A 142,821-nucleotide genomic window follows, 5' to 3' on the forward strand; every position below is an offset into this window, starting at 1 on the left:
CCTTGAGAACCACTATGGAAACCAAGCCACCATCGCCGTTGAAATCATTGAGGAGCTTCAAGCTATCCCCCCTGTCCGTAGCAACCAGCCTAGAAGAATTATAGAGCTTATCCACGCAGTTGAAAAGGCCCTCTATGATTTGAATGAGCTGGATAAAGCAAATGCCATAAAGAACCTATTAGTAATAAAGTCTATTGAAAGCAAGCTGCCTGAGTCCCTAAAGAAAGACTGGCTTACCCACGCTGCTGATCCAAAGAATGCTGTGACTCATCAGAACCGGTTCGACAAGCTGCTCGCATACCTCCAATCTCAAGAGCCCATCTACGAGCAGTTAGACCAGCTGAGAGACATCGACCCTGCCAAGGAGAGAACAAAGTTCCCAACAAAGTACGCCCGTACCAAGTCAGTCAAATCCAGTACTGATCCAGCAGGCTGCATCATCTGTGGGGACCCGAAACACAAGAGAAAGCTCTACATCTGCAGACGGTTTAGAACCAACACAAAGTTACAGGAGAAAAAGGATGCAGTGCAGCAACTTGGAGCCTGCAAGAGGTGTCTCGAGATCCACGACGGACCCTGCAGAAAGACGACTTACCTGTGTGGAAATCCAGAGTGCAAAGACAAGCATCATTACCTTCTTTGTCCCTTGCCACGACCCTTATCACAAACGCCCAAGTCTGGTCCGGTGAGAGCTGAGGGGAGGAGGTACACAGAGGTTCAAGAAGAGTTCATCTCTAAACTATCGCCAGAGCTAGCACAGCAGTGTCGGAAAGCTTTCTGCAACGTCTCATCACGAGTCTTCAACTCCATGGCAGCAGAGAGAGGTCTACTGGAGGAGACTGGTCTAAAAGAGTACCCTGTGATTCTGATGCTCCTTGACGTCATCGCCAATGATGGGCAGAGAATTGGGACACTAATTGATCTAGCATCTGACACAAACTACATAACCCATAAAGCTGCAAGTAAGCTCAACCTTCGCAGTGAAGACGTCATGCTTGTCATCCAGGGTGTCGGAGGTATGAAGGTGTCTGTGGCAACCAAGCGCTACCTTCTCAAGATCCGTGTCAACACCTCAAGAGGAACTTTAAAGCCTCACCAGTTAGTCTGCTATGGTCTTGACAAGATTGCTGAAGTAAAAAGACATGTTCGACCTCAGAAGCTACAGAAGATCTTCCCTGACGTCCCTCTCCAAGACCTCATCAGACCCAGAGAGATCCAGCTTCTAATCAGCCATAAAGAAGGCCAGCTGGTGCCCCAAAAGATCCGCTCCATCGGTGACCTGGTGCTCTGGGACGGTCCACTTGGCAAGACAATCGGGGGCACGCATCCAGACCTCTTTGAGGAAGTCACTTTGATGGCCCACACCTCCAAGACTCACTTTGCAAGATCAATGAGAGCTGCTGCATTCAAGTACCAAGAGTTCACTAAAGACCTAGCTTCCTGTCAACATCCTGATCACCCTGAGACTCTATCCACCACAGCTACCAGCAGCAGAGACTTTCTGAAGTGGAGGTGGGAAAGCATCGGAGCTGCTTGCCAGCCGAGATGTGGAGGGTGTCGTTGTGGGAACTGCCAGCCAGGAGGTAAAGAAATGACGCTCGCTGAAGAGAGGGAGATGGAGATCGTGAGAAATGGCCTGACTTATTCAACTGAAGATGACCACAGCAGTGAACCGCATTGGCATGCCAAGTACCCATGGGTAGAAGATCCAGCAACTTTGCCAAATAACAGGAAAGCAGTAGAAGCAACATTCATCAGAACCGAGATGAAGCTATCTAAAGAACCTGAGTGGAAGACGGCCTATGCTGCACAAGTTCATGAGATGGTAAACCGCAGAGCTGCAGTGAAGCTGTCCAAAGAAGTCCTGCAGAGTTGGACTGGGCCAGTATGGTATATAAGCCACCTCATCGCGCCAAATCCACACTCAGTCTCTACCCCAGTGAGGTTGGTGTGGAACAGCAGCCAAAAGTACAGAGGCCTCAGCCTGAATGACATCCTCATCAAAGGTCCTGATGTCCTGAACCCGATAAGAGCTGTCCTGCTGAGGTTCCGAGCTGGTGTCTACGCCGCCCTTGGTGACATCCGCAACATGTACAACTCCGTCTGGCTGGAAGATCGAGAAGTCCACTTGCACAGATTCTTGTGGCGTGACACAGAAGATGCAGGCATAGAAGACTATGCCATAACAAGAGTCAACATTGGAGACAAACCTGCTGGTTGCATAGCCCAAGTCGCCATGAGAGAAACTGCAAACCTACCCTCATTCAGTCACTTCAAAGAAGAGAAACGTGTGCTGGAAGAAGACGCCTATGTCGATGACATCCTGACATCACACAATGACCTCGACCATCTGAGACACCTAACAGCCAACATCGAGCACATCCTGAGAGCTGGAGGATTCTACATGAAGCCTTGGGTCTACTCCAGTCAAAGTGGGAGGGAGGAGTCAAAGGAAGAGTTGCCTCGATCAGAGCCAAAGACTATGATCCTGCCAAACCAGCTGACGGAAGATGACAGCAAAGCCCTTGGCCTTGGCTACACCATCAATGATGACAAACTTCATGTCATGGTTGCAGTTAACTTTTCAAAGAAAAGGAGGAAAATGCGCCTTGGTCAAGACCTGCTCAGAGAAGAAGTCAGAGAGCAAACACCTGATCCACTAACCAGGCGAGAACTGCTAAGCCAAGTCTCCGGCCTATATGACCCACTCGGTCTTGTGACTCCTGTCAAACAGAAGGGTGCCATCCTGGTAAGGAGAGCTTTCCAAGAAGCAAAAGTAAAGTACCGCCTCGAAGACATATGGGACGTAGCCTTGTCTGAAGGTCTCCGAGAAGACGCTATCAAGCTTCTGGAAGAGTATGCTGACCTGAAGAAACTGCATTTCACTAGAGCCCTGACTCCACCAAATCCCTGTGCAGAGCCCAGTGCCATCACGTTCTCTGATGGCAGTGAACACGCATATGGCGCAGTGATGTACCTTCGCTGGAGTTGCAGCCATAGTGTCATCGTGAGACTAGTAGAGTCTAAAGCCAAACTGACGCCTCTCAACCATAAAGGCGATCCTGTTAAAGCAGAGATGTGTGGCGCCGTCTTTGCTGCCCATCTGAAGACCTACTTCCAGAGGCACTGCAGAATCCAGGTCAAAAAATGGTACCACCTTGTCGACAGCCAGACCGTCTTGGGTGCAATCCAGCGTGAGAGCTACGGTTTCCAGACCTTCTTTGCAAACCGTGTTGGTGAAATCCAGAGTAGCACTGATGTCCAAGATTGGTGGTGGATTCCCGGGTCAGCAAACATTGCAGACATTCTCACCAGAGTGGCCAGTCCAAATGCCCTAACCGAGGACTCCGAGTGGCAGTCGGGTCCAAAGTTTCTCCAACTTCCTGAAGATGAGTGGCTGAAGAAATCTGCCGGAGAAGTCGCTGCCCAAGCTCGAGAAAAGGTCACAAAGCTGCAGAAAAAGGCTTTTGTTGCGGCCCTTACCAGAATCCACACCAATGCAGCTCAGGACTCAGTACACGTAGAGTCGAGAAGACCACTGGCAGGAGTAGCAACCCAACAGCTAATCGACGAAAGGCGATTCAGCAACCTGAGAAGGCTGATTGGGACCGTGGCGTGGGTCTGGAGGGTCGCCAAAAAGTTCATGAGATCAAAGACCAGAGACCAAGAAAAGTGGGAGGTAGTACCATCTTCGGGTGTCCTCACAGTCAACGAGAGACGAGATGCTTTTCGAGACCTTTGCCTAGCAGCACAAGAGGGCGTCAACTTCCCAAGCACCACAACAGACAGACTAGTCGTTTACAGAGACCAAACAAGTGGACATCTAGTTTGTGGTGGCAGAATCCAGACCTTCAAAGAAGACCGCAAAGCCGTTCCCCTTCTACCATTCCAAGCCTGCTTATCCACCCTCCTTGCCAGAGAAGCACACAGCGAGGGACATGACGGAGTGGCAGGAACCTCACTGCGGATGAGAAAGAAGGCTTGGGTTGTCAGAGGAAGAATTATTGCCCAAAAGGTCGCGGACCAGTGCATCATCTGCAAGAAGGCAAAGGCAAGAACCTGTAAGCAAGTAATGGGAGACTTACCTGAAGAGAGGTCAAATCCTGCTGCACCATTCGAATTCACATCCGTCGACTTGTTTGGACCCTATCATGTGAGGGATGAAAGAAGTACAAACCATGGTTAACAACTTCTGGAGGTCCTGGAGCCAACTCGCTGGACCAAACCTGTTCATCCGCGAGGGATCGTTCGAGATGTGCATGTGAGGGTCTCTCCAAGTTCCAGCATTGCAGTCAAGAGTCCAAAATCCGCTACCAGAAGTCCTGAGCTGAGCACCATTTTACATCGGGACGTCCGGCGTCTTGTGGTCCTTTTACCGGTGGAAGATCAAGCCAGGGACCAGCCCACCTGAGTGCGATCTTTCTAGACAGTGCTGAGAAAAGATCGAGTGGGAGGTGTCGCGCTGACCTAGTAGGTGTGGCTGTTACTCTTCTCTTCCTCCTCCTGCCCACTACCTGCTCTGTGCTGCTGCTGATTGGACCTTGTGTGCAATCTACAACTAAGCACGGCCTGGTGTGCACCGCTCTGCCAGGTGAGCTGAATTAGAGCAATCAAGGGCGGGCGTGCCTAGTAAGCCTTAAAATGCATGCAGCAGTCATTCGACCCGTGTGCGGCATACTGAGAGGACAGCAAACAAGGCACAATTCACTTTGCACTGTGAGGAAGACTTTGAAGTAGACGGGCTATCGGTAAGCTCTTGGACTCATATTTGCTGCTTATATGTTTGGGACCTATGGAAGCTCAATTGTGTGTATTTATGCATTTGGGAAATAGTTACTGCATTTAAGTTTAGGAAATTATATTGATATTAAGGAATGTTTAAGTTTGAACAAATTGTTTATGTAGATAGTGTTTCCCACATATTTATGTTAATTAATACTAAAAATAGCTATCCCAAATCCTTGGTTAAATCTTAAAACTAGTGTAAATATGTTTGGTTTAATTTAAGGAAAATAATTCTTTGTAAAAGAAAATCCTTAGTTAAAAGTTTCTATTAAAAATATTTGCAAACTCTAAAATGTATACTTTAAAAATGTAATTGTTTATGTAAAGTGTAAAGTGTACATTGCAAGGTAGACACACTTTGTATATTTGAAAACCACAGTTTATTTCATCTTCGTTGTTTGAAATTACTCAGTTCTGTGATTAAAAAACCAATGTTAAATGGCTTTACTGAAGTGTATATATTTATGTTATTTTATTTGTATTCTGTGTAATGCATTTAATTTAACTGAATGATTAATGAAATATTCTTTATCTTTGTGTGTTTAAAGGTTTTTCACCTATTTAACTATCTACCTAGCTATCTAACTACCTTATTGACTGCATGATCCTGAAACTGGTCAGAAATAAATTTGAGTGAAATTCAAAGTCTGGTCTTTTTCAAGTGTGGGCACCTCACAGACAGAAAACACTTGACAGTGAAAAACCGGCCTTGACCAGTGAAGACTCCACGAAAGCTCACCACAAAGACGGAGAAGACTCCACCTGGGGGCCTGGAGGAAATCGCAACTTGCCGTTTGCTTGTCCAACCAATAATCAAGAAAGCAGCATGGCTGAGTCCAAGTCAATCGAAGAGCTGAAAATAGAGCGAACCACTGCAAAAAGACTGTTTTCCAGACTCACCAACCATATAAGAAGGACCCACATGGATATGTCTGTAGAGGAGCTGCAGGATTCCTTCAAGAGACTCACAGCAGAGGGCTCCAAGGTGATTGACGTGAATGAGGACCTTGAGGCCGCCTACATCACGCAGTGTGAAGCAGAGGGCACACCGGAGCTGATGGGCCAACAGAGAGCAGACGTCGAGAAAACGGAGAAAGAATGTGAGCAGAAGTTGAAGGAGGCGAAGCACCTGATCAGAGAGACACTGTGGACATCATATGGTGAAAGAGAACTGACCCTTGCTCTAAAATCAGCAGAAATGGAGTGTGAGAACGTCTCATCTACTCAGCCTGATACACCCCTGGAGGCATATGATTTTATGCTCCACCATCTAGAAGAACTGGTGAAGAAAGCTAAGCAGGCACACCAGACATGGAACCGCTGGGCTCCACCTGCTGAGAGGCGAGATTGTGATCGTCGACTAATGGAGCTCGAAACCTGCCTTCCAAAGCTGGTGTCAGGGAAGGCAGCCCTGATCAAAGCAGAAAGAATTAAAAAAGATGCCGACCAAGCAGTTGTCACAGTCCGCAACGCAGCCCCGGTCGCAGCCATAAAACTGAAAGCCACAGCTTTACCAAAGTTCACCGGTAGCCAGCGTGAGTTCTACAGATGGCGGAAGGAATGGGAGGCTCTGCAAAAGCAAGGTGAACCAACCGGGTCCATGGAAGTAAAGAAATTCCAACTCCTCGATAGCCTCGATGATAAAGTGGCCAAAGATCTGCGCCTGTCCACATACACCTCGGCAGATGAGATCTTCAGAGTCCTTGAGAACCACTATGGAAACCAAGCCACCATCGCCGTTGAAATCATTGAGGAGCTTCAAGCTATCCCCCCTGTCCGTAGCAACCAGCCTAGAAGAATTATAGAGCTTATCCACGCAGTTGAAAAGGCCCTCTATGATTTGAATGAGCTGGATAAAGCAAATGCCATAAAGAACCTATTAGTAATAAAGTCTATTGAAAGCAAGCTGCCTGAGTCCCTAAAGAAAGACTGGCTTACCCACGCTGCTGATCCAAAGAATGCTGTGACTCATCAGAACCGGTTCGACAAGCTGCTCGCATACCTCCAATCTCAAGAGCCCATCTACGAGCAGTTAGACCAGCTGAGAGACATCGACCCTGCCAAGGAGAGAACAAAGTTCCCAACAAAGTACGCCCGTACCAAGTCAGTCAAATCCAGTACTGATCCAGCAGGCTGCATCATCTGTGGGGACCCGAAACACAAGAGAAAGCTCTACATCTGCAGACGGTTTAGAACCAACACAAAGTTACAGGAGAAAAAGGATGCAGTGCAGCAACTTGGAGCCTGCAAGAGGTGTCTCGAGATCCACGACGGACCCTGCAGAAAGACGACTTACCTGTGTGGAAATCCAGAGTGCAAAGACAAGCATCATTACCTTCTTTGTCCCTTGCCACGACCCTTATCACAAACGCCCAAGTCTGGTCCGGTGAGAGCTGAGGGGAGGAGGTACACAGAGGTTCAAGAAGAGTTCATCTCTAAACTATCGCCAGAGCTAGCACAGCAGTGTCGGAAAGCTTTCTGCAACGTCTCATCACGAGTCTTCAACTCCATGGCAGCAGAGAGAGGTCTACTGGAGGAGACTGGTCTAAAAGAGTACCCTGTGATTCTGATGCTCCTTGACGTCATCGCCAATGATGGGCAGAGAATTGGGACACTAATTGATCTAGCATCTGACACAAACTACATAACCCATAAAGCTGCAAGTAAGCTCAACCTTCGCAGTGAAGACGTCATGCTTGTCATCCAGGGTGTCGGAGGTATGAAGGTGTCTGTGGCAACCAAGCGCTACCTTCTCAAGATCCATGTCAACACCTCAAGAGGAACTTTAAAGCCTCACCAGTTAGTCTGCTATGGTCTTGACAAGATTGCTGAAGTAAAAAGACATGTTCGACCTCAGAAGCTACAGAAGATCTTCCCTGACGTCCCTCTCCAAGACCTCATCAGACCCAGAGAGATCCAGCTTCTAATCAGCCATAAAGAAGGCCAGCTGGTGCCCCAAAAGATCCGCTCCATCGGTGACCTGGTGCTCTGGGACGGTCCACTTGGCAAGACAATCGGGGGCACGCATCCAGACCTCTTTGAGGAAGTCACTTTGATGGCCCACACCTCCAAGACTCACTTTGCAAGATCAATGAGAGCTGCTGCATTCAAGTACCAAGAGTTCACTAAAGACCTAGCTTCCTGTCAACATCCTGATCACCCTGAGACTCTATCCACCACAGCTACCAGCAGCAGAGACTTTCTGAAGTGGAGGTGGGAAAGCATCGGAGCTGCTTGCCAGCCGAGATGTGGAGGGTGTCGTTGTGGGAACTGCCAGCCAGGAGGTAAAGAAATGACGCTCGCTGAAGAGAGGGAGATGGAGATCGTGAGAAATGGCCTGACTTATTCAACTGAAGATGACCACAGCAGTGAACCGCATTGGCATGCCAAGTACCCATGGGTAGAAGATCCAGCAACTTTGCCAAATAACAGGAAAGCAGTAGAAGCAACATTCATCAGAACCGAGATGAAGCTATCTAAAGAACCTGAGTGGAAGACGGCCTATGCTGCACAAGTTCATGAGATGGTAAACCGCAGAGCTGCAGTGAAGCTGTCCAAAGAAGTCCTGCAGAGTTGGACTGGGCCAGTATGGTATATAAGCCACCTCATCGCGCCAAATCCACACTCAGTCTCTACCCCAGTGAGGTTGGTGTGGAACAGCAGCCAAAAGTACAGAGGCCTCAGCCTGAATGACATCCTCATCAAAGGTCCTGATGTCCTGAACCCGATAAGAGCTGTCCTGCTGAGGTTCCGAGCTGGTGTCTACGCCGCCCTTGGTGACATCCGCAACATGTACAACTCCGTCTGGCTGGAAGATCGAGAAGTCCACTTGCACAGATTCTTGTGGCGTGACACAGAAGATGCAGGCATAGAAGACTATGCCATAACAAGAGTCAACATTGGAGACAAACCTGCTGGTTGCATAGCCCAAGTCGCCATGAGAGAAACTGCAAACCTACCCTCATTCAGTCACTTCAAAGAAGAGAAACGTGTGCTGGAAGAAGACGCCTATGTCGATGACATCCTGACATCACACAATGACCTCGACCATCTGAGACACCTAACAGCCAACATCGAGCACATCCTGAGAGCTGGAGGATTCTACATGAAGCCTTGGGTCTACTCCAGTCAAAGTGGGAGGGAGGAGTCAAAGGAAGAGTTGCCTCGATCAGAGCCAAAGACTATGATCCTGCCAAACCAGCTGACGGAAGATGACAGCAAAGCCCTTGGCCTTGGCTACACCATCAATGATGACAAACTTCATGTCATGGTTGCAGTTAACTTTTCAAAGAAAAGGAGGAAAATGCGCCTTGGTCAAGACCTGCTCAGAGAAGAAGTCAGAGAGCAAACACCTGATCCACTAACCAGGCGAGAACTGCTAAGCCAAGTCTCCGGCCTATATGACCCACTCGGTCTTGTGACTCCTGTCAAACAGAAGGGTGCCATCCTGGTAAGGAGAGCTTTCCAAGAAGCAAAAGTAAAGTACCGCCTCGAAGACATATGGGACGTAGCCTTGTCTGAAGGTCTCCGAGAAGACGCTATCAAGCTTCTGGAAGAGTATGCTGACCTGAAGAAACTGCATTTCACTAGAGCCCTGACTCCACCAAATCCCTGTGCAGAGCCCAGTGCCATCACGTTCTCTGATGGCAGTGAACACGCATATGGCGCAGTGATGTACCTTCGCTGGAGTTGCAGCCATAGTGTCATCGTGAGACTAGTAGAGTCTAAAGCCAAACTGACGCCTCTCAACCATAAAGGCGATCCTGTTAAAGCAGAGATGTGTGGCGCCGTCTTTGCTGCCCATCTGAAGACCTACTTCCAGAGGCACTGCAGAATCCAGGTCAAAAAATGGTACCACCTTGTCGACAGCCAGACCGTCTTGGGTGCAATCCAGCGTGAGAGCTACGGTTTCCAGACCTTCTTTGCAAACCGTGTTGGTGAAATCCAGAGTAGCACTGATGTCCAAGATTGGTGGTGGATTCCCGGGTCAGCAAACATTGCAGACATTCTCACCAGAGTGGCCAGTCCAAATGCCCTAACCGAGGACTCCGAGTGGCAGTCGGGTCCAAAGTTTCTCCAACTTCCTGAAGATGAGTGGCTGAAGAAATCTGCCGGAGAAGTCGCTGCCCAAGCTCGAGAAAAGGTCACAAAGCTGCAGAAAAAGGCTTTTGTTGCGGCCCTTACCAGAATCCACACCAATGCAGCTCAGGACTCAGTACACGTAGAGTCGAGAAGACCACTGGCAGGAGTAGCAACCCAACAGCTAATCGACGAAAGGCGATTCAGCAACCTGAGAAGGCTGATTGGGACCGTGGCGTGGGTCTGGAGGGTCGCCAAAAAGTTCATGAGATCAAAGACCAGAGACCAAGAAAAGTGGGAGGTAGTACCATCTTCGGGTGTCCTCACAGTCAACGAGAGACGAGATGCTTTTCGAGACCTTTGCCTAGCAGCACAAGAGGGCGTCAACTTCCCAAGCACCACAACAGACAGACTAGTCGTTTACAGAGACCAAACAAGTGGACATCTAGTTTGTGGTGGCAGAATCCAGACCTTCAAAGAAGACCGCAAAGCCGTTCCCCTTCTACCATTCCAAGCCTGCTTATCCACCCTCCTTGCCAGAGAAGCACACAGCGAGGGACATGACGGAGTGGCAGGAACCTCACTGCGGATGAGAAAGAAGGCTTGGGTTGTCAGAGGAAGAATTATTGCCCAAAAGGTCGCGGACCAGTGCATCATCTGCAAGAAGGCAAAGGCAAGAACCTGTAAGCAAGTAATGGGAGACTTACCTGAAGAGAGGTCAAATCCTGCTGCACCATTCGAATTCACATCCGTCGACTTGTTTGGACCCTATCATGTGAGGGATGAAAGAAGTACAAACCATGGTTAACAACTTCTGGAGGTCCTGGAGCCAACTCGCTGGACCAAACCTGTTCATCCGCGAGGGATCGTTCGAGATGTGCATGTGAGGGTCTCTCCAAGTTCCAGCATTGCAGTCAAGAGTCCAAAATCCGCTACCAGAAGTCCTGAGCTGAGCACCATTTTACATCGGGACGTCCGGCGTCTTGTGGTCCTTTTACCGGTGGAAGATCAAGCCAGGGACCAGCCCACCTGAGTGCGATCTTTCTAGACAGTGCTGAGAAAAGATCGAGTGGGAGGTGTCGCGCTGACCTAGTAGGTGTGGCTGTTACTCTTCTCTTCCTCCTCCTGCCCACTACCTGCTCTGTGCTGCTGCTGATTGGACCTTGTGTGCAATCTACAACTAAGCACGGCCTGGTGTGCACCGCTCTGCCAGGTGAGCTGAATTAGAGCAATCAAGGGCGGGCGTGCCTAGTAAGCCTTAAAATGCATGCAGCAGTCATTCGACCCGTGTGCGGCATACTGAGAGGACAGCAAACAAGGCACAATTCACTTTGCACTGTGAGGAAGACTTTGAACTAGACGGGCTATCGGTAAGCTCTTGGACTCATATTTGCTGCTTATATGTTTGGGACCTATGGAAGCTCAATTGTGTGTATTTATGCATTTGGGAAATAGTTACTGCATTTAAGTTTAGGAAATTATATTGATATTAAGGAATGTTTAAGTTTGAACAAATTGTTTATGTAGATAGTGTTTCCCACATATTTATGTTAATTAATACTAAAAATAGCTATCCCAAATCCTTGGTTAAATCTTAAAACTAGTGTAAATATGTTTGGTTTAATTTAAGGAAAATAATTCTTTGTAAAAGAAAATCCTTAGTTAAAAGTTTCTATTAAAAATATTTGCAAACTCTAAAATGTATACTTTAAAAATGTAATTGTTTATGTAAAGTGTAAAGTGTACATTGCAAGGTAGACACACTTTGTATATTTGAAAACCACAGTTTATTTCATCTTCGTTGTTTGAAATTACTCAGTTCTGTGATTAAAAAACCAATGTTAAATGGCTTTACTGAAGTGTATATATTTATGTTATTTTATTTGTATTCTGTGTAATGCATTTAATTTAACTGAATGATTAATGAAATATTCTTTATCTTTGTGTGTTTAAAGGTTTTTCACCTATTTAACTATCTACCTAGCTATCTAACTACCTTATTGACTGCATGATCCTGAAACTGGTCAGAAATAAATTTGAGTGAAATTCAAAGTCTGGTCTTTTTCAAGTGTGGGCACCTCACAGACAGAAAACACTTGACAGTCCTCGTACACTATTGTTTGAGTGTATCTGTAGTCACCTATACCTTTCAAAAGCTGTTCTAAATATATACACTCTTGCATTGTGGAAGCCAGAGCCATATACTCTGCTTCACAGGTAGAGAGCGCCACAGTGGGCTGTTTCTTGGTCTTCCATGAAACTAAAGAACTGTTGTTACATAGATGTACACAGTAACCAGTAGTGCTGCGTCTGTCGGCAGTGTCACCTGCCCAGTCAGCATCACTGTAGGCCACTAGACCCAAATTTTCATCTGTGTTTCTCCTAAAACACAACTTCTTATCTTTGGACCCTTTGAGATATCTCAACACGTTTCACAGTTCCCCACTGTTCTTCTGTAGGCTCATGGAAATGTTGTGATAACTTGCTTACCACAAAACTCAGGTCAGGACGGGTACCTGATGCGAGGTATATAAGACTGCCTACAGCCTCTCTATACATCCTCACATCTCTTATCTTAGTAGCACCTTCTGTGTAACACAACTTCTGATCACAGGGAGTTTCTCTGGGTTTACAGTTCTGCATGTTAAACCTCATCAGTATCTTGTTGACATATGTTTCTTGTGACATTGTTACACATCCATCAGACTGAGTGAAATCAATACCCAGAAAATGCTTAAGTCTGCCCAAGTCTTTCATCTTAAATTTGACTGAAAGCATTTCTTTCACATCCTTCATTACCTTTTCATTGCCAGCAGCAATTATCAGGTCGTCCACCCAGATGATCATAATCACCTTGCCATGTTTTGTCTCTTTGGTATAAACACAGTGGTCTGTTGGGTTTTGCCTGAAACTGTTCGCTGTTAGGTATTCATGCAAGGTCCTATTCCAGTTACGACCAGATTGTTTTAACCCAGGGGTCAGCAACGTTTAACACCCAAAGAGCCATTTGGACCCAGTTTCCACGCAAACGAAAACACTGGGAGCCGCAAATACTTTTTGACATCTAAAATGAAGATAACACTGTATATATTGTTTTTTACCTTTATGCTTTTTGTGAACAACTAAGGTGTGTTACTTATGAAATCCATGAAGTGCTACAGAGAAAATTACATTTTATTTATGTAATTAACACATTTTGAACTCTTAAAGAAATATAAGAAAAGGAAAGACACCCAGCTGAACTAAAATGATCCATGTAGCAAACAAAAACTGTTGTGAGCCGCCACCCTTATATCTCCTTTGGGCTTTTGGAGCCTTGACCTGGCTTTTAAAAAATAATTAGAAAAAAAGCACTATGCTGCTAAAAAAAGAAAGATAGATATTTGCAAAATTCTGCCTAAATATGTATTTTACCTGACCAGACCTGGCGTGGTCTGCAGCGCCGCTGCAGGGGAGGCGGACGCACCTGAGCGGCACCCGCAATCACGCCTCGCCGCCTTAACGTCTGTGCTATCTGTGCTGTTGTGTTGGTATGTGTCGGGCTGTGAGCTGAAAAGCTACAGCCGGCTGTATGCGTACAGCAACCGTGTGTGAAAAGTGGTCAATAAAGAGATGCTGAAAAGCGTGTTCATGGAAACATCGTCGGGTCTGCCGTGGTATGTTTACAATGGGACTTCTGCTCCTGAACCTCTGCGCACAGCGTCTGCAAATCGGGGCTGTACGAAGTCACTTTCATCTTTAGGCAGGACTGTAAGCTGTCATCTGTGAGGCGTGAGCGGTGTTTGTTTTTAACATAGTTCACGGTGGAGAATAGCTGCTGACATAATGTGGATCCGAAGATCCATAATTGGCCTACCTGGGGCTGAAAGTCTCGATAAATGCACGGCGTTTCGGCGGGTATACCGGCTTCCGCGAGTGTGACGCTTATTTTGAGTGATGAAAAAAATATTAGAATATAATTTTATTTTTATATTTCAATATCACAATGATCTTCCAATTTAGAACTACAAGTTAAAAAAGAACTAACATAAATAAAATACACTTCAGCTAAATACTTCCAATTTATTTTCCCAAACCACGCGGAGCCGCACTATAAGGACTAAAGAGCCGCAGGTTGCCGACCCCTGTTTTAACCCATACAAGGATTTTTGTAATCTACAGACTAACCCTTCTCCCTCTTCATAACCTTCTGGCTGATCAATGTAGATTTCATAATCAATGGGAGCGTGTAAATACGCTGTCTTCACATCCATTTGATGGAGTAACAGGTTCTCCTGCGCTGCTTTCTGTAACAAAACTCTTATGCTGGTTAAGTTGGCTGTTGGTGAGAATGTCTCTCCATAATCTATCCCCAACTGTTGGCTGTAACCCTTGGCTACGAACCTTGCCTTGTATCTGTCGTTTCCCTCAATGTCACTCTTAACGGAATAAACCCACTTCCCCCCCACTGTTTTCTTTCCCTTTGGCAAAGTGGTTAGGGTGAAAGTGTCATTTTCCCGTAACGAGTGAATTTCTTCATCCATGGCTTTGATCCAGTTCTTTGAGTTAGCTGATTCTATGGCTTCCTTAAATGTGTTCAGGACACCACACACTGTCCTGTAGCAGTAGTCTATGGTAGTGTGGATCTCATCGCTGCCACTGTTGGCAGCTACAAAGTCATTTAAATGTCCCGGTTTTCTTCTCTCCCTAATAGGATACCTTTTGTTGACAGATCCATCACTTGCCACACTTGAGCCTTTTCATTCACGCTCATCAGGCATACCACTTTGTGGACTCTTGTCCCTCACAATAGGTTCTGGAACCTCCTCATTGTCCTTGTCACCTTTCTCTGAAGGTCTGTTAGCCATAGGCTGTCTAACTCTGCTACAGTCATCAGTCTCCTTCATCTGTCTGTGTTTGTCTTTCTACATTTACTTTGCTCACAAACTTAACAAGTCTATGTTTCTGAACTTTCTCAGTTTCGGGGTGGTAAACTAAGTAGGCGGGACTGTTCTTATCATAACCTACAAAGAAACCTTGGTCACATTTTGAATCAAGTTTCCCCTTGTCCTGTTTGTATGCATAGCACACAGACCCAAATTTCTGAATCTTTGACAAGTCTGGCTTTTTACCTGTCAGCATTTGGTAGGGTGTTTTCCCTGTTCGCTTATTAAAGCATCTGTTCCGTGTTACAGCAGCAGTTTGAATGGCATAGTTCCATAGGCATTTCGGTAGCTGACTCTCAATTAGCATGCACTTGCCCATCTCGAAAAGAGTACGCCACCCCCTCTCGGCTGTACCGTTCTGATGGGTTGAGTACGGGGCTGATGTCTCATGCTTAATGCCATTTTTCCTTAACAGAGTTTGGAAATCTCTGCATGTGAACTCTGTCCCATTGTCTGATCTAATGCATTTTACATTGCCATATGGTGCAACATCAGCTAGAAATTTCTCTGTTGCCTGCACTGTATCAGTTTTTGTCTTCAGGAAATTGTGCAAACTTTCCCTGGATACACACTTCACATTCCTGGTCAGGTCTATCAGTTCTCCCCTTAATCTGCATACCGTTAACCACACCTTGCAATCTTACTACATCTTCATAGTTGCAATGACCTAATATCTCATGCCATGCCTGTATGTCATGACAGGTGTTACACTTATCATTACCCTCAACTTCAGTCTGCAAATAGTACAACTTGCTAAACACATGAATGTTAAAGTTAGTACCATCTTTGTGGGTCAACATGTCCTGCCCTTGTTTAAAGGTGACTGTTGCTCCTAATGCAGTGGCTGATTTTACGGAGAATATGTTCTGGGGGTATGATGGAATAAACAGCGCATCTTTCAGCTTGCTTTGCGTCGCTGGCCTGTATTGTCAATCAGGAACACCTCTGCGTCCCCCCTCTGTTGGGCGATGCCTCTGCACTGGGTACCGTCTGCCAGTTCCACGCTGTGTGACTCTGGTCTGAACGCGTCGTCGAAGCTCTTGAACTTGGCGATGTCGTTAATGATGTGTGAGGTAGCCCCAGTGTCGACCAACAGGCCTTTCTCCTCAATGCTGTATGCTGACTGCTGGACTTTGATGTCTGCGCCCTTAATCCTGAAGGCATAATCCGGCGTTTCTGCTTTGGATCCGTTGCCGCTCTCATCTGAGACCTTCCGCACGCCATCTTGTTTGTCTTTATGTCTACGTGTGGTATCACTGTGTGTGTTGCCTTTGCAATGACTGCACCACGTCCTCCGTCTGCTTTTAGTCCACACTTGAAACACACAATGTCCACATCGCTCTTGTATCTGCATTGTGCGCTGGATCTCGTGTGCTCACGCCCGGTTCTTACTCCTGTTTTCATTACGTTGTCGCTACACTCCGATGCGCTTGTCTTTTCAGTGTCTTCGAAACTTTGTAGCTTTGTTTTGAACTCAGCAAATGTCATATCGTCTTTATCGTGGGTAACGTGTATTGCAAATGGTTTAAAACTTTCAGGTAGTCCTTTTAAAACCATAGCAATCAATAATCCATCACCTAAAGTCTCACCCGCATTGCTCAGTGCTGTAATGGCGGCCTCTGCTCTGATGACATAGTCTGTGACAGTCTCTTCCCTCTTTTTCTGAAGCGACGTCAGCGTGGTGTACAGGTTGACGATTCGGGGCTTCCCCTTTCCAGCGTAGTAGTCCCTCAATATTTCTAATGCTTTTCTCCCATTATCAGGGGCATCTCTCATAATCAGTGAGAGGCTTTTATCGTCCAAAAATTGGATTAACTCGGCGTAAGCGTCAGCGTTCCTCTTACCGTCTGCCGCTACTTCAGCCTCACTGTTCGGTTCCTTCAGAACAGTGTCTTTTAATCCCAACAAGTGCAAATATGCTAGTACCTTAGTTTCCCAAAGTTCATATTTGGCCTCATCTCCGTCAAACATGAGTCGAGACAGCCTGCTTGGTCCTCGTTGATCCATGTTGCTATTTAGCCGTTAGCCCGCTATCCGTTGCGGCTCCGGATCTTCATAAGAAAAAACTCCTCTTCGAGTCAGCTCTGGGCCCATAACCTGTTGAGTATTGCAGCATCGACAGCGATCAACTCGAAGGAAAATGACGACTGAGGCAAAAATGTCCTTAATATTTTGGGAACTTTATTCCACATCAACACGCGGCAAAACTTTTCCTCATGGGTGCCATTTTTGTGGTGGTATACTTTTTCTTCTTTTCTTAGAGGCGTGATGACGCAGCATACGTGCCCTTACAATGAAACAGTGCCTCCTTGCAGTGACAACTAAAACACTGTCTCTCTGTTAAACCACAGTAACCATAATACTGTTAAACACACTGTACAACATGAGTACACACAATGAATATCTTAACAACGGTAACTGTAACAGAATACAGTTACTCTTATTTTGTAGTTTAAATACGTAATACCAGTACATGTATTCCATTACTCCCCAACACTGCACGACAAGGACAAAATAGCCACAATGTTAACAACTAAGCTAACTAAGGTTTTCCATCTTGTTACTTAGAAAGCAATTTGTTTGTTTTAGCATTTAAGCTACTATAAATGCCAGAATGAACACAGCTTTATTCAGCAAAACCCAACAGGATTTTGATCCTCAGGAGAAAACTGTATTTGAAAGCAGGAGGGCTTTTAATTTGTTTAATTTTTTAAGATTAGCTAATGATAACGTAATTAGCTCATACCACTGTGGCGGGGGTGTGGTCCCTGGCGCAGCTGCAGGGGAGGAGTGGTGCAGTGAGCTCAAGGGGTACCAGGAGGCAGGTGAGCCACAGGTGGTGGCGATTGTTGATGACAGTGTTTTTCCTTTCTGTTTGTCTATATGGTGACGGCAGAGTCGAGCGGGAGGCGCGCTGGACCGGAACGGACTGTTTCCTGTATGCTGAGCAGTCAAATAAAAACATTACTTGTGAACACAAACACCGTGTGTATTGCATACGTTACAAGTGGTGCCGAAACCCAGGATGGGGGGCATGGCAGACCCACAACCGGGCCGGCAAGGCGAGGAGCTGGCCCGAATGGTGGCCGAACTGGCGGTCATCACTGGCACCGCTGGATGCGTGGGCGGCCACCATAACAGACACCTCCCTGTCGCTTGGCCAGGGCCCAGGGATGCCGACGGTCCGGGTTGATCCCCTCTCCCGCTCGCGGTGGGGGGAGTAGGTTCGGCCGGATGGCTCCCCGGCCTCAGTCAGGCGATGGGGGTATGTGGCGGGGCGTGGCCTGCGGTGCCATGCAGGGAAGGCAGACGCACCTGAACGGCATCCGCAATCACGCCCCACTGACTTAAATATTGTACTGGGTCCGGTGGTTGGGGTTGTTGTTGTGGTAATGGTGAGTTGGCAGCGGGAGAGCTGCAGCTCTATGTGTATTGTTAACACCAACCGTGTGTGTGCTAATAAAGAATGCTACAAAGCACGTTAATGTTAGCGGGTCTGCCGTGGTCATTTACAACAACATACTAGCTGTGTCCCAAAACCTAGGCCGCATCCTTCAGAAGACCGAGAAGGCCAGAAGTGCGAGGCTGTGAAATTGGACAGTCTAGCCTTCAGATTTGCATCACCACTGTCTCGGTGGAGTTTAATAAACTCAGCCGTCTGCTCCTTGCTATCTAAAATATGACAGGACACTGCCCTAAATTCTCAACCATCTCACACTTCTGTTTAATCAGTTTTCTGTTTGACGTTTATTCAGCTGTGTAAAAACCCTGGAGGAATCACCTGAGGGATTAATAAAGTTTTATTTAATCTAATCTAATCTAATAACTTTAATCTCAGCCAAACCAATTTACTCCCCAACAAATAAAACACTGTTTAACCTGAGTAGCGAAAGACCGCGCGGGTCTGAAAATGATGAAGCCGGGAGTCTGCTGTTCTCACCGGCTCGAGTGAACAGCGGACTACCCCCTAGCTAGCTATCGAGCGGGTGGGTAACAGACGTCTCCGAAAACGTCGCAGCACTTTTGCAAATATGCGATGTCTTGATAAACCAAGCAGATATTTGAAGTTTACACAGCTACTTTCTCGCTTGAAAATATGTTAAAAGTTTATTTTGTGACCCAGAAAGATTAATAAGAGTAATATTAAAACTTAGTAGCGGCCGCCATTGTTGGAAAATGGAATTGGCTGGGCTGCGCTATGAATTCTGGGATATAGTGGGCCACGAAGAATACATCCAACCCATCCCTCAAATCTGGGGAAAGGCCGGATTCGGAGGAGTCTACAAATTGGGACAGCCTTCGTCGCGTCGCTGTGACGCAATCACTCTACAAATGCGGCCTCAGGAGGCGGCAGCCTACGTTTTGGGACACAGCTAGTGTCTTGAGAATTTTAGGATAAGGTCAGCTAATTCCTCCAGACCCATAGGGATAATGTGAAACCTTAGCTGAACATTTTCAAATGACTATCAGCTAACAGTGTAGCTAACAGTATCTTTAGTCTTTGAAAAATCTCAGTGGAAATACTAGTTGTCTAGCTTTCTCAGCTAGCATGATCCATGACACTAACCTGTATATACTTGTGTAAAACAGTATAGATTTCATCTATCATGTAATAATACAAAGCAAAGGCACAGAATTAATATCAACCCTCTCGAGGCGTTGCCGATTTGCAACAGTTAAAAACTAACAACCTGATTACCCCACATACATATTTTATGAGTTTTTTTTTACTCAGAAGTACCACTGCAGGACTTGGTTGTGCATTAGCAACAAAAACCTAATTTGAGCCTGAGAGGGTTAAGCTTGCATAAATAGTTTTTATAATGTGTTTCAGTTAATCGCTGGTTATAAAGTAAAAATGTGTGAATGTAAAAAAATGTATGAGTATGTGCGTGTTTTGGACACTCGAAGACTGTCTGCAGTATTTATATATGCCAACTGATGTCTTGGAAACCTGGTCCAACTCCCACCCACGAGTGGTTTTGGTGAAGACAGGACATTATGAAAGCACATTTCCTCTTTGAAGTGAGTGGAGCAGTCATGTAGTGTGAACCAAGCCACTGTCACTGTGCTCTCATAATCTCAGACTTACATAACCTGGCTGCTGCCTTCCAATAAGCTACAGTTAATTACAACAAATGACCCATTTCCCTGATTCCCTCTTCGAAGAGTCGTTTCTGCTGTCTGGGCTTACAGAGCAGGAAATACATGTTCAACTTCATTACTGAATTAAAAAATAAAAGCTTGATTATTCATGCATTAAAAGTTCTTTTTCATCCTTTGCTTGGTTAGATGGGCCTCAGGGAAAATGTCTCGCTGGCTTTATAAGTGTATTAATAATAATTCCTTGTGAACAGATACCTACAACCTTTCTCGCTGGTTAAATTTCACTAGACCTTGAGGATCTTTACATGAACAAACTATATCACTGACATTTGACTGAAAATGAACCGCAGCTGTATGTTTAAGACTGTTTAAGAGGCTCACACTGAGCCTGACATTTGGAAGTGAGTGGAAAACACTGGAACTCTTGGAAAAGGGGAAGCATGAAACTGGTTTGATACTCTCTTAGTTTTTCCTCAGTGATAAAGGGCATCATGCTGCCCATCGGTCTATCCAGCAACAGCTGCCAGTTACCCTTTACTACAATGGAAAACTCTTAAAGCTTAAAATGTAGACGTTTATCTAATCTTAGGGAAAAAAAATCTTTAGTCTTTGCCTCTGTGAGCAGGTATGGAAAGAAGAAATTTAAAACAAATGTGAAAGCTGGTCCAGATGTTGGGTCTGCATAGGACTCAGATCAAAAAAGGTGACCATAACTATATAGTAATTATTATACTGGAGTCACCACAGCAGACGGATTTGCATGTTTGCTTTGGCAGATTTTTTCCGGATGTTCTTCCTGATCCAAATCGTTTATTCTGGCTTGCTAGCCATACACCATCCTTTGATGGCATCCTTCACATGGAAGGCAAATATGTTAAGCACTAAACTTAAACCAGGTTTTTCATATGACGTCATGCACACGTTGCTCAAAAGCTGTCAAACTGGATGTAATGCACCCATGATGAGGAATTGGTGGTTTATATTCTCTGACTGGTTGGTGGGATTGCTGTTTGCTGAAATCAGTCACAAAGAGATTGCTGCACTAAAAACCTACTTGAGATTGCTTTGCTAGCAGGATGTCGCAGTTGCATTTGCTGACTTGTCTACAAACGCTTGCTAACTACTTGCCAACTGGCAGTAAATTCTTGAAAAAGTGTGAAGAAAACCAGAAATGGAGACTGTTAACCTTCAAAGTAAAAGTTCTGCTTTCCCACCAAAGCCAACACATTTCAAAAGGGTTAACTTTTACTCTGAAGGCAAATGATTTGGAACTTCTGGTTTGCACCACAATTTTCACAGTATCCTTAGCTTGTGAATGTTTGCAGACAAGTCAGCGTCTTTCATTAAAACTATGAACGACTGCGGCAATAAGTTAGTGACTAAAGTAATCACGATAAGGATGGTCATGGACCAGTATGTAGGTCTGTGAAAAAAGCTTGTATTCACTTAACCCTGCACGGCATGGCAGACCACATGGTTAGTGGTTACATGACAGCAACACAACTAACTCAGGCTTGTAAACTTGCCCTTTTGGTGTGACTCAATTTTTACTTTTTCTATCACTCTCAGATGCCAAATAGGGGGAAGAATCAAAGTTGAAGTTTTAAAAATGAATAAAACAGATAGGATATTTTATTGCTCCTGCAAGCGAAATTACTTTGTTACAGCAGCATAAAGAATAAAGATAACAAAAAAGTTTTATTATTAAGATGAAGAAGAATAAAAAGCTTTTAGTTCTACCATGGGGCTTTTTTCAGGTTTCAGCACCAGCTCTAGTCCATGAATATTGGAGGATGCAGAATTCACTTTACCTGTCTGTAAGAGGATATTAATGAGACTCAGCAGTGAATTCAGCCTGATGCTGGTTAAACAAAACATTAACAGGAGCTGAGGCCATGTTTGCTGCTTCCAGCTGTTTGAGTTTATTAAATACCTGCAGCTTCATACGATCCATATGTGCATCTTCAAAGGAAACACATAACTTAATTTATATCTCAGTTATTCCTGAAACAGAGACAAACTCTTAAGAATTATTTTGTTACCCTTTTGTTGCAAAATGTTGTGACTTGTTTTCTGGCTCATACCTAAAATGTTTCAGCTCAGATGTGCTCATACTTGCTTTTGTTCTGCATTTGAGACTATATTACAGAAGACCTATTTCCTCGCAGACATAAACTCTTTTTATGATGTCAAATAAAATGATGGCAATAACATTTTGATGTTCAAAGTTGGTTAGAGAACCAAAAAACAGATTTGGTCTTTAGATCGGGAGTCTTGCAGTGGGTGTAAAATTGATTGGTTGCAGTTTTGAACAGAGCTAAAATGGGTTTTTCAGCCCTGAAAATTTCATGTGGATATCTCCGGTACTTACAAAGTTATGAGGGCTCAAATATACTTAAAAGACCTAATTCTGGACTTACCTCATGTAATTTGACTGCCTGTAACTCAAAAAAAAATTCCTAGTATAAAGGTAAAATTTTGCATGCCTTCATTAAATACACTAAGATGACCGTACATTAAAAATCCACAGACTTTGATCGGTTTGGGGGGAGCGTTGCCTTTCTCCTTCCTGTGTATCTGTAACCTTGGATTTTCTTAGAGATGAAGGAAGAGTCCAGGGGTCTCTGAAATCTGCCTCTGATCTGTTAAAAGCAGCAGATGGAAAAGAGAATCTGTCCAGCAGCACCAATAAAATATCACAGTGCGTTTTTCATGTGTGAGGCAGCTGAGAACAGTGGTACAGTAAACAGAGCCTCTCCATCAGCTCCGTGCAGTATATTAGGTCATTTGGCCTGCTGGAGGAATCCCATTTAGCAGCTGATAAAAGCATTTGGGATGAATTCTGAAGCCCCAGGGCAGCTTGGAGGAGTCCCTCACCTCATCTGGGTTCAGTCATTGAACGCTCTCCACGGAGCTGTTTGAGGCCGCCGGTTGGCCGGCTGCAGGGAAAGTGTGGGCAGACTGGGACACGCGCAGATGAGCAGGATCAAAGCACTGTTGGCCGCCGTTTAACGCTGGAAAAACCATCGTAGGCTACACGGACCAGAGAAGAAGAACAGAGAGAGGCGATGGGAGTGGAGGTGGAGGTTAAGAGGAGGGTGGGGGTCGTATTAATGCTCCACTTTATTGCTTTGTACTGTTAAAATTAAGAGCTTGGATTTCATGACAGCACTTCAGCCGTGCACGCTTGACTTCTCCTTCCAGTCCGGGTTCAGTTTCAGACGCCAGCGACCCGAGAAGAGAGCTGACCCAAGCGCCACTGAGTGACAGCTGAGTACCTGTGATCATTCAGTCTGTAAAATATCAGCTTTGCAGTGCCAAACGTGAAGAAATACTCCAAATATTTAGTTTACAGAATTTTAACCCAATGTCAATAAAATGTGCAACTTTTCCACCTCTTTAATTTCTCCCCACAAATGGTCGAGCCTGCTAATTTCCAACTCCACATTTTCCTCCAGAACTCCAGTCAAGCAGAATTTCATTTTTGCTGTTGAGAGCCAATTTAAGCACAAATAAACTTTTAACAAACCTAACTTCCTCAAATTTCCAAATTTTTCATCTTTTTTTTAAAGATTGGGTCCAATCCATCCATTTTTAGACATCACAGGTTTTGATTGTAATTTCTAGGTAAATGTTCCAAAATTAGGCTTCTTCTTGTGATAATTTTCTGTTTAAGACATTTAAATATTTTGAGTGTTTCACAATAAAATCCCTGAAACCACCCACATCTATAAACCAGTTTATTCAAAGGATGAGACAAACCTTGACTATGACGACTTCACTCTAACTTTTTGATTAATGTATCACAGTCACCAGTTGATTGACACATGTGTAAACAAAACAATACAAACATCCTCTAATACAGAATTCACTTTTTATAAGAAGCACCAAGAAAAAGTCTTCTAAATAAATCTGATTTTGTGTTTTTTAACTCAGTTTTGCATTAAAATGATTAAATGTTACAATTAATTGCATCTGACTATTTTCAGTCATAGATAGAGGAAACAGTATAGGTATGAAAGTCCAAGGAGAGCCATTAAAAATAATCATAAATGAACATAAATAATAAATATATTTGCACTCAGTCAGTTAAGGGTTTTAGAAAATTTATTTTTCTTTTCTTTAATTCACTGATTTTAAGAATAAATCCTACTTGCTGATTAAGATTATTCATGCAAACAAGAAGTCTTCTTCACACACAAAAGTCAGCCATGGAGTTCCACAGGGTTCTGTACTAGGACTAGTATTTCTTAATGCTTCTTCTTCTTCCTCTTCTTCTTCTTAGAAAACACTGCTATCCTGATGATACCCATTTATATTTATGTGTAACACGTGATCTTAATTGCCCCTTGGGGATAAATAAAGTCTTTCTGATTCTGATATTAAAAGCATTTAGTTAAATCACTGGCATATTCTAAAGATATAAAAACATGGGTGATGTAGTGGGGTGATCAAACTTGGTCATTTTTGTAACTCAAGCAATAAAAATAACAATATTTACACATTATTTTATTTAAATAACTTTTTTTGTAAAACAATGAGCTACCATTTGTAATTCACAATAGATTTCTAACAGATCTTTAAACATCCGTGGTTGGTGGATATCTGTATCCCTTTTTTCTCGCTGATTCATATATAGACTTTAAATACACATGTTTTGATATGAAGAAACTATACATGTGAATAAAACTTTCTCAGTCATTCTCTTTTGCAGCATCTTGGATTAAAATTCAGGGTAATGAGAGATTTAAAATACAGTGAACAGCTAACAAACAGAAATGATGATTAAAGTGTGAACAGAGACATGAAACATCTTGTCTCATTTTTGTGAAGGTAAACTTTTAACCCCAACGCCTGTCAGTCATTTGGATGAACTGTTATCCTGCCTGAAGCTAAACGAAACTCTCCACATATCCCAAAATATGCTTCTGTCTTCAGACTGTCTGCTCCTGGCCAGAGTGCAATCAAGGAAACACAGTAGGGCTGGGCGATATGACCTAAAATCATAATTGACATTAATTAAACATTTTCCCTTTATGAATATCATTACCAATTTTTAAAATGAATATTTTTTATAATGACGTGAATTTTTCACCAAATGTCAGTAACAACCCAAACAATCAGAACATGAAAGAAATCAAACCACAGATGGCCTTAAATTATGTGCAATAATGAGATATGACACAGGGAAAAAGTATTGAACACACTCAAATGTATTTAATACTTCATGCAAAAGTCTTTGTTGGTGATGACATCTTCAAGATGCCTCCTGTAAGGACAAACTAGTCGCATGCACTGCTCAGGTGTGATTTTGGCCCATTCTTCCACACAGTCGGGGGGATCCATGGATCCTTCTATAAACTAAACTGACAAACAATATAAACAAAATGGGAAAGATTATGTACCAAAAATGAAGTGATTTGAGGTCCCGAATTGAGATTTTGATTCATTTCTGATTAGTTGCCCAGCCTTAAAACACAGCTCAACTCTGTGCGTCTCTTTCCTTGTTACCTGCTTTCTCCTACATCATTTTCGGTGTTCCAGTCTTTCATCTGTTGGATTCAGCTCCAAGCGCTTCACTGGAAAATTCCCTCTGACATTTTTTGCCTTTTGGGTGAAAACTTTTCCTTGACTTTTATGATTGTACATGTATAAACAACTTTCCAAATAAGTTGCCTGACTGTAGATTACAATTACTATTAGGACTGTAAAGGTTCCTGCTGGTGAGGAGAGTTGGCCTTTTTAGAAATGTTCCGGATGTTAGAAAATGAGATCATAGCTTTGATTTTAAAAACTTAAGCTTAAAGATGTGCTTCACACCAGTAACAAGCTGAAAAGGATGAGAATCCAGATGAATAGATTTTGGGGGGATTATGTCTGTCAATATATAAATAAATAAATAAATATGTATCCCTTGCTAAAATAATTCATTTATTTTAATGACTGAAAAATTCATCTGAGTTCAGTGTGTTTAAATGTTCAAAGATGCTTATTAATGGTTAAAATACAAAAAGAAACCATTTAAAATGTAGTTGCAACATTTTAAGATGTATTATTTACACTTTAACAGGAAGAGTTTGGAATTCATAAAAATGTGTGATGTGTGCTGCTTAGACTCTTACGTACATTTTGAAGTATCCTTAATTATTTTTTCTTTAATTTAATTGGCATGTACTAAAGTTCTGGTGACTCCAATCAATCTGGTGAGAGTTTCAGGTAGAGGGGCGGGATCTGGCGGGGAGCTGTTTGCGTGAGAGGGAGGAGAGATGAGCTACTGCTGTCGTGGAAGTTTGAGTCCGTAGGTGAGCAACATGCAGTTATCTGACATGTGGAGCTGTTATAAGCAACCAAGAGGTGATTAGGAGTCTGAGAGGTTTTTCCAAAACTGTGACTGTTACCATGTAAAAAGTGCTGATATAAATATAAATAACCGCATTTAGTGTAGCATTTTTCTGCTTAGCTCACTCTGTATTCAGCTAATGCTAGCTATTGCTGAGACGGCAATGAGTCGGTATACAGCTGATTTATTTAATTCAGGAGGAGGTAACTGACATTTTACCAGCGTGATAGTGGATTTTCTGTGACCCGGTGGACCGTGTGTGCCGCGCCCTGCTGGCGGCCTTGACCCCTTCCCTCCAACCTGTCCTTTGAACTATCAGGAGCCGTGAGTACTGATATTTGCACGTACCTGTTATTTTAGTGCTTGTTTACAAGTGAAGCCCCAACAAACCCCAGCCACAACCCAGGGCTGCAGCGAGGGTTATTTTGAGAACTTTTAAGAGTGTTGCAATAGTACGGAGCCCCGCAAGGAACATGGGAGAAAAAAAATTAAGATGAACTTTTGCGAGATCTTGCAAAACAAACTCAGGATCTCGCAAAAGTTTTGCGAGATCTCGCAAAAGTATTAGCCGCATTTGGAGGCCGCCAGCTCGAAGCCGACCGGGAGGTCAAGGCACGATGTGCCAGGAGAGCGGTGTTCCCCCCCCGGCTATAGTAGGTCTCGACCTCCCATTAGCTTCGAGATGGTGGGTGTCCGACGTCTCCGAAAAGGTCGGAGCACTTTTGCAAATATGTGATGTCTTGTAAATCAAGCAGATATTTGACGTTTACACAGCTACATTCACACCTCAAAATATCTTAAAAGTTTATTTTGTGACCCAGAAAGAGTAATATTACAACTAAGTAGCTGCCGCCATTGTTGGAATTCAACTTTTGCGAGATCCCGTTCATCTTAAGTTCATCTTAATTTTTTTTTCTCCCATGTCCCTTGCGGGGCTCCATACAATAGAGGTGTGGGTAGGTGAGAGTGTGGTGAGCCCACCATAATGTTTAATTATTGTGTTTCAGTTGGTATTACATTGAACAGTACTGAACACCACTTTATCAGTGCTACATGTTATTTACTTTCTAACCCAAGTGATTTTACTTATTTTCTCTTTTTTCTCTTTTTTCCTGAAAATCACTAAAGTGAAACTGTTGCATTTCAAATGATATGCTTGTTTTGTGGTTTATTTACATTATTCATATTATGGGTTATAAACATCAACAAAGGAATATCAAAAGTAAACTGCACTGTAGAGACCCAGGCCCTGCTCATATATACATGAGACAGGTGTTACAAATAAATAAATTTCAGCACATTAATCAGACAAGAACCTCATCCAGGATCGGAGACCAGAAACACTGTGAGTCAGTCAGCAGACAGATGAGGACAGCACCGTCCTGACTGCCCACCTCCTTTAAACAAGTGCCTGTTTCAGCCAGCAACTCTATTAAAAGCTACTTTTACCACAGCAGGTAGGTCCTTATGTTTGATTTGGCAGAGATTTTTTTGCCGAAGGCCCTTCCTGAATTATTATTTAACATTACTCATGCAATGTTTGTGATGTTTTATACAAACTATAAAACATTTCAGGTGAAGCAGATGGAAAAATTCGTTGTAGAAAACATTTTTGTGTTAAAAAATATCACAAATATACAACTACTCACAGATTTACAGGTTAAACAGACTGCATGTACTGTAAATGGACACTCTGGGTGTGCAATAATTGGATCGTGACAGGACAATCAGCCTGTGAATGAAACTCAGACAAGTCCAGGGTTTGGAGACAGCGTGGGACCAGCTGTCCTCTGGGCCTCAATGAAGAGGCTGATGTGAAGAGCAGAGGTGGGCTTAGATGACAGAAGTAAAGAGGTGCGACAGTCCATCAGCAGAGTCTGGGACACATCACCTCACAGTCACTTATTGGCTTCGCTGCTGCCTTCTGATCCCACTACCTGTCCAAGTGTTCACATATTAGCCTGGAGGAGAACGGCGGCTCCTGGCTGTCTGCACGCCGGAGACAAACGACGAGGAAATGCAGAGGACACCTGGAGGATGATCCTCCAAGAGCTGCAAGATGAAAAGTAGAGAAACAACATCCGGAAGCATAGCCAGGATTCACTGTGGTCTGAATTTCACCCATCTGTACAAGACTTCACAAGACTTAAACAAGACAAATAATTCACAAAGAGAATGAAAAAAGCAACAAAAAATGTAATAGAAAAGAAGCAGAATGCCTTTTTAGTTTAAGAACACATTAAAAGATAAGTGAATGTTGGAAAATCTTAAATTATAAAATTAAATACGAGAAATAAAAGACCAACAACAGGCCAAAAAATAAATTCAAGGTACTACTGTTATTTAACTTAAAAGATCCAAACAGGTCAAAATGTGATTCCTGTTTTTATTAAAAGCTGCAGTTTTTCAAGTTTTTCAAGCTCTCCAGTTTTTCCTCTTTGTGTTCACATCCAAAACATGAAAACCACTCTGGATGGAGGTCGAGTGTTTTCCTTCAGGTTTTTCCTCAAAGTGGAGGGTGAAACGGAGGACTGACCTCAACTCTGCTGCTTTACAGACAACTATTTTTCCTGTGTGCCACGGCTCATCACCAAACCCACCTGGAGGAGTATATTTAAAGGACGAAATACCCCGAGAAGAGCTCATTAATCAACTAGGAGTTAAATTTAGCTAGACATCTTCACACTGTCCCGGGCACTGTATTTTTTAGGTTTCACTGTCCCAGCCATCGTGGAAAACTACTATTTAAGGTAAAAGTTTATGATAAAAATGTTCATTTTACAGGAACTTTTACCAGAACAGCGTTAATACTGACACCTGCCACCATTAAATAAACTGCAGCCATCATTCTAACTTGGTTTGCAAGCTAAGAGCAACCAAAAGAGTGCTTAGTCATACTCAAACTGTCCTGCTTTGTCATGTCGATCTGTTGTATGTCTGTTATATGTTCTATATGTTGTTCAACAGCTGAGAGTTGTGTGTGTGCGTGTATGTCGCCCTTGCTAAAATAATTCATTTGTTTTGATGACTGAATGTAAGTCATTAAAAAACAGTTTATTGAGTGTTTAAAATGCCTTTATATAAGTTAGGTTATGTTATTTACGGTGTAAATAAAAGACTAAAATCCATGTAATTTATGTGATGTGTGTTATTTACACTCACAGCTTTCTTATTTGCGTTTTATAAGTGTCCTTCATTATTTGTTTTTAATTTAATTGGCATGTACTAAAGCGCTGGTGACTGGCGTTTAACCTAGCATTTTTCTGCATAGCTCATACTCGGCTCTGTAAGGATGCATTCAGCTAATGCTAGCTGTTGCTGTGTTGGTATTCAGCTGGTTTATTTAATTCAGATGGAGGAGACGAATGTTTTGCTGGCATGATAAAGCTCCCTTCTGTTGGTGTAAGCTGTGGGTATTGTCTGACCTGGCGTGTACTGCCGCCACACCCTACTGGTGGCCTTGACCCCTTTCACCCGTCCTCTTGAATATCAGGAGCCGTGAGAACTAATGTTTGCACAGGCCTTCGATTTTATTGCTTGTTTACAAGTGAAGCGTCTGTTTGGTTTTTGACCCGTTGATATTGGAACCAGCATGCTCTGGGTTTTAGAGCCCAGAGCATGCTGGTTCCAATAACTGTTCCCTGCTGGGTCGACCAAAGCATGTGCAAGTGCCTTCTTTTAGCGTGCTCCCAAGAGAAATGCAAAATGAGAGAGAGCAGTTGCAAATACTACAAGTGAAAACCAATGACAAACTTTGAACCAGTCAGTCGACCTCGCAGTCAGCACAACACATGCTGCTTCCTGTTTGAAAATGAGATTACTTTGAAAGCATAGATGATTTTCGTTAACTTTAGCTTTCTTAGTTGCTAAAGTTAGCCAAATAGCTGTGATATAGTCTGCATACATTTTGTTGGTTGGTAGTTTGTTGCAATGTTAGCTGATAAAGTAATTTGAAAGTTAAGTTTGGCTATATTGGCCAATATTGTCTCTTCAAGATGAGATTTTTCTTTATGAGACAGGATTCTATGGATAATTTTAACCCTCCAAAACCAACCCACGAACCACTCTGGCCTGTCTCAATATGCGTACTTGCGTTCTCGTGTACTCGTGATACGTCATCAGTCGGAGACCAAGTACTGTTCCAATTCAAAGTACACATCAAGCCGAGAACGCAAAAACTTCACGGATGTGTTCTCGCTCTGCCTGTTTTATCGAGCATGCATCGGTGGTGACTTGTGTGGACTTGGTACAGCTAAATATCCCAGAATGCATTTCGTCCAAAACTCAAACGCGGCAATGTCGGACGAGCACGGCTAAAAACTTTTAAATATTACTCTTTCTGGGTCACAAAAATAAACTTTTAAGTTATTTTCAAGCGAGAATGTAGCTGTGTAAACTTCAAATATCTGCTCAGTTTATCAAGATATCATATATTTCCAAACGTGCCCCGACGTTTTCGGAGAGCTCTGTTACCCACTAGTCTCCATGGTAGACCGCGAGGTCGAGAATCACTAGAGCCGGCGAGAACAGCGGACTCCCGGCACATCGTTTTCAACCCCCACCCCCCCCCCCGCGGTCTTTTCGCTACTCAGGTTAAACAAACCCCAGCAGCTGTCTATTGTATTGAGTGTCCACTAAAATAAAAATAAAAGCATTCTAACATCTCACTTGCTTGTTTTTATTAAGGCATACATGTGCACTATTTTTATTAATAGAGATTTCGCTACTGAGGTTAAACATGATATATAAGTCACTTAGATCACTTCTAAATGTTAATGTTTGGGTTATTTCAGTGTTTTATTTGTTCCTGAGTAAATCGGTTTGGCTATGATTAAAGTTAAGCTTCATAACATATTACTCACAGTGAAATTAAGAGGGGACAGCAGTAAAAACTCTGGACCTGTGACGTCATCAAGTACGCTGGTGTTCCAATTGTACAAATCGTGAGTCCGTGCTCCCGTGCGTTCTCGGCAAGTCCGCACTCGAGTACGGACTCCGTACTTGAGAATTGCGAAAGGGCCTCTGTGTATGTTATGTAGCATAGCTATTGTTAGCCAAAATAATGACCGGTCAGGGTCAAATCTGATCCTGAAAACAAAATGATCCCTGGTTTTTTTTAGAGGGAAAACCAGCACACCGCAGACCACGGCCTCTCTGTGTGAGGATCTAAACGTATTCTACGCTAGATTCGACACAGCGAACACCACGAGACCGGACAGTGTGCGCACCGCGGATGACGTCAGTGCGCACACTGTGTCTGAGGAGGATGTGCGGAAGTGCTTCAGGAGGGTGAACGCACGCAAAGCTACTGGTCCGGACGGGATTCCCGGCCACGTCCTCAAGTCATGCGCGGCTCAGCTGGCTGGAGTGTTTACACACATCTTCAACCTTTCCCTCTCTCTGTCTGTAGTCCCAGCCTGCTTCAAAATGGCCACCATCGTCCCTGTACCCAAATCCTCCACCATCTCCTCATTGAACGACTGGCGACCCGTAGCCCTGACCCCCATCGTGAGCAAATGCTTCGAGAAGCTGGTCAGGGACTTCATCTGCTCTGCACTACCCGACTCACTGGACCCTCTACAGTTCGCATACCACCACAACAGGTCCACTGATGATGCCATAGCCCTGACACTCCATGCTGCCCTGTCACACCTGGAGAAGAGAGACACGTATGTGAGAATGCTGTTTGTAGATTACAGCTCAGCATTCAACACCATCGTTCCCTCGAAGCTGGACAGGAAACTGCAGGATCTAGGACTGAGCAGCTCCCTCGGCAGCTGGATCCTTAACTTCCTGTCTGACAGACGCCAAGTGGTCAGACTGGGCAGCACCACCTCATCCCCCATCACACTGAACACTGGTGCTCCACAGGGGTGTGTACTGAGCCCTCTCCTGTACTCACTCTACACCTACGACTGCACGGCCACTAGAAACTCCAACATCATTGTGAAGTTTGCGGACGACACTACAGTGGTGGGTCTTATTACCAACGGTGATGAGACGGCCTACAGGGAGGAGGTCAGCGCCCTGACCCACTGGTGTCAAGACAACCATCTCACCCTCAACGTCGCAAAGACAAAGGAGTTGATAGTGGACTTCCGGAGGTGCAGAGGAGTACACACCCCCATCACCATCAACGGCGCCGCTGTGGAGAGAGTGAGCAGCTTCCGCTTCGTTGGTGTACATCTGGCTGAGGATCTTACGTGGTCAGTACACATAAACAAAACAGTGAAGAAGGCGCAGCAGCGCCTCTTCTTTCTCAGGAGACTGAAAAGATTCGGCATGAGCCCCCGCATCCTCAGGACCTTCTATCGCTGTGCCATTGAGAGCATCCTCACTGGATGCATCACCACCTGGTACGGCAACAGCACCGCTCACAACCGCAAAGCTCTCCAGAGAGTAGTGCGGTGTGCTGAACGGATAATTGGAGGTGAGCTTCCCTCCCTCCAAGACATCTACAGGAAGCGGTGCCTGAGGAAAGCGGGGAGGATCATCAAGGACTCCAGTCACCCCAGCCATAAACTGTTCAGACTACTTCCATCAGGAAGGAGGTTCTGCAGCATCCGGTCCCGTACCAGCAGACTGAGAGACAGCTTTTTCCATCAGGCCATCAGACTGCTGAACACTTCATAGACACCTCACCCTCACTACTGGAACTTCAACATTATGCACTCCATACTGTATATAAATACCACTGTTTTGCACATACCAACCTCTGTATATTTTATATATCTTATTTTATTGTTTACTTTATTTCATTTGTAAAACATGTATATACATACTATATACACACTCAAACACACACACGTAGAAAAACATATTTAGTATACACATTCAGTAATGTATATACCTTTACATATTGTACATATATTTATTACTTTTTAGATTAGCCATTTTTATATTTTGCTTGTTTTACATTATTGTATTTTGCACAACTCTGTTGCTTGTGAAGCTCGCACACAAGAATTTCACTCACATGTACTGTACCAGTGTACCTGCACATGTGATGTGACAATAAAAGTGATTTGATTTGATTTGATTTGAATCTTAAGTCCTGCTGAGGTTAATCACAGATTTTATTTACTGATTTAAGGAAGTATTTTTAATTTATTTCATTTGTCAATTTTTACTCTTTATGGGTGTTTTTAAAAAACTTACCTGGGTACTGCATTACTTTAAAGTTTAACTTTGTCCAGATCACTCATGAACAAGAGTTGGGTTTTTTAATCTCAATGGAGCTCCTGCCGGGGTAAATCATGGATATAAATAAAAAGGTTTAAATTATAAAGGCAGCATATTCTCTGCATGGATTATGTTTATTTATAGGCCAAACCTGCTCAATAACACTCATTAGCCATAGTGTCTGTATTTTTGTAATAAAACTATAAATCACTGTGTTAACCACTTGCTGTTATTTTGACTGCACCAGTGAACTGATTGGCTGCCTGTGTTCCCCCCCGCCCCTGGTCAGCGGACAGGAAGTGGACCCTCCTGTTGATTATGGTTCTTTGTGCTTCGTCTTACCTGCATGTGGTTCTGATTTGGACTGGATGGCGAGTGTTTTGATTGGCTTGCAGCCTGTTACAGACGTTCTTTTGTGCCTCGTCCTCTCCACGTTTTTTTTATTTTTTCCTTTGACACAGCGGCAAGAGGCCGCTCAGCGTTTCTTTATGTAGCTAATTGGGAGCCACTTTACCCTCCTCTGCCTCTTCCTCCTCCCTGCTCCTCGTTATGACAGGGTTAATGGCTTTAGTGAGAGGGTACTTTTTTACTGGTTCTGCTGGTTTCTGCAGGGCCTCACAGCCAATTACAGTAATCAAAGCCAATATGTGGATCCAGGGAGAGGAGCCAAATGTGCTAGTTCAGGTGTAAACCAATCTGTGAAGGCTTTCTGCAGCAGAATAACTCTTTGTTTTTACCCTCCAGAGTTCAGCCTCCCCAACAGAGCTCCCCACGATGCTCAGATCTTAATACAGCACATCTGCTGGCCAAAAAAGTCTTAAAAACACTTCATTAGCCTTTTTAAAATATAGATTTGAGGTTGTTTTCCTGTTTCTAACTTCAGCCCTATGGTCCTCTGTCCCTGTTTTCTATTCCATATGTGGTCCCGATTACTTTAATTGATTAATCATGAAGAACCGATACCCATTGGTTGGTTGTTACCTGCCTGTAACATCAGTTTCTTTTCCTTGCTATTTCTGAGCCGTACACCAATCCAGTGAGTTCCCGCTAAAGACTTTAACAGTACCGTTTGCAGCACACATGTTTGCTTAGTGTGTTCAGGTTTAATTTTAGGCTGCAGCAGGGGTGAAAGGTCAGATCACGAAGCTTAAAAGCCATTTGCCTGGTTTTTCGAGCTGCTCTCCCAATCAGAGACAAGGAGAAACCTTCAAAGAAAACCTCTGTCCTGCAGGGAGATAAAAGGTAGACATGGAGTAAACCTGCAAACATCAAAATTATAGAACTCTTTACATTTTGGATTTCCTGATTTTCACCTGAGTATGATTCACACCTGCACAAACAAACAGCACAAAGGAGGGAAAACGAGCCAGAGCTTGATTTAAACGGAATAAACAAAGGTGGTGTAAAAACACTTGAAACAACGGGTCACTCTGGTAACCAAGAAAGAGAGCTTTAAAAATAACATGTACCATTATTAGTATGGTAAAGTTTACCTGACCAAGCACTTTGGTCATTTGTGGTGACCGTGAAAAAAAACAAAGCTAACATTCTTGTTCTGGAGACCAGAAACCAGTTTGTTCTCTATCTTTTATGTACAGTCTGTGTTCTTCAGGGGCAGAAAGAATGGTCCGGTCTCAAAATGCACCCCCACTCAACCCACAGGACCTGTGTGGCACACCACAGGATGCCTCAGTTAGCAGCTCTGAATAAGGGGGAGCTTTCAGCGCTGAGAGTCAATCAAAAGGTGATTTCAGAGTTTTTGAAATAGTCACTTGAATATAAGAGAAGGTGAACACTTAAAATCCAGGAGCTAACATGTCCTGCTGTAAGCTGAGTGTGATGGAGTAAATGTGTTTCTGGTATGATGTGTGTCGCTGCAGGTTAAAGTGCGAGGTGTTTCCATGCTGATGTTTGCAGAGGAAACTTTGTGCTCTGGGAAAGCCCCCGAGACTAACCCCATCCCCGTAATTACTCCAATTACTTTTTCATAACACTTGTGTTTGTGGTTGCAAGAACAGTTTTCCACATGAAACACTCGTTCATTCATGAGGTTCATGGTGCCGTGGTGAGCGGGGATCCTCGGCTCGGCCGTCTCTGCTCTGACCGCCGAGGTCAGCTGAACAGCGTACTTTCAGGCCATTGCTCTTTTTTTTTCTGCTCTACAATGAGTGAGCGGCTGCAGCAGGACGCTTCTTGTTTGGTCTGCAGATGTTCTGATAAAACCTCATCCGGGCCGATGGTGATTAACAAGAGGCACAACGTCCTCAGCTTCTCAGCCTTGTTAGTAAAACCTGCTTCAGATACCATCCAGAGGTGTGCGTCTGCAGGGGCACTCAGCTCAGACTCAGTCACGCCTTTCAAGTCCAGATGTTTACTTGTGTTTCTGGGTCCCAGCAGGTACCTCCATAAAGTCTGAACTGACCGCCACATTTGGTACATATCTACAGCTTCTGTTGCCTGCCTCAAACAGACATAAACGTGCACAGGTTTGTCTTTGTGACTACCTGAAGTCAGAGGTTTGGTAAAGTGTAGATGCTGTTTTTACAGGAAAGTTCTTAAACTTTAAGGGTTGGTTTTGATTCTGGTCTTGATCACTGAGTGAATGGGTTAAATGCAGAGAGGAATTTCCCACGGGGATCAATAAAGTATACATTATTATTAAGAACGCAGTGAAGCACATGAGTAAGTAACCATCATATAAACTGAAACAGGACCCAGAGTAGACTTACGGGCTTCATGAAAATGAGAAAAAAGGCTCTTACACACTGAGCATGTTTTAAAATATATATATGAATTTTATAGATGTGAATTTGTCGTGTAACATGTACAGGAGAATGTAGCACCAGCGAGAATTTCCCTGTTTGGACCAGTAGTGGAGGTTGCATCACGGCTGCTTTCGTACATATTTTAGGATGTCAGTAGGGCAGTTTGAGCTCTTGTTAGCAGAGTCGGGACTACATCTGAGGCAGAGGGATCATTTCAGGGAGACGACTGAGCCGACGCAGCGTGCAGCTGTGTGTCTGTGGTTACTGCTCCCATGTTGTTGTGAATTCAGTTCTGGTGTCCTGCAAAATTAGTTGGTCAGTTTGAATGCCAGCATTAAGAATAGGTGTAAAGGCATTAAATATCACAAGTCTCCTCAAACTCAAAGATTTTTCTGTCTGTAAATGTGTAAGTTTAACCTTTGGTGGTGTTTTTAAAATAATCTGTGTCAGTCTGTATGGACTCCATAAAATAAACATGCAGCTGTTTTGTTGCCTTTATGATGTGTTTGACTTCGTAATGATCCTCCGTTATTTTCCTGCTTCCTGTTTGCCTCACGCTGACACTAAAACCTTCCTGCCGTCGCTCGGCTTCAAACCGAGAAACATGAATCTTTAAATGCGTGTTTCAGTTTATTTTTAAAGCGTCACAACTTAGAAACAGGTTGTGAGCGTGACAGGAAGCACACTCACAAACTGTTTCCACCTGTTTGCCTCTACCTGCAGATGCCGCAGAGGGAGATAAAGCCCACATCATGAGCCTGGCCAGCATTATGTAAGCATGTCATCGAGTAGGCGAGTGCAGATATGAATCCTCTGCTAGATATGAGCTCTCCATCGCACGATCTTTAAATAAGTTTATTAATACCCCTCTGTGAGGATGACATCATGCTAAAGACTCTGATTTGATTGGTTGATGAGATGATAAGGAGTTCTTTTATTGTTCATCACAGTTTGTGAGGCGCCCGATGACAGCTAAGGTCACACGCCCAGCTGAGACCACAACGAAAGGCACGTAGAGCCAGAGGTCAAAGGTCGCAGCTGATTGTTTCACAAAAGAAATCCCAGAAATACTTTACCTCTGACCTCAGAAACTGGAAACAGGCCGCTCTGAAACTTTTGTTTCATTAGCTGCTCTGAATGTATTCCTAAATACAAAATAATAAGAAAACAGTCAATTTTTTAAAAATAAATGATAAAAATAAAAAAGCCATCATGAAAAAAATGAGCAAATATATATTTAATTTACGTGTGATATGATTGATTTCAAATAGATCTGTTTAAAAAAATGGTCCTATAATAATAAAGTCACATGAGAATAAATTTTAAAAGAGAAAATTAAAAAATGTGAAAAAGTAAACTAATGAGATCAACACTTGGTTAAAATAATCAAAACCAAAAATAAACTTTGTAAAAACTAGTGAAGATTAATCCCAGAAAAAGGCTTAAATATTGAATGTAATATTATAGAAAAGTATGGGAAAAGATATAAAAAATGAACTGAGGTTCATTAGCTACTCTGAATATCTAAATATATATATATGAGAGAGAGATAAACGTGAAAGAATGGAAAAAGGTAAACAAAAAAGTAAATACAAATTTGCAGACAGAACTGATCTACCATTTGTGTGAGGGTTTACTGTAAACTGTTTTTATTTATCTTTTCTACAGGACAGACTGTACGTGACGCCTCAGTCGCTCATCGTGGTGAAATCAGACAACATGTTTAGCCTTTAAATCTTCTGATCGTCCGATAATCTTCTGTTCTGATATTTTACAAGAAGAGACAAACTGACTTCCTGCTGACAGTCGGAGGGTGGAGGGGGCGTCCATTAGTGAAGAGCGCTGAGAGAGTCTTCCTCCTCAAATCTTGGAGCCTCTAAATTTATCATCCTAACGAGCTCCTTGCCCACTTTATGCTTCATCTTTCTAATTTTAGCAGAGAAATGAGGCGACTGCCAGACTGCTGCCTCCTCCCTCAGTGAACGTTAATCAGATATTTGAACGTTTGTTTAGCGTACCGTCTCCCCGCACCCCCCATTCATGTTCTTGATTTTAGATTAGAACATTTTCAGGTTTTCTTTGTCCTGGATTTTGCACCACTTTTATTCCATCTTTCTTTAGCTTTTGTCCTGTTTCTTTGCACTCTTGTCTTTATTTACACAATTTTTTGTTCCATTTTTTGTGCACTATCTCCCAGCTTCCTGCTATATTTGACATGTTTTCTCCTGGTTTGTTATTTTGCACATGTTTCCAATTTTCTCTAAACTGAAAGTCTTTGAGTATTTTTAGGTTCTTTTGTCTGGTGTTTGTCTTTTGTACAGTTGTTTAGTTTTTGGGTCTTTTTTTCATTCCCAATTTTCGCAAGTCTTTCATTCATTTTCCATCTCTTTCTACTTTCCCCCATTGTTTTCACCATTTTTCTCAACTCTCATGCTCTTGCTCTGTCTAGCCGTTGAGTTTCATAGTTCATGTTTTGCATCATTTTGCCCTAAAGTCAAAGCTCAAAGTGTAAATTTGAGCACATGAGGAAAGAAAAAACAACAACATCATGAGTCAATGAAGAGAAGCTCCACTGTAGGTAAAACTGAGGAATAATTTCACAATTCAAAGAAAAATAAAACAGAATTGGTTCAGCATGGAGTTCATGCTGCTACAGACGACACGTAACTGCAGCCTAATCTGCAGCATCAGGACGGCGTATCTGAGCTCTGATCTGAGCTCCGTGCTGGCATCAGGGCGACGTGTGCGATCCAGCCTGGCTCGGGTTGCTTTCTCTGGGCGTGGCGCTGAAAGCTGCTCTTCCTTGTTTTGATTGTGAGCAGGGAGAGGCTCAGGCACTCCGACTCGGGCCCGGGGACTTGCTGACCCCCGACAGCGAAATCATTAGGACAAGGCTGAAGACCGAAACTGTCAGGCACCCACTTGCCTTATCCTGAAATCTAATCAGAGTCCAACTCAACAGGACAAAGTCTGACAGCCCAACAGCAAGGCCATACTGGAGGAACTTTTGTCTTCAAGGTGGCATTAACTGACTGAAATGGAGACACACACACACACTGAGCTCAACTGCTGGCCTCGCAGGTCGGTGTTTCTGATCTCCAGTCCACAGATTTAAATCTCCTCGTTTCCTTTTATGTTTTCATTTTTTTCCTGTTCTGCATCATTTTAATTGTTTGGAAATGTTTTCATTTTTTTGTGTAGCTTCCTCATCCTAGTTTCTTCTGTCCAGCAGGTAAAAATGTTCAGGATTCATAAACATGATGAATTAAAAACCATCACTGTGCTGCTTTCCTTCGTCCAGAGATGCAGATTTACAGTCAGATTAAATTTGCTCTAAGAGCCGAGTCCTTCGAGCAGGTCACTGCATTTTCCAGCTTGAATCATGTTGGGTCTGCAGCCGTGAGAAAACTCAGACTCCTGTATCATTATTTCCACTTCTCCCTGAACCGAAACCCACCTCTAATTATTTTCTTCATGCTCTCGGCCTCACAAAGCTCCTACAGTTCAAACAGCCACAGGATGAATAGCCCGTTTCCGTCGAGGATTTCGCTGCTTCATCATTCAGCCGCTAAATCTCTGAGCTGCTCCAGGAACACAGAAGTGATCAATGAGCATCCTGGAAGCAGCTGGGATCAATCAGTACTTTGTTCTGGTGACCGTGACCGTGGAAGGAACACCAATGGGAGGCAGCGATTACGTCCAGGACCTTGAGTTAACGTGTCCAAAAGAAAACTGCAACTAAGATCTCTTCTCCTTCTCTGTCTCCTTCTAATGTTGAGCTTTATTTATGAGGAATGAAGTAAAAATGCAGCAATCTGACATTCAGTGGCAATCTACACTTTTACTCTAAACACTTTTGATGTGACCATGTTGTGCTTTACACACTTGGTCCAGTTTTTGTGCTGTTTCTGGCATATTTCTGCCTTTCCATGTCTATTGCACCATTCTGTCCCAGTTTCGCATGGTTTACAATTATTACAATTATTTTTTTCTGTTTTCCATCATTTTAAGCATCTTATGGACCCTTTAGCTCCACTGTCTTACACACTTTTTTGTTTTGGTCTCTCTTCTCTTTTGCCCATTGTTTCTTTTCTGCCTTTTACTGCTTTGCACCATTTTTTTTTTTTCACTTTTTGGCTTGGATTTTGTCTTTGTTGTCCTTTGTCTAGCGCCATCACCACCATCTTTTATTCTTTTGTCAAAGTGCCAGATTTTATATCTGTGTGGTGTAAAATGTGTCAGAAAAGTACCGTCTTCATTTATCGAGGACAAAGTCAACTCAGTTTGCTTTATTTGTTAAGACAAAAATATTGGAGAGGAGAGCTTAACTATCAGAGACTTCCCCATGAACAGCAGTTCACTGAGAGAAGGAAGACTGAGAGAAGGAAGAAATCCTTAACAGAATCCATAACAGAAAGAGATTGAACCAGGAACCTGGTCACTATGAAAGTGGTCAAAACTGGTCTGTGTCCTCAGGCATCTTCTCACTCCAGGAAAGATCTCCATACCTGCACAGGTGTGTCATCTGGACCAGCGGCCTCTCCACTCTAAATATAATCAACATGCAGCCACAAATCAAATCTACCCAAACATTCAACAGTTTCTTGCGCAGGTTTTCACATTCCAGTTTTGGGATTATGATTAACTTTTTCTCTCTCGCAGTGATTATCACCTTCAGGTTGCCTCATTGTTGCACATTCATTACTTTTTCATGTAAAATAAGTGATTTTTCATCTCTCACTTTGTGCCCAGATAAATATCTGCAGCTTGGCTCTCTGAGAAAACAAAGAGCATTTCTGCTCACTTTCTAAAATCACATTTTTATGCCTTTACTGTTGTCACATAGTGGGCAATGTGGACACGCAACTTTATGAACACGATAACTCAAGGAGTGGCGATTACTAAAACCTAAAGACCAATTCAACTATTAGCAACCTTGACCTGAATGTTAAGGTCAGAGGTCAAGTTTTCTGAAAAATTTTGTGAAGGTAAGTTAGGCGTTTGACAATAGGGTACAGGTGGGCAGATCATTCCACACTGCAATAGCATCACTACCAACTCTGGTATTGTTATTAGATCGATATTAGCAGAACAGGATCTTAGTGGAAAGAAAAGTGTAACTTAAAAATGCAATATAAAAAAATGTCTGAGCCTTTTTGTATTGACTGTCATGTTTATTTTACTTATAGACTATAACACATTAAAAGAACAGAAGGTGACCCAAAGTGCTTTACAGACAGGCATACATTTACACTCAGGTCCACAAAAAACACAGTTTAAAAATAAAAAGCAGAAAGGTGTGTTTTGTTGAACTCGTTGTGGAAAGTAAAAGTCACAGTGATTTAGTGATCATTAAAATGTGTTCAGCCTTTGCAGATTGATGATTCATTTCATAAATCATGACGCACTGCTCTCCCCAGCATACACTCTCTTCACAGGTTAAAAGTATTGGTACTGGTATCTGTAATACTGACCCTGTATGTATGTGGTATTGGACCCGTACCAACATTTCCAGTATCACAGGCTGTGAGGTACAATCACTATTTGATCATGTGTACTCTGAGACAATGCCGCTAAGAATACGTAATGATTACACTACAGTTTAATAAATTATGTTCACTTCTGGTGACACAGGTGTTTCTGGGTGACCCAGCAGGCAAATGTTTTGCCACCTAATGATTCTCCTCCCAGGAGGTCACCCAGATAAAAATGGACACATTTGACTTTTCTGTCTCGTAGAAACAAAACAACCTCAAAGAGCTTCAGATGATGAATAACATTGACAAAGTTCATCCTGACTTCCTGATACTGGGCACAGAAGTACAAAACTTCAATTTTCCATGCAGCTTAGAGTTCTGAGAAACTTATCTGTTCCAGCACTGAGAGGATGATGAAGTGGAGGGTGGACAGCCTGTAACCTTCATCCTTTATTGTCAGGCACACACAGGAGTCCATTGAGTGGAGACAGGAAGCAGAGGTCTTCAACTGTCTCCAGATACTTTACCTCAGTGTGGACTCGATGAAACGGCGTCAGGCTCCTTCTCTGAGTCCAGTCTGGACTTCCAGACATGTCACAGGAGCTTTATTTCATCCTGGAGTCGCTTTGATGTATGTCTCAGTTAGAGGAAACCTTCACATTAAATCATTCAGCTGAAAGCTCTGGATTAAAGACATTAAAGAGAAGGGGAACGTGGGTTTGAAATAAGTTTAAAAATGGCATTAAAACCTTTTCTTTCAGCAGCTTCTGTTCAAAGTGTTAGAGGCTGGAGGTTGTTCTACTGGGCTGTCAGCGTTACATAAGGAAACAGTGAGGGTGTGGTGGGCAGATGTGCTCCCAGCTGTCAGCTCTCTGCTAAAAATGAGCTTTTTGTTGCTCAGCCGGTTTCTGTCTGCTGCTCAGAGTTTGGTGCCGTCTCCAGTTTGTAGAAAGGAGGAGAGAGAGGAGCTGTAAATCCACCACAGCACGCTGCTGAGAGCCGTCATGTTCACTTTGAAACTTAAAGGTCACAGTGTGCCTGAAAACAACTTAAAGAGAGACAGACCTGCAGCTTAAACATGAATTAAAAAACCTGCAGTTCCTCTGATGTCCAAAAGAGGCTACAGCAGTGAATCAGTCCCCAGAGACTGTTACAGCTTTACAGGAGAAATAAACATGTTTACAGTCTCAAGCAAAAAGTCTTTGGTCTCCATAGATAATTTCCCCCTTCAGTACATCTGTATACATCTATGTATAACTGACCAGCATTAAAGGGGGCGTGGCCTCTTTGATCAGTCTGTTATATACTATATACAGTGGTCCTTCGCTACAATGCGGTTCACCTTTCGCGGCCTCGCTGTTTCGCTGAATTGTTTTGTGCAATTTTGCATGCTTTTTTTTTTTTACAGCACATTGTGTTCTGCAACCTGATTGGCTGTAGACCAGTGTCAATCAATCTCATGTCGTCTCTCCTGTACAGTACAGGATGCGTTCAGCTTGTCAAATTTAAATCTTTGATTGCTAGCAGTGTGACTCTAAAGTGCTGTACTGTATGTCTGTAAGTTTTCTCCCCAACAAACACAGCAATGTCGACGAAACGTTTTGCACCGTCAAAGGCAACCGAGGGTTTTTGGTTTCATTCCATAATACTGGACTTATTTTTTTACGAAGGTTTGAACTTTGAGGGTGTTTAAACAAGAGAGAAATGTGTGAAAATGTTCGTGCCTGTCTGAGAAAAGTGTATAGAGTGTGTAGTGAGGGGTTTTACAGCCTTAAAACATCTATAATAATTGTAAAATATAAAGTTGGCTACTTCGCAGATTTCACCTATCACGGGTTATTTTTGGAACGTAACTCCCGCGATAAACGAGGGACCACTGTAATAATCATGAATGGTTTTTTTTTTAATGTTTAATGGGCTTTTTTTTATGTAGATGGACACAAATTCAGGATTACTGCTCAGCAGGATAAAACTGGAAAAACTTGGGATCCAAATAAAACTTCAAGACGGGACTGCAGAAACTGGTGGCTATGTCCATCTTTTATATACAGTGCACATTTTTTGGACGATACAGCATTGTTTCTGAGGGTTTGTTAAATACCTTCAGAAGGTTAAATAAAATTTAGAAAATACAAATAAAAAGTGAATACCTTCAGCGTGAGGTTAATAGCTGTGTGTTTTTTGTTCAGATATTAGTTTTTAAGTTAAATTGAGAGCAGGCTGGGCTGGAGGACTTTGTGAGTTTGTGTTTCTGGGTTTCTCCGTTGAAAGTGTTAAACAGCTGACTGTTTAATGCCGGACTCCAGTGATGGTGGTCTGTTTCATCCCTTCACTGATTAAATCAAAATGTGTTTGCGAACTTGCAGGCATGAACTATATTTAGCTGCAGCTCCTTTTACTCTCTCTGAACTCTGTCTTTCTTCTCTTTATGGAAAATGTCCTCCACACATTAGCTGTCCAAACATCACCTCCAAAATGCACAAATTAAATAATTCAGCCCAGTTAGCTGAACAAACACACACCTTCACGAACGTTAATGGAATTAACGAGCTGCACTTAAGTGTCTGTTGACATTTGTGTCTTTAAACCAACATCCTGTCCTGTAACGAGGCCACGCTGATTAACTCCTCGCTGCACAGACATGAAGCCGGCGTCCAGCTGAAGACTCTCCAACAACAACTGGCCACTGTTTGAAGTGTGAGCACGCGTCCTGCAGACCTGAACAACAACACCAACGTATCCAGGCCACCAAAGAAGAAGAGGAAGAAGCAACCAGCTCCTTAATGAACTGCACTCCATTACAGAAAGTGGAGCTCTTTGTTTATAACTGTTATTACAGGGGAATAACCGCACTCTCCAGCCTGTATGCCAAAATAATAAAAAATTAAAACAGCCCAGGATACTGAGGAACCATTTCCTCCACCAGGAGGAAATTTAATCAAGAGTTATGAATTTAAAAAAAATGTTTAAAATGGTCAAAATAAAAAAATGTGACCAAATGAAAATAAAATAAAGAGTAGAACATTAAAGTTATCAGATAAGATTTAAAAGTATGAGACTAAAATCTAAAAGTACGGATATGTCAAAGTATAAATACAGCATCTTTAAAACACATTTTATTCAAACCATGCTATATAAAGAATGGCATGGTAAAAAAATCATTCACTCATTCACGTTTTACAGCCACTGTGGGGCTGTATCCCAGTGAGTTAAAAAATTTTAAAATGATTAAGAAAAACAGAAATTCAGTTGAAAAAATTAAATTATGATATATGCAACTTTATAGATACTTTGTTTTAAAAGTAAAAAATAAACATTTTGATTTTAAAATATTTAAAATATTTGGATTAAGAGACAAAAAGATTTACAAAAAAAAAGAAAAGAAATATCTTCTAAAATGAATCATTATTAATGTAATGAATCATTAAGAACATGTGTTGACTGTAAGACTTAGTCAAAAGTGTTGACTTATTGTGTCCAGAGTGCAAGATAAAATGTATTCTGTTCAGTAAAAAAGTCAACATCACACACATATAGATAGATCGAATGATTTTATTTCAAACTTGTAAATATAATTGATATAACAAGAGAAAAGAAAAACTTAAAAACATCAAGTTTTCTTCAAAATCTCTATGTCTACACAATGTTTATGCTCAAAAAGGAGTAGGATGAAGTTTACACTTTTTTCAGTTTACACGTTACCTCATCCTCTAACACACACACTCACCTGACTCCATTCCACCAATCACTGCTTCAGTGTGTAAAACCCTCTTCACTACTTCACCTTTCAGACTGTTTTCGTACAAAGGCAGGAATCTGTTTGGTTTCCCTTGTTGTGTTTTCAGGTGCATGACTGTAGATATGCCCCGCCCCCTCCAGCTTCCTGTGAGCGTCCTCTTGGGGAATAAAGCCTCCTCTATGTCCTCTGGTTTGACAGCGCTGACAGTTTCTCGCATCAGAAAATGATCTGACGAGGACGAAGCGAACAAGCAGTTCCACGTCTGACAGTGTGAAGGCTCGAGAACTTCAAACGCTGACTCTGCATATTGCTGCGATGGCATCAGAGGAATGTTTTTGGAGCAGTATCATCACCCTCATCACCCTGACCTTAGGTGGAAGTTCAGATTATTTGATATGCATGAAAACCCTTGTTGTGGCTCGTGAAAAGTAAAGGTGAAGCCTCAAACCTGAATTCTCTATAATGTCCAGCAGGGGGGGGGAACTCCTCTGCTCAGCTTGTATAGAGCTCGCCTTCTAAGAGAAAATGAGCGTCCTTCTCAGGTGATGAGTTTCTGGTCGCAGATTGAATGAAACATGATGATCATTTTGGAGGTTATGATCACGATAGAGTTACAGAGGAGCAGGAAGTAAGGAACAACAAGCTGCCCAATGAACATGAATGTTCCTCAGTTTTCTAATGTCTGTTTTCTAAAAGACAAAACAAAAGGGTTATGATGAAAACAACTTCTAGCTTGAAGAACTTCACGCTAATGACATATGGCAAACATAAGAGTTCATACAGAGTTCAAACAGATGATTTAGCAGCTGGCTCGAGTCTGCACGCAGATACAGACATAAAAACAAAATCAAATAACCTGAAAGGGGTGGGGGATCCATACAGCACAGTAGCACCATATTCATTTATTGATATTATCTCGATACAGGGACACCAAATATCAGTGTTCTGTTAAATAAACAAAAATACTCGGGAAATATTATGAACAGAGGGTCTCACCACCATCCTGAGACAACGTTAGCTGAGCAACTAGCATAGCTCAGACTGAAGTCACTCAGAGAGATTACTGTCTGGTTTGTAAATACAGACAGATTGCAGACTCATGAGTGTGAGTGAGTGATTGCTGTATTATCAGAAAAAGATTGCATGTAATTGCTTCGTTGACCTTTATTCAATCACACACTGGTTGCAGACTGACTGTCTTACAGCAGGTTTTAGTGACAGTTTGTTTATCTGATGTCTCATTTTGCAGAAAAAAACGTAATCTTATTTGATAAAACAGACAGATAGTTTAACTGTGAGAACAAAATCTGCAGCAGAAAAATGTGATTATTATTGCAAAACTCAGCGTAATCTCTAGAATATTGTATGGTCGGGTGTCTGCAGAACGACCTCTGACCCATGACGTTCTCCTCAGGTTTAACAGGTGTTAGTCAATGTGAAATGGACTGCTGTTATTGGTCATAAATCTTTTTTAGAAAAGAAAACATGCTCAGTGTTTAGGCAAGTTCAAATAAACATTTAAATAACTTCAAAATAAAAGCTCAACACATTTTTTTCACTGGTTGTACAGATGGGCTGCTAACAGATGGCTCCACAGAATTAACACGCTAACACTGATGCTTCAAAACGAACAGATTCACCTGTGAGCGAGTTGACACCTGGGATAACAGTGATGTCATCAGGTTACGATAAATCTGTGGAACAGTCTGCACCGCCCCCTGTGGGAGTAACGTGCAACTACTGGAAAAGGTGCAAGGGTCCAGTGATCCTCAAATCTCACAGGGGTTACAGGAGGTGGTCTGGGGCAACTTTAGGGGTGGGTGGGGCTTTTTCAGCTTTTATTTTATCGAGGACATAAAGGTCCTCAAACGTGTGCACGAGCCTCACAGCATGTGGGGTCACCTACTGAGCTTATGACTCCCAGGCATTCGTTTCCACGTTTGCCATCCTAAATCCTTAAAAGGTTTCATGTGAACATCCGACACTTAAAAACACGTTTGTTCTGTGAGGCAACTGCAGGGTTTGGCCACCAGGTGTTGCTGTTTACACTGAAAGAATGAGTTTAAGCTGGCACAAAGTCTGCAGAGAACTGTGTGTGTGTGTGTGTGTGTGTGTGTGTGTGTGTGTGTGTGTGTGTGTGTGTGTGTGTGTGTGTGTGTGTGTGTGTGTGTGTGTACGGGTTCGTACTATCCTGGTGGGGACCAAAATCTGACTTTTACTATCCTGGTGGGGACTTTCTGCACCGTGGGGACCAAAATCCAGGTCCCCTCGGGGTTGAAAGCAATTTTCACACTCAAAATGCGGTTTTACTGTCAGGGTTACAATTAGGTTATGGTTAGGTTTAGGGTAAGGGTTAGGGTTAGGCATTCATTTTTAATGGTTAGGGTTAGGGTAAGGGGCTAGGGAAAGCATTATGTCAATGGGATGTCCCCACGAGGATAGCAAACCAGACATGTCTGTGTGTGTGTGTGTGTGTGTGTGTGTGTGTGTGTGTGTGTGTGTGTGTGTGTGTGTGTTCTGTAGAAGCTGTTAAGCTTTGTTGATCTTTGTGATTACATGTCGTTTTGGCTCCGACGGCTCCGAACATTCGTGGGAGGTTTGGAGAAGCATTAAGTGGAGGATGGAAAGTGTTTGGCTGCTGAGCACGGAGCTTTTAGCACATTCCTGTGCAGCGGCGGCAGAACGTGGTCTGGGTTCAGTCCTGGTCAGCGCACTCCTTTCTCCTGCTGGAGAAAACTTAAAGCCCGTCAATCAAACGGTGAGCCTGAGTCAGCGGGTTGCGGTCCTGTTGCCGATAGCTGAGCCGGCAGCGAAGAAAGGTGCTTCTTTGTTTGGAGCGTGCGCTGTCTTTTCTCTGCAGGCGAACCGCGGGGGGAAATCCCCGACCTCCCCTCAGAGTGTAGGGGAGATTATTTAAGAGCCAGCTCTGCCTCAGTGAGGGGTAATTACTCTGAGTACTCTCAGGCTGCTGCTCGCTGATGATTTTATGCGGCCATGTTGGATTTATGTAAGGCGACCTGCAGGCCTGCAGTGTGACGGCCTTGAACTGAGTGTCAGAGAATAACTCAGGTGGGCAAGGAGCTGCCAGAAAGTCCTACTCAGACTTTCAGTTTGTGTGAAGTTAACAATGGTGTGATGTTTGAGCTCAGCAGAGGGCCGAAACACTTCGTGCTGCTCTGAAGTCTATGCTCCATCTGAGGCTGAGCTTCAAATCGTTTTCATTCAGCCTTAAATATTTTTGTCTCCAGGAAAGGTTCCCATTAGTTCCAGGTTCTGAAGAATACTACAGCACATTGGTGCTTCCAGGGAGACGCTGTGAATCCAGTCTCATCGCTCGTCCTGCACAGGAAGTTCTCGTTCTGCTGCTACACTGCAATCACGCCTCCAATAGTTGCTCGCCTTTCTCCATCCCACCGTCTCTTTGTTCCACAGCTCAGTTTAATCTGTAAGTCCATCAGCTGATCCCCAAACAGTTCAGAATGTCTTCACGTACCAAACACCACTGTAATCCACCAGTGTGGAGTGACCTCAGGAGCCAACTCAGTGTGGAGTGGGTGAGGACCTGCGTGCATCTAAAGGTTGACCTTTGACCTCCTGTGACCATGTGTCCTCATATGGGGGATTGCATTTGAGCTTTTTTTATTGACGACGATGCTTAGTCATTATATTCATCCTCAGTTCATTTCAGCGGGGATCAAACATCTAGCTCAGGCTACATCCCCTCCAGAGCGATGACATCCTACGAGCTGGAGTCAGCAGCTGGGGATCAAACCACCAGGACCTTCATCCTAAACCCACCCAGATGTGATGAGTGTCGCTGTTAGTGTCAGATTGTTTTGAAACCATCACTGAAACAAACAAACTCAACTAAACAAATCTGCACGAGGAACAGACTGACTGTAAAAATGAGACAGAAGGAGTAGGACAGGTAATCGTTACCAACACAGGTGAGAACAATCAGTGCGTCAGGTAAAAGAACACTGACACTTCTCACATGAATGTCGAGGTTTTTAAGATCATTGCAGGCTCGCTGGGAACCTCATGAGCTCCTGGAGGACTCATAGCACTGGATGAATCCCTCTGATCAGCTGTTCAGTCCCAAACACAAGGACAGCACAGAGGTCAGGACTCAGCACTGCCACCACAGCATAATTACCCTCTCCACCTCACTCCTGCATCTCCACCTGCAGCCCTGACACTAAGCCTTTATGCCCTGTGGATTTTGTGGTTTGAGGCTTTGCCACTTTGTGCCTGTGGAGAGTTTTTGGCTGGCTGGGGATCCACAAAGCCTCCCGGCCACCTCGAGCTGTCGGCCCAGGCCGCAGAACAGTAAACCTGGCTGAGGCCGAGACCAGACTGTGGTCAGGTCAGAGCCTCAGGATTCCCCTCAGTGTGCAGGAAGCAAACAGCTAACACGAAACTCTGCAACAGCAGCACACATCAGTGATTTATTGCTGAGACGAGCTGCAGGTTCTTTTCTTAATGAATCATTTGGGCTGGAAAACACCAGAAAACAGGAAGAAAGCCCAGAGTGACACGTCTGCTGCCAGTAAAGGATAAATAACCTGACTTCATGTCAGGTCACGCTCCGCAGCTTTACTGCTAAGCAGACTGATGATGGTGCAGATGGCTAATGGATAATACTGTAACAGACTAATACAACAGTATAACACAGTAACAGACTGTCTTGACTTCAATTCTTGTGCTCTGTTCATTGTGTGTGTGGTGGGGGCGGGGCTTAAAACAACCTGAAACAGTGAGCAGAGGAGAGAAATCAGAGAGCTTCCTTTCTTCTCAGCTTGCCACTCAAAGCACTTTCTACACTACTCTTTTACCAAATCACACACACATTCCTACATCACTTCCTCTGTGTCCGAGAACGTTGTCCAACATTTATACATGATGGAAGCATCAGGGACAACCTGGGGTCTGCTCAGGGACTCAGGGACCAACCCACTGATGTTTCAGTTGGCAGGTGACCAGCTGGATACCTGGACCACAGCCACTCTCAGACTGCTAAAACACGTGAACTTAATGACACTGTGATTTCACAGTGTTTTCACTACCCCTTAATAATGTTTTGAGTTTTAATTGCACTATACATTACAAACAATACATTTTAAAACATTAAAAAAATGATCATTTTAAATTAAAACTCTTATGAAGATTCATTAACCACTCCATTTTCAGAAAAATAAAATTTTCTGGCAATTATTTAATTGTTCAGACAGGCCGACTGTATTTTCACTGTGATTATTGGCTGTTGCCATGTTGTCGTTTACTCTCCCATATTTAATAAAAAGTGCATTCTGGATAAACTTTCAAGGCTCACATCGCCATTAAAAAATTTTAGATTCATGAAAGGTTTGTTTTTCACCTAAATTTGAAAGCAGGATCACTTTTCCAGCCCTGATTTCTTCAGGTTCAGAATCATTTTGTAAAGGTACGAGCCCCTGACTGTTTTTCCTGCGATGAAGCTGAAAAATGTCTCTGCTGTCATGCTTTCCATGATAAGCCAGTCAGAAAATGTAATTTAATTTTAATTAAATACCACAAGCCTTTGAGTTTACACAGAATGCATGCTTGTGCGTTTTATGAATTATGACAGAGGGGTCAAACATCCACCCAGGCATGTTTCTGCTGCTCTGCGTCACACATGTTTAAACTGGAGCTAATGGTTTCAGTGGAGAGCTAGCTGATGCTAATGCTCGGTGAGTTAAACGTTTGGAAACAAGATCGTTAACGGAGGAAAGTTCTGACGTTTGTACTATTTGGCACCTCTGGGCCACCGTAGCTCGGTCCTGCAGCAGGCTGGTATCTGACGTCCCCTCTCTGCCTTTAAACAGTTATTTTCTGTGTGAGAGCCATCAGCAGTATTTCAAACATGCAGAGAACAGCCAGCAGCATTTAAGGGCCTCTGAGCTCTTGGCAGCTTGGCGTTCCCAATGAGCTCCTCTGGGAAGCTTTAACTGTGTGCAGTCGGAGCTCGAAGCCCTGAGAATTTAAACCAAACGGCCTTTTAAGCCCAACAATAAAATCCGTGCCATACAGACTAAGCTGCTTTGTGTGGTATTCATTTCTGGAGTTATAACCAGCTTCCTGTCACCAGTGCTGTGCATGGCGCTGCTCACAAATAACGGAAAACACGCCGCCGTCCTCCTGCTGTCCGCCTCCCTCTGTATCGCTAACAATTTTACGTGTTCATGAAGATGAAGTTTTCCAGCGCTATCTGAGGTCCTCTCTGCACATGCCCAGTTCACTCCTTTTCTGGAAGTTAGTCCACATTGAGGACAATTACAGCCGAGTCCGAACAACCGAAGTGGACCCACATTCACACTGAGCCACTCTACCAAACACACATTCTCACCCTTCACATTTCTGCAGGTCCCTCAGATTCTCACCAAAGACTGTGAAGAATTTCAATTGAGTAAGTTTCATAGAAATACAGAACCTTTGAAAACAGCTCGATGGCACAATGTGTTTAGGAAGTCTCTCCTTTTCATTCCTGTCAGGTTTCAGGGCCTCTCAGCTACGATCCACACTCGATGAGCTCGAGTGCGGCCTGATGTCATCAAACTGGAAATTAGATCCAGCACGAAGATCGGAACAGGCGGAGCTCTGAATGTTTAGAGGTTGAGGTCGACTGAGGAGGCGCGGCCTTCATCAGCACAAAGGTTAAGCTAATCAATAATCAGTTGAGGTGGCAGCTTTGAAATCGCTGCTCAGCTACACTTCATGTCCTGGACAACACTGCCACCGTGTGGACAGACAGCATAAGAGCAGCAAGTTCACAATTACTCCTGGGGTCAAAGGTCAGAGATCAGGGATTTGTTGGGTCTCATTACCTGAAGCTGCCCATCAGCCTCAGCAGTTTCATCACTCTTTAAGGCTCGACCAATAGAAACTGTCAGCTGATCGGTGTTTGATCACATTCATCAAAAACTAAAATGTGACCGTCACAAACATCACAGTGATGTCATGTCTGGTGGATTTAGAGAGAAGGTGGATAAAAGTGCTTCAGTTCATCATCTGAGAGAATATCAAACAGGAAGAAGTCCCATTTTCTACATTTGTAAGACACCTTTAAAAGTTTAAAATCAAAATTGGATTCACGGTCCTCTGACACCCAGTCAGACCATCCTTTATTTACAGTAACTTCAGTTTATCTGATAAAAGCTTTAGCTCCAGAATATTAATTTATGTTAAGTTTGAAGCCATGTAAAAAAATAAAAATAAAAAAATAAAAACATGAGAGAGTGGGTCAAAGTTCAGCTCTTTAGATCAGGGGCGTCATAAGGCCCGGGCTCCAGAACCAGCCCGCCAGACAGCTTTGGAAAATATGAAGCAAATTCATTCCCCCATTCATACCACACTGAATCAATTTATAAAAATAAAAACTTAATTACCCTATAAATATGGGACAGTCCGGTCTGTGCACTAACAGGACTTTATTGGTAATTTTGCTGTTCAAACTGCGCTTCATTTTTTATTCTTTAACCCTGTAATCCAATCCAACCCATCAAAAAATAGCCAGAAAATTCAGATGTTTAATAACCTTTATAACAATTGTTTTGCTATATCATGTTAAGATATATTTTATTAGATATTTTTTGTATCACATTTGATACAGTGGGTGTTTTGGGCAAATTTTTGTTAACAAGAATGTGAAATTTAGATCCCCAAAAAAGTTTTGTCCATAACATTTTGAAATTATGGCAAGTATTGATCATGTTGATGAGATCTCAGAAACTCATGCAGCAAATATGATACAAATGGCAAAATACGGTTAATGTGATGTGAGGACTGAGCACCAGCAGCTCAGTGTTTGATGTTTGTGTGACAGTAAGATGGAGACAGAGACGAGGCGTCGGCTGTTCGGTCGATTAGTTTATTATTTCCCGCACAAAAACAAAAACAGCTGTTTTTAGTAAAAGGTGTTTGGTCTCTTGGTGGTGAAGCGGGGTTTGTGCTGGCGGCGCAGGACCCGGTGGGGCAGGGGGAACCTGATCTTGGAGTCCTGCAGGGAAACACAAAAGTCACACGATAAGACGTTAAAGCGCAAAACAAAGCCGCTAACGGTCGTCTGTCGCCAGCTTCATGACCGCCAGGTTTAAAGATTGAGGCTTGAAACCTGGAAGAGGAATCTGGCCATTGGTGTGGCGGGTTTTCAAGCTGGAGCTGACGATGGTGGCAGCAGCCCAGAGAGAGTCCCGCCTCCTGGTGAGGGAGGGCAGCGAGAGGAAGACTTACGTGGAACTGCTTGATGGCGGGTCTGCGACACTTGTTGGCGGCGATCACCTGCACCTTCATGATCTGGATTGAGTGGGCACGGGCACGATGGCGAGCTCCCATGTCACGATCTGAAAGAGAGGTTAGGAGGCAGAGCTTAACAAACAGGAAGCAGCTGATCTGTGCAGACATCTGTTGATAAAACCTTTCACGCCCTGCATCGCAATAAAAATTAAACCCTAAAACGCTCAGACGTCACCTGCTGCTCTTTGTTTCTACTAAGGTTGGATTTTTAGATTCAGATGTGAGCGAAATGCTCGCCTTCCTGCTCATTAGAGATCATTGATCAGGCTCTGGCAGAAACAGCATCAGTGATGGAACAATAATAGTTCAGTAATTTTAGATGTTTAAATTAAATTCCTGTTAAATAATCCAGATGATGATATTAATTCATCATTAAGCCTAAAACCTCCTTAGAGGCAGGAGTTACGTCCACGCTCAGGTGTTTGACCACCAGCTGTCAGCTCAGACCAAACACACCACAGCGCTGACACACACAGCTGGGTTTAGCAGCTCAAACAAAATCCAGTGAACAGGCGCTTCAGAGCGCTCGTGCAATGACACGTGAGCTCAGCTGGACGTTGGAGCCAGGAGGTCCTTAAAACCGCGGAGAAACTGCAGGAGCACGCTCAGATGCCATGAAACTACAAAACGGAAATGATTCTGCAGATTTACTGTCCGAGGTTTCCATCGGGGCGTCCTTAGCAGAGAAATCCTCACGATGAAGAACAAGTCAGAAAAATTGAATCTGGCTGTACGCTGACCGCCGTTAATTTTACTGGCGAAAACATTTCAAAGTTTTCATCAGCAAACTTTTTTCCTGACAAAAACACAACGATCAATATATCTGCCAGGAAAGCACAAAGCCAGCTCCCCATTTCTCATGAAAACACGACAAAAGGTCAAAATCTGAAATCATCTTTAATATTTTGCTGCTGTGAATAACATAATTCCCACTTTTGGGATTAACCGTAAACCAAGCAGATCCAAACCTGATTCTCACCGTGATCCAGGTAAATTCGTCTGATTTCTAAAAACAGTTTCTAACAACAGAGGCGCCATTGAAGCGGCGCATCGTTGGCCCGCTGTAGTACTCACAGCACTGAGTGACAGCTCCAGATGTGGTGAGGTCCCTGTACTCTCTGTACATGTTGTGGGTGCCGCTGCGGGAGTCGTAGCGCAGCCAGATGCCGAAGTTCTTCACCTTCAGAGGCGTCTTCTCGTTGACCTGACCGGAAAACACGACGAGACATTAGACGATGTCAGAGTCGCTAACAAGGAAAAAAGAAACGAGGGTTAAACAGAGACTCACCAGGCCGCAGTAGACGATCTCTCCGGATGCCTTCTTCATCTTCCTAAGCTGAGAGACAAAGTACCAGAAGCGAGACTTGGCCACGATGTGGTTCGGGGCGAAGATCCTCATCCGGTAGAGAGGGGGGGCGGGGTTCTTAGCCGAGGGCAGTAGACGCCCAATGACCTTATACTCCCTAAGCTGTGGGAAGAAAACGAAGCTGCGTCACATGTAGGTAAAATGATCAAACCAACAACAGCGAGACAACAATAGGACATGTTGATCCCTGAATTCACTTTCAGAGGCACGACAGCAGCAGAGAAAGGCGACAAGGACCAAGTTCCTGTTCGCACGCCAGACAAAATCACGCCACGAACACGGCATGACCTTTGGGTTTGGGTGCGTACGGAGACAAATGACACACAAGCTACAAATAACATTGCTCACTTAAACATCACCAAAAACAAACTAATAATAAAATAACACAGTTTTATTTTCTTACCGCAAAAACTCAAACATGATTAAATTATCATTAAACTGACAGATAAGTCTCATCTGAGGTCTGTAGTGACATTTTGGCTAAAAAAACAAAACAAAAACAAAACTTTAAAATGACTTCAGTTTTATTGATATCTTAAAGCTTTTTTTGAACAATTATATTTTAAACTACAAATAACACAATCCTCTAAAAATTCGTGTTTTTCTATTAAAAACAAAAATCCATAACTGTTTCCTTTTATCTTATACTTCCTCGGTGTTAGGTTGGGTTTTTTTTTTTGCTGTCATCATTAGCCGAAAGCTTTCTTAGCATTTCCTATTTCTATCACCAGCACAGGTGTGCACACACCTGCCACTGAATTACTGAGTATCTGGAGAAAACCTTAAATTGCGCTTTTTTTCTTTTTTTTTTTAAAGAGAGGTTCTGCAGCCGCTCCATTCAGTGCTTTCTATACGGATTAAAGGCAGTTCATTGAGTCCGTGTTTCAGTTTGTGCTGCCAAGCCTTTGTGTCTGTTTCTGAATACTTTATATCAACTCCAGTTCTGGCCTACAGTGGAGAATAACTGCTGTGAGCTGGAGGAGTTTTTACAGTACTCAGTCACTGACCGCACTCGCTTTGAAAAAGCAGCGATTCTACAAAAACACTGTTTAAGCCTTTAAAAAAAAAAAAAGCTCCATAAAGTCCCGATATTTATAAAACAATGATAAAAACTACAGTTCCTACTAAAAAACCGGCTCACTATGCCTGGTTAAAAAGCACGCCGATAGCTCGGGTTAGAGATGAACTCACATTAGCTGCTAACGTTAGCTTCTACTAGCGCAAATCAAGCTGCGCTGAAATTAAATCAGATTAAATATGATCAGTGCTCCTGCTGGACCGCTGTCCACACCTCAAGCCGAGCTCATTTTCTCAGTGAAGCCGTGAGAGCTCGCACTCTCTCCGGCTGCAGCCCTCAGTTTGAGCCCAGTCCACATGGTGCTGACGCCATGTTGTAGACGCGAACGCACCGGGGTGAAAAGACTCAAATTGCCACTTTAAGTCGCACTTTCTGGAAATAACTCTGCACGAGCCCCTCAAACTAGACGTTATTTTATTAAATGTGCTGTTAGAAGCCGCGTGTGAAGAGTGAAAAAGTGTAAATTTAGGGTTTACGTACTGTGCCGGACGCCTTCATGGTGCCTCTCGCTCACTGCCACAGTAAAAGAGGAAGCAGCAGGGCGGAGCATGCGCACATCAAATGGAGGGCGGAAGTTCCTCAGAGGTGCCGTCCGAGTGGAGTTCCCCCCAGAAACCGAAGAAGATGAGTTATTGACCCACAATCTGTCAAACAATCTGTGTCAGCGATGGTATGACTTCATTCTGAGGCTAAAATCTGTTTTTAATGAATATCTGACCGAGAGATTCAAATACAACTCCACAGCCCTGAGAGGAGGGTTAAATGGCAGGAAGCTCTGGACTGATTATAATACAAGTGATTTCTTTATTTTAAATATATCCTCTTTATAATCCTGCAGCGTTTTACCAGAATAATCATGAACGCTGGACATCAAACACACAGATGTATGTTTACATATATCTGTCTATATCTTAAATAGAAAGCTATAGTGCTTATCCCTATATCCTTATAAGAAAGATCAGGCTTCCTGCTGTTTAATGAACAGCAGGACGAGTCTTCAGTCAGCACATCAAAGCACGGAGGAGAAAACAGGCTCGTGGTTCAATCCCCGTTTAGAAATACTGTTTTAAGACCACAAAAATTTTACAAAATAAAGAGTTTGACCAAGCTGGTTTTTCCACTGCAAGCAGGTGGAGCTGAAGAAAGAGGGCTTTACACTGATATGATCAATATGAGAGTCGATCACTCTTGATTATTGATTTATGATGTCACGCTCTGATTGGATGCCTGAATGTGGGAGAATCAGCTGTCAGCTGTGTCCTGTCATGTGCTGTCTGAGGGAGCACATCTGTTCCACATGCTCCTTCAGATGTTTACCTGCTGTAAAGGTGTGATCTGAACTCTTAAATTCAAATTAAAGTGTGCACTCTTTCTTCCTGTGGCATGATTATTGTCATCACACGGTTACAGGTGTTCACATACTCATGGAATCTTTAACCTTGTATAATTAGAAGAAGAAGAAGAAAAACAAGAAGAAGAATGTATTATCTTGGCAAATGTATTCTTTAGTGTCTTTTGACTTCATAAGAAACAGATCTAGTAATCATGGTCTATGTGCTTGCCTATAAAAGTTCATCTTTCCCATACTGAACTCCATCTTGTGACTTTCATTAAAGAAAACAAACTAGATGTTAAATCTGTGACCTCAGGAACAACACAAAGGGCCTACTGTGTTTTCTGTCCTGTTATTGTCACCTTTTAGCCTTTTGTATGCCTGATTTAAAATAAACAAAGCAGTCTTGATTCAACATCTCCATGTCAATGGATCTACTGATCTAATGAAGCAAAGGCTGCGTAAGACAGAGAAAACGACAGTTCCAGCTGAACTTTAACTTTTAACCTCAGAATTAAATCCAGTCAAAATTCAGTCTGAAGCTTCTCTGCAGTATGACAGCTTCACTGAAACATTTTTATTCACAAATGCAGACATTTCAAAGCTAAACCATGTATAAACAGATGGCTGAATGATCTTAAACTCTTGAGTAAGTCGCTAAAACATGTAAATGACAAGAAAACCTGTAAACTTGTTGTACTATTCAGTAAGTTCAGTTTATGTTAAAAGGAGGCCTCTCTATTTGAGATGTGGATCATGATTTCCCTTTTTATTCTCACGGTCTATGCCTATACTCTCAGATTTTACATTGCCCTTTTCTTTCTTTCTTTCTTACTTTCTTTCTTTTGTTATTTCTTTTGCTTTGCTTTTTCTGTTCTTTTTTTTATCTTGTAGTAATGCTCAACCGTAACAACAACCGTTTGTTGTTGATAAATAAAGTTCATTAAAAAAATAAATAATTAAAAAATGTGCACGTTTTGCTGACGCAGTGACGGCGGACCCTCTTCCGGGTCACGCGCGGTGAGCCGGAAGTGATCGTGCGCGGACACGCTGCGTGCAGTGGTACTCCCGGCGGCTCTGTGAGGCGCTGACGGAGAAGAACCACCGGAGGAGGACGGTTTCATTAAGGTAGGATCTCATTCTTCTTCTCCCCTCTGAGCTCTGGCTGTGAACTGCAAACGGGGCTGAGGCTTGCTGAGTTTTTTTTGCGTGAGGCTTAAGTTGCTGTGGAGCTCGCGGAGCCGCGGGCAGGTAGCCTCACCGGGCCGTCATAAACCGGGGAAGAACTTCCCTCGGCTCCATCCGCTCCCCCGCACCGTCACAGCCGATCTAATTAAACACCTTCGGGTGAATTCGGCGGGGTTTGGTGGAGTTTCAACCATGCGAGGAGCGCCCTCCGCCCGCCCGCGAGCTCAGCGGCTAGCAGGCTAGCTGGCGTTAGCAGCTAGTTTGTTCCGATGTGAAGGTGTTAGCTCGGAGCTAACTGACGAAGGTGGGCTTCATCCAGGAGCTGTGACATGGAGATATCCGCCTGGGGCTCAGGTGTTCGGTAGAGATGAGACCGTGTGCTGTGGGTGGTGTTTCGGTGTAAACATGGAGGCTGGAGTATTGGCCCCGTGTTGCATCACCCTCGGTCTCCGTCGTCCACAAACGCCACCCGAGCTGTCACTGCGGGCAAGAGCACTGCCAGCTCACCTGGACTGACTATCAGCTGGACACCTATTTACCTGTCATAGTACATAGCCCCTACATAGCCAACGTAATTCAGTCTGTAATTTTGATTAAATCTGTTTTTATAGGAACGCTGGACAAATTCTCTAAATTGGGCCAAAAATGAATGGAGTTTGGTGGAGAAATGCCCGTTTTCTACAGCAGATTACCCATGTGTTATTACTGTACAGCAGTGTACACCTACTCGACCACGTACTTGGTTAATTAAAAAAAAACAAAACACGAAGCTAATAAGGTTAAGAAGAGTATCCAAACCTTTCTTTACTGAAATTTAATAAAAAGTGAATGGAGTTTGGTAGAGAGGCGCCCTGTTTATACAGCTGTGTTTATTCTTAATCAACCCACCCTTGGTCACATGCTTTCACTGAAACTACAACCTAGATCTGATGTGTTTATCATCACTACAGTGCAGAATCAAATTTCCACTAAATCTGATAAAAAGGGAATGGCCTTTGGAAAGAGCCATATCTCTGGAGCCTTTCTTTTGAATTATTACTTTTATCTGACAACATCAGTCACATACTTTGAGCCTTTTATTCATTAAATTTGTATTTACAAACAGCAACAAGAATTCTAAAGTACACGAAGGAAAGAACAACGGACAAGATTAAGAAAAGGGATAGAAATAAGCAAGAAGAGGCAGAAAAGGGAGAGGAAGAGTTTTTAAAAATGGAGGAATCAAGGGGAGAAGGAAGGAAGTAGGATATGAATGAGGGAATATAACTAAAGTAGGATGAAGGAAAGGAGGGACAAATTAAAAGAAATAAAACTTTAATGGCACTAGGATGGGAGCAAGAGATGAAAGAAGCAAAGTTTTTAACTAAATGTGATGTGGGGGTTTTTTTTAATGGAGTTTGGTGAACACTGTTTTTGGCTACATGCCCTTTTCAAAAATGGATTTCATCTGATTGTTTTAAGGAGACCACCACAGAAATAAACCTACACTAAATGTGATCAAAAGTGAATGGAGTTTGGTTGAACAGTGGTTGTGTATGGAGCTTTTTCTCCATGAATTATTGCTCTTATGTGACAGCACTGTTAACACCACACCCTACATGTTTATAACCTATAATTAGAACCAATTTAATTGTTTTTTTTTTAAGAATATAAAGAGAGCTTCACTAAAATCTAAAGTCTGCCTTCAGTAAAGACAGAGTCTTTATGTTTTCCTGGGATTTCTGATTATTCACTAAAAATAAGTCTCTTGTGCTTCTTTAACTGTAACCTTAATAACTCTAAAGCTGATCATGTTTCTTTGACTTCTGCTGAAAGAGTTTACCTGAACAAATGACACCTGAATCCTGTAACTGCCCTTAAATCATCTAATTAATCTGCTTCAATCTCACCAACCTGTGCTGTGTTGTGACAATTGTCTCTTTCCTTGCTGCAGATGAGAGAGTTCTGGCCGGCAGCAGCAGAGAGGAGTGAACCGGCCTTGGAGGAAAGCTAACCCACGAATGGCCTGCCAGTCTGTCGCTGTAGTCATGGACGAGCAGGCCCTGCTGGGGCTCAACCCGAACGCCGATGCCCGCTACAGGCAGAGGGTGAGGCACCACCACACATCGCCACTGATACCCACACACCCAAAACAGTCACAAAAATCAAGCAGGATGGGTTTACAGATGTATGAGCTGAAAATGGTTCAAAGACGACATGTCAGGAGCTGAAAGTAGTAAATCTTACTCAATGTCACGGGTACTTTAACAGAAGTAAGGCAGCAAAAATTAGGTTAATCAGTGGAGTGAATGAAGAGTCTGGGTACTGAAGCTTCAGGGTGTTCAGAGGATCTGGAGGAATAATTACTAGATCAGGTTTAAATCTCTGCTAGAGAACGAGGATGCTCTGCACCATGAATGCATCCGGCCAGCCTGACAGATTATCTGCCACTTTCACTTCATCCTGCAGGTGTTTACAGGTCTTTTCTCACTGTGTTTGTGTTTGAGCTGGTACAAAACTGCATTCAGTCATACTTAAACACGCTGAAGACACTTCTGTTGCTCAGTTTCAAAGATGAGACACAAACCACACGGTGCAGAGCTTCCAGAAACACGACTTCTTAGTTAAAGACAGCATTCAGGTGCTGAACTGGCCTGCTAAAAACATCTGGAGCTCCATCAGCATTTCTCCTGCTCAGTGAGTCTTTGAAAGGTGGTGATTGGTCAGCGTGTGTGGCCTCACTAAACAGAAGACAACAGGCAAACAAACAGAAATGTTTTAGCATCTGTTCTGATGTTTGCTTACCTGTGAGGTTTATCAGCATCCAATAGAAACAAGATAAGCAGAGCACACTCAGATCAAAACCTGACATCAGCACCAGTAAACCCTCTGCGGATGTAAAGGTGCAGGAGAAGAGGAGGTGTGAGAGCTGCTTGAGTAGAGCAAGAGCTGGTGATGTCATTGATGTCGCCCCTCTGTGTATTTCCAGGCTATGGCTTACTTCGAGCAGCTGAAGGAGTCTCAGGACGCTTGGGAGGTTTGTGCTGAGGCTCTCGCCAAAGGGATTTACAGGTGAGTGCCCCGCCCACACACCACAGGTGTGTTAGAGTCGTACCTGCAGCTGTTAAATGCATTTCTGTGTTTCAGTGATGACCACGTCAAATTCTTCTGCTTCCAAGTCTTGGAGCATCAGACCAAGTTCAGGTGAGAAAGAAGCTTCTTCACACGTGATCACATGATGAGTATTACCTGCTGGAGCTGCTCTCACGTGTGTGTGTGTGTGTGTGTGTGTGTGTATTACAGACATTGCAGTTTGAGTGCTGTTCAGCAGCAGCTCATCAGAGAGACTCTGATGAAGTGGCTCCAGTTTCAGGTATGTCACACCTGGTTCCACATTTAAAATAAAAAGAACAAAACTTTGTGCCAGTTTAAACATCACAGTAATTTTCACTGTTTTAGTGGTGCAGATTTGAGCCTCGCTCACATCTTCTCACAGACTCGCTGTTACGTCTTCCGTCTCTTCCTCTTCCCCGTAGCTGATGAACACTCAGCCCGAGAAGGCCTTCATCAGGAACAAGGCAGCACAGGTGTTCGCCCTCACCTTCGTCATGGAGTACCTGACTCTGTGGCCCAAGTTCTTCTTCGACATCCTGTCCCTGGTGGGTCTGAACCCCCACGGAGTCGACATCTACCTGAGGACACTGATGGCCATTGATGCCGAGGTGGTGGACAGAGACATCCTGCACACGCCGGAGGTCAGAAAGCGGCTCATGATGGGAAAACTTTTGGTGGTGTTTTATATTTGTTGCTGAGTTAGAGAAGGAGAGCAGGCTGATGTGGGAGGAAGAAGCCTCTGCAGGAAAGGAACCCACAGAGCTCTGGCCCACACGTTACTCACAAAAAAAGACTGGTTTCTAAGGAAGGGCGGTCACATGACCCAACAGGAAATGTGTCATAGGAAGCGTTTGTAGCTTTGGTGATAATTTCGCTGCATGTATTCCTGCAGGAGACTCGCAGGAACACGCTGATCAAAGACAGCATGAGGGAGCAGTGCATCCCCAGCCTGGTGGAGTCCTGGTTCCAGATCCTGCAGACGTACCAGCAGTCCCACCCCGAGCTCACCTGTCAGTGCTTGGAGGTGGTCGGAGCCTACGTGTCCTGGATCGACCTCAACCTCATCGCCAATGACAGGTCAGAACGAGCACGGGGAGAGGCGTCGTATACATGATTTCTGACACACGGCCATCACGTCTCACCTGTTTTTGTGTTTTCAGGTTCGTGAACCTGCTGCTGAGCCAGATGTCCATGGAGGAGCTGAGGGAGGAGGCCTGCGACTGCCTGTTTGAAATTGTCAACAAGGGAATGGATCCAGTGGACAAAACCAAGCTGGTGGAGTCTCTGTGCCAAGTGCTACAGTCAGCAGGCTTCTTCAACGTGGAGCAGGTTAGAGTTACCATGGATACAAGGAACACGCCCATCACAGCCTCAGAGGCTCACGAGGGTCCTGAAAATGTCTGACAGTGACTTAAAGCACCGTTCTGCTGTTATTATAAATAAATATTTCCAGCTGTGACTTAAACGTAAACATGAAACATTTCCATCGTCCATCCATCATCGTTGTTCACGGCCTGTCCAGAGCTAATCAAAAGACACCAAGTGAAGAATAGCTGCTGTAGATCATCATTTAACACACGAATATTATACTTAAAGGAAAAAAGCAGCAACACTGAGGCCTCAGTTCTACAAAAACTCACAGTGTTTATGAAAGGAGGATTTGGTGTTTGTGATGTCACAGATGGTCTCACAGCTGGTTCGTTAAACATGTATCAGTTTAAAAATTGATTTTGTTTTCTTAAGTTTGCAGCGCTGAACTGTTCCTGCAGAATGTGTTTCCTTTACAGCTTCATGTTTATGTTTCCTCTTCCTGTCCCCTTTAGGAGGAGGATGTGGACTTCCTGGCCAAGTTCTCAAGGCTGGTGAACGGCATGGGTCAGAGTCTGGTGCTGAGCTGGACCAAGCTGGCGAAAACCGGCAACGTGAAGGACGCATCGGAGACGCTGCAGGCCGTGGAGGCCAAAGTGCCTCTGCTGCTGCAGCTGCTGGTGCACGAGGATGACGACATCTCGGCCAACATCGTCGGCTTCTGCTACGAGTACCTGCACGTCCTCAAACAGGTGAGGCTTCTGAGGCGCGGGCAGCTTTTCTAACTTTTAGGAACAAGTTTAAAAGTGAGAACATGTTAAAAATTAGGGACCTTTGGGTCTCACAGCAGTGGTTTCAAATGTTCTGAGGTTGTTTTCTGTTCGTAGCTTCCTCAGCTGACAGACCAGCAGAAAGCGAACATCGAGGTGAGTCTCTGAGCGCGCTCAGTGCATTCTCACGTCTTTATCTGAGGGTAAATCATTAAAAAGTTTTCTCGCTGTCACCATAGGCCATCATGCTCGCTGTAATGAAAAAACTCACGTACGATGACGAGTACAACTTTGAGAACGAGGTGAGTTTCTGTTTCTTCCTCTGTGAGGGCGGGGCAGAGCGGCAGGCATTACACCTGCTGTTGTTGTTTCTCAGGGCGAGGACGAGGCAATGTTTGTGGAGTACAGGAAGCAGCTGAAGATGCTTTTGGATCGACTCGCTCAGGTTTCACCGGAGCTGCTGCTGGAAGCCGTCCGCCGCGTCTTCACCAACACGATGCAGTAAGAAATGTTTTGATTTGTTTAGAGAGGTGGGAAAAACGCAGCTGCCATGTTTCAGCTTTAATGTCTCCTCTTAGGAACTGGCAGACAGCACCCTTCATGGAGGTGGAGGTCGCCATTAGGCTGCTCTACATGCTGGGTGAGGCCTTACCAGCGGCGCATGGTGCCCACTTCTCTGGAGACACGGCCAAGACGAGCGCCCTGCAGGACATGATGAGGACGGTGAGTCACATGACCGCTCGGCTGTGGTTCGGCGTCTGTGCAGCAAAATTTTAAACGCGTTTTCTTTTTGAACCCTTAGCTGGTTTCCTGCGGTGTCAGCAGCTACCAGCACACCTCCGTCGCTCTGGAGTTCTTTGAAACGGTTGTGCGATACGACAAGTTCTTCATCGTGGAGCCACAGCACATTCCTGGCGTGCTGATGGCGTTCCTGGACCAGCGAGGCTTGAGACACAACAGCCCGAAGGTCCGCAGCAGGGTGGCCTACCTGTTCTCCAGATTCATCAAAACCCTACAGTGAGTCCAGCTTCACTTACTGTACAACATCACACGTTTCAGTTTCCAATGGCAAGCCGTTGCCATTGGAAGCCATGTGATGCCGTTGATGCGGCAACAGGCTTCACAAGTGTGCGCTACACCAAGAATAACTCCACCACAACAAAATGTGATGTTTACACAGAAAACGGCAAAACTACAACCTTAGAAAATATTGTTTCATAAACTCTTTGAGCTGTACCGGCTCCTTTTTAACGTAATAAAACAGAAACTACAGCTGTCATTTCGTTCACAGTAGCCATGGAAACACAAACTGTTAGATCAGATTTGTGAGTTTCTTGTGGTTGCCAGCAGGTAGATTAACAGCAGTGGTGAGTCCACACATGCTCACAAACATTGTCGTATGGACATATGCCCAGCGTCCGGAGGGGGACGCACTGAACATGTGCAAACTTTTGTATGTAAAACTACATGTCTAGCCATGTTTTTTTAAAAATAATTTATAATATTTAGTCTTTTGAAATCAGATGATTCTTTTTCTTTCTATATTACCACAAAGACAAAAAAGACATGAAACGTGTGAGCAAGTTGCCCTCTGACGCTGAACCTGTTCATAACTCAGGCTGGAGTCAGGTTCAGTGGTTTATGATGATGATTTCAATCTGTCGGCTTTATCAGGTTTTGACCTCCAGCTTTCACTGGTGTGGCTCTCAGCTGTTTACCCATTTATTAAGATTTCTAACCTCCGCTGTGGTCATGAGTAGAAAGAATGATGCTAAGGAACTTAGCCTCAATCTGAAAGGCAGAGTGAGGTGGATCTGACCAGGAGGCCACCTCGGTGAGGCGTTAAGGCCCCGAGGCGTCTGCTCAGGCTGCTCCATGACATATAGAATGAGACTCATTACAGTCGGATGTGAATCTAATGTAGTTAATGAATCCAGGAACGAAGAGTCTGATTTAAGAAAGAACATCCGAATGATTGAAAATACGCTCAGTTGACTTTAAAACCGCTCTCTGTTGGCAGTAAACACATGAATGCCTTCGTCGAGGACATCCTGACAAGGATTCAGGACCTGCTGGAGCTCACTCCACCTGTGAGTATCACAACACCGCCTCTGGTTGCTGTTTCCTCCTCCTGTACTAACTCATGCAATTCTCTGTCCAGGAAAACGGTTTCCCGGCGCTCCTGACCAGCGACGACCAGCTCTTTATGTTTGAGGCAGCCGGCATCCTCATCGTCAACAGCGAGAGCCCTGTGGAGAGGAAGCAGGCACTGATGAGGAGCCTGCTGACACCGCTGATGGACGCCTTCCGCCTGCTACTCGCCAAACTCCCCCAGGAGACTGAGGAGGAGCGTCAGACCGCCCTCGCCGACTGCCTGAGTCACGCCGTCGGCTTCGCCAGGTGAGAATCCATCAACGATCTATTTATTTATTATTCTGTCCACCGCCACGGCGTGCTACTCACCTCGCCACCGTCTGTGGCATTTCAGCCGGACCAGCAAAGCGTTCAGCAACAAGCAGACAGTGAAGCAGTGTGGCTGCACCGAGGTGTACCGGGACTGCCTGCAGGCCTTCCTGCCCGCACTCAGCTGCCCTGTGCAACGGAGCGTGCTGCGCAGCTCCGTGCGTTCGTTCCTGCACCGCATGATCATCTGCATGGAGGAGGAGGTGCTGCCCTTCGTCCCCGCCGCCTCAGAGCACATGCTGAAGGACTGCGAGGCCAAAGATCTACAGGAGTTCATCCCACTCATCAGCCAGATCACCGCCAAGTTTAAGGTAAGCCGCCGCTGAACCAGCACCAAACCTTCCTGCACACTCTGACTCGCCATCCTTAACAAACTTCTCCTGTTGCCACGGCAGCGGCAGGTGTCTCCCTTCCTGCAGCAGATCTTCATGCCCCTCGTCCTTGCCATCTTTGAGGTTCTGGCACGCCCGGCAGAAGAGAACGACCAGACAGCGGCACTGGAGAAGCAGATGCTGAGGAGGAGTTACTTCAGCTTCATCCAGACCATCGCAGGAAGTGGGATGAACGAGGTGATGGCCAATCAGGGTGAGCGCCACTCAGCATGCCAAGAAACACGTAGACACAGAAGTAGGGTCTGAACCTCACAGGGGAGGGCTAATTCAGGGAAAGGAAGCATAGAAGGAATGATGGGAAAAGGAAGGAGAGAAAATGGATTAGGAACAAGGAAGTACAAACGAAGAAGGGAAGGAATGAAGGGAAAAAAGAGATGGTAGGAAGAAGGAAACAAATGAGGAAAGGAAACAAGAGGAGAAAACGGTCCAGAATATTTTTTTTCTTATTATACTTAAAATGAAAGAACAGGCCAAAGTTAAATGTTTTGTTTCCAGGGGCGGAGAACATGGAGCGCATCGTGTTCACCATCATTCAGGGCGCTGTCGACTTCCCCGACCCCATCGCGCAGAAGACCTGCTTCATCATCCTCACCAAACTGGTGGAGCTGTGGGGTGAGTCTGAAACATGACCTCGACAGGAAGTCGTTTCCTGTGAGCAGGAAGCTCGTTTTCTGTCACTCCCTGCTGGTCAATACAGGGTGTGAGCTTCACTCTGAGCTCTTCTTCTTCTGCAGGAGGTAAAGACGGCATGGTGGGCTTCCCTGACTTTATCTACAAACACATCGTCCCAGCCTGTTTCCTGGCTCCCCTCAAACCGACCTTTGACCTCTCAGATGCACAGACGGTCCTGGTGAGTTTCTTCAATTCTGCCTTTAATAAAAAAAATTTTGTTTTGGTGACAAGCCTCAACTGTTTTCCTTTTTTCAGGTGCTGTCGGAGTGCGCTCTCACACTGAAGATGATTCATCTCAAACGGGTAAAAATGCGTTTTTGTGGTTGACCAAGCTTTGTTATGTGTCACCGCGCTTCTGCTTGAACACGTGCTGTTTTTGTTTCAGGGACTCGAATTCATCCAGTTCTTGCAGCAGGAGTACCTGCCATCGCTCCAAGTGGCCCCGGAAATTTCACAGGTCAGAAAAGCTTAAACCCTGACGTTCAAAAATACCTCGAGATGTGTTCCTTTATTTATGTTCAGTTTTATTCATTTCAAAGTGTTTCCTTATTTAAATATATTTAAAAAAAAATTTCTTGCATTTTTTTTCCTCCCTTGATAGTTTCTTGTTGGTATTGTAATATATAGTTTGACCCTGCTGACTCTCCGTACTTTGGACGAACTGTGGTTGAATGTTTCCTAGTGTTGGACGTTGGACAGGTGGGTGTGTCAGAAAGCCTGCTAACAGTTCTTTGTCTTTTCTTTTATCCATCAGGAGCTCTGCCAGGTTCTCCAGCAGCCTGACGTCAAAGTCCTGAAAAACTACATTAAGGTATGAGTTGTTTTTCTTTCTTGGTTTACGGCCGAGTTCACCTGTTTCATTTCTACTGATGACCTTTTTTTATGTCGACAGGCGTTCTTCCAGCGAGGAAAACTGTAGGGAAAAAAACTGGAAGTTCACGGGGACTGAAGGACTCTTCACAGGAAGTGGTCATACTGCCACTCAACAATTGAAAAATACAGGACCTTAGCATAGGCGCTGCTCTTGCACTTAGAATTAAATGCATAACAAAGCCCAGCTTGTCTAAGTCGGGGACGCGGAACGAAGCCCGGTGAAACCCCTCCCTCTGAGATCAGCTGCTCATGTGCAGGAGCGCCACGTCTGCTCAGAAACGTGGAGAACTTTGTGGATGCCATGAGGAAAGGGCTTTTTTCTTTTTTTTTTCCCTTCTTTTTCTTTTTCAGGAGAGGACGCCTCTTGTCGGGAAAAGATTGGGTAATTATCCTCAGTGACCTTCTAGGTTAGAAGAATCGATAGCTTTACACTCACATTAGAAACCACATTTCAGAACAGGCTAGACTGAGTTTTATAAGAAGGAAGAATAAAAAGGGCTGACGCATTATTCTTATTTAAAATGTGGCTTTTTGTTTTGTTTTTGTTTTTTTTAAACATGCTGAGGAGTGAACGGTTGGTTTTAGGTTTGAAGTGAAACGTTACAGCCCGACTCGATCTGCAGATCAAGTATTATCTTGTTACCTGATCAGACAGAGATCCTCGGCATGGATTTTAAAACCGAAGACGTGACGGAAATAGACACCACATTTTTGTTTGCTGGATGTGGCTCTTTTTTTTTTTTAATTTCAGATGGAAATGAAAATGTAATGGAGGAACAAAGTGTAAATAAGAGAATAAGATGTTAAAAATGTAAATAAAATTCCTAGGTTTAGTTTCTTTTTGTTTTTTAAATATTCATTCCCATCTGGAATCCGTGTGCGGAGGCCCATTTATGCCAGGGAAAAAAATGTAATATAAAAGTTAAAATTTCTGATTTGTGGCATCAAAAGTTTATACAAAAAATTAAATATGCGTTCTTAAATTTTTTTTTTGTTTATAAATCGATTGAGTATTCATTTAAATTCACTTTCAGAATGAACATTTTTTCCAGGTATTTTCTTATAAATGCAACTTGATGAGTATTAACACAATTTTGTATTTGTTTTTTGAATTTTTTTTTGTTCAACCTTATGGTGACTCAATGCGTAAAAATTTGGTTTCCTTAATTTCATAAAAAGTGAATATTTAAACTTACTATAAAGCGTGACTTTAAAGTAAAACTATAAATTTCACAGATGTAACTTTTACACAAAACATTTGACCCACACTATTAGTTTTACTACTTCAATACAAAAATCATGTAAATTGAATTAATCAGTACATGGTTATATTTATTATTGCACTGACTCACATCTTTAAAAAAAAACCATTTCGTTTGATAAATTTAAAAATTACAATTTGCAAAAGTTGCAAGTTATTCTGTTGTGACTTAAAAGCTTGCTGTGGCTTTTTGTTTGGTTTATTTCCTCGACCTTAAAGTCACAGTTTTAGGTTGTTTGAAATTAAAAATTTAACAGGTGTGATCTGAAAGCAAACATAAATATGTTTATTATTCCGAAAGTTTATCAGGTTATTAACTGCTTTGATGTATTTAGTCAAACATGAGTGACTTTTTTGATTGAGTAATTAACATTTTTGATGCAGTTTCTCAATATTTTGAGGTTTGCTGTATTCAGTTAAGTTGTGAGTTTCTATGACTTTCACAGATTTTATATTATTCATATCATCAATTTATTAATTAAATATTTTGTTCTAGTCTCTTATAGTTTAACGTTTGGCAATTGAAAAATGTTTTTTCGGGGGAGGGGCGGGCGGGGGCTCTGACTTATTCTGAGTATTTGTACTTTTGATGACTCAAATCTCAAAATCTAAAACTTGAAAAAAAATCTGAATAATAATAAATGTAATCTAGCATTCAAATTGTTGCGATTTATTCAGTAAAACTGATTAACCAAACTTAAAATTTGAATCTGTTCATCTCTAATTTGGACAACTTTCATTCCTTTTTCTTGGCATATGAGGACTTCCGTAGAAATCTGAACTAAATCATGCGTATCTCCTGTAAAAACAGACCGTTGCTGTGTGCAGAAGCAGCTTGATTAATTTTATATTGCAGTGCAATTCAGGACGATTCATTATGCAACACTTTTACTGTGAAGGAGCTGCTAAACAGTTATAACTGTCCTGAAACAGCAACAATCTGTACAGATGCTCTTCACACCTCCAGATTTTGTGACGCCCTGGAAATATTTCCAATGTTTGAATAAGTCAGTGTGTTCATCGTAATTTGCTGTAATTTTCCTGAAACTTTGCCTTTGGACAACCTGCTGAGAAAGTGCCTGAAATTGTTGGTTCCAGTTAAAAGGGGACATCTTACACTCTCAAGAAATCCAGTGAAAACAAAAATCTAATCAACGATAGTAATTTTTTTTCTTTAAAGAAAAGGCTCCGTAATTTACCCAAAAAGTGAATGTTTATTTGCGGAGTAACACTTGTCAGCTGCGTATTAACACGGATTGAATTGGATGTACAGTTTGCCAATTAATGCTGCAGAACGGATTTGATGACAACAAAAATCTAATGAAATGTCATTAAATCATTGTTTACCTTTTCAGTTAACTGTAATACAGTTTTTTTTCTCCTCTGTGGTGAATTTAAAGATGCTATCTCTTCAAACAATATCTGATATTAATGCATATGAAATAAAAAGAAAAACATTTGCTTTATTAGACAAATATGAATATCACATTCATAGTGAGCCTGAAGTAAAATGTGAATATTTTCAGCTTTTTTAAAAAAAAATCATAAATAGTTTATTTTTGGCAGATGTGGGCTTCCATAATCTAGCAAAGTGCTAGTGGTGTAAATACATGGTTTAATACAGGGCAGTTGGTTTCTGGCTCTGATATAATCCACCTCAGTTTTCTGGTGATATGAAAGAACTCACTCAATGATGTTAGGTTAATAAAAACTGCCAAGCTTGGCACGCGAAAACAGTTAGCCTGCTTAGCTACTCTGTGGTTAGAAATTATTTTATTAGCATTTTGAACATTATGTCCCATTTATAAATTGACCAGAGTGTTGTTACCGCAACTTTAACCCAGCTTAGTATAAATAGTTAAAGAGGCCTGTTACCTAATTAAAGGTAGATTTTAGTTTTATCTGGTTTAGCTAACAAGCTAATGCTAATTGCTGCTAAAACAAAGATCTGTCATTTCTATATTTTTATCAATAAAAAAAATCCATTATGTTATTGAAATTATTTACAGTAGTTATTAAATGTGTGGGTTTTTTGTTTTTGGTTTGTTCTTTGTTTTTGTCAGTGTATGCTAGGCTTGCGGTTTCTCCCATTTCAATTTTCGCGTTATGTTAAGCTAGGCTAAAAGGATCTATAGGGTACAGGGTTTTTGTTTTGTTTTTATTGGGGGGGGGTACCTGTTTTTAAAAGGCTTCAAATGTTTTATTCCTAATCAATAACAATGAAAATTAAACATAACCATGATGATGTTAGTATATCACAAAGATGGTCAAAGCTAAAACGATTTAAAAAAATAAAACAACAACATTACAGTGGCTGCTTATAGCCTTTGTAATGTTAGCTATGTTGACTGGTAGCTGTTTTGATGACACGCTGATTAGCAGTTTCTCTGATTTCGGTTCCCTTAATTTCAGTCTTTGTGCTAAACTAAACTAATTGCAGTTTGGATTTGGATTTTCTGAATTCTATTTGCAGACTAAATTTCTTAGCAACATATGAAAGCCACATTCCGCCACTAAAAATTTAAAAAAGGTCCCAGCGCTGATATAAAAATGCACTCAAGTTGTCTTCTATAGAAATACAAAAACATTTAAATGTCAGGGGGGGTTTTTTTGTTGTTGTTTTTGTTTTTGTTTTTGTTTTTTGTTTTTTTAGGTGACCTTTCTTTTAAAAGAATGTCTGTAGAGAAATTAAAACTTTCCTTCAGGGAGATGCTCAGCTGGATTTTACTCCAAGTCTGAGAGTTTACTGTTTAGCTTAGCATAGCTTAAAGACTGTAAATGACTAGCTTAGCTCTGTCCAAAGTAAAACTACACCTGATGAACACCTGTTTCTAATGACTGTAAATGAAAGACTGGAATTATTGCTTGTTTAATATCTGCCTTTCTGCAAATGCCGAACGCTCAAAAAACACTCAGCTGTTACACTAACACCAGGATCTACACCTTGTAGTCTCTATAGAAAAATGTGCACCTCCACATGTTGTTCATGCCCCATCAGCTTGAAGTGACTTTTTTTTTTACCGTAGAAGTATTCAAGCCGACACTAAAGGTCAGCTCTGCATCCAAATGTTTCCTTTTCCTCCGTCAACCCACAAAAAAAACAGAATCAGGTTTTATTTTTTAAAAAAATTTTAAAGGATTTAATGGATGTTTGAATTTTCAGGTTATATTTTCCTGTAAGTGGTCCTGAGCAGACAGAGGAGAACTGAAAAATTGCCAAATAAATAAATTTTATTGATGGTGAAATGTGTTGACTTTTATTTTTGAACCTTCTGTTTGAATGTCCGTTAAAAAAAACTAAACTGTTCACTAATCAGCCACCTCATCCTTTTTTTATTTATATATCTGGATAAAGATGCAGTAAAAGTGCAGAAATTGGCTTAATTTTATATGTATGGAGGTATATTCATGCCACAATAGCTACAACTAAGATGTACATTAACAATATTATTGACAAAGTGAAGTATTTGTAAATTAATAAATTCACTCCAACATCCATGTGAATTATTTGGGGTCTTTAATTTGAAAAGATTTGCATTTCTTTTCATCATCTGCACAAAGGAAATATTGTGACATCCAGGCTGTGTTGTTACTAATATTAACAGCTCACATAAAAGAAGTTTATTTCTGTAGTTAGCTAAGCAGCTCAGTCCTTGATGATCATAAAGACTTAAATATGTTAGACAAGTTTGTAAACTTCAATTTATGTAAATGTTTGAAGGAAACTGCAAATATCATTCAGTAAAGTCAGTCTCAGGTTGTTCTGTAATAACGTTTTTATTTTAACCCTGTTGAACCACGCAAATATGATTTCCTTTAATTCTTTGTTTGCTGTCGTAATGTGAGATCAGCGTGGGATTGGGAACAGTGACTTTGACTTTACCTCCTCTACGGAGGTCATGTGACTGCTTTGATTTGGTTGACGTGTCCGGAAACGTTCCCAGAGGTGGATCCTGACATTTTCTTTCTCACTGTGAGATGTGATTAAAATTAATATATGAGAAATTCATGAATTCTTTCAATTTTGCTTCTTGAGAAGAAGCTAAACTCACAGCTCTGACATTTGTCCTAAAACAGGAGAACATCATTCATCCACAGCACATCTGCACATCTGTTTTCATTTTATAAAATCCTTTTTTCTCACCGTGGACCAAACACTTCACAGGTGTTTGTATTCTCAGCGGCAGTGGGAAACAAAGACTGAACCCGTTCACTGCACACTTGGTTCTTTATTGAAGTCGATCTTTTTTGGAAACTAAACAGAAATTAAACATGTTTACGTTTTCTCAGACAGTCTTCGTTATTACACACATTTAAGGCATGAATTCGATTTTTATTGCAGTAGTGTGAGCACACTGAAATGATAGCAGATTTCTGCATTTATCTCAAAGGATTCAGATCCAGCTTTTCTTCTGGGACTCGCTTCATGCTGAGCGGAGAAAAATTTCAGCCGCAGTGGCTCGTTTTTTGATCTGCAAGAAGTGCAGCCGCTCATTTCCGAGGACGTGTCTCAGAGAGCTCATGAAGCAGAATCTGGAAACTACAGCGGCCACTTCAGTCCTGAGAGGTGACCTCTGACCTCCACTGCAGTGCGATCTGGTTTTCTTGGCAACCAAACAAAAAACTTTTTTTTATTTTTTTTTTTATAAATCCTTCTTTAACGTAAATTCTCTCCAAACAGGAAAGTCGTGTTTATCGTCTTTCGCCCATGAGTCATTTCTGCGGTTCAGCTTCATCCTTTGATGACAGCGATCGGCCTCAGTTTGATCGCCTTCTTGCTGATGCCAGCCTCGTGACACGTGTTCACCACGTCTGTCACGTTTTTGTATGATTCAGGAGCCTTAAAAAAAAAAAAAAAAAAAAGTAGTCAGACGCAAACAGAAAACAGCTTAAAGTGCATAAAAACCCACCCTGACTCCTCCCCCTCACCTCCTCCATCACCAGTTTGGGCGACGCCACCCGGATGGCGATGCCCATGTCAGCCAGTTTGTCCAGGACGTCCTGGAAGTCCAGGTTCCTGCGTGACTTTGCTCGAGAGAGCGCTCGGCCCTGAAACAGACAGGAAGTTGCTTAAAGACATGAAACGAACCAAGGTTGACCATGTGACAGTGCGAAGGGTGCTCAGACTCGTACCGCTCCATGACAGGTGGTCCCAAACGTCTCCGTCATGCCCTGCTCGGTCCCAGTCAGGACGTAGCTGCAGGTCCCCATCGTCCCACCGATGAGCACCGGCTGACCTGTGAGCTGGAAATGGCAGCGAGTTCAGGCAAGACTCACATCATGATGGCGAGTAAACAGACGAACATGACGCGCTCTTACCTGGTAGTCGACGGGGATGAGGGGGTGGTGAGGGGGGAAGGCTCGCGTGGATCCTTTGCGGTGAACGAGCAGCGTCCTCTGCTTTCCGTCCACAATGTGCTCCTCCACTTTGGCGATGTTGTGAGAGACGTCGTAGATGACATGCATGTCAAGGTCATCCGGCGTCGTACCGAACACTTTGGAGAAGGCCTGAAAGACACGAAAACCGCTTTTACAGACTCCGCTCACCCAAACCCCCTCCCCATAATGATCATAGCAGAATCGGGACATTGTTAGGTTCCACAGCAATCCGATGCCGGAAGTTCAAATTACAGAATATCCTATAAATAAAATGAAAACAAAAGAAATACACAAAAATTATGAATTAAATAAAAGTTAAAAGATTAAAAAAAATTTAATAAAAAATTTAACGAAAATAAAAAACAAATGAACAGAAGCAGAAATTGAATTTTCTATCACATTAATGATTTTTACAGTTGTATTTTTATATTATTTGTGGTGCGTTTAAGTGCATTCGTTGAATCTCCGACTCGGAGTGGAACAGACTGGGTTCATCCTAATCATGGAACTCACTTCTTCATGAGAAGAGCTGCGCTTTAAACACCATGTGAGGTCAGTTCTCTTGTTAGGGCGGGTGCAGCGGTGCGTTTATGACCCGAGAGCGGCTCAGGTGAGCGTACCTGTCTGGTGAGGAAGGTCATGGAGGAGCGGTTGACCCAGGCGTAGTTTCCTGCGGCTGCCATGCCTTTCAGGTAATCCTGCCCCTCAGGAGAGCTGATTCGAGCGCAGGCCAGCTGTCGATCGTTCACCGTGATTTTGTCACGCTTCATCGCCTTCTCCATGGCAACCAGAGCATCTGTAAATATCACCAGGTGTTTTCGTTGATAATTTAAAAGGCAGAAGTGAAGGTTTGCGATATTCGGCGGCACTCGTACCTGTGGCGACCTGATGCCCGAGGCCTCGGCTGCCGCTGTGGATCATCACACACACCTGGCCTTTGTGGTCAATGCCCATCTTCTTGGCAGCATAATCGTTGTAGATCTCATCCACCACCTGGATCTCAGCATAGTGGTTTCCTGCTCCCAGAGTGCCGAGCTGCAACACACACACAGCTTTAGACACCAGCAGAGGGTTGCAGGTGTGAACACAGGTGTGAGGTGCAGGGCTACCTGCGGCAGGCCTCTCTTCTTGGCCTTGGAGGACACCTTGTTGGGATCGGCCTGCAGCATGCGCCCGTACTCTTCGCAGTGCTCCTTATCCTCGGCCCAGGCGTAGCCCTCCCTTAGAGACCAGTCCATGCCCATTTCCAGCGCCTCCTCCAGGTCCCTGGTGACACATGCGTTAGTCAGGTGACACACAGGTGAGGAGAGGCAGGTCTGTTCCGTTCTACTTACTTGGCTCCCATCGGGATGACGCCTTTGGAGCCGACTCCCACAGGGATGTGGTCGAACAGTGACTGAGCGAGCTGCTCCTTCACCGGCTGGACATCGCCCTCGTCCAGGTTTGTCCTCAGCAGGCGGACACCGCAGTTTATGTCGAAGCCCACGCCACCTGGAGGGCACATGGGAAGTACTGTTTTAACAGGGTGGGTCACAGAGTAAGTTTCATGACGGGTGACCACAGCAGGGAAATCCACAGGTTGGAAGATTTTTACTTCCTGCACACAGCTTCCCACCAAACTCCATTCATTTTTCATCAGGTTTTAGAGGACCCTGCTTATGTTTTATCATAGTACTTCCTACCTGGAGACACCACGGAATTGGGGTTGTCCATGTCGAAGGCCGCCATGTTCCCAATAGCAAATCCGTACCCAGAGTGGACATCTGGCAGGCCGATGGATTTCTGCCGACCAATCAGAGACACCCTAAGTACGAAGCAAAACATTTATTGTGGACACATACAGAACGGCAACACTCACGTTCACAATCCCCGGCAGCGCCGCCACATTCCCAATCTGCTTCATGGCTGGAAGGAACCCGCCCACACCTGAGGAGGAAGAACAGAGAGAAATGAGGAGGGTGGAGGTCAGGTAGAGGGGGCTCTCAGAGGGGTTCAAAGGTCACCGACCTCCTCCTCGGCAGGCATTACGAAGCTCCTCGAACATCAGCTTCTCCAGAGATTCGTTCACGTAGAAAACTCCTTCCACCTGAGGAGGAAAAGGAGGAGTCAAGAGGTGACAGCAGGGGAAATAAAAGCTTTTAAGGTGCGTCACTGCTTCACTTTAATGATTATTCTGAATCTTTCTTCTGTCAGACAATGAAACCAACTGAAAATAAACTAAAATGGAGCAGAGAGTCACCTCCTCCCAGCGTCCACCCGCGGGTGGAGCAGAACAGATACACTTAAAACTTTCGTAAATCATTTTAAGCGTTTTTAAGTCTGTGCTGCTGTTCAGAATCATTTTAGCCTCGTGTTTATTCGGCATTTCTCGGGGGTTCCGTCAGCTCCTGCGTTCTACTGTCTCTGATGTTCTCTCATACCGTGGACACCTGTGTTTAATCAAGTCACCTGCAACTGTCAGCCCGGCAGCCACGTTAGCAGCTAGCTGTGAGCTGTTAGCCGTTAGCTCGTACCTGCATGTTGGGGACGAAGCCCTTTTTGATTCTCCAGGAGGTGGAGTTGATTTTATCCAGAAACTGCAGCTCATCATTGTAACTGCGACTCATGACTCCACAAACGACCAAAAACGGCAAATGTCACTGTTTAACGCCGCGTTTCACTGGCTGTCTAATGTAAAAGATTCTTCTTCGGCTTCTTCTTCTTCTACGCTCGACAGGCTGCACGCGCATTACTGCCACCTACTGTTCAGTGTTCCACAGTTATTCTCTATGCGGTATTATCCTCAGTAGAACAGCAGTGTGTGGACGTGCTCCAGGATCTCTCCTGCTCTGCGGGTTCAATTTCTGTGATGGAAACACTTCCTGCCCTCTGTGAGGAGTTCCTGCCCGTGACAGTGCTCCCACACTCACATGTGTCCTTGCTGTATTGTGAATCATAAACTAAACCCTTCCCTTTCAGTCATTTCCGACAACCTTTGCTGTCGTTCATCGATGATGTATTTATGATTTCTGGGTATTCTGGTGGCCCACCCTGCAAATAAGACACGGCCCTGTCCTCCTGAACTGTGTGTTCAGTCTGCTCTTTCCATCAGTCACTAATTTTTCTTTTTTTCTTTTCTGATTTCTTTTTCTTGTCATGACAATACTGTTGTGAAATAAAAGTGCTGCACATAGAGCCTTTGGCTGAATTACATCCAGCTTCTTGGCTTTTTAATCACTGAATTTGTGTTTTTAATAGCTGTAGTTATTACAACTCCACACGCTTGAATGTGTAAAAGAAAACAATCATCTTTATTTCTGCTGTGGATCATGAAGATTGATATAGACAGTCATTCACTGAAACATGGAGATCCAAAGCGTCATTAAATAAATATTATATAATAAATACTGAGATGGTTACTATGGAGATAAATGACAGAGACAGACACTGCTGAGTGAGATCCACTGACTTATATCAGCAAAGAGAGAGAGAGCAGCACTGATCTGTGAATTCATTAAATGATCTCAATAGATATAATAGACAGAAATAAGAGGCGGAAATTTTCAACTTAAACCATCATCTAGTTTTCCTTCTACTTTCAGTAGAAAATGTGTTTAATGCATTCAGAGATTTCATCCTCACTGTTACCCTCATAGTGCATAGACACAGCCCGAAGGAGGACCAACAAACAGTGATCCACTGATCTTTGTCATTGTCACACAGTTAGTTTGGAAATTAATACAGTAATGAATAAACTAATAATACAACTGTTAATAAAAACATAAGACCCCCAACACAAAATTTGTGTCAGGAGTATCGGAACAGTTGAGACGCATTTTTGCTAAACAACGCGTCTCTGTAGCTTTTAAACCCCAAAACACACTGTGGCAAAAATTGGTCCACCCCAAGGATCGGGTCCCCTGACAGAAACAGAGTAATATAGTGTACACTATTAAGGAGGATTGCCATGATTTATATATCCGGGAAACCAAACAACCTCTGGCGAAGCGGATGGCACAACACAGGAAAAGCTAACTAGTCAGGCTAGGACTAGGTAGTGTCTTCACACCTACAGGCCAGTGGACACTCTTTCAATGATGAGGATGTATGCATCCTGGATAGGGAGAAACGCTGGTTTGAGTGGGGAGTCAAGCAGGCCATTTATGTGAAAAGGGAAAGACCATCTCTGAATCGAGGAGGGGGTCTAAGGGTACATCTTTCCCTATCTTACAGTGCTGTGATTGCAGACATTTCCCAACTCTCTGTGAATGGTACTCATGGTCAATGATCAATAGGCTTTGATCAACGGGCTTCGATCAGTGGTTGTTGATCAATGATAATGAGAATTTGCATATTAATGATCAAGGAACTGACCTCACAGCCCATCGTTCATTCAGTGGGCTGGTTTCAGTCATTGTGCAAATGTACTGTTTATAATGTTGGGGAAACCTGCAGTCAGCTGAGACTGAAGAAGTCACTTGGATGAGTAATGAAACGTTTCTCCCACTGAAAACGCTACGTCCAGATGAACAGAATCAGCCTTTTGGGGAACATAAAATGCCGTTATTTAAACAGTATATAAAGATGATTAATTTAATCTCCCCTGCAGATTTATTCATACCAATCGACATGTTCTGGAGAATACTCAGGATTTTATGCAGCCCGGTTGCCGTATTTGTAGTTTTAAGAAAGTTTATTTTGGATACTGATTCAGGAAGTTTAGTGACAAGCCTTCAAAACAAAAGCAGAATCGACACAAAGCAACATAATGCATGCGTACATATATTAAATAAAAAATATAAATACATGCATCTAATTTAATAAAAGTTGTTATTTTGAAAAGTTGGGCCTTTTTACGGCATAATACATTTATTCCAGCATAATTATTAAGATTTTTTTTAAAAAAACAACAACTTTGGTTTATAAACTTTTGATTTGAGCGCCCTCGACGTGTTTTATTGTGAAAATCCATCCCGGAAGCGGTGTGTGCGTGTTTTGGGGCGCTGCAGGTTTGTGTTTACAGAGAAACACATGAAGAGTCGTGGATGTCTTCCCGGTAGTTCACGGCGTGAGTGTTCTTCTGTTTGACTTCCAGCTTTCAGGACTACAAACGCTCCTTAACGCGGTTAGTTAGTTAGTCCGGTTAGTTAACACTAACCCGCGCTAAGCAGCAGCAGCGTCAGTGAAACGTTAGCTAACGATTAGACTGCAGAAACGAAAACGAAACGTTTGTTTTCACGCAGCTCTTTACATATTTTTCTACCTCACAGAGAACCAACGACGCTCTGAAATCAGCGCAAAATGAACGAAAATCCTCTAAATGTGACGTTTTAGCGGTAAAGCGGAGCTAAAGCTGCTAAGAAACTTCAAAACGTCATTAGTGACTCATCAAAAGTTAAATTTGGCAGATTTCTAATGAGGTTTCGTACTTAATGAGCTAAAGTTTACTGTGAGGTTTGGATTTGAATCAGAGTCACTTTGTGCACAGTAAAAATCACGTGATACTTTTTAATATGTGCACAGATTAAATTAATGTTAGTTAAAGTTCATTAGATATTACGTCACTGTTCACTGATGATCCGATTTAGCAGCTGGAATCTTTCCGCCAGACTCCATTCACTTTTTATCTGTTTTTAGTGAAATTTGACAACATATTTTTTATGAGAAACACAAATAAAATAAGAAACGAAAAATAAGAACCTGATAACAAAAAATGAAATAGATTAATAAATACTAAAGAAATGAATGCAGTTATAATTACATACAAAAATAATAATTATTTTAAAGTAAAAATTAGAAATGAAACAATTAAACATTAATAGAAAGATGATTAAAATAAAGAAAAAATATAATAATAATAATAATAATAATAATAATAATAATAATAAAGGAATAAAACAAAGTTGCATATAAATAAAATATTAAATACAACATGGAAATAAAATTATATGAAAAATCAGACTGAGTGATACAAAATCCAAACATGTGAATACAGTTCTGTTAAGAGCATCATGGCCCTCTGCAGTCTGTGCATTACTTAGTGTGAGTCCTCTTCCTGTGTCTGTGTGTGTGAGCAGAATCATGAAGCTGCGGGTTCGGATCAACAGGCAGACCAGCCGGGTGGAGTTACTTGGAGAAGATCCCAGTTTGAAAGAGCTCAGAGATCACATCCAGGAGATGCTGTTGTCCTCACATGGACTCAGGTCGGTGCTGCACACGTCTAACTCTGTAATCTGAGTTGTGGTTAATAAAGTTTCAGTTATTTGACTCCCTGCTTGTGCTTCAGTTCAGACACAGAGTTTGGTTTGTCTCTGAACGGCTCCGAGCTGCTCACGGACACTGCTCAGACTTTGGCGTCCTGCGGCATTGTGTCCGGAGATTTGATCTGCGTCCATCTGCCTCAGTCTGAAGCCACAGCTGCCACCGCTTCAACCAGCTCAGCCTCGTCTACAAGCTCCACCTACACAGCAGTCAAGAGCTCTGCAAACCAGAGGCAAAGCCAGCAGACCCCCATCATGGCCTCCACTCAGGTATGATGTTCACCTCCAGCAGGTTGTTCAGGTGGGCTGGATAGGTGTGTGAGACATATCGAGCCTGTTTCCAGTCCATGTGTGGGAGGTCAGTCTACACAGACTGTAGACTGCCTCGGCCAGAGATCAGAAACAGGCCCAGGAAGCATCCACATACTTCTGGCTTCAGTGCACAGTTTCTGTTTTACTTTCTCGTGTTTTTATGAGCTGAATTATGACATAAAATAATTCGCGAATACAGACACACCACAGAGCACACAGCAAGGGCTAAAGCTGGTTTAAAGGGCCACACCCCCCTCACAGCTTCTCTTCTGTGGATGCACATGGTAACACACTTAATTTCACATCATCCAGCAGTGATGACACTCTGACTCATCTCAGTTTGCATCAGCAGCATCAGACTGAAAGTGTTCAGGTGAACCAGCTGTGCCTCTGAAACCTGAGATGTTTTGTTTGGAGCTGGACGAACTCACGGGTTCAAAAGCTTTCCCACCTGATACTCACAAGCTTTCAGGGAACTTTGGATTAAAGAACAGTTAAAAGTCATGGGCGTGCCAGCCTTCATCGCAGTAGAAATCTTCACATCTGGAAAGCTGCAGGAGTCTAACGGAGCATTTTCAGACACATCCTCAGCTTCACATCACCAGACACATTTTTAAATAGCGAAGTCTCAGTCAGCCTGAGAAGCGTTTAGATATTTGGTGCTTGGGGCGCTCTTAAATCCTTACAGATGTGCGTCTCATGAACAGCTGGAGAGAAAAACAAAGTTCTGCAAAGGTTTACCCATTGCAGGAGATGGTCTCCAGTGTTACTGGTGGCAAAAAATAAAAACAAACTCACTGGAAGAGCATAGTGGGCATTAAATCTGTGTAATGGTTTGATGGTATTTTAAAATTCCCTATCATTCTCAAAATGAAGACAAACACTGATTTATAATTGTACGGTGTTCCACAAGGTTCCCATCCAGGCCCCTTGCTGTTTGTCTTTTACAGTTGTGACCACAAGTATTTGAAAACTGACAGAGCCTTTGTAGTTTAGCCTCGTGGGTCATAACAGAATATTTCATATCAAACAATAAGACTTTGAGCTTTAACTCGAGAAGTCAACAAAGTGTTGCATTAACTGTTCAGGAATTTCAGCCAATTACAGTCCTGCATTTTCAAAGGCTGGACAGCAGAGGCATCATTGTTCACATACTTATGGATCTGACTGTGTTTTGATGTTTGTGGTCAGCTGTAACATTAAAGGAAATCAGCCTTGACCTGTTTATGGCAGGTTGTTGTTTTTGATGTTGTTCATGTCTGTTTTATATTTTAAGTTATTATAACAAAGAAACAACAGCAGATTATTTTAGCCTGTGCCGCGTCGCTCATCAGACCTGACGATGGGGCCTAGACGTGCCCAAGCTCACAGTTTTGTTGTTGGTAAACAGCCGAGCAGCAGCAGCAGTGTCAGTGGGGCCGCCGGTCCTCCAGTCCTTTCAGAGTCCCAGCTGTCCTGTGAGATGCTGGACTCTGAATCTTCAGCCACCATCTGGGAGCCAATGCTGTGCGGTGAGGCCGAGGAGGGTCAGGCACCACTCTCTCTGGAGCTCCTGTACCACACGGCCCAGCCCACAAGTCCCAATGATGCCATCATGGTGGCCGGACATCTCCTGATGCTCGAGACTGGGTTCGTTGCTCAGGTGAGGCGAGGGGGACAGGTTAACATCCTGCTGAGTAAACAGGTGAAGGCAGACGCTTTGAGTAAGTGTGTGCGCCTCCACAGGGCACCGAGCTGAAGCCCGGTGAGATGCCTGCTGGATGGAGGTGTGCAGGTGGAGTCTACAAGCTGCAGTACACTCATCCTTTGTGTGAGAGCAGCCTGGCCTCGGTGGTGGCTGTGTGCATGGGCCCAATGCTCGTCATCAACAGTGAGTCCTCTTTAAATGGGCTGAATTTATTTTTATTTGAGCTTTGACCTTTTAGTGTCCAACTCCCACTGTGTTTCTGACCTGTTTCTTCTTCATGCAGCGACTCTGAAGGTTACAGAAACGGTCGACACTGTCCGCAAACTGTGTCTGAATGCATCCAGCTACGTGACCAACGAGTGGCCAGGTAAAGCTGTGATTGATCGGCATAACGCCACCAGCACGGGAGCGTCTTTGATTAATCTTCTGTGTCTGATGTTGTTCAGGAGGAAGTGCAGCAGCAGCATTTAAAGACCTCAGCAAACTGTCCCGACTCTTCAAAGACCAGCTGGCGTACCCACTGATCGCCACCGCCAGAGAAGGTAACGGCCCCTCTCAGATGAGTCACAACATGTTGGTGCTGACATCATCCAGTTCATCAGCTTTAATCAGAGAAAACCTCAGAGAAGTTAAATTGCTGTGAACATTAGCCATGTTACAGCTTTTAGTGAGTTTAAGAAAGATTTTATTTAAATCGATGTTCAATTTCATTAAAATGAAAATGTAAAACTCAAAATCCCACTCATAAAAAACATACAGGGCAAAGAGAATTATATTAACCAATCAAAATCTTAATGAAAGTTATTTAAATTGATATGATCAAAACATATTTTGATCGAAATCGTTTTATCAACTACATCATCTTATTTAAATACCAAAGAACAAATAACTTTTATTTGTAGTTAAAAAAGTGTTGGATAAAGAATTTATATGAGTGTCCATGAAAGGTTTCATCCCAACCTATGAAGCCATGAGTTTTGTTTTTTTTTGTTTGTTTTTTTAAAAAAAAAAAGGATTACAGATTATTTTGCCATCTTAAATTAGTTCTTTTACTTTCAGACTTGAGTTCATACAGAGTTTCCTTTTCTAGTTTTTCTTTTCACACAAACTCATTTGTTTTGTAATAAACTATTTCATGTTAATATCCCGAAGAATTCTAGTAAAATCTGTCCCGAAACATTTGGGAAGCTGCTTTAGAGGAACAGCTTGTTTGACTCATATGAGCTTCAGTCGAGTTTTCATTGATGATGTTTCTCTGTAAGCAGATGCTAACGTGCTAACATGCTAATGTCTGATACTGACAGTCTGTGATGTGTTTCAGCGATGGCTCTCCCCGTGGCGTTCGGTCTGCCTGCTCTTCCTCCGGAGCTGCTCCTCCGAGTCCTCCGCCTGCTCGACGTTCGCTCTGTGGTCAGACTGTCGGCGGTAAGCCGGCACTTCAACGTCGCCACAGCAGACTCGTCTCTGTGGAGACACCTGTACCGCCGCGACTTCGCAGGTAGAAAAAGAGTCCCTAAAAGTATTTCATTTATTTTTAAAATTATTTCTGCAAATTTCTCTAACTATGGGTCAAATGTTCCACTGACACTGTTTAAATGTTCTTTTTCATGTGCTTTTTAGATGTTTTGGGGTGTTTAAGGTGACATTTTAGGTTTAAGGTGGAAAGCTTTTTATTTATGTCATAAAAAGCCTTGATTTTTTTTCTATTTTCATTTACGTATAAAAATGACAGGCTTTTCACCCTTAGAACACCCTTAACTTATTAAAACCTATTATAATGTCTTAATTTACTTATTAATTAAATAATTTTCAGTGAAGTTTTAAACAGCTTACTGTAAATTAAATATTAGAATCTGAATAAGAGAATTTAAATGACAGCATTAAAAAAGCAAATAACATTTAAAAAATGTAAAAACAAATCAGTCATTATTTTCTCCACAAATAAGCAGAAATTGTGGGGGAAACACCTGAATGTCCACCATTTTTAAGATATTTTTAGAAATAAATAAACTAAAAAGTATCAAAATATTTTCTAAATTTACACAGATTTGAAGTTGTGAAATGAGTCAATTAAATAAAGGTTTATTGATTGATTTATTGTGATTGCATTTTTTTCCTCACGTCCAGTTTTTCAACAAAATCATTATAATTAAAGTGACTGATTGTGTTTGACGTTTTTCAGATTCAGGCTCAGGCAGATCCAGAGACACAGACTGGAAAGAGGTGAGAAACACACTTTATCAAAGTAAACAACTAAAGAACTGTAAATTCTTAAAACCTCCTAATGTGTCGTTTTTAATATGAATATTTTATGGTAATAATAAATTAGTCTAATGTGGGGCAGATTGATGATAGCTTGCAGAATTTAAGCTTTAATGTGATTTGTTGTTGATTTTTTTGGCATTTTTGTGTAAATAATTTGATTTGTTTTTATTTGTTTTCCAGCTCTACAAAAAGTCATACAAGTTTCGCTCTGAACTTCGAAACGCTGCCTCGACCCACCCCCGCCCCCTCCTGCCTTTCCATCCAGGAGACATCTTCCACCCCATCCCCTACCCTAACTTCCCCCCGGTGCCGGGCATCATCGGTGGGGAATACGATCAGCGACCAAACCTGCCCCATGGCCTACTCCCCCGCCCCCGCTACGACCCCATAGGCCCGCTCGCAGACCCGCACAGACGACCTCGCCACGACTTCCACAGAATCCGACCAACAGGAGGGCGACCTTCAGACATCCGACGAGGATTCATCTGATCACTCCGTCACTGATCAGATATCAATGACACAACTTCCTGTTTGACTCCGGGTTGACAAAAATTCATTTTCACAATAAAATCAGAATTTAAAACATTCTGTCTGGGAATCATTTATAACCTCAGAACTGAACAAAATGTTTAAAATCCTTTTGTTCCACAAAGACAAAAAAGTAAACATTTTAATTTAAAGTTTAAATTTTATGTGACAGCCATTTATTTATGGGTTAAAAATCAAACAGAAGAAGTTTGAAAAATGTCAATTAAAAAATTCAATATAGATTCAAAGTGTTTATTGTCATGTGTACAGAAGAAATAGCATTTCTCTGTGCAATGAAATTCTTCCTTTGCTGTCTATACACAAATGCCAAGTTAGGTTGAAGGAACAAGATAAATAAAGATAAAAATAAAGATAAAAATAATGAAAGATAAATAAGTAAAAAAATAAGTAAGTGAAGACAAGTGGGGTATGCAGATGTCGATGTAGATGGATGTACAAAGGAGCTTAATGTGCAAAATGAACTTAGTGTGCAAAGTTTCCTGATGTGCAAATTGCAGTTGAAGTAGGTCAGCTGTTCAGGAGTCTGATAGCAGTGGGGAAGAGCTTCTCCGCAGTTGTTATCACTCTCTGCAGGCGTTTGCGGTCCATAGCAGTAGTGCTGCCGTACCATGCAGTGATGCAGCTGGTCAATGTGCTCTCCACAGTGCAGCTGTAGAAGCTGCTGAGGATCTTGGCTGACATACCAAATTTCCTCAGCCTCCTCAAGAAATACAGCCGCTGCTGAGCCTTCTTGACCAGCTGTGTGGTGTTCAGTGTTCAGGTGAGGTCCTCACTGATGTGGACACCTAGGTACCTAAAGCTGCTCACCCTCTCCACTTCACTCTCCCGGATAAACAGCAGCTGGTGAGGCCTCCTCTTCTTCCTCGTGTCCACTATCATCTCCTTTGTTTTATCAGTTTTGAGGGTAAGGTTGTTGTCCTCACACCAGACCGGCCACCTCTCTCCTATAAGCTGCTTCGTCCCCTCCAGTGTCGTTCGCGAACTTCAGTATGGTGTTATCCCTATTGCAGGCAACAGAGTCGTGGGTGTACAGGGTGTAGAGGATGGGGCTGAGGACGCAACCCTGTGAGACGCCAGTGTTTGTGGTAATGCTGGCTGAAGTCATGTTGACGATCCTGACAGACTGAGGCCTGCCAGTCACAAAGTCCTGTAGCCAGTCACAGAGGGTGGTGCAGGCCGAGTGTAGACAGTTTGTGGATGAGTTTGTGAGGGATTACTTTGTTAAGGATAGCATTGAAATATTAATTTTACATTATTATATATTCTTATAGTAGTATGTAAAATTATTGCTATAGGTTGTAGTATTATTATATCCTGATAGTTACTTTATATCCCTATATTTAAATAATGTTTTCATATCTGTAACACAAAATTATCAGTAGAAAACATGAGATTTTACTTTACAATGTCCTTTAAATCTTTATTTTTGTTTAAAAAGTTTATTTATAAACTTTATTATTAATTAAATGATTCATGTCAAAAATATGTAATGATATTAAACGAGTAAGTACAAAAATGAAATATTAATTTCATTAGTTTCCAATATTTTTAACACGCTTATCCCTCTACTGCATAGCGTTGCCCTGAGGCAACAAACCACATTTTCATGCCTCACACTGGGCCTTCAAAAAAACACTTTTTTTTTTTGTCAAATAATGCTACCAGGCACATCTCTTTCCAATAAAATGATGAGTTGAAGGTGGTGTGACTTTCATTTGGGGGGGAGGGGCTGCACTACATGAGAGACATCTCCATTAGGAGGTAAGATAAAGATCACTATTTTACATCATTATAGTGAAATAAATGTATATAAAAAACACTTGTATGTGCATGAATATGTTAAGAAGTATATTTGATTGTTTGTTCTACTTTTTAAAATTTATTTATACAGTAAAACTGTTAATTTTCATTCGTTGCCTCAAGGCAGCACTGTGCAGTTAGCCTAATTTTTTTCAGGCAAAATAATGCGTTAGCATATGTGTGTAGAGATGTGTTTGTGTGCATTTATAGGATCATAGTCAATGTTTTTTACTTTACAATCTACTGAAAATTACAGGACATGGACGTAAAAACCTTTTATGCAAGGAAACCAAGGGAATGTGCAGTTAGGGACATTCCCTCAGAAAGTGAGGACAGTGAGCTTTCAGGGAGTGACAGGGAAGTGGAGGAGTGGATCCCTGAATCAGGTTTGAGGGACACTTAGGAGCTCAGGGGTCAGTTGGTAAAGTAATTGTGTGTGTGTGTGTGTGTGTGTGTGTGTGTGTGTGTGTGTGTGTGTGTGTGTGTGTGTGTGTGTGTGGACATGTATTACTTATTGTTGTGGGGACACAAATCTGTTTACACACTCACATGTGAGGTCTCGCCTACTTTATGGGGACAAATGGCAAGGTAAATCATTAAATTTTAGGGTGAAGGCTTGAGTCAGGTTTAGGGTAAGGTTAGGGTTAGGTTCAGGCAGGTAGTTGTGATGGGTCAGGATAAGTCTCCAGGAAATGAATGGAAGTTAATGGAAAGTGATGGAAACACAACATGTGTGTGTGTGCACGCGTGCATGGGGTTAGGGTCAAATGTCGGATGTATTTTGGTGGTTTATTGTTCTGTGAAATGTTTACATTGTTTATTTGTTGTTTGATTATTTGTTCATCCTTGTTGTACTAATAAAACTTATTATAGAATAACTTGGTTTTGACTACCCTTGTCGCACAATGTTGCCTTGAAGCAACAAACCAATATCTGTTTGGGGGGAGGGTGTCAAATTTTATGATTGATATATTATTAGGGACCCTAAAGCTCCCCCAAAATACGGTGAAATATTTTTTTTCCCAAAAAATTAAAAAGTCATGCAATAGAGGGTTTTAATAAATCCGTTTAAAAAGTATTTATTATTTATCTACGGTACAAGAAAAAAAGTCATACTTTTATTTTCGTTATATATTTTATTTTATTCAATTATTTATTTACGTTCCGCGACTTTATCTCGTAAAACAATGACGTAATCCTTTGTCTTGAACAAAGGGTGTATTTGTTTACATGCACTGCTTTGTCCGGCGCTGAGGTCTGGTCTCTGTGTGCGGGGTTTGCTGCGGGACGACGCTGATGTCTTGCAGAATTCCGTGACTGTCACAAACTGGGACCTGATCGCGCTTTCAGTGAAATTCAAAGGTTCATTTCTCAGGCTTGAATCCGAGTTTAAACGCTTCAGAGGGCGTGCCTGCAGCCGTTAGTGAACTAAAGCTGAAATATGACCAGAAGATTTATGACGACTCACAGAGACGCAGATTTTCAGTATTTTACACTCGAATTGCTCTCCTTTCTCTTTGCCGGCCAGCAGGGCGGGGACTGTCTTCCCATTACAAACAACAGTAACAAGGGTGTGTTTGATTTATTAGCCGCTGAGCCCCGGAGGATGGTAGACCAGCGACATCCTGCAGGACCGAAGGGATTTTTTCCCCCCTTCTCATTTAATTTAGTTTTGAAGTTTAGATTCAATAAACTTATATAAATGTTTAAATTAAAAGAAAAAAATTATGCAGTCTTTATTTAATTATTTTATTTCTCATATATTTCATTTTCAGCTCCCAGTTTAATAAGAAAATTATCTTGAACTGTTTCCTTAATGTCATAACTGGAATTTGCTGTTGTAATTTAAAATTCATCTAATAGTTTTTAGTTCTTATCAAAATTTATACTTAATAAACTTCTATTCTTAATTTTTCAAAAATATATTTTTTAATTTAATTTAACTTTGTATCTTAAACGTTTCTTGTTTTCTTTATTGAAATAAATTTTTCTTGAATCTGATTCAATATTTTAAAAAGCTTGTGTTTTATATTTTAACTTTTTCTTTTACATTTGTCTGTCATTTGGAACAGATTTAATCACACCTCAATGCACCCTGTCACTTTTGTACACCACGACATATAAAAGGATGTATTCATGCAAATATATTTATTTATATTTTATATTTATCTCTATATTTATATTTATAGCTCTATATCTATCTATTTATCTTAATATTTATCCATCAATATCTATTTTTCTACACTAATTTTATTGAAGTGCTTGATGTTTGTTGTATATTTTCTGCTATGACAGCTCAATTTCCCTCTCGGATTAACAAAGTCTCTGATTCTGATTCATGTTTATTTTTGTTTTACATTTTGTTTTGTTTCAAATTTGTCCACTTTTTCTATTGTTTATTTAAGCTTTTGTTTAACAGTTTGTTTTATTTTATTATTGTTTATTTTGTCTAAAGTTTGTGTATTTTTGTTCAGGCGGACAGGTCCTGCAGGATCACTGAATTCTTCGGTACGTATTTTTCTGTAACACCTCAGCGCTCTCACGCTCGACCTGCGCGTGCCCGCCGTCGCGGTGCCCTGTCCCTTTAAGAGCCTCGTGTTGTTACAGGAAGTGTGAGGGGTGTTTCCAGCTGATCTGAACAACAGGAGGACCGGAGTCTCCCTCAGCAGTCCGACCTGTCTGTGTTTTTTTCGGGCACCTTAGCAAAGCTCGCCGGTCCCGACCTCCGGCGGCTCCTTTGCGCCGCGAAGAGACAGTCGTTCCGGGGTAAATCAGGGGGAGAGCCGGGGGCTTATTCTCGTCCGTTAGCCGTGAGCCGGTGCCGTCGGAAGCTGTTAGCTCGGACTGTCATGATCCCAGCTCGGAGATGGCGTCCTTCCCCGGTTTGTGTAAGGCTGTCGGGCCCGCGGAGGAGGAGAACGGGGAGCTGGACGGATCCCTGCAGCAGATGCTGAAGGCCATCGCGGACGAGAGGAGCCGCCTGAACAGCCGACAGGAGATCAGCGGCATCGGTGAGTGTCTGCGGGCTTCTTCGTATCCACACAGGCAGCACCTGAACTCCCGTGAGCAGGGATGAGCCCTCTGGCGTGTTTCAGGCTGGCTCTTATTTATCTGTGGGTCTGGTTTACTTTGGAGCAGGGCCGGATCCATCTGCTGAAGGCCCCCGGGGCTGCACTCTGGTGTTGGGACCCTGTTAAGACCCAAACACAGTGCTCTCCTCGCTTTCTAACCCAGCAGATGTTTCCATGTTTAAGCATTGGTGGACATTTCTTTAAACTAAAGACAGGTGTGAAAAGGTTTTTTAGTTGACCAAAAAAGTCTAAAAATGCACATGCTGTTCAAACAGGGTTAGGGCTTAGAGCCACAGCACACAGTGGAGTTTTAAAAATACAGTAAATAACTGTCAATGTTAAATAAGAAATTGCAGGTCCTCTAGTGTCCACCAGAGGCTCCAGCAGTGAGCAAACGTCCAACTTTACGGCAGAATAAAAGCCCCCAAAATGTTGGAGTGATTATAAAATAATGATCTGAAGGCAGCTTTGATCAGTAAAAATAATAACTTCTACATTGAGATAATGACATTTATGGTTAATTTTCTAAACTCTGAGCTCCACAAAGGTCAGAAATCTGTTTTCTGAGGAGGACCTGAATGTCTCCTGTAATGACATCAGCTGCCGTGGATCCTCCATCTCTATGTTTCTGTTTTTTGGGAGGACTCTGTGTCGAGTCCTTGTGACTGCCTTGTCGCCCGGTCCTCGTCATGAGCCTCGTTGAAAATAAAAATGAAAGTTGATCTTTGCTCCGGCCTGCGTTTGCCGCCAACATCGTCGGAGCGCCGCTCCGCCTGTTTCTGCTGCTCATTTGTTCTGATGGATAAATCAATGAAGCTCTGTTCACAGCACATGACTTCATCACAGCAGCTTCACTGTCATCACCAGGAGCAGAGCAAATGTCAGACACTGCAGTGCTACCTCTGCTTCGTGTCATCACGCAGTCTTGAGCCAGGCCTCATTTCTTTCTTTCTTTCTTTTCCACTGTATTAAACTAAATAAAAATCAGAGTTTGTACAAATCTGATGAGCTTGAAAGCTGATCTGTGGTCTGACCACATTATTTCCTCCTGTCATTACAGAGATGAGCCCAGTCTTGGGTCTTTTCAGATTCTGATCATCTGCTGTAGATGGTTTTTAGGCCTCACTCTTCTTCTTTTGTCCTTCACTTGTCCACTTTTCCTTCTTTGAAAAAATAAAAATAACACACCATGCTGAGATAATCTAGGTTTTAAGCTCTTTGGAAATCATCTTGTTAGTACAAAAATCGTATTTATGTTAAACAGTTTTATCTTATAGGCACATTCTCATTTCTTTAACAGAACTAAAGAAATGAAGTGTTTCAGGGATCATCTGGTAATAAAAGACATGATTAAATGATTCATTGCTCAGGTGGCCGTCATGTGCAGATACAGCACTGGTTCATCTTTGAATTTGGAGCCTTTTCATGTTTGAATGATTCACAGGTCAGAGTTCAGAGGATTAACGAACACGATCCTATGGAAATGCTCTGGTACGAGGACTGGACTGAAAAGAAGTGAAAAAGCAGCCAGTGTCCAAAGAAGAACTGGTACTGCTGTTTAAGAGCACTTTAAAAATTCATAGAAACTCTTGACTCCTTAAAAGTAAAATATGAGTTTTGGCTCAAGACTTTTGCACAGTATCGTAAACTAAACATTGGGTCTTCGAGTGTTGATCACATGAAACATCCTCAACTTAAATAATAATGAAACCAGTTGATGCAGTTTGACTCTACGTGTTCCTCAAGGCTGTGGCTTCAACTTCATTATAACGATGGTTTTATAATACAGTGGATCGTTTATTAGCTGAACTCAAGGAGAGAAAGTCAATCTGTGTTAGTTTTATATTTAAGGCCACAAACACAATTATTTAAACTGAGCTAATTTTTTAATAGAGTCTGGATTGAGAGGAGGCGGATTAGTTTACAGTGACACAGATCTATTTTTTCTGAATAAGAGCAGGTTTCCAGACTAATCGATCGATAACTTAAATATCGTAGAGAAGAGGAGTCTGTGGATACGTCACAGCATTTGTGTGACACCTGCGGTATCACACACATGCACCCCTGTGGTGTCACACAGGGCAATATTTAACGGTAAAGACTGTGCAGCGGGGCTGGAGGTGCTCCTGTTTCTTCATGCAGACTCTGTCGTGTCCTTGGATGCTCCTCTGCAGGCGGCTGGTGGTGACTCAGGTCTGATCCGACAGTGACTCAGGTCTTTGCTCTGATCACAGAATAACTCGGATCGGTCTATCTCAGACGCAAAAACCTGGTGATGTTGCTAAAAACAAGCATGGCGAGAATAAAAGCTCACACACAGCTGACAATCACGACAGCTGACTCAACAACGAAACTGATGTTTTTCACATTAAAAGCTTTCGGCCGTCTGAGGTAAAAAAAAAAAAAGAGGGATGTGCTTACAGTTCTGTTTTTGCCGGTTTACACAGTAAGAATTTATTTTATTTTATTTCAGCTTTTATGATAAACCATGAGCTGAACAGGAGGCCTCAAATATGCTTCAGATATTTCACTTACCAAGCTCTTCACAGGAAATGATAACCAGCTGCCTTTGCAGCGAGTCCCTCCTCCATGTTGGGAAACGTCCTCCAGCTCGCCGCTGAAGCACCGCCATCACTATCAGACCGTGGGCGGAGAGGATCGGGTAGCGACAAGGCTCTCTGGAGAGTCAGCTGAATGAAAACACGGGAGAGGAAGGGGAAAGGCGAGCTGAGTATAGCGGCTGAACTTTCAAAATAAGAGCATAAATCCATTGCAGCTAGCGTAGCTCTTGGGGCAAATCTCCACCTGGGCAGTCCACACAGGTGAGGTCTGTGTGTGGAGACACGTGGCAAGATGTCAGCTCCGGCAGCACCTCTGCTGGGTTAATGAGCAGCTCAGAACTCTGGGTGCTCCTTGGGTGTGACTATTATTCTGCATCCAAAAACGCAGCTGCTGAAAGTTTGATAGAAAATAGAAAACATGGAGGGCGATTAGACCGCCTCGGTGGTTTTTATCGGTTGGTGCCGGCCCGTATAATTTGAATACGAGCTCTTATTTGAGAATTTACGGTCTGAACTATAAATACTCGCTGAGGCAGTGAAGCGGCAGCCAGGCGAGGCAGAGAGATGAACATGAATGATTTAGCTTTAATTACCTCCTGCTGTAAATACTCTGACATCAGCGCAGCTTTCACGCTGACGCTAACGGAGAGAGCGTCCATCGATCGTCTGAGATCTGCTCTTCAGGAACTGTGGTGCAGAGTTACCGCCGATCTGACCGTGACTCGCTCTCTGCTGACAAATTATTACAAATCCTGCTAAATATTTAATGAGGCCGCAGTCCGAGTCCGGGCAGAGGTGGTTGAAATGCTCCCGTCTGTGTCTACGTGCACATATGTGTTTGCATGTGTGTGACGGCAGGACGTCCCAGCAGGAGGCCTCCCATCTGTGTACAGTCTGTCTGTGGAGTGGACTGCACTGTTGGAGCCAGACTGTAAAGGTTTAATGTACAGGACCAGTTGTTACCGTCTGTTTCCTTTAATAAGCGAATGCAAACATCTCAGTGCTGCGTTTATTTAGCCGATTGGTTTTTATGTAAGGCTGTAAACTTTTAACTTTTAGACAAAGGTTTTTGTGATTTGTTTAACAAAAAGTAAAATCAGACCTGTTTGGATCATTTTCAGAGTAGCTTTGCATGAGTCACAGTTCAAAATAATCCTGTATTTATTCGCGAGCCTTGCTTTAAAGCTCTGTATTTCCCAGATCGTTGGTGAGTGGTTGCTGGAGGTTACTGGCTGGTTTCAGCGAGGGTGACAGCACCACAAATCTCCCTGTGGCTGCTTTGGTCAGTAGAAAATTGCTGCGGTCTCGTGTAGCTGGTGTGAAAGAGTTTCACTCAGTGTGTCTGCAAACACAAGTGTGACACTGGAAACGTTCCTTACCACCGTGACTTTAGTGACCCTCAGTGCGCTCAGTAGGGATGTTTTAGTGCGCTCAGAAAGAAAATTTTGATTATATTTAAAGCACAGTCTGTGTAACCTTTTAATTTAATATTCCAAATATTTCCTCCCAACTTTGGGTTTGCCTCCAATGTTGGAGAGGAAGCTAAGCTTAGCTGTGTTGGCTTCATCACGTCAAAGTCAGCTTTGTGGTTATCATACTGATGCTCAGCTGGATGGTACGCCAACGCTCTCTCAGCTGCTGTACAACATCTGTGACATGCGGATCGTATCAGAGCAGAATAAGCGCTGGCCAGTCAAAGGTTGTAGGTGTGAGTATTTGCAGTTCATTGGAGCTTAATTACGAAGCACTTTCAGACGTTTGGCCTCAGTGGCTCAGGCGTTGCAGAGAGTCTCGCTGGTTCATTCAGCGCTGGTGTGTGCACTTTGTTCATCCTTTCATCCAGGTCACTGGAGCTTCGAAAGCACATCACACAGGATTATATAACTGTCATGAAAAATGCAGCAGGCCTACCACGGCTCATGATATTTCTACCCACTGCTGCAGAGAGATTTGGGGTGATTCAGCTCACTTTCCTCAGATGATGAGTGATAGTGCGCCGGGCTTCATAACACAGTTGATGTATTTTTAAAATGGCATATGCAGCTATAAATAGAGCCGGACTTTTATCAACGTCCCAGAGGCTCCTGCAGAACTGTACTCTGCTTCAGTCAGCTGTGAGCCTTTAACACCTTTAAACAAAATTCTGAAGCCCAGGTGACATTATAACAAGATACCTGGGTGAGTTTAAACTAAATGACACTGTTCAGCACATCAAGGCTGACTCATCCTCAACTCACATCAGAATACATTTCCTTGAATGTAATTCATACATTACAGTGAGCCTTCACGGGCTGATTTTTTTTTTACTGTTCTCTGGTTCATGACTTCATCATCTTCACCTTCGTTGCAGTGTGAAGCTGTGATTTCAGGGATCTGCAAGTGGGGTTATGCCACACTCAGACATGGTCACAGTGTCTGGTTCAGTGATTATAGAGTCATAAAATCTTTTCATGAAAGACTTGATCTGATCGATCATGCGGACTGTTTGGTATGACATGCGTGGTAGCTAGTGATTTTCATGATCATGTCAGCAGAAGTGGTTCATATGGGACTCAGCAGGGTCATTGACATATGTCATGAGAAGTTGTTGAAGACCCCAAAAAGTTTGAACATGCTGGTTTTCAGTCAGGATGATGTAAGGCAGTGCTGGTTTTCTTTCATTGGTATTTTTTTTTAATTTAACCTTGATTTATACAGGTAGTCCCATTAGTGGGATTTAAAGAGAGCTGGGGGGCTCTCTGGGTAAGTTTGGCTATTCTTTGGGTGGTTGGAATGGTAATAGAGGTTCTAGACGTCCTTTAGGTGGTTTACGTTGTCATCAGGAGAAACTGAAACATGCTAGTCTTTTAGTGGCATGTTATGTGGTGTCGCAGCATTGGTCTTCTAAAACATTTAGTGGCCATTATCATTCCTGATCTGAACCATTGGTTCAGTCTTCTGCATCTGACCATAACTGGGCTGATCTCGTATATCCTGAACCTGCCATGGTTAGTTCCTTTAGGAAGTTTTAGTAGATTTCAAGACAATTGTAGCCAAACTTTTGTTGGTTCCAGCGGCAAGAAAGAAGGTTTGAGTTGCCATTAGGGAGGTTTGAAGAATCCTTTGGCTCTAATTATAAATGCAATTCAATAGGTAGTTTTAGGAGTTCTAGAGAAAATGTAGGTGCTTCCTTTAGGTCTATATGTGGTTCAAGTTCTCTTGTAGGAGGCCCTTGGTATAGTTTAGGTCAGGGGTGTCGAACTCCAGGCCTCGAGGGCCGGTGTCCCGCAGGTTTTAGATATCACCCTGTTTCAACACACCTTAATTAAATTATTAGTTCATTAACAGGCTTCTGGAGAACTTCAAGACATGTTGAGGTGATAATTTAGCCATTTAAATCAGCTGTGTTGGATCAAGGACACATCTAAAACATGCAGGACACCGGCCCTCGAGGCCTGGAGTTCGACACCTGTGGTTTATCTATTGTTGGAGTCACTACGAGGTTGTATGGAGTCTTTATTGGTCTCTGTTCAGGTTTTCAGTGGTTCAGGGTTTGCTCTCTCAGATGATTTTTTTTTTTGTTTGTTTGTTTGTTTTAGGAACCTTTAGGATTTCTAGAGTTATCCCAAACACAGTCGTCTGGGCTCCAGAGTTTCACAGCGAATACTCCGAGGATATTTAAGGATATTGGTAAACAGCTACACCTCTGGCATGATAGGTGGATCCTAAATGCAAAATCTGGGCTGTTTGGTGTTCACATGTGACTAAAACAACAGGCAACAACACAAGGTGTGGCAACAGTTGATGCTACACCATCATCAAAACCCTGGAAGAATGTGGTTTGTCCTTCCTGCAGAGGGCTGGTGGTCAAGTATGAGATGCTGAGGTTTAATAAACTATGCTGGCTGTGAGGCGTGGTTTAAAGTTACTGAGTCATTACTCTGTCTGTAGTTACCTGATATTGGAGCCTGAGTTAAGGATTTCTTTTGGCTGGTTCAGTGCTTCCTGTTGCTCTTTGGAGCTTCTTCTGCTCGGGTTGCCAGCAGGTCGTGTTCACTGACTCACCCCCCGTCTGGGGAAAACATCCCTCATGCCAAGCGTGACTGGATGAAGGCCAGAGGTCACTTCCTTTCTACAGCCAGCGGCTCTGCCTGGCTGCTGTCTTAGCTCGGAGGTGTTGACTTGTGTGAAATGTGAACAGCTTCATGCAGCAGCCTAAACATTAATTCACACTCTTCAGTTTCAGCTGTAAACTCTGAATAATGACTGCTGACATCAGGTAGTAACACCACAGAGGAAGTCTTAGTCTTTTTATAGGAACGCAGAGTTACACATGAGTAATTCGGAGAGGCTAGACAACAAGACCATGAACACCCATCTTGGGGTGCTTGCCATCAGAGAAGCTTTTGTTCCGTTTGCACCCATAATTACTTCTGCATTAATGTCACTTCTTTATGAGATGTTTATTTATGAGAAGTACCTTTTTAAAAAAAAAAAAAAAAATTGTATTTACCTACCAGAACCAGTGATAAGTATTCATTGTTTTCCATTATTTGCAGGTTTATTCAGACTCGTCCTCTCAGTCACTCTAAATTAATTTTTTCTCCTTTAAATTGGACCCATAAGAAGTGTTTGTACAATTACTCTGGTTTCATCTTCATCTCAAATTAAATTAAAGCCTGAACAAATCAAAGCAAACGAAGTTTATCCTCCTGGACCGACATAGAGTTAAACTAATTCATTTAATATCTGTGAAATTTAATGAAATGCCAATACACCATCATGGAAGGGCTTTATACCCACATCATGTGGTTTGGTTACTCCTCGTCACGCTGTGTCTCCTTTAACTTTGTACTGATCTTAGAGTATTTATAATTCGATTTTAATTTTAATTGGATATACAGCAAAAGAAAATAAAAGGCTACTTATAAAATCTAGAAACAGAATAAAATCTTAAAGTCTGATCTGATCTTTAGAGAGGGGGACTTTTTAAACAGACGGGAGGTAAAATAGACCTATATATTTATAGCAGAAGGTAATTAAACATTAAACAGGCTAAAAAATAACTGCGGACAGCCGTGTTAAAACTTTTACAGCAGAAATAAAGATGTTTACACCCTGATGCACAAACTGTTTTGGTCTCTAGAGAGAAGTTCCAGCTTCACAACAACTTTTGCCAAGGAATAAAGAGGAAGTAAAAGAGCGGAATAGTAAGAAAACTGTCACTATATGCAGATGACAAAGTGTTATTTATTAGAAAAGAGGAAGATTGTGATAGTTTATCTGAGACTGTAATATCAGGAGTCAGAGACAAATATAACTTGTATTAGGGCTTAAAGTTTGCATGATTAGGGGCGTGGCCTCTTTAACTGACTGGGTGGATGGTGACACAGATGGCTGGAGCTGCTAGCTGTCTGCTAGGCTTCACCTCAGCTAACTGGAGTCACTGAACTGGCCCTCTGGATCGTGTTTGTGCTGTTGGAGCCTTTTGGAGCATTTTTAATGATGACATCTGACCAGTAATATGGCTGCTGTGAGGTTACTGTACTAACAGACCGTCCATGCAGTCTGAGCACCACTTTTGGTGAAATTCCAGGATTTTATATGGATTTTATTAAATTAGTAAGTGCCTATGTCTATTGACGTCGACGATGTGGATGATCACTTCTGACATGTCTGTCATGGTTCTCAGTCATCCAGGTCATCGTAGTCTAAGGAGCTTGGAAAGAAAAGCGTCTGGACTTCTTTAAGTTTCTTGAAGACGTTTCACCTCTCATCCGAGAATCTTCTTCAGTTCTAAGGTCAAATGGTGGAGAGTCCCAGATTTAAGCCCTATGAGAGTGTCCCCTAAGAAGGTCATGAACCCCCTGTTGATCCTCTACCTAATCACACGAGCCAAGGTGTGAAAGCGGGTGTGGGTCACAATTAGCCAAGGTGTGAACATTGGCATCCTCGAAAGAGTGACCTTTGTCCTTTAGATGCAGATGGACAGCCGTGTCTTGTCTCGTCGAGTTGGCTCTTCTATGTTGTGTCATGCATTTGTGTGGCTGTTTGGCCTCTTCAATGTAGAGGTCTGGGCATTCCTCGCTACACTGTACAGCATGCTCTACGTTGCTAAGTTTGTGTTTAGGAGTTTTGTCTTTGGGATGAATCAGTTTTTGTCTGAGTGTGTGGCTGGGTCTGAAGTACACTGGGATGTGATGCTTGAAGAAGACTCTTGAGTTTTTCTGATAAACCGGCAACATAGGGGATAACAATGTTGTTGAGTTTCTTTCTGATCCTCCCTAGATGGCGTCTGATTTTCTTTTCTGTGCTTCTGGTGTCAGAAATAACTTCTGACACCAAAACACAAAACGTTAGCAGCTAAAATGCAAACGCCGAGGCTTCTAAATGTGGCGTGATGTCACAGTGGCTTCGTGATCCACAGAGCAGGTGGTCCACAAAGAGTCCAACTCAACAAGAGCCAATCACAGGCAGGAACAACCCCACAAACATCCAAACACACACACAGCTCAGCATCGATGTGTTTAATTTAAAATAGGTTAAACTGTGTGAGGAATCAAAGTTCACCAGTTTTCTTTAATTAAATCAAAATTAGTAAAACCTCTAACGAGCGTGAATCTTAATTGGCTCCGGTTCAGCCGTCTGACCCGCTGACCTTCTCCTGCTGTTCTCCAGGTTTATCTGCAAGAGAAGCTCTCGCAGGAAGTTTAATTCGATGCAGTCATTCTCTGGCAACTGCCTGACAACTGTTGCTAAGCAACAAGGCAGGTGCCTCCGGCCTGTAAAAAGGTAGCAAGGAACCCGGGGTGACGGAGGACAGGGGGTCGATACCGAGTGAAACACAGAGCGTCAGTATGAAATCGATTGGTGTCTGTATCCTCTCACACTCGGCCCTGTTTGATCCTTCAAAATAAAAGCGTGTGTAGTAATCCAGCAGCCTGTGAATAATGCATGAGCTGATTTTATTGGTCATAAGGAAGAAATAACTGTGGATCTGAACAAAAGCTGGAGCTGAATAATGGAGTAATAGATTTTTAGAGACAGAGTGTGAACAAAGCACACTTCCTCTGAGCTGCTTTCAGACATTAAACACTCACTGACACCATATTCACAGGGAAAGAAAGGCCTTTGAAACGTTTAAGTCCAGGTTTAGTGTCAGTGCTCGGGTTTTTGAAGCCCGTCTGAATGAAAAAAGGTTATTTTAATATTTGATTTTTGTGGAACAGTTTCAGATTTCGTGATGTCACAGTTGTAGTTAAAGCTTTTATTGAAGTGCAGATCTTGAACCTGGATGTTTGGTTAATTAATCATCTGATCGTTTCCCGTGGCTGCAGGTTGGTTTAAACCTCTGAGGAGTACTGCTGTCCTAAATACCACTTGTGTGCTGTTTGACATCAGCAGCTGGATTCTGTCCATAGATCAGGAAGATCGGTGCTGATGTTGGATTAAAAATGACTGAACTGTCACGGCTGTCTGTTATGTTCCTCGATATGAGTAAAGAAATGCTCATGCATGTATTTTTGCTGAAGGAACTCTTGTTGCTGAATAGTTTCTTCCCTTTTTCTGTTTTTGTTCCTCTGAAAGGCCAAAATTTATAAAGAAGCTTGAACTGAGGTCAGATTTTGTTAGCAGTTGGAGAACAAATATTTTTTCCTCGAGCAGCCGGTGGATTCAAAGAGGGGGCCGATCACTCTGTAAGTGTAAGGTAGGAATCACTGGACGTGTTTCAGGCTTCTCTGGTCTCGCCTTTCCTTCGTTTTAAACGCTGTGATGTCACACAGCACCAAAATGTATTCATTTATTTAGTTATTCAACGTTTGAAACATCAGTCATGTCACAATTGGTGACAGCTGTTAGCCAATTAGATAATGCTATGCAAATATCATGAGAGAGCAATATGTGCATGAAATAAACTGTCTGCTTTTTTCTAACTGCGGGACTCGGACCGTAAGTGGAGACACATGGTGTATGTACATGTAAAAGTACTTGACTACACACTGCAGCTCTTAAAAGTCAGGAACACCCACAACAGTAAGGAACGTGAATCCTGTCAAAGTGGTTTTTGTTGGGCAGTCACACATATGTCAAGTACTTTTACTGTGAAAGGAAAGAACAGGAAGATGCCCATTCCATACATGTGTACAACAAAGCAACAAGAAAAGTAAAGGATGGACGTAGCTTCTAGGTCTTAAATCTGCATTCTGCAATCTGCACCAGGGGCAATGACTGCTAAAAGGCTTCTGGTCCCATAAACGTTGATGGGAAAACACGTAAACACCTTCCTCATGAGTCGCGATAGTTTCAGGTAACATTGAATATGATTATGTAGTGTGCGCCAGTGAGCATGCTCAGACAGTCATGTCTAATCCATCCCGTTCATTTACTCAGAAATCATTCCACAGACTGTTAAAAATCTGCATGAAGCTGCCTTAAACTGAACTCTTGTGCTGACTTGTTGTTTTGACCTCATGTTTCTTGCCTCTGCAGGCTGTTTTAAAGATGACCGCATCGTTTTCTGGACCTGGATGTTTTCCACGTACTTTATGGAGAAGTGGGCGCCGCGACAGGACGACATGCTGTTCTACGTCCGCCGGAAGCTCTCCTACGTCAGCGCCGACAACAGCGAGGGCAAGAAGGTGACAAGACACTTGATGTAAAGATTCATCATCGCTCACATGTTTCAGACATTTGCAGAGCACCAGCAGAGCCTGAGGGCCAGGATTTCAAAATAAAAGGTTTCAGAGAAACGTGAATGAGGCGGTGAGACATGACAGATGTTTTATGGATGTGAGGCTGCATTTGTGTCTCTGTCGGTGAATAATAGATGGCTTGCTGGTCTGGATGTGGAGCAGCATTAAAGTAAACCATGTTCAGGCTCGCTGTGAGCCGCCTAAGTGTTCCCGCTGCAGTGGTTGTGTAACGTTGGTGTTCATGTGAGGATCATTCAGAGGGAGACTTTGACCCACCATCGCTCCCTTGCCCTGAGCTTTCCTACTACTTTTATTGTGAAAATGCAGAGTTTTTCAGACCCTTTCCTGCGTCTCCTTTATTTATTTGTAGTTTTTTTTTGTATTTTTACCTTCGGTGCACCTGACCTGTGAGTTTTTGGCCCATTAAATGACATATTGCAAAATTTGGATGTGGTTATGATAGTTTGTCCACCACAGGAGCAGAATATGTGACAGAAAAAAGGAAAATCAGAGAACTAAACTTTAACCACTGAGACGCTGGCTCGGTTATCCAAAGCACCGACCCAGAGTGGTTACATCTTTCCCACAATCAACCCTGAAAAGACTCCAGAGGACTTCCTGCTATCTGAGGTGCTCACCCTTTCCTCCGTGGCTCTGGCCTTAGATAAATCTAATCATCAGATCTGTCAGAGTCTGCAGCAGAGCGGCTTCACCCGCAGGCGGACGGTGTGGTTCATTTTTACTGCAGCGTCTGTGGCTGTCAGTCAGACTAACAGCAGATCAGACGATACAGACAGCAGACGCCATAACAGCCGGCGAGACGATCGGCAGTGACAGCAGCCATCAGCTTCCCATCACTCTGTCTCCTCTGAAGAATCCAGCTTCAGTCACAGGAACAGAACCTGAAGAAGAGCAGATCAGAAAAACAATGGAACCAGCTGATGAGACAGAAGCCTTAGTCTCAGTAACTGAAATTAATCTGAGATTAACTCATTATCATTTTAGTTTTTGTCTTTCTGATCAAACGTTTAAACCTGCAGATTTCTCATGATGGCCTAAATCTCAGCCTCATCCTCCTCTTCATCTCTGCTCGTCATAATTATATTTTATGAGCTCAGGCTCTGTTCGTCCTTCATCCGCCGCTGTGTCCAGGTCTCTGCTTCCTGTCCCAGAGCAGAAACAACTCTGGGAACCTTTCTCCTTCACATTCGTAATGTTTTCAGGGAAAACTTGTTTAAGCTCAGGAACTTTTTTCCAGCATTTGTAAGTTTAACCAGCTGTGAGCATCAGTGTGAGTGTGAACAACCTGCAGCAGACACCAGCTCCTCTGCTTCTGATCATTCAAAAAGTGCATTCCGGGTATTCTTTCAGCTGGCATCAGTGTGTGTGACGTGTGATTTGACCTTTGGAGGATTTGTGGGTTTTGGTTCTTCTTCATTGGTTTCATGTTCTCTGATGGACGCCTGGAGCTTCAATCGCTTTAACCCTTGGAGTTTGCTTGAGGTCAGACTGAACATCTGGACCAGAAATGGTTCATGACATCAAACTGAAGGAGCTGCACCTGGTTTAAGATGTGAAATCAAAATGGCAGCTGCTGTAAAGCGGGTCACGCTGCTGTGACGTGTTTGCTTCATCGTTCAGGTCAGAAAATGTTCATGAAGTTTGCATTCCTGTGAAATCAGGATCATAATCTCCTGCAACACACACACACACACAATGGAAAACAAGAGTCATTTGACCTGAAATGAGCTTCGTGTTTTTGCTGAATCAGCGTCACTTTTTCAGTTTCAGTTCGTCAAAGCAGGAGGATCTGAGGCCACATAAAAACCACACACACACACAAGCGCTTCACAGGGAAACCATGACAACCGCTCCTACGCTCTAAATGGTTTCTGAGTGATATGAAGGCTGGCTTGTGGAAAACTTGTATTTCCCTCAAGACCAGAGAGATTCACCGAGTGGGCAAGGAAACGGTGGAGGAAGGAAGGAAGTAGGTGTATAGGCGGGATGGATGGGGAAAAAGAAAGGGAGGAAGTAGGAGAGGAAATCTGGGAGGAAGTAAGGTTGAAGGAGCTGAGTCTGATGGTAAGTGTGTTCAGACGTGGTGCTGATGGAGGCTCTGTGCTGTGTTTCAGGTGGAGGTGGAGGTCTACAGGAGGGACTCCAAGAAGCTTCCGGGCCTTGGTGACCCCGACATCGACTGGGAGGAGAGCGTCTACCTGAACCTCATCCTTCAGAAGGTGCAGAGCAGTAAAGTTTAAAAAATAATCTTTAAACTGTTTTTTGTTGTCCTCACTAACCTGAATCCTGCATCCTCTTCCAGCTGGACTATGTGGTGACGTGCGCCGTCTGCACGCGCTCAGACGCAGGAGATATCCACATCCACAAGAAGAAATGTCAGGTAGGCGCTGTGCAGCAGCTCGAGCTGATGAAGCCATCAACCTTCTCTCATCCCACCTGTGATTTGTCTCATTTTATTTCCCCCTCCTGTGCTCACAGGAAGTGTTTGCATCTCCGAGTAAACATGCCATGGACAGCAAAGGGGAGGAGTCCAAGATGAGCTACCCCAACATCTTCTTCATGATCGACAATTTTGAGGAGGTAAAAGGATGTTTTGAGCTCGTGCAGAGCTTCTGTGGTGAAACGTCTCTGAGCTCACAGTGCTATCACACTGAGGAGGGGAGGTGGGGGAGGAGTGAGGTTGGGGACTTAAATCAGCTCCTGGTTGGTGCGCAGATTAGTTGATGAAGTGTGACTAAAAGCTCTCGATCCATTTAAAAACGAGCTTGTGCACAAGCGCAGAGTTTTTACCGCCACAAGCAGCAGAGTTCGCTCTGGGACAGAAACCGATGATCCTCCAAGGCAAGGGAAACGCTGCTGACCACAGTCACAAGTCGATGTTTCTGCTGCCGCACAGAAAGACACGGGACATTTGCAGGTGAAGTCATGGGACCTTCTGTTTGTGCAGGTGTTCAGTGACATGACGGTGGGTGAGGGCGAGATGGTGTGCGTGGAGCTTGTGGCGAGCGACAAGAGCAACACCTTCCAGGGCGTCATCTTCCAGGGCTCGATCCGCTACGAGGCGCTCAAGAAGGTCTACGACAACCGGGTTAGAGACCAGAGTGTACACCTGCACACATGAACACCTGCACTACACTAGCAGAAACATGCTACAGGAGTGTGAATGTGTTCTTGTTTAGCCTCATTTAGCATGCTCACATTTATGAAGTCTTCACACTTGGGCTAAGAACACCTGAAGACTCTGAAGCTCTCAGGTGTGATGGGTCAATCAACTGTCAGCAGTTTGACGTCCGTGTCGTGTTTCAGGTGAGCGTTGCTGCTAAGATGGCCCAGCGGATGTCTTTCGGCTTCTACAAGTACAACAACATGGAGTTTGTGAGGATGAAGGGGCCGCAGGGCAAAGGTCACGCCGAGATGGCCGTCAGCAGGGTGCCGACCGGCAACACCTCCCCCTGCGGCACCGAGGAGGACCAGGTGTCACCCATGCACGAGAGGGTGAGGGAGAAGATGCAGTTTAAATATTCGGTCCTGAGATTTTTCATTTTTTTTCTCTGAATGTCTCCACAACAGATTTGAAGGTTTTGTTTTTGAACAGTAAGCTGTGTTCATGACCTCAAATGTGATTGAACGAATGAACGTAAGCATTTTACTGTAATACTCTGTGGAGAGGACGGGACTGCTTTATGTCTCAAACTGAGTTTTTCTTCAGAGGATGAGACCAGCTGTGATTAGGTTGAAATCTGAGCTACCACAGAGAGGCTCGTGTGATCATCCACCACAGAACAATACTGCAGGTGGAGTTTCAGTTTAATTGTTTTTTGAGCTGCTGAAGTCTGATCTCACTTTCATCCCTGAGGCCGATAAACAGTTTGAACCTTGTACTGAAGCCTGTGCGTGCTCTATAAAACCTCTTTACAGTAGAGCTGGATATGGTACACTTAGCTTTATGTTGTGATAAAAGGATCATTCTGCATAAAATCAATCCATCCTCTTTTATAACCGTCTGTTTTACTGCTATCAGAGTTCCTTGGACACTTTTGTAATCATGTCCAGACCTTTGTTCCTGCTTACATTAAAAAGAGTGGATGAACAGCCCACATCTCTCCACATCTGTGCATTAAAAGGCTTTTGATTGAATTGTCCAGTTACAATAGAGGACTGTAATCCCTCAGCAGCTAATTAAATGTTTCAGTTTAACCTCTTAAATGAAATCTGAAGGTCTTCACCTGAAGCTCGTTTCCATCACAGAGCTATAGCTGTGATGAAAACCTGCTCGGCTCGGACAACCACTGGTGTGGTTTCACTTCTGTGTCCGAGATCTTTGAGAAGTAGAACAGAAAACCCCAAAACTCAGGAAGTGAGTCGAGCGAACAGCACGAAGCTCTGCTCAGACGAAATCAGGTCAAGATCAATAATACATGCAGCTGGACTGACTGTGCATCATTTAACAGCCGGATGTGTCTCTCACAGAGACGTCTGCTGGAAGGAGAGCTCAGCATGAATCCACTCTTTGATTATTGATCTGAACAATAATTTAAAAAAACTTCACATGAACCAAAAAACCAAAGGACGTGACGGTGTTTACTGAAACGAGGACAGGAGCGATGGGAGAGCTGAAGGAATAAATTTACTCTGCTTAAGTGGAGCAGCTCTTCCCCACAAATAAACTTCAAACTGCCTGACGTTCCAACAGGAAGCTCTCTGAAAGACCATCAGGACATCACACAGAGATGTAGAAGAAAACGTTTCAGCTGATTTCCAGCTAAACTTTCCCCTCATTACCAAAAAATCTGGTGCTGGTCAGGTGTGAATTTTAGGATATTTACGCAGTTAATTGCTAATTAATTTTAGCTCAGGTTGGCTTGTGTCTCTGTAATACAAGCTGCATATCATCCCACCATCACCAGCAGGACAATGATGCACAATCAGCAGATTAAACCACTGATCACCTGTGGACCACAGACAGAAAAGCCTAGACTCCTGCTCCTGTGATGTTTTACTAAATATAATCCACAATGTTGTCCCTGAAAAGGCCAAATTTCTCTGCTGTTACAGAGTAAGATGTCCCCCAGGGTTCAACATTAGGCCTTCTGATATATATATTTTTTTCACTTGAATAAGACTTTACAGCTGAACACAAAGTATACTTTTTTGCTGATGATGCCATCCTTTATGAAACCTTCTTTGAGCCCCTCCTGTTGGGTTTATTTGTGCCTCTGTTTAAAAAACAAACAAACAAAAAACCCAAACATTTGCTCCTTTGGGGCTTTTAAATGTCTCGATCGATGTGACTCACTTTATTAATGTGAAACTTCCCAACAAGAGAAACAGTTTGGGTTTTAGAGAATTTATGAGCTTTCGTGTCCCTGCTCTGGTCACCAGCCCTACACTTACAGTACATCTGGAATTTAAGGTTGGATTGCAAACGGATAAAATGAAACTGAGGATTTCGGCCAGTGAAACATCTCTTCTGCCTCCCCGTCTCACTTCTGTATAACGAGGTCTCAGTGACATGTGATTAAATCTTACTTCCTGTGTGGACTCTAACCTGCTGTCCTTCCTCAGGTGACATCGTTCAGCACGCCTCCGACCCCGGAGAAGAACCGCCCCTCCTTCTTCTCGCCGTCTCTGAGGCGCAAGATGCCTCGAAACCGGATCGCTGAGATGAAGAAGTCTCACTCTGCCAACGACAGCGAGGAGTTCTTCAGGGAGGAGGAAGATGAAGGTAAAGACTGGCACTTCTGCCTCATTTCTGAGACGCTCACCACACGTGTGGATAAAGTTTTCCTGAATTAATTCAGTTTATTAATCAGGTTAGCTGTGAGTCTCTTTGTGATAACACAACATTAATAAAAGATCATTAAACAGTCGTTTATAATATACAGCAGTTCTCAGCAGCAGGTTCAAAATCTCCTTTTCCCCCTGAAGTAATCAAAGATCCAGAAACATGAACGTGTCACAAACTAGCAACCTAGAGTTCTCAAAACAGATCAGTAAAGCTCTGAAATATTAAATGTAACCTGTGCGGTTGTGGCTCAATAAACTAAACTCGTCCTGGAATTCAGACTTTGGGTTCCTGGATGTTGCTTGGTCGGTTATGGGAAAAAAACGCTACTGGATCAAATGTCGGCATGGTTTATGGTCAGAGCCACTATGATATCTGATCATCTTTGAACCTCCAGTAAGCAAACTTCCTGCTCCTCTGTAAGAAACCCAGCTGGAGAATTTAATGACAGTAAGTGTAAAATGGCGCCATGACATGTTCTGGTTTTACTTAAAGCTGAATTTTAACCCTCAGTGGGTAAAAACTTTGAGGTTTATCGTCTCTGTAAAACATTTAAGAGCATTACAAAAAAATGGTTTATTAATAACATTTTTTTCACATTTTTTTTTGTGTTCAGATCTTCACACCACCACAAACCTCCGCTCGCGCTCGCTGTCGGGCACCGGGCGCTCATTGGTCGGCTCGTGGCTCAAACTGAACCGGGCAGAGGATTTTTTCCTGCTGTACTCACACCTGACCTACGTCACCCTGCCACTGCACCGCATCACCACAGGTCAGAGGTCTCTCACTCTCTCTCACACTCACACAGCACCACAGTGCCCTACTACCCTCTGCAGGGAGACTGTGGGAACTGCAGGAAGTAAAGAATGACATTTTAAATTTATTTTAGGTCTCATTAATTCATAACATTGATTCTATTGAGGGTTAAATAAAGGATAAAACCTGCCTTTGGATAATCTGCATGATCAGGTTTGTCTTTCATTGCCCAGCAGGAGATCATTGACATTGAGTGTTTTGTGTTGTCAGTGACAACAATGGCAGCAGATGTGTGCTGATGATCACTGATGGATTGTGGGCACTTCATGTCTGGGGTGTGTGCGCGCGCTCTGTTATTTATTGTGTCTGTGTGTTTCAGACATCCTGGAGGTGAGGCAGAAGCCGATCCTGATGACATAGCATAGCCGGACTCAAAGCATCACTACGAAGTGCCTCCTGCATCAGGCCGCCGAGACAACAGCAGCGCCCCCGGTGTTCTGACCGAGACCCGCAACCAAACAGCCGCTTCAACCGGAGACGCAGAAACGGCGTCAGAGGGACGACGAACAAACCAGCCATCCGAGAAGTGCCTCCGACTCTTTCGGTTCCTGCGGCCATCTCCACGGAAATGGGCCCGGAGTCAGGATCACATGACCTCTGCGTGAACTGACCGGAAATGAGAGCGAAGAATGTTTTTGTCTGTAAATACCTGCTGCTTTTCTCACAGACGCCTTGACTAAAGGTCGAGCTTTTAGAGACCGCCTCCTACTTCCTGTTCGGCTCGCCGTGGACTTCTTGTTTAAACTCCACCACGGGTGAAATTCTGGGTCACAGTGATTGTGTGAGAGGAAACGGCGGGGTCAAATCCACCTGACTCATACAGGAAGTGGTCACGTCACTTCAGAATAAAACACCAAGCTGTACAATTGCAGCTTCACTATCAGAATATTTTCATTTCTCTGAGTTCACAGTTTAAACCAAACGACGTGATATGTGTCACATGACACAGTCAGTTAAGGATTCTGTCATAATCATTTTACAGGATTATAACTAAAGACAAAAATTTTAAAAATAATTCTAAGAATTATAATTTTTTCAACAAAGACATGACCCACATTTTCACAACACACTCAAGTTTTTTCCCCTGTTTTTGCAGAGAAAACATGAAATATTTCATATTTATTCATATTTGTTGTTGAATTGTATTATCAGACATCAAAGATTTTACAGGAAAAGGGATTATGAAAATAATCATTTTTGTTCATTATGTTGAAAGTTTTCCCTTCTGAAAGAAAATTCATCTAAAGAATAATTACATTTTCAGCTTAAGATTTCTCTCAAAATGACTCAGACCTCAGTCATTCACTAAGATCAGCGAACGGCAAAACGAGTCCTCATTCAGACACTAAAACCTAAAACTTTATTTAAACACTACTCGATTCATGTTGGATTTTCTGAGTAAATGTGTTCTAATGAACCAAAAATACAGAAAATAAATACAGTTCTGATGCTGAAGACCCAACTTCATCTTGTGCGTTGTTAATTTCTTTGTATATAATGAATTTTATAAGTTTAAGATGTGAAACTATAAATGTAAGTTATTATATATCTGCGTTTTTCACAATTTTGTATTTTTGTCTAACTTACAGTGTAAAACACTTGGAGGCGACTTTTGTTGTGATTATATGAATAAAACTGAATTTACAGAAAATTTTCAACTAACAAAATGAGAATCTATTAAAGTCATTTTGAGAGAAATCCTGAATTATTTTAACTGGTGCAACATCATAAACGCTAACGTTGAATAATCCTGATGAAGAAATTCTCTTATATTTTATTCCAACACTCCAGAGTATTCCCTAAATATTTTTAACTGTCTGGACGTGTGATTGAAAGCAACCCGTCTATAACATTTAATGGTAACTTTATGACAAGTGTTTTTAATACTAGCATTTATCGTCAGCGCTGAAGGAAATTTTTTAAAAAGAACTTTAGAACTTAAGATTTTTCACAAGTTTGTGCCATGAGTTTTCTTTGTGTTGCATTATCTCATTAAGCTCATTAAAAATATTCAGTTTTAAAAAATAAAACTTATTGTAAAATTGCAGTTTATGAATTGTTACACAAAATTATTTCAGTATTTAAATACTTGACTAAAATTAAAATTTTAAGTCCAAAATCTTTGAGTTTACTCTAAAGTTCAAATTAAAACGAGTTTGAATACAGATACAGCTTTAATTATGATGACATGTTCAGTTTGGGATCATTTCAGTAGGTCTTGTTGAACCATGATTCAGTATTTGACCCCGTCCTCGTGTCCTCGTCTTTATACGAAATCACTTTTTCTTGTGATGAAACTCTGCCGTCGACTTTTCACATCGACTCACTAAAGAGAAAAAAGGAAAAGAAAAAAAAAAAGCTTATAAAAACCAGCTTTTACTTTTTACAGCTTTATTTTCAAACCTGCGGCTGAAACTGGACGAGACTTGAAAAACTGCTGAAGTTCCAGACGAAACTTTAAGGGAACAAAAGAAACTGAAGCAGCCGGCTGTTGATGTTAAAGTGACTCCCGGTTTTTGTCCCTCTGAGCTCCCGAAGCCTTAAACACACTGTGTGTAACATCTCCTCTTTTCACTTCCTGTTTCTTTAAACTCACCTGTGAGACGTTTTAGACACACCAACCAGCCGAGGCTTCGAAGCGTCACCTGCTCCTCACCTGCATCATCAGAACACCAGAATCAGAATCACTCTGTGTGACTCACAGCGGCTCCTTTTTTTATGTTTCCTGTGAAAACTTAATCTTTTTGGATGTTGGAAAAAGTTACAGCTGAGAAATGTTTTAAGAAAACTGGAACAAATTCCTTTTAAAAACACTGTAAGGAGGGGGGGTTAAAATTGAACTGAGTCTAGGTAAGTAGAAATTTTAGTTTTAAGGGAATTTATTTAAAAAAAAAAAAACTGCTTTTACCTCCTGAATGGAGAAAATCTCAGTAACCTCCTAAAAGTGAAATCAATTTTACTCTAAAATTTCAAATTAAAATGAGTCTGTTTTTAAAGTAAGTCGTACCTTGAGAAAAAATTCCAACTCTGATCCAAAGTTTGTGATAAAATGATGTAATGTTACCATCTTACATTATTAAAATTAGTTTTAGATATTGGAAAAATTTTTTCGAGAATACACTTTGAGGTTTTAATGATTTGCATATACGCTGTACTACAAACACCTGGTGTTTTTCAGGTTTGAGGGTGGAGTCAGATCAGCTGTTGATGTTATTGATCAGATGTCATCAGTAATTGGTTTGCTCTCAGATGAAGCCATCGTCGCTCAAAGTGTTTCCCTCCGTGTCGTATTGAACCTTTTTCTTTGTGTCAGTGTTTTTGATGTAGTTTATAGATCTCCAGCTGAATGTATCCACGCTGATTAACAAGCGCTTTAAGTGAGAGACGTTTGACGGACTGTGACGGTTTGCACTGTAAAACGCTTTTACAGCCTTTTTGGAAGCAGTTTGTTAAACTTTCTGTTGACGTGTTCATGCTTCCATCACAGCTTTTGTACACAGACACACTTAATGTGCATGTTTCTGTCTCTTCTTCTGTTTCCAGACTCTCTGTACATTCTCCTGCATTTATTTACTGAAATACACATTAGCAGAAAAACGCCTCAATGTCAAGTCCTCTCAATTCAGCCCCACAGTATGTAGCTGGTCCAGGTCATTAAGGTGGACTTACTACAGTTACACTGAGCTGTGGTGAAGCCCTTCAGTGTAAACATGCTATGTTAGGTCCTCCCCCTTTAAATACACCCTCCGTAAAAGCTGTTTTTTCTGGTTGACCAGCTTTTGGAAGTCTGCCGAAGACCAGGTGTGTCTGTAGTAATGAGGGCACCAAAAAAATAACAAACAAAAAACACTTTCCTTCCAAAAGTAGAAAAAAAAACTGTCTTGGAAGCCTTGGATCACAGGGATTACTGTACACACACCAACCTGAACTGGCCATGTTAACATCCACCACTGGAACTGTAGTGTGCAGAAGTCTTGCACCACTGCCTGTTTCTTTACATTTTTCTTCCTGAAGGTCTTTCAAAGTTCTTTGGACACTGGCGGCTTTTCCAGGTCTTGTACTCGACAGTGTTCACAGGAGTGTGTTTGTGTTAAAACACTTAACGCTGACCTATCACTCATTCGAGCATGAAAAGCCTCCAAACTTGAAGGATGGTTCAGCGTCGTGTCTACACGTAATAGACGACTCATTTGTTTAGATCACTGTTTGCCAAATGAAATGCCGTGGAAGATTATCTGGTTCCACCTGATTCTTAAGTGACCGGTGTGAGTAACGGGCAGAACAACTACATTCTCTTCCACTAGAGGGCAGTACAACTACCTGCTCTAATTAAATGGGTTGCCAACTGCCAGTAAAACAGGCGACAAAGAAATTACATAGTGAGTGCCACAACGCAGGGCATAATAGCAATAGATAAATATTTGGGGGAAAAAAAAAAAAAGGTCCTGGAGAAAATTCCGACCCAGATAAGCCCATAGCATGAGTAGTGGTCACAGGAAAGCAAAAATGGTATACTGGGGAAAAATCGAACCGATTCCGCTGTTAGCTGGTGTGCAGGGAAAACAATATCAATATGCTTTTTGTGACATTTTTGTTTGGTGGTGTGCCGTGTGATTTATTTTTTATTAATGTGAAATATGTGCCGTGGTTCCAAAAGGTTAGGAAACACTGGTTTAGATTAAAATATCAAATAACACTTTGACAAAATATTTCTGCACCAGCAAACTGAAAACAATACATGATGTGCATGGTCCTTAAAAGCTGAGTAAACTGGACAAATGGAGGACGAAAACAAACACACAAAAAAAAGCATCAGGGAAAGGCTGAGGTATGAAAATGACACAACTGGACTGAAAATTAGAGGAAAACTTCTGATGGAGAGATGGATTGAAATCATTTTCAGTATGTACAGGTCATCAGGTGATCTGCACGCACACGCACACACACACACACCTGATCAGCAACATCACAATGATCCCAAACACACTGCCAGTGCAGTAAAAGCACACATGATAGTTCTAGGTTTCTATCAGTCAAGGACCTCAGCGTTACTGAAGCAAAACAGAATCCTCCTGACAGAACAGAATAAAACAGAATTATCCAAAGAAGAGCTGTGAAGCCTGGAGAACATATCCTGCAGACGCAGAGATGACAAAGTTCAGACTGAAGAATAAAGGTACTTGCATCAAAACTCGTTAAAATAGTTCAAAACTGTTTTTGCCTTATATTCTGTATTTTACATTTTTGTTTCTACACTTTAATAAATCACTGCACTAAAATGAGGTGACTGCAAGAGTTTTGCACAATGCTCTACATGACTTGAAAAGACTTCAGGTTGAAATTTTAGAGCTTCTTTAAGCAGTGTTAGCAGTACAGAGGTGCAGCTGGGTCCAACCTCAGGTTTGGCTTCTAAAACTTTAAGAATGAGCACAAAATTGTTACCTCATGTTCACGTGTTAAAGGCAGAGTTTGGGTTGCTTGTCGGGCGAGAAGGTACTTCATGTAGTTTTACCTCCCGATGTTTGCGATGGTTCTGGTTTAAAGACTGACACGGCGCTCAGCTTGATTTCTCCCAGGACTATTAAACTGGAATTATTCGCAGCACTCATCCCGTCAGGAGGGCGGCGCTGGATGTTTGTGGAGGTGAAGCAGAAATAAAGACAACAGAAGGGCCGCTTGTTTCGTTTCCTTTTATTTTCCAATAAATGTCTTTACAAATGTTCTCAGATGATGACGGCATCTGGAAGGCCGAGCTGAAGGCCACACAAAGGACACTTGGAAAACGACAGTCTGTGTTTACAGAGAATAAACGCCGCGCTCTTCGGGGGAACATTCACTCCAAGTAGAAACTCTGCCGACACAATAAATAGTTTCCAGAGCAAAAACACAAAAACACTCAGCAGACACACTCTAAAAGGAAATGTTACTGCAGGTATTTAATTTGTAAAACCAAATCGACTGGCCCGTTACTTAGAGCGCTCCCCAAAAACTGCTCAGGAAGTCACTCGTTCAGTCACTCGACAGATTCAAACCGTAAAACTGAAGCACTACGAGTCTAACAGCAGCGGCGGCAATGAACCGGAGGGAATGTAGGCGACGACCTGCTTCGATTGTTACGATTCAAAGAAACGATTCACAGTTTGACAACCAATTCATTGTGATCAGACGAGGAAACGATGGGGGTGTGTGCATGTGTGTGTGGATAAACCGGTGCGATGAAGAGGTCAGTGATTCCGCGTGGGAGGGGGCGGAGTCTGAGGATGACCACTGCTAAAACCACTGCGGAGTCTGCTAAAACCCTGGGGGAGATGGGGCGGGGTCAGCTCAGGCTTTCTTCTCTTCAAGGATCTTGTGGAGCTCGTCGGCGTCCTCAGAGCTTTTGACCCGAATCAGCAGGGGGACGGGGGTGGTGGGGTTCTTGTCGTCAACGGGCGGATTTGGCACGCACACCACCATCACGTTATTCTTCCCCACCCGAGTGCATGGCATGGATGACTGCACGATGATGTTCAGCAGGATGTTTCCTGGAGGAGGAGAGAACGTTATACAAGCAGAAGACCCGGCTTCAAAATTAATATTTATATTTGATGACTTGAAGATTTCAAATTTTATCATTTCATATTTATTATTACTATTTATTTCAAATTACACCTAAAGTTAAATCTCCTGTAAGAAAATGAGGCGTTTGCTAATCAGGGCTTTAAATGGGATGTCTGACATCAGCACGACTGGTCCAGCGTTCTGCTTGTCTGCATCCTGTCTGCTGATTCATGACCATTCACAACGACTTCCCGTATTTTTCGGCCCATAAAGCACGCCGTGTTATAAGGCGCATTAAGCGAAACAAAACAGTCAGATAAGTCAAACTTTTACTCAACTCATTCTTGCTTCCTCCACTTCCATACCATTGATACATTAATGTTGAATTCTCTCACAGCTGCTCTATTCCCGTGTCGTTGCAGTATATTAATGACTAACCTCGTATTGTGGATGGATTATCTCAGTTGTTCTCCTTTTATCGAGTAGAAAAAAGTTAGCATTCATCCTCTAACTTCACTGTGTTTATGTTATGCTAACATAGCTGTTTCGCTAGCAATCATGTAGCACATCATTATTTACCAGCTAGTCCAACAAACAAAAGTGCGCCTTATAGTGCGGAAAATACAGTACAAAGAAATATTTTCTTAGTGTCCTTCAGCGATTCCTGTTGGTTAATCTGCAGATTATTTCTGAAACTGGATTTGATGTTTGATAAAAATGGAGGTTAAAACCTGCACCAGTTTCAGATCTTCCAGCTGTTTGTGGAAGAAGTTTCACTTGCTCTCAATTTAAAGAAGCTTTATCTTTGATATCATTGATTAGCTGCAGTAATCCTGATCGAGTCTTTTCACGTCATCAAGGATTTGATCTGTTTTCATTGTTGAAGCAGCAGTGCTTGTATCTGACCAGCAGGTGGAGCCGTCTGATCACAGCTCAGACATCGTGAAGAAGAGGAAGCTGCTGAATGTGGATTATTTTTATGCTTTTAGGTGTTCTGGATGTTTCTGGGCCTGAAACCTGAAGCTCGACATATTAAATGTTTCACTGCTGTAGGTTTGATGCTGCGAGGCTTATTACAATTATAAGTGAGCAGTTAGTGGTTACACTCACTTTAAATGGTCTGCGTTATTTTAGATTACACTTTAAAGTCTATTTTTGTTCCCTTTGTTTTTGTTAGGACTAATCTGACACAGTGACCACCCTGACAAACATCATGTAGTCTCTGGCAACACAGCGCGTTTATTTAAAGAAAAAATCTCAAGTTGGATTGAATATTCCTGATGTGATGACAGATGTTTTGAGGTGTTTTATATAAAATGAATCTGTCGGCGCGATGCTCTCACCCAGGTTGGTGTCGGCTCGGATGATCATCTGAGTTTTCCCCTCGGGTGTCTTTTTGAGGTGCAGCGTTCCCACTCCTTTATCTTTGAACTCCGACTCCTTCTTATAGAACATTTTACACCTGGAAGCAGAGGGACACTTTCAGGGTTTTTAGTGATGAAGATTTAAAGTCTGCTCTCTCAATCGTACTAAGATGGAGGAAGCTTAGAGCAGGTTGGAGGTTCCTCCATCAGCTGCAGGTCAAGTTCATTTCTCATTGTGTTCTTTTAAAACTTGCTGGAAGTTTGTATTTCATGACTACAATACGATAACGTAATGATCTGTCTGCTCCTCTCTGTGAGGAGGTGAACTCTGTGAGTGCAGGGAAAGGACAAACAGCCAATGAGATGAGAAGTTGAACCAACAGCTGGAAGCTACAGAGAAATATTTCTTACAGTTTCTCACTTTCTTCTAAGCCCTCTCCTTTTCCTCCATCTTTGTCTAAAAATTTGATCCAATCAGCTCAAAAGCATTACTAAGCTCCTCCTCCTGATAACCTTCAAGATGCAGTGTGAAGTAAATTTTTATTAACTAATTTGACTGAAATTCATTTATTCTAACTTCACTTGTATTCACGCGGTGCACCACAGCTCTACATCAGTTTTGTCTGAATGATTAAACACAGCTATGAGTTCTGTGCACATCGCTGCTCCTGTTTCCTCCTTTTCAGATTGATTTCTATGTGAAGCTGAAGCTGCTGCTCGACCTGCAGCTTCAGGGTGAAACATTTCAGAAACTTACTTCTTGGAGTAGAAAGCATCGTCTTCTTTCACCTCTTTGACCTCCGGCTTGGGCGGCTCTTCCGACTCCTCGTCACCGTTTTCGTCTACAAAAAAATATCTCAATAAAATTAAATAAAATATAAAAATTATATATAAATATAAATCACATTTTATGTCACACGTCATGTTTTTTCCTTTCATGTTGAATCTTTGTCTTTCAAACTGCTGATAAAATGAGCACTGATTAAGTTTTAACTGATTTATTTAAACTATTTAAAATCATTTTCAAATAATTTTCAAACTCATCCCATTTGATCTTCACAGTAAAAAATATGAGACAGAATCTCAGCTTTAAAACTTAGATATAACTTCATGTATTTGAGTGTTTTGCTGACCTGTGGGTTGAGCGTCCTCGGCTTTCGCCCCACTAAAGGACAGCGGAGCGCCTGATCCTGGAGCTCCAAACACTGAGGTCTGACTGGAGGAGGAGGAGGAGAAGGAGAAGCTGGGGGGAGTTGATTTGTTCCCTAAGGAACCCAGAACTGAGCTGTCCACCTTCTGGCCAAAGTTGAACGTGACTCCGGCAGGGATTGGAGCGGCGGCGGAGCTTTTCTCCCGGGTTGAGTCGTCCGTTGTGTTTTTGGTGAAAGAGAACAAGGCAGCAGGAGTGGAGGTCGCCGAGCTGCTGCCGGAGGAAGATGAAGGAGGAGGAAGAACTGCGGCTGTGGCTGGCAGCGTTCCTCCATGCTTCTTCTCCTCAGAGCCTCCGTCAGCTGATCCGGCACCATACTGGCGCTCAATGCTGGCCAAGTGGCGCTCGTAGTCCCTGAAGATGGGGTTGAGGTCGCACAGCGGGTTGTCGTTCACGTGTTTGGTGATCCAGTCCCGCACTGAGCAGTTGAGTGCCGTGAGCTGCCGGCTGTACTCTTTATTGCTGCTGCTGCTGGAGCTCTGACTCGCACTGGAGGCGGAGCCATTGGTCTGCTTGGTGGCAATATCAGCGGCGGGTTTAGCCGAGGATGGCCCGTTAAACGTCAGACCTTCGAGGAAGGAGAAAGTGTTAGTGATGGCATAGAAAGCTCAGCTTAGAAAGAAGGAAGCAGAATAAGAGAGTTACACGTAAAACATAACCGGAAAATTTGATGTGTTTTTTTAATCGATCATAAAGATGAACTGCTGTGAGCATCCTGAACACATTTTACTCTCATAAGAGATCAATAAAATCATCATGTCCATGTCTTAGCATTTTTAAAGCTTCTAAAAACTAATGAAGACATTTTAAACACAAAAAGAAAGCTCATTTATGGATCACATTCGAAGGACGAACAGGAATCTGAGCTGAAAGTTTTGAATGGCAAATAAAGAGGAAATAGTTTCCGATCAATAACCGATCGAGCTGATCAATGTTTTGCTCACCAGGTGCAGACGAGGACGCTGCAGGCGAGGAGAAACCTCCGAAGGAGGGCGTGACGCTGTTCCCATTCGTCAGACCGCCGAGGCCTTTGAAGCCTCCGCCATTCCCAAACCCGGAGAACGGAGTTGGAGCTGAGCTGCTGCTTGCCGCCGCGGTCAAAGAGAAGCCTTTAAAGCCTTTAAATGCTCCACTGCCCTCGCTCTGAAACAGGGAAACACTCAGATTACTTCATGATTATAATCAACAGGTAAACAATGGTTTTCTCCTCGTACCTCGGTTCCAGTGTTTCTGCGTTTGGCCTTCTTGATTGCTCGATTCTTAAGCACATCTTCACTCGCCACTGAAAACGTCCCGGCCTGAAGGAGGACAAGAAAGTCAGACTCACATAATTCCAATTTCCTGAAGCCAGACTTACAGCTTCAGTATGGCCTCTTACCTCCTCGCCCTCCTCCTCCTGATCCCAGTTCCTGTCCGTGAGCTCCTTATCAGCGATCCTCTTCGCCATCCCACCGGCTCTGAAACAAAACATAAGAATTCAGTTTGTGTTCTCTTTCATTTTTTTTTTCAGGGTTTAGTGTGTCTTAATCAGCATTTTACAGAAATGAACTGAATAAGGAGTAGAAAAGTTTCAGTCTAGAAGCAAAAACTAGGACTGTAATAAAAACATGTTTACAAAACGGTTTATCATAAGCAAAGTAAAGTATTCTGCAAAGGGGAACCACCCCACCCCCCCTACACACACACAAAAACAAAACAGGATTATTATTGATAACTATTGATTAACCAGCTGGTGTAAATCAGATAACAGAGCTCAGTTTGTCCATTAGCACAATTACTCAATTTTATGGACAGTTTGTTACAATTACTATTTAATCTAAACTATTTTAGTAGATTTTACTCTCACCATCTATCACTACTGTTAACATTTTTCTGCTCATCTTCATCTGGCTCAATGCTCCAGAATAGAAATCTGTGGAAGAATCCACAGATGTCCAAAGCTGCCCACAGACTGAACCTTAACTTACTGAACCTGAGCTTTTATCTCACCTACTTTCAGTATTACTTCACCTGAACACACCACTCTGTTTTTCTCCACTAAAACACCTGATATTCAGATGAACAGGCAACAGGTAACAACAGGTGTAAATCTGAGCTTTGGACGGTCAGTCAGGCTGAACATTTAAAGGTTTCACCTCAAAATATGTGAAACAATAAATTGAGTATTTTACTAAAAGAAAGTAGTGCGTCAAATGATAAAAAGCTCCAAATTCTTTACAGCTTTTCGCCAAAAACCCGGCTTCATTTGGTGTTTAGTTATTAATGGAGGCCGATAATCACCGATTAATCGACTATAAACAGCTGTGGTGGAGCTGCTGTTCGAATATTCTGGATGGTGTAAAGGTTGAAACATACCTGTGAATTCCTAGTGCGGTCCAAGGAAAGCTGATGTTTAACTAAATCAAATGCACAGGGGTGAGCACTCCTGTCAGGCAGCCTTTATCCGGGTTAACCATCAACTAGCCTGATTCGATTAGCGCTTCTTTCCGGGTATAATCAATCACCTGTGTACCTGAGCCGAGAGATTTTCTAACTAACGTTTTACTCAAATTTCCGATTACTGAAAAACTGACTCCTGATAAACTGGCCTACCATTACCGGCGCATACACCGAGGCCACCTGGCCTGTCCACTCCGGTGTCTAACATCGTGTTCTGGCTGTTAGCCGCGGAACTAAACAAGCAAGCTAACCGGGCCGCTCACAAGCAGCTAATGTTAGCCAGCAGGCTAATGGTACGAGCTCCTCCCGTTTCCGGCGTTTAATGACTTTTTGTTAACAGGTGAATGTGACGCACCTTGTCTGTAACTTAAAGTCCGGTCTCTGCCTCCGCGCGGCTCTGACAGCTCCAGGTAACGTCTGGCTGAACACCTTAACAGGTAACACCGCTCTGTGTTTTTGAACAAACCTCCTTACGCCGCCATTTTACAGAGCGGTATATTCGCATGGGTTTGCGCGGCCCACTTTTCACGCATGCGCACCACAAAGCGGCCTTTAGTCTGGGAATTGTAGTCCATATGTTTTTTAAAACGATAATAAGAGGTTAAAAACACAAAGGTAAATGCATACTACGCACATAAATCATATTAAATATTAATTATGTCACCGGTGATTATTTAACTTTACATGCAGGGTGAAGGGTCTGGCTTAATGAGCAACAGCTTAATGGCCACGAGCCCTAGTGACTTTCAATCTGTGGCCCAGTGGCCAAGCTCTGCACCACCACTGCTCCGAAGGGGCAGCTCTGCACAAGTAAAACATGCAGGTGTATACCTCCAAAGCTCTGCAGCTTGTTTCAGGATAAAAGCTGTCATTCGTAAGTTTGACCAAGAAATCCTCCATCATCCTGTAATAACTTCACTATTAAACATGTTTATTTTTCAGAAATAAACTACACTCTGGCCAGCAGCACTTGTGATATTATTTTTTAGAATAATTTTTTTAATAATCCATGTTATCTACACTCCAAGTTAATTCAATAAGTCCAAATCCAGGAAAAATCATAAAGCAAGTGAAAATAGGGGTGTCTGTAGATCAAGAGGTAGAAAGGGGTCGCCTGTTGATTGGAAGGTTGGTGGGTCAATCTCTGGGTGCTCCAGCTTGCATGCCAAATATCCTTGGGTAAGATACTGACCACAAATTGCTCTCCGATGCATCTTTGACAATGTGAATGTTAGACAGAGAGCATTTATAAATAGAAAAAAAGTGCTTGTATAAATGGATGTGAATGAGGTAAGTTGTATAAAGCACTTTCAGTACTCAGAGTAGATAATTGCTTTACAAGAACCAGTTCATTTACCAGACAAAATCATTAAACTATATAGCAATTATGGGAGTTTTTTTTTTTTTTTTTTAGCTAATATTTGATTAATTCCTTTTTTATGTAGTTGCTTAAGGACCCATGACCTCCCTGCTATGCCACCACTGCTGTGCAGGGATGGAGGATTGATCCTGTACCTGAGGAAGAGCTCAGGCACCTCATAGGATGCAGCTTGCCAGCACCCAGGGAGCTGTAGGATTTGTGGAAACTGGCAGCATAATGATAAAAATTAACACCTTGAAATTTGAGTTTTTTTCTCCAAACTGACTAAAAGTGGTAGAAGGGATGAGGAGTGAGATGAAGGGCCTAGAGGATCAGATCATTGCACTTTGTAGGACGGCAAAGTTAATTGGTGTTAAATATTCTGTAGAAGACACTGGGGTCATCCCTAGTGTTTGGTGTCATTTTGAGTGTCTGTAGTGTAAATAAATGGGCTAATACTCATTTCTAAAAAGTTTTCTTGCAGAATTAACCCAATCTACTATGAAAACAAATATGTCTCCAAGATTATCTTTAGAATAATCACAGACTTTAAGCATGCATAGCTTCAGTTTAAACAAAAAGATTTATCATGTTCCTACAACACAATCTCACATAAAAGTCAAAAAATGAGCTGCAAAAAGTATATCACAGTGGCTGATAGATTGACAGACCGTTAACTCCATATTTAATTTCAATTGATCAGAGCATTGATTAACTTGTCAGTGAAACAGACTTTCAGCCTAAACTCAGCAGCAGCAGAGCAGTCCAGGTACTCTATCAGATCCAGAGGGACGCACAGGGATGATGCTGGACTCCGCATTGTGTCTGACAGTGGAGCTGTTCCCAGATCAGTTCACTCTGCAGCACTAGCAGTCATCTGCACTTCTCATTCCTCTGTTAGTCACTGCCGGATGAAGCGCTCCTCTACACCTCCCAGTAACATGGTCCATTCAGAACGTCTCTACACACAAGCTGCTGCTGCTGCTGCTGCTTTACCTCTGACTCAGCAGGACACAGCTCATCCTCTCTCAGCACACACACCACCCAGTTTACCATCACCTCCACCTGCAGACAGAAGAACAAATTGATGGAATAAGTCAGTGTTTACAGAGACTCATCAGCTGACAGTTAGCTACTGCAACAAACATTTGTTTTGAAGGAAGGCTCATAACCACATCAGCATGCTCAATCATACAGGTCAGTAAATCAAAAAAATTGATTCTGTTCATCTGCACGTAGCGTTTTCAGTGGGAGAAACGTTTCGTCACTCATCCAAGTGACTTCTTCAGTTTCATCTGACTGTAGGTTTCCCCAACCTTATAAACAGTACATTTGCACAATGACGGAACAATTGACCTCACAGCCCATTGTTCCATCAGTGGGCTAGTTTCAAGTCATTGTGCAAATGAAAAATCACGGCCTTGTCTATTATGTCTACGCAGATGACACCCACATTTACATGCCCATAAATGAAATGATGTCAGCTCCCCTAAATCTCTACTGAAGAATCTGAAGGATGGATGGCTTTAAAGTCTTTTAATTTCAATTAAAGTAAGACTGGGGTCATTGTGTTCAGACTCAGTGGTGTGTGTGTGCTGCTTCTTTTAGACCTGGGCCCTCTACAGCTGTATGTTAAAGCACAGTGACAAACCTTAGTGGTCACTGGAAGTTTAACATGGCACATCATATCAAAATATTATCTGAGGATTTGAAAGAAGAATTGTTACACTACATAAAGATGGTCTATGCTATAAGAATGTTGCCAACACCATGAACCTGAGCTGCAGCACGGGGGCGATGGTCGACCAAAGAAGTTGAGTGCACATGCTCAGCGTCATATCCAGAGGTTGTCTTCTGAAAATGGATGTATGAGTGCTGCCAGCATTATTACAGAGGTTGGAGGCATGGAGAGTCAGCCTGTCAGTGCTCAGACCAAATGCCACACACTGCATCACATGGCTGTCGTCCCAGAAGGAAGCCTCGTCTAAAGACAATGCACAAGAAAGCCCACAAAGAGTTTGCTGAAGACAAGCAGACTAAGGACATTGATGACCTGTGGTCTGATGAGACCAAGATAAACTTATTTGGTTCAGATGGTGTCAAGGGTGTGTGGTGGAAACCAGGTGAGGAGTACAGAGAGAGTGTGTCTTGCCTACTGTCAAGCATGGTGGTGTGATGTCATTGTTTGGGGCTGCATGAGTGCTGCTGGCACTGAGGAGCTACAGTTAATTGAGGGAACCATGAATGTCAACATGTATTGTGACATACTGAAGCAGAGCATGATCCCCTCCCTTCAGAAACTGGGCTACAGGACAGTATTCCAACATGATGATAACACCAAACACAGCTCCAAAAAGACCAGTGCCTTGCTAAATAAACTGAGGATAAAGGTACTTGACTGGCCAAGCATGTCTCCAGACTTAAACCCTATTGAGCATCTGTGGTGCATGTTCAAATGGAAGGTGAAGGAGCGCAAGGTCTCTAACGTCCACCAGCTCCATGATGTCATCATGGAGGAGTGGAAGAGGATTCCAGTGGCAACCTGTGAAGATGTAGTGAACTCCAGTGGTTGCCACACAAAATATTGACACTTTGGCCACAGTTTGGACATTTTCACTTAGGGGTGTACTCACTTTTGTTGCCAGCTGTTTTGATATTAATGGCTGTATGTTGAGTTATTTTGAGGTGACAGCAAATTTACACTGTTATACAAGCTGTACACTGACTACTTTACATTGTATCAAAGTGTCATATCTTCAATGTTGTCCCATGAAAAGATGAGGGGTGTACTCCTTTTTATGAGATACTGTATATGTCAGCTGCTGACTCCATATGTTCCTTCAGTGTCGCTGAGGCCATTGACCAGTTGCTCCTGGCAGTCCCAAAAACCTGGCTGAAAAACAAGGACAGTTAAGCTTTTTCAGTTATCACCCCCAATTTGACCTCCATGCTGCCTTTAAAAAAATAAAATAAATAATAACAACTGTAATATTGTTGTTGTTTCATTGATTTGTTACTGATAGTTTTGTGAGCTACATCTCAGTTCACTGTAGGTTTCTTAAACATTAGAAACGCCTGTCAGTGTTTCTGATGTTTGATTCAGTGTTTGTTATAATCAGGCTTCAGCAACAGCAGCAGCTGTAACATTTATTTAAATTTGAATGAATAAAAAAGAAAACAAAACAATGTGCCGTGTAAGTTTTTTTTCTTCATGTTTTTCATGTTTTTGTGGAAGTTGCAGAGAACTGACAGCCTGCTGTGGAGTGAATCCACCTGCTGGACAAAAGTCAAACTGCAGTGAAAACATTAGAGGACTGTTCAAAGGGTCATTTTGAAGATCTTACAGCAACACTTTATGCCAGGAAGGACATTTGGGGTAAAAACTCTCCCCAATCATGGATGTTGGTCCATTAAAAAGAGGGTAGACAAAAGAAGCTCAGATCAGCTGATTATTTCATGCAGGCAGTCATGCTCTGTGGTTGCAGAAAACTGAAGAACTGGTTTGAGATGTTGAGGCACAACTGTAACCCGTGGAGAGCTGTTTGTTCAGCCGCTGGAGTGCATCGGTCACACAGCGACATCTCTGCACATGTTATTCGACTCTAACTGAACAAAGTGATCAAATATCAGAGTTAATGTAAAAACAAATCGTCTCCATCAGTCTCACAGCTCTCTCCTCCCTGTTTCAGTCTTTACTGTTGGACAGCTGCTGATTCTGCTCTCTGACTTTGATGGCGTCTCTCTGCTTCACCGATCCTCTGAAGTTTGAATTATTTTCAAACTACATGAGCATGACCCTGAAATCTGCATCACAGCTGACTTGAGTGATGTGCAGCAGGACACAAACAGTATTTACTGTCACATCTGTTAAAGTCACAGTAACTGTGTCAATCATCATTTACTTCCATCCTCCATCTTTCTGTCTGAAATATGTCACGAAACTCGACTTTTAGAGTTGTTGTTTCAGCCTTAAAGATAATCTCTGTGACTCTTTCCAGTCACAAACTTATTTTTATGATTCTTCTGATGGTACAAAAATACAGAAAGACACTCATTTTGTTTTCCTCCTGCTGCTCTGTGACTGTAAGACTAAGTCTGAACTCACAGAGTATTTTCAGCAGAGCAGTTTAAGTGAGAAGAAAACTGAAAGTATTATTAGAACTTAATCATACAACCGGCATTCACAGGAGGTTGTATGACTACATTCCATAACTGGTTAAACTGCACCTTAAAAATCCATGTCTGTCCACTTATAACATAAAACTTATAACAATTATGGCGAAAACTGTTACTTCATCAGTGAGTGAACCTTTGTGTTGGATTTATATCATGGTGTCTAAAGCTGAAAGTATACAGTGCTTTTTCATTATAGTGGGATGGAGGATTTTCTCATTAATAGTCACTGGTGACTGTCAAACCTTTGAGTCGCTGAGCAGCTGAATAGGGGAATAATGTTGACGCGTTACTCAAAGTTTAAAAAAAGGAAGTTTAAAAACTCCTTTATTTGTTATCCAAATCCTTAGAATCCATAGAAAAAACAGTGATCAAAACATTCCAGGCTTGAGCGGTCAGCAAAAGTCAACTTCCACCATCACCCACTCATTCAGAAAATTCCCTCGGGCCGTGAACAGGTGATATAGCAATCACTACAACTATTATCAACACCACGTGACCCAAAGCTACGCCTATCCACAACAATAGTGGTTCATATTTACTGCGTATGACTCTTAATACTGTAGCTCCTGTGAAAAAGAGAGCCTTAAGTCAGAAGTACTTGGCTTCCAGATATAACTCTCAAACGTGCAGCTTAGAGCAGATAACCCGTAAACTCGAGAGGAAATGTTGTTTCACCACTGAAAACAGGAAGTTTTTAAAGAAGACTAGAAAGAGAGAGCATATTTCTCCTATACTGGCTTCTCTTCATTGGCTCCATGTTAAATCCGGAATTTAAAATGCTCCTTTTTTAAATTTTATTTCCTGTTTTTCTTTTTTTCTGCTCTTTATGATCGTCTGCGGTCGATCAGTCCTCCTTCCTTTGTTACCTTCTCTTTTCCCTGACCACAACAGAGAACATCACATTACAGCAGTCTGTAATTTGTTCCTGTGTTTGTTTCTACTGCACCAGTTAATAATAATCCTTCTTTATCTGATACTGGGCCTTGGATCACCTCCATTCTCTTTGATTGGGCAGGTTCTGGAAGCCTGCTGAGGAGCACCCAGTGTTTGTGAGCTGGATGTGCTGAAGCAGAGGAAACCTGTGATGAGTCAACATCAGACCGAGCTGTGTGATTCGTGATTCAATGATTCGTCTTAGACGTGCATTCTGGGTAAATTTTGAAGGCTCACATTGTTGAATTAATGGCTGCTCAGAACAGTACAGAGAATATTAAAGGTCTTCTTTAAGCTGCGCTTAAATTCCAGGACCATCTTCTTTCGGGGTCAGCTGGTTGTGGAAGGTCAGTGATTTTCTGTGGAACGACTCACATATGACAGAAAATAAGGAGAAGCAGGAAATGTCCACTGAGCGTTAAACATGTTTAAAATAAAATCCTGTGATTTGACTTCAGACTAACTTTCAGCCTCAGAGATGGAGGACGAGCGTGGCTCCATCTGCATGAGGTAAATGAGCTCTGCTGTTGTAATTTCAGCATCGTACTCACAGCTTCTTGCTTCAGCTAAACACTGATTTATGCTTCAGCTTCGTCTCAGCAGTGCTGTGAAAAAGGCGGAGAGAAAACCTCATGGCTGCGTGCAGAGACACGAGGGATCGGGGGTAAAACGGTAGAGTTGGGCAGCAGATGGCTCATCTCCAAGCTTCCAGCATCCCGCCCAGCCTGCCAAATAGGAACAGGTGCTGGAGAAAGAAGGAAGTGAGCTGTGGGCTTGGCGGGCAGCGGGAGACCCCTGACCAGCTGGCGAGGAGAAAATGGAAAAAGCTGGCAGGAGAAAAAAGAGAAAACCTGTTTAATGCGGAAGGTGCCAGCATGCAGGCCCACAGAGGTTCTTTAAGCCTTTTAAATAAAACACACAGAGCTGACACTTCACACCGACCGAGAGCAGATTTTAAATCCTGCTTCTATTTACCAACATCTCATCGGCTCACTCTTTACGAATGAAAAAACAACTAATGATCCAGACTGACAGGAACTTCATAAAAATCATTTTTAAAAACATTTGGAGAAAGTCAGCTGCAGCAGGAAGACTGTTCAGAATAAGAATAAGAAGCAGTTTCAGTTTTCATGTGTCTGTATAATAACTGTGTGCAGGCTGGAAACAGTCAGTGCGACATTCAGCACCTGTATGTTTAAATAATAATGAGCTTGGGAGTCTCACAGTCCAGCCCACTTAAGGTCAAAGTGCAGTGGACGTATGCCACTATGTAAAACAGGTCTGATGTTCCTGCTGTAGTCTGTTCTGTTTTAATGTGTCTCTACTAAACAACAAGATAAAACATGATTTATCTGTAATTGTACGTTGAAATCAGGCTCATTTTCTCGCAGAGATCAATACAATCAGATTGAACAGATTTTACAACCTGAGACGTCGCCCTCTGCTGGACATTAGAAAGAATGCAGGTTAAACAAACTCATTCATTTGTTTAGACTGCGTCAATCTTTTATATAAATTCACTGCATGTGAGGCATCGACTCAGCTAAAATTACTTTGGGCTGCGACTGTAATTAAAAACAAGAAAAAAATATGACGTCATAATCATGTGACAGGGAGCAGCAGGTATTTGCAAGGGTAAAGGGAAATGTAAATATCACATCCAGTATTTTATTTTCAGGATCATTTCCCACGGCTGTGAAGTTTCAGGCATTTTGTGCAAATTAAAGAAAAGAAAAAGAGCAGAACTGATCATCTGAAACATTTATTATAAACACCATAAAAGTCTAAAATTACAGAAACATGAATGAATTCTGCTTCTCTCCGTTTCATGTCAGTAAAATGTGTGACTGCTGAGCGGGTCTGCACACTTGGCGGCTGTAACACGAGCTGCTGCCTCCTGCTGTGCGCAGTGAGTCACTGCGAGTCGGGCCGGGCCCTCGCCACTCAGCGGGGTCCGGTTTTTTGGGGGATCCATTCCGTCAAGCGGCGAGTCAAAGGCGTCGTCTCCTCCAAGAAAGCTGATGCGCTGCTGATCAGCAGAGATGCGGAACATCAGAGAGCTCAGGAGGGCTGAAATGAATAACCAACAAAAGTCCACTCAACGACGTGGATTTAACATCATTCACTCATCTGCTCACGTGTTCATTGCACTCAGTTATTGTCATGCAGTCACACCACCGTAAGGTCATTTATTAAATTTATTGTATATAATTAATATCACTACATATTCTATAATTTCTTCACTCACTCATTTATTCCACAAATGTAATCACACATGCTTTCATCCATTCATTTTCTTTATATTCGTTAATTTCACAGGTTATTTATATTTATTTTTCATTTGTTGTTTTTCCTGCTGATAAAGAGCTCCTGTCTCCCTCTGATGAATCCATTCTTTTACTGACTTAAGTATTTCAGTGATTCATTCACACTTTCATGCGTTCACTGAGTTGTTCTGAGTAATCATTATATTTAGTGTCTCATGTGCCCTTATGATTACTTCTTTATGAGCAGAATATCAGAACTGAAATGCGTGGAGCTAAAATCGAGTGTTTTCTGAATGGACTTTGGTGCAGCTGTCAGGTTGATGCTTTGACTCTGTTTCTTTAATAATCTCATCGCAGCAGACCTGGCCTCACATTCCCGCCTCTAATTAATTGCATTTGATTAAATCGTTAAGATCTCACAGTCATTTTGTTCAGCGCTCACAGTTTTTCATGCGTCTCCGCTCTAATCGCCCGTTCAGCACACAGATCTACGTGTCAATTAGGCTTTTGCAAATGGAGCTCTAATTAGGTTGAATTAATTGCCCTGCAATGTGGACAGCAATTAGTACAGTGACAAATTAAAGGGAAGCAGCATGTTTCTTAATGATCCTGATGCTGTCTCCATTAAATAAAATAATTTAAGTTATCAGAGCTTCTACTGTTTCCTCTCAGAGTAGAAACGGCTGTTTTTCAACTGGACTTGTGTATGGAGCTCAACATCCAACCAAGTTATTGCTTGGCTTCCAGACCTTGAAAAGAACAAAATCATCGGCTGCCCTGCATATCATTGTCTATACCCAGAGAATGCCATGCCCTGTATTTACGGACTTCCTAAGATCCACAAACAAGGGGTCCCACTCAGACCCATTGTTAGCAGCGTAAACTCAGCCAATTACAACATTTCTAAACACCTTGCTGCCATCCTAGCAGCCCTGGTAGGGAACACCCCACATCACATCAAAAACTCCACCGACTTCACCGACAAGGTCCAGCTCTTTCACTTGAGCCAGATGAAACTATGGTGTCCTTTGATGTAGTCTCTCTCTTCACTTGCATACCTACAACAGAGGCAGTGGACAGTCAGAAAACGACTACAAGAAGACAGCTCCTTGGAAGACAGAAACAACTTCACTCCTAAACAGATTTGCACACTGTTAGACCGCTGCCTTACCACCACAAAGTTCAAATACAATGAGGGTTTCTACAGACAAAAACATGGATGTGCCATGGACTCCCTGGTGTCACCGATTGTAGCCAACCTTTACATGGAGGAAGTGGAAAGAAAGGCTCTTGGCTCTTTTAAAGGGAGAGTACCCAGCCACTGGTACAGATATGTAGACGACACCTGGGTCAAAATCAAAACGCAAGAAGTGGAATCCTTCACTGCGCACATTAACGATAAAAACATCAAGTTCACCAGGGATAACAGTTTGCCATTCCTGGACTGTGCTGTGCGCATTGAAGGGAATGGAAACCTAAACACTGAAGTTTACCAGAAGCCCACACACAAGGACCAGTACCTCCTCTTTGACTCCCACCAGGACCCTACAACACCGGGCAGAAAAATGTTCCCTCTTAACCTGAAGGGAAAAAGAAGGAACACACACATGTAAAGGAAGCACTTAAAACATGTGGTTATCCTAATTGGGCTTTTGTCAAATCAGCAAAGATGCACAGAAAAGAAGATCAGACACCATCTAGGGAGGATCAGAAAGACAAACGCAACAACACTGTTATCTCCTATGTAGCCGGTGTATCAGAAAAACTCAGGAGAGTCTTCTTCAAGCATGACATCTCAGTGTACTTCAGACCCAGCAGTAGCGGTTTTAGATACGGGCGACACGGGCGGTTGCCCGGGGCGGCATCGTGGTGGGGGGCGGCATCACGGGCATCGGCAAAAAAAAAAAAAAATGCTCGTACTCATGCTGCCCCGACATCATGCCAGCGCATATTGGGAATGCCATAGGCACCGATCGGTTTTCTATCGCCCATTTGCTGGGACTAAGGGCGCCCTCCGTTTGCGAGGTGCGCCTGCTGCTTGCGGCACAGGGAGGAGAGGGCGGGGCGGCGGGGGATTCTCTGGGTGGCTGGAGCAGCATCTAATAACCAACTTGCAAAATAAAACAAAATAAAAACAAACCAACAACACGAAAACACCAGACATCATGATACAGACTTATAATTTGCACCGATGTTTTTTCGAAATTCTATACGCGAAAAGTGAGCGCGAGAGCCCTCGGTGCGCCTGCTCGCTGCTGAAGTCAAAGTAAACTTTATTGTCATCTCTGCTACATACAGTCCAGTATATAAAGAGACGAGACGACGAGGCTCCAGTTACAGCAGTGCAAGTAAACAAACAATAAATATAAGAAGAGTAAGAAAATAAATATACACTTTAGGACCAGGGGTAAAGGGATCAATAACACTTTAAAATGTATATTTTATATTTTGTTGATTTAAAGTCTCACACACAACCCGTTTTTAAAGTTTAAAAAAAGAGAAAAAAGAGGAGGAGTGTAGCGACTTCCACAGTCGCTAGAGGCCGGGGATGGAGCCTGCCTATTTGCCTGAGCGCTGTCAACTGTACGCAATAATGCGAGAGGTGGAATTGCTTGCTTGTTTATTAAAGTGCTTGAAAAGTTTACAGAGCAATGTGATCGGCTCGCGATTCAAACTCTTAAAACATCACAGGCTCTAATGCAACAAGGGGAAACTCGTTGTGCTGCGGTCAACAAAAACTACGGCTACCCAGCCCTCCTCTCTGTCAAAATCAAACCAGTGAAAGACAGACTGACAACGCCCTCTTAATGTCACCGCTAGCACCCACGTGACTCCCGTTACACATCACCATAGCAACCAAACAAATGAAAACCCAGTGATCATTAAAATTCAATACATTTAATTATGGCTCGTAGAAGGAGAAACCAGCAAAAGATACAGGTAAGCAGATGTGTCATTGGATAATGGCAGGTCATGTATCCTAAAACATTAAGAATCAGAATACTTTCTTAATCCCTAAGGAAATTATGTGGGTTACAGTTCCTCCAAGAAGAAATGGTAAAATAGTAACAGTAAGAGACTAAACTCCAAACAATATATACAATAATATAATATTAATTAGTCAGTGTCAATTGTTGATTTTTCCTGTTCTCATTGTATGACGAATTATGATGTCTGTTTGGTAGCCGTTTGCATACTATGCATACTCTCTCTCTCTTCATATATAGGGTCATATATGTGTGTGTGCGTGTGTGCGTGTGTGTGTGTGTGTGTGTGGGGGGGGGGGGGGGGGGGGGGGGGGGGGGGTTAGAGGGCGTGTTCGCCCGGGGCGCCAAACAGGCTAGGACCGCCACTGAGACCCAGCCACACACTCAGACAAAAACTGGTTCATCCCAAAGACAAAACTCCTTAACACAAACTTAGCAACGTACAACATGCTGTACAGTGTAGCGAGGAATGCCCAGACCTCTACATTGGAGAGACCAAACAGCCACTACATAAAGGCATGGCACAACATAGAAGAGCCAACTCGACGAGACAAGACTCGGCGGTCCATCTGCATCTAAAGGACAAAGGTCACTCTTTCGAGGATGCCAATGTTCACACTTTGGACAGAGAAGAGAGATGTTTTGAAAGAGGAGTGAAAGAAGCCATCTATGTCCACTGTGAGCGACAATCTTTGATCAGGTGGCTTACGACACCAACTGTCTGCCATCTATAATCCAGTTCTGAGATCCCTTCCCAGTCGTCTTAACGTCCACTCACATCCTGGGCCGTTTGACCTCAGTAAATCAACTGATAGGGTGGGGCTAGGTTTCACAATGGGTTCACCCAAAGCCTTGGCTGATTGTGACCCACACCCGCTTTCACACCTTGGCTCATGTGATTGGGTAGAGGATCAATAGGGGGTTCATGACCTTCTTGGGGGACACTCCCATAGGGCTTAAATCTGGGACTCTCCACCATTTGACCTTAGAACTGAAGAAGCTTCTCGGATGAGAGGTGAAACGTCTTCAAGCAACTTAAAGAAGTCCAGATGCTTTTCTTTCCAAGCTCCTTAGACTACGATGACCTGGATGACTGAGAACCTTTACAGACATATCAAAGAGGAAAATAGATTTAATTTTCTCAGATCCGTATATGGATGTGGATATTTACTTTAGCTGGTTTTCAATGAGAGGAAACTCAACATTTACATTTTTCAACGAGTTGCAGAACTTTCAGAGAGAAACAACAAAAACTTTTTGCTACAGCTGCAACTAACAGCATGAAATCCTTTCTGCAACAAATAAAACTAGAGCAACTTCTGGCAGGGCCGGACAGGGACAAATAATCGGCCCTGGCTTTTTTGGTCAAGGCAGCCCATCATGATCAAAAATAAATCTCTCCCTTCCTAATTATGTCCATCCATCTATCTTCTTACCACATTAATTTCAGCGTGGTAGCTGGTTGTTACTGGTACTGTCGACTGTGCAGGAGATTTGATAGCTAACATGTCGGTTAATTTGACAATTTTGCTGAATTTACTTTTAGTTTCTTTTTCTGTCTTACATTTTCAGCTCCGACTTTAAGTCATTTCGTCTGCACTAAACTGCTGCTGTCAGTGCGTGTAGGGCCACTGCAGCCCCTCAACTGACGCATCCGCTCAAAAGTGGGTTGGTTCACCGGGACCATGCTAGATTACCAGTCCGACCCTGCTTCTGCAAACAAACACCGCAACCCTGACCAATAAACTAGGTCATCCTTAGTTTAAGTAGTTTTTGTTGCAGGACTTGCTGTATACAGTTACAGGTGTTGTTATAATATTATTGGTTTTAGTTGCAATTGTTGCTGCAGGTAAGTTGTTGTGTTGAGCTGCAGGTGTTTAGTCACAGCAGCTGGATTGGTTGCTGTGTTTATTTTTAAGTGTTGCTGTGTTGTTGCTGCTGAGTTTCACAAGTGTTTTTTTTGTTTGTTTGTTTCAGGTCTTGCTGCAGTTGTGCTCAGTTGCAGAATTTGCTGTGTTTAATTGCACAACACTGCTGGACCGTGTCATCTAAACCGTCTGCTGTTTCGTCTTCGGCTCTTCGTCTCTGGTTGCTCCTCCCCGCTGTTGCCGCTGTGGATCGGAGCTCATAACGGACTGTGGGCTGATGTTGCACCTGGGGAAATATCTGTGTGATGAATGAATCTGCCCGTCGGCCTCTTCAGAACGGCTGATTAGAAACTGTCTTTCGGCTTTAATATTAAGTGGCTCAGCAAACACTGGAGGGACTTTAGAACAATCAGACTAAGATGATTGAATTATGCTGATTAATAATTCATTCCTATTAAACCCTCAAATTTAGAACAAGCTGCTGCCAAAGAGCTGCACAGTGTGGCTCGGAGGTTCCAGGGTAATGTGTTAGTTTGATTCTGCTCTGACCAAGCAACAAAAGTATAAAGCAGCAGCTACACAAAGCTTAATAAACCCTCCGAGACCTTGGAGATTACTTACTGTTTGAAAAGTAGTTTGAAATGAACTCATCACTTAAACCTGCACTCCCTCTCATTACCAGCAGGGGGCCATTCCTCTGAAGTCTGATTGATAAGAAATCTATGAAGAAATGAACCTGCTGGTCCTCGAACTCTGTAAACTCTTCCCTGATGAGTTTATGGTGTTGAACATGAGTGCAAAACACCATAGTGGTGCCTATGTCACCATCGACCTGTCAGTCAAAGAGGCCACACCCCAAATACTGCAAATTTATTAAAATATTTTCCTCTATACAGTTGTTATATTTGTCTCTGACTCCTGAAATGAACCCCAGATAACTGTTAGTTAACTTCTTCTCCAGTACAGCTGCACTCTCTTCTGGTTCCTCGCTTTAACTTTATCCGATCTTTTGTCTGTAACCAAAGTTAACGCAGTTGTTATGAAGGGGGAAATTATCCACAGAGGCCAAAATACCCACCATTATTACAACATTTCTTGAACTTTGGTTCAAATCTACATTTAAACAAAAACATTTTAACATGTGGTGTATATAAAACCAATGATTAGTCTAACAGTATCATTAGAAACACATTTTCAGTTTATAATTCTATGAACACTCTTTCTGGTGTTGTTCCTGATGTTAAACATGAGCCTGTGGAGCCCCTCTGAGCCGCTAACGAGCTGCTCTTTCTCGCCTTTTCTTTGATGCTCATTTACAATTTTCTCTGAGAATCTTTTTTTTTTTTTTTTTTAAAAAGCTCCAAAACAATAAAAGCAGAAACAGGAGACATCCTCCAGTTTCTGAAAACACTGCACAGAAACACACTGACTCATCATCATGTCAGCACATTATCTCTGCGTGACAACTTCCAGTTCAACAAAACCCTGTCTTCTTGCTGCAGCTGAGTTATTCCTGTTTAAATGTGTTGAATGGTGTTCGAGCGTCTCGGCTGGTAATGAAACACCTCGCGGGGAGCTCGTGTTTGTTTATCTCTGCTGAAGTAAAAGGAAGAGGCTTTGAGTGAAAGAAGTGGGTCACAGCCTGAGCACAGCGGCGTGAAATTCAGAGAAGTTTGGAGCGACTTCACCTCTGCACCGAGAGCTGAGCGGCAGGACCTACTCAGACTGCTTTCCTTTCACAATAAACCTCCTGTTTACTCTGAACTTACCACAGCATGCTGATGCAGAGAACACTCATGCTGCACTTCAGAGAGAGCTGCTGCTTTTCAGATGCAGTCAAGTCAATTTATTTATGAGCACGTATAAAACAGCAATCATTACCGCATATGGCTGACATGCACAGAGGTCAGCAACTGTGGCCCTGAACTGTGTTAGTTCAGGGGGATCACAATCCTCATGCCTCATATGAGCACAGAATATGGAGACACTTTCCCTCTCCTTGTATCTTAGGGATGATTTTGGCCACACTAACTGGGTAACCTATGTGGTGCCTGTGTTGGCGCAGTGCTGATGGTGCCACTTTAAAGGAGGTGGTAGGTGGATGCCTCGCATCACTCAATATTATTTGCTTTGCTCCACATGGTCCATATAAATGCTTTCTAAGCTTAATAACAACTTACTATTACTGCCATTGTTCACTGTTCACATGGATTTTTTAAACACCAAGCTGTGAAACTGAGCTTGAGGTTTTGCAACAGGAACTTTCAAACCAGTGGTTGACATCGCCACAGCTTTGTTATATGCGATGTTGGGTCTCAGAGACCTGCCTGAGGTGTACAACCAACAGCCAGTGTGATAACCTGTTAAACTGAAAATTTAGCCCACCTCTCAGTATTCTTATTAATATATAAATTTTCATATTCGTACACCTGCCACAATGAGCCAGTTCTTCAACAGTGCTGGTGGCATTTATCTCTGTCCTCTGAGAGAGGGCACTGTGGAGCCAGTAAACACAGAAACAGATCTGATTTTGATGACAGTCACCGGGCTGATGTTGACCTCTCACTGCTCTCACTGCTCTGTTTTCAGCCACTAATCATCTTTGTTTCGTCTTTCTTTCCGTTCCATTTCTTATTCTCATGTTGCTTATGTTTTCTTCATGTTTTACCGTCTTCCTGTTTTTTGGCCCTTGCCTCATTTAGTCATGGTTCAGCCATCAGAAACACAAAGTGGACCCAAGAGCAGATTCAGAACAGAGACTTGGTTGCGTGAACTGAGTGCTTTATTTACAAAGTGAACACGTGAAAGGCAACGTGAAAACATGGACTAAAGCTCTGAGCAGGACTATGAATACTTAACATGAACTATGAAATAGACTTTGAACCATGCTTTGGGCAGTTAACATGAACTATGATATTCTAGACCGAGATTAACTAAATACAATATACATGGACAGGGAGGCTCCGGCCTAGGCCGACTGGATACAGGTGCTCAAACATGTCAAACAAACTGTGGTTCAAGAGCTTGTGGTCTAGGGCACTGAAACCAAGGGAGAGGAGAATCAGGGTGGTTCTGAGGATTGAATGAATACACATCTAGTAAAAAGTCTGAACGTCTTATTTTGTATGCAGGTGAAGTGATGCAGGATGGGGAGGACGTGAGGTAGAGGCCTGGGTGAGTCCAATCGAGAATTTTCCCAGGTTTTCAAAAGAGAGGAGCAGGGAGGCAGGCAGGTGAGGCAGGAGAGCATGCAAAGAAATGTTACTGGCTGTGAGTGAGCAGAGGAGACCAGCAACCAGGTGTGAGAGGTTATTGCAGGGTTGGGTATGTATTTTTCGTGATCCGACTGAGACGACAAGAGGAAAAGGGTAAGTACAAGCACTATGGAAAAACACAAGGTTAGCAGACAATCTGGCGAAGGCTGGTCTTAAATACAGCCGGTCTGATTAGCTCCAGGTGTGAATCCTGGGAGGAGCGATGAAGGCTCCACCCAAAGGAGGAGAGCAGGCACTGTGGAAAAATTACTGTGGGCGTTTATCAATATGCGTACTTGTGCGTACTTGCGTTCTCGTGTACTCGTGATACGTCATCAGTCGGAGACCAAGTACTGTTCCAATTCGAAGTACACATCAAGCCGAGAACGCGAAAAAGTCCCGGATGTGTTCTCGATCCGCCCGTTTTATCGAGCATGCATCGGTGTAGACTTGGTACAGCTATATATCCCAGAATGCATTTCGTCCAAAACTCAACAGCGGACTCCCGGCCCCCCCCCCCCCCCCCCCCCCCCCCCCTCCCCGCCCGCTCGCGGTCTTCTCACTACTCAGGTTAAACAAACCCCAGCAGCTGTCTATAGTATTGAGTGTCCACTAGAATAGAAATAAAAGCGTTCTAACATCTCACCTGCTTGTTTTTATTAAGGTATGTACACGTATGTACATGTACACTATTTGTATTAATGGAGGTTTCACTACTGAGGTTAAAAATGATATATAAGTCACTTAGATCACTTCTAAATGTTAATGTTTGGTTTATTTCAGTGTTTTATTTGTTCCTGAGTAAACCGGTTTGGCTGTGATTAAAGTTAAGCTTCATAACATGTTACTTACAGTTAAATTAGGAGAGGACGGCAGTAAAAACTCCGGACCTGTGACATCATCACGTACGCTGGTACAAATCACGAGTCCGTGCTCGCGTACTTGAGAATTGAGAGACGGCCCACGAGTCCGTGCTCGCGTTCTCGGCGGGTACGTACTCCCGTGCGTTCTCGGCGAGTACATACTCACCGAGCACGCGAGTACATACTCGCGTACTTGGGCATTGATAAACGGCCTGTGACTCACCCAGACCATGACACATTAGGCATGTCCCAATTCATGAGCCACATCTTTCGGAGGCCGCATTTGAAGGTGGATTACATCACAGCCAGGCGATGAAGGCTGTCCCAATTCGAAGGCTCCTCCAAATGCAGCCCACAAATGCGTCCTTCATTTCCCCGAATTTGAAGGATGGATCAGGTGTATCCTTCCCGTGGCCCAACCTATCCCAGAATTCATAACATAGCCCAGCCAATTCCAGTTTCCAACAATGGCAACAGCTATTTAGTTTTAATATTACTCTTATTACTCCTCCTGGGTCACAAAACAAACTTTTAACATATTTTCAGGTGAAAATGTAGGTGTGTAAACTTCAAATATCTGCTCAGTTTATCAAGACATCACATATTTGCTAAAGTGCTCTGACGTTTTCAGAGATGTCTGTTACCCACCAGCTTGATAGCTAGCCGGGGATTCAAGGCTCACTAGAGCTGGTGAGAACACCGGACCCCCTTCATATATTTACAAACCCCCCGCAATTTTTTGCTGCTCAGGTTAAACATGATCTATAAGTCACTTGGATAACTTAAAAATGTTATTGTTTGGCTTTTTTCAGATTAGGCATTCAGTTCCTCTCTTCCTGTCACAATAGCCTTCAGATCACATGACTTCCTCTTGCCTGTGCTGATATGTGATCGGCGGCTGTAATGAAGTGACTTAAAGCTCCTGCAGGGCTGAACGCGGTGTTTTCCTGCTCTGATCTCTGCTGCACTTGGCTGGCATTTACAGCGACCTCTCTAAGCCCAAAGATTCGGTCCTTACAAATGTCACTGTGTCTCCGAGTCAGCAGTGAAGGACACGTTCTTGGCTTCCACGCCGTCTGCATGGAGCCACTCTGTTTGCCAACCATCCGTTTGGAAGAGTAAGTAAAAATGTCAGAGCAGCATCTCTGCTCACATTAGGCTGAGTGTGAGCGCCAACTGTGCCGCTGCTGTTTGTAGCACACACGCTCACTTAAAAGCTGCAAACAGGGAAACGATGATAAGGTTAATGGCTGTGAGTCTGTCAGCTGATGGGCTTTTCCTTTCAGTATTCTGCAGCAAAGAGCAGAAGATATCAGGACAAACATGAAAAACCCCAGATATTTATCTCTCACCGAGCGCTGCTCATCAATGAAGATTCCTGATTTTAAATCTTTAACTAATTTTAAAAGACGCTAAACCGATAAATTAAACAAATCAGAGTTCCCACCTAACCACTCACAAGCATTTCAATGCGCAATGACTTTAATACATCTTCCAGCTGTGACTCCTAATTTTCTAATATGCCGTATTTTTATATTAGAAATGTTATGAGATTCAATTTACTCTAGAAATTAAAACCACAATGATGCTGTGCATGTCTGCAACATGTAGGAAGGTTTTCTTAACTTTGACCTTTTGTTGATGATGTGAGCAACATGCCCGGGCTCGATAATCATGATGTCAGGCATGATGTATTTTTTGCCTGAGTGGTTGTCATAAACACGTGAAGCTTCACTGACGCCAACCCAAAAAACCTGGATCTGAATACCTGCCAGCACTCCAGATGAACTCAGGCACTGACAGACTCAGTTTTTTATTCCTGTTTGATTTCACTGTCATTCTTTCATCCATTTTAGGTTCCAGTTTCATATTCATTTGAGTTTTCTTCAGTTTTTTTTTATTTGGTTCCTGCCTAGTTTTCAATTCTTTTAGTAAAGAGTTTCTGTTTCTGTCTCAGTCTTGAGTTTCATATTCATATTTCTCGTTCAGTGTTTAGTGTGGTTATTTTATTGTTTCCTGTTTTATTTTGAAAGTGTCTCCAGTATCTTGTTTTCAGTTTTACGCCTCGTTTGTGACTTTATTACGTTCAGCTGTTTCTTGTCCCCTTCCTCAGTGTGTGTGTGTTTTGAGTGTATTTTTGTGTGATTTTCTATTCAAACTAACCGATTCCAGTTGTGATATTCAGAAGTTTATTTTATAAAACCCTTTTAGCCTGAATAATATGTGTTCCTTTATATTTCTATAAAACCCCCAAATGCCAGGGCAGCTCAACTATAAGCATTAACAAACATAAATGGGATAAATGTTAATATGACATAGCAGATGTGATAAACTTTACAGCTGTACTATCCTGTCATCTCAGTTTTAGTCTGATTTTGGTCCTCTCATGTTTTACTCTTAGTTTTATGAAGTAAAGAGGTCTCCTTTCACCACGTTCAGAACATGATCTCTCCTAACAAAGCTGACAGAAGCCATCAGTACCCATGAGTTTGCCTCTGAGCTGTCATTGTCGCATGACTGTTAGAGAGCAGAGATCAGATTTTGTAGACTATAAAAATCCTCCTGCTTCTATTTTTTCTGCAATAATGCTCTTTGGCTAAGTCTGATTATTATCACACACTGATGTTCAAATCTAGACCAAATAAAAGTTTTGATATTGTGTTTCTGGCTTGTTGCAGGTTGTTTGATTCCAAGTATTCCCCATTAAACACTTCCTGTCAGCTATGAGCCTGGCTGGGTTCAGGACCGGCCAGGCTTCACTGGGTTTGCAGTGCTGACAGATGGCCGGTCCCAGCCTGGCCTGAGGTGGACTGTAAGATAAACCCAACATGCAGCTGAGTTCAGATCTGTTTGAGATTCTGCATGTTTAAAGACTGAAAGGCTATCAGAGAAGCTATCCACCTATGACTCAGGCTTTTATCATACTCAGAGTTTTAACGTAGAGTTTTAAGTAATGTTTTTATTTTTAGTCACAATCTTCATTTTACTGATTTAAAAGACTACAAATAATTATTTTTTATAAAGATTCACTGTCTGCAAATATTGTGCCAGTTAGTTTGCTGTAAACTAAAACTGAAGCGCCAACATATAGTACCTTTTATGTCCAGCAGAGACTCTAGATTACAGGTGTCGAACTCCAGGCCTCGAGGGCTGGTGTCCTGCAGGTTTTAGATGTGTCCTTGATCCAACACAGCTGATTTAAATGTCTAAATTACCTCCTCAACATGTCTTGAAGTTATCCAGAGGCCTGGTAATGAACTAATCATTTGATTCAGGTTTGTTGACCCAGGGTGTTATCTAAAACCTGCAGGACACCAGCCCTCGCGGCCTGGAGTTCGACACCCCTGCTCTAGATGGTGACGGAGGCACAGCTGTAGCTGCTAGCTGTCTGCTAGGCTTCACCTCAGCGAATCCGAGTCCCTGAACCCAAGTTAGTTCACAGTCCTCATTTAAAAAAACGTTTCTTGTCATGTGGCTTTTTGAGACGTTTCTGGGGAATATGAAAGTTTACAAACTGAATTTGTAAACTCTTAAGTCACTGCTAATCCTCATTTATTGTCCAGCAGGGAGTGACTCCTCTGAAGTCAGACTTAATAGAAGTCTGAGTTTATGGTCTCAGGTGCCGGTTTCAGGTCTGCCTATATAAAACAAGTTACTTTTTTAAATTTAGGTCCCATCACAGTTGGAGAGGAGCAGGAAACTGACACCTCACTCGTCACGCCCAGTTTCAAAACTCCAAGGTGGTGCTCAGCTCCAGGCTTCATGATTGGTGATGTCACACGGCCATGTCCATCTTTTATATACAGTGTATGGTTCAAATCCTTTGTTATGTTTTGCGTTTTTATATATCTTTGTGGTCATGTGCTGGTGTTTCTCAGAGGTTGTTCTTAGTGGTTTATTTCAGTCTTGGTCTGACTGTAGTTTTTTTTGTTTGTTTTTAATGCCACTTTGCATAAACAATTGAAAAACAAGTGCAATTACAGCTTTGCAGTTCTGGATTTCTTTGTGGTATTTTTCTTTGCAATGATTGAATTTGTTCTGTCTGTTTCCTACCATTTGGGTCTGTTATTTGTACTTTGTGGTAAATGTATTTGTAGTTTTCATTTCTTTTGCAGCCATGCCTCTCTTAGTTGTCTTTGTGGATCCATCTCACCTCTTTTATGACTATGTATTTCTTTTGTTGTCTCTTTGTGTCATGTCTGTTTGTTAGTGTAATAACTTGGGGCAAAATTCTGCATATTTCTTTATTTTTTAGGACTTTTTGTGTTTGTTTGGTTTTTTATCCTTTATGCTCTTTATGCAGAGCTCTTTGTGTTTTTGAGTCTTTATATTCATTTGACTGACACCCGAAGAACAATTGTTGTTCAAACTAAAGCTCTAGCCTCACGAAGTGAACATTAAACTGACAATGTGAAACATACTGGTGTGGGGGGAATGCTGCTGGGGCTGAGCTGGACCTCGACGTTTTTCCCGTGCTGGCTGTGGTCCTGCAGACGGATAATAAAACCTCAGCACCAGCAGCCGGCATGTATCTCAGGTCTGAGTCCATTCAGAGTGAGTGGAGCTTAAAAAACTTGCAGCAGCCTGGAATAGTAAAGCAAGCACAGAGAAGACTTCAAGAGTCTTGCCGCTGAGCCGTGAAATGAAAAGTAGCAGCTGATGTAGCAGACCTGGCCGGGGTGGGGGAGGGTATCAGCAGGCAGCTGAGTGTCGAGGGACGGACGAAGGGAGTGAGCTGCCTGTGAACTACAACCAGGAGTGCAGAAAGCTGCAATTCAGCCGGGGGCACAGCAGGTGGTGCTCTGAAACAGTCCTAGATAAACAAGAGTGAATGGAGCTAAAATGATTCTTTGCACCTTAGACAAAAAAATAAAAATAAAAAAATCCAATATTTA

The 142,821-nt window shown here is 42.8% G+C and overlaps 6 protein-coding genes and 1 non-coding gene across 8 annotated transcripts; 3 read left to right on the forward strand and 4 right to left on the reverse strand.

Moving 5' to 3' along the window:
* Positions 1-53,265: 53,265 nt before the first annotated feature.
* rpl18a (ribosomal protein L18a) lies at positions 53,266-56,730 on the reverse strand. The gene is made up of 5 exons (XM_063460257.1): positions 56,636-56,730; positions 55,000-55,179; positions 54,786-54,915; positions 53,649-53,758; positions 53,266-53,415 (listed from the first exon to the last, which is right to left on the reverse strand). Exons 1-5 carry the CDS (start codon positions 56,651-56,653, stop codon positions 53,323-53,325), a joined length of 531 nt encoding a protein of 176 aa, XP_063316327.1. The 5' UTR covers positions 56,654-56,730; the 3' UTR covers positions 53,266-53,322.
* Positions 55,253-55,384, reverse strand: LOC134616085 (small nucleolar RNA SNORA68). Its single transcript, XR_010091426.1, has one exon. It is a non-coding gene; the product is annotated as a small nucleolar RNA SNORA68 (small nucleolar RNA).
* A 1,783-nt stretch (positions 56,731-58,513) lies between the features above and the next one.
* Positions 58,514-70,021, forward strand: xpot (exportin, tRNA (nuclear export receptor for tRNAs)). The gene is made up of 24 exons (XM_063460214.1): positions 58,514-58,616; positions 60,610-60,763; positions 61,645-61,727; positions 61,803-61,859; positions 61,959-62,028; positions 62,192-62,410; positions 62,662-62,846; positions 62,930-63,098; positions 63,593-63,829; positions 63,965-64,003; positions 64,087-64,149; positions 64,224-64,348; positions 64,426-64,570; positions 64,650-64,864; positions 65,868-65,937; positions 66,009-66,247; positions 66,336-66,621; positions 66,706-66,895; positions 67,198-67,314; positions 67,437-67,552; positions 67,630-67,677; positions 67,760-67,831; positions 68,129-68,185; positions 68,267-70,021. The coding sequence occupies exons 2-24, from the start codon at positions 60,677-60,679 to the stop codon at positions 68,291-68,293; spliced, it is 2,916 nt and encodes a 971-aa protein (XP_063316284.1). The 5' UTR covers positions 58,514-58,616; positions 60,610-60,676; the 3' UTR covers positions 68,294-70,021.
* A 3,216-nt stretch (positions 70,022-73,237) lies between these two features.
* rtcb (RNA 2',3'-cyclic phosphate and 5'-OH ligase) lies at positions 73,238-77,595 on the reverse strand. Its single transcript, XM_063460232.2, has 12 exons — positions 77,401-77,595; positions 76,895-76,973; positions 76,746-76,813; positions 76,570-76,669; positions 76,222-76,378; positions 75,997-76,153; positions 75,763-75,922; positions 75,508-75,683; positions 74,828-75,016; positions 74,642-74,752; positions 74,438-74,557; positions 73,238-74,348 (listed from the first exon to the last, which is right to left on the reverse strand). The coding sequence occupies exons 1-12, from the start codon at positions 77,491-77,493 to the stop codon at positions 74,241-74,243; spliced, it is 1,518 nt and encodes a 505-aa protein (XP_063316302.1). The 5' UTR covers positions 77,494-77,595; the 3' UTR covers positions 73,238-74,240.
* A 2,244-nt stretch (positions 77,596-79,839) lies between these two features.
* Positions 79,840-85,962, forward strand: fbxo7 (F-box protein 7). 2 transcript variants are annotated; one of them, XM_063460236.1, is made up of 10 exons: positions 79,840-79,934; positions 80,944-81,069; positions 81,153-81,396; positions 82,829-83,080; positions 83,164-83,308; positions 83,409-83,492; positions 83,572-83,667; positions 84,447-84,623; positions 85,308-85,348; positions 85,571-85,962. In XM_063460236.1, the coding sequence occupies exons 2-10, from the start codon at positions 80,948-80,950 to the stop codon at positions 85,877-85,879; spliced, it is 1,470 nt and encodes a 489-aa protein (XP_063316306.1). In that variant the 5' UTR covers positions 79,840-79,934; positions 80,944-80,947; the 3' UTR covers positions 85,880-85,962. The 2 variants fall into 2 exon arrangements, with proteins under 2 accessions (XP_063316306.1, XP_063316305.1); XM_063460235.1 differs by having other exon boundaries at positions 79,887-79,991.
* A 4,404-nt stretch (positions 85,963-90,366) lies between these two features.
* kiaa0930 lies at positions 90,367-112,479 on the forward strand. Its single transcript, XM_063460242.1, has 10 exons — positions 90,367-90,750; positions 101,841-101,989; positions 104,179-104,283; positions 104,367-104,444; positions 104,543-104,644; positions 105,012-105,152; positions 105,371-105,559; positions 107,630-107,789; positions 108,466-108,621; positions 108,985-112,479. The coding sequence occupies exons 1-10, from the start codon at positions 90,606-90,608 to the stop codon at positions 109,023-109,025; spliced, it is 1,266 nt and encodes a 421-aa protein (XP_063316312.1). The 5' UTR covers positions 90,367-90,605; the 3' UTR covers positions 109,026-112,479.
* A 1,862-nt stretch (positions 112,480-114,341) lies between these two features.
* nup50 (nucleoporin 50) lies at positions 114,342-120,726 on the reverse strand. Its single transcript, XM_063460240.1, has 8 exons — positions 120,574-120,726; positions 119,158-119,236; positions 118,994-119,077; positions 118,724-118,922; positions 117,703-118,347; positions 117,327-117,411; positions 116,549-116,667; positions 114,342-115,189 (listed from the first exon to the last, which is right to left on the reverse strand). The coding sequence occupies exons 2-8, from the start codon at positions 119,224-119,226 to the stop codon at positions 114,990-114,992; spliced, it is 1,401 nt and encodes a 466-aa protein (XP_063316310.1). The 5' UTR covers positions 119,227-119,236; positions 120,574-120,726; the 3' UTR covers positions 114,342-114,989.
* Positions 120,727-142,821: the final 22,095 nt, after the last annotated feature.

Source organism: Pelmatolapia mariae, linkage group LG17 (assembly GCF_036321145.2).
Source record: "Pelmatolapia mariae isolate MD_Pm_ZW linkage group LG17, Pm_UMD_F_2, whole genome shotgun sequence".
Lineage (NCBI taxonomy): Eukaryota > Metazoa > Chordata > Actinopteri > Cichliformes > Cichlidae > Pelmatolapia > Pelmatolapia mariae.

Coding starts and splice junctions, on each gene's coding strand:
- fbxo7 (XM_063460236.1), top strand. CDS start 80,948: ATGAAGCTGCGGGTTCGGATCAACAGGCAGACCAGCCGGGTGGAGTTA. Junction 81,397..82,828: donor CCATCATGGCCTCCACTCAG/GTATGATGTTCA, acceptor GTTGGTAAACAG/CCGAGCAGCAGCAGCAGTGT. Junction 83,668..84,446: donor GATCGCCACCGCCAGAGAAG/GTAACGGCCCCT, acceptor GATGTGTTTCAG/CGATGGCTCTCCCCGTGGCG.
- rpl18a (XM_063460257.1), bottom strand. Junction 54,916..54,999: donor AGATCGTCTACTGCGGCCTG/GTGAGTCTCTGT, acceptor TTTTCCGGTCAG/GTCAACGAGAAGACGCCTCT. Junction 53,759..54,785: donor TGGAGCTGTCACTCAGTGCT/GTGAGTACTACA, acceptor CCTCTCTTTCAG/ATCGTGACATGGGAGCTCGC.
- xpot (XM_063460214.1), top strand. CDS start 60,677: ATGGCCTGCCAGTCTGTCGCTGTAGTCATGGACGAGCAGGCCCTGCTG. Junction 66,622..66,705: donor AGATCACCGCCAAGTTTAAG/GTAAGCCGCCGC, acceptor TTGCCACGGCAG/CGGCAGGTGTCTCCCTTCCT. Junction 68,186..68,266: donor TCCTGAAAAACTACATTAAG/GTATGAGTTGTT, acceptor TTATGTCGACAG/GCGTTCTTCCAGCGAGGAAA.
- rtcb (XM_063460232.2), bottom strand. CDS start 77,493: ATGAGTCGCAGTTACAATGATGAGCTGCAGTTTCTGGATAAAATCAAC. Junction 76,974..77,400: donor GCTTCGTCCCCAACATGCAG/GTACGAGCTAAC, acceptor TTTCCTCCTCAG/GTGGAAGGAGTTTTCTACGT. Junction 76,379..76,569: donor CAATTCCGTGGTGTCTCCAG/GTAGGAAGTACT, acceptor TGTGCCCTCCAG/GTGGCGTGGGCTTCGACATA.
- nup50 (XM_063460240.1), bottom strand. CDS start 119,226: ATGGCGAAGAGGATCGCTGATAAGGAGCTCACGGACAGGAACTGGGAT. Junction 118,923..118,993: donor GCAGAAACACTGGAACCGAG/GTACGAGGAGAA, acceptor TCCCTGTTTCAG/AGCGAGGGCAGTGGAGCATT. Junction 116,668..117,326: donor GATGCTTTCTACTCCAAGAA/GTAAGTTTCTGA, acceptor CTCTGCTTCCAG/GTGTAAAATGTTCTATAAGA.
- kiaa0930 (XM_063460242.1), top strand. CDS start 90,606: ATGGCGTCCTTCCCCGGTTTGTGTAAGGCTGTCGGGCCCGCGGAGGAG. Junction 101,990..104,178: donor ACAACAGCGAGGGCAAGAAG/GTGACAAGACAC, acceptor GCTGTGTTTCAG/GTGGAGGTGGAGGTCTACAG. Junction 107,790..108,465: donor CAGGGAGGAGGAAGATGAAG/GTAAAGACTGGC, acceptor TTTTGTGTTCAG/ATCTTCACACCACCACAAAC.